Source organism: Anguilla rostrata, chromosome 17 (assembly GCF_018555375.3).
Source record: "Anguilla rostrata isolate EN2019 chromosome 17, ASM1855537v3, whole genome shotgun sequence".
NCBI classification, from domain to species: domain Eukaryota; kingdom Metazoa; phylum Chordata; class Actinopteri; order Anguilliformes; family Anguillidae; genus Anguilla; species Anguilla rostrata.
The window spans coordinates 12,883,358-13,027,536 of record NC_057949.1 but is presented as its reverse complement, the minus strand read 5'-3'; the positions used below and the strand labels follow the sequence as shown (position 1 = coordinate 13,027,536).

Genomic DNA, 144,179 nt, shown 5'->3' with positions numbered 1-144,179 from the left:
TTTTACATTTAAATTTATATAAAAAGTGTCCTGGATGAAAAAAAAAATGTCGTAGTGAAAATATTTTCAAAAATGTTGTTTATTTTATTTGAGTGTTCCTTGTAGTGTCCATTTCAGCATGACCAGAAACTCATGTCCCCTACAGGGGATAAAAATAAATAAATATAGTAGGCACAAAATAATTAAGCACACTGTGGCGGGAATGGGAATGTCAGGCAACATTTATGAGTGTTCTTATGAGTGTCCTTATCATGTAACCAAGAGAGGATCAATATTGTCCTTAACTAAGTAATGCAAGGGTTCATTTTCTTCTAGTATGTAGTCATATTAAAGAGCTGACTGTTGAACTTATGAATTTGTAAGTCAAAAATAACCACTGAATGAAACAAGGCCTCTATCACTTCTCACAATCTCTTTATAGGGGTTCCCCAAGGATGGGTTCTTGTTCCAAATGTATTATCTCTTTACGGTCAATCACCCTAGGCAGCCTAGGTGAAAAAAACATATTTCAACATGAAAATCCGCACTCTGTTTTGCAATCCATGTGCTCAATTTTGTAATCCGTACAGTCGGTTTTAAAAATCCTCACCCTCAGTTTTTCAGTCCATGCACATGGCTTGAGAGAGATCACTCGGGTTTGCAATGATAAATCCATTTGTAAATAAAGGGTTCGTTGCAGGAAGGTCAGACCCGAAGCATCATAGTCACGATTCACACATGAGGATACAGGATATTATTAAAGAGATATTCTACAGGAACTCGGGGTAGCCTATATAATGAATATTGGCTGATGTCAGGCATGACTCGAAGCAAAGAACTAGCTGTGGCCGTATTGATGGTATACCAGGGGTTAGAGTGCCATATCGCTTTTATAAAATGGTTTCTATATATACACTTTAATAATTCAAATAATTTTTAAAAATGTTTTAATAGATGCATGGTGTGTCATTCTGCTCAATTCATTTACATATGTAATAATAATTTCTTGCGTGGTCCTAACTTTTAACTGGCTACATACAGACTGCATTGGCTGTTTAGCTATTTAATTGAATGCCAGCTAGCTCCTATTACAAAATTGTGAACACAGATTGCAAAACTGAGCGTACAAATTTGGCAAACCGAATGCACAGATTGCAAAACCCGAGAGTACGGATTTCCAGGTTGAAGATTTCCACCTGGGGTCCTTAGGGGTGCTCCGTGCTCCCCAAACAGTGTTATTCCGATGATTCACAGTTTCTGCCTGTCCATGTATCACCGAGATCTAATCTGGATGTCAGACAGCTATCTTTAAACATCATGTCCCTTAGACAGACGTAGTGTCATTCACTCACTCTAAACCAACAAATAGCGGTAGCAACATCGAACAGGTCAGAGAATACATCGCTTCGGCTATCCGCTTCTGCAGGGTTCTCGACAGCCGACGTGCGAGGAACCCACCGGGTCCTATCGCAGGACACTCCCCCCTCCCCGGCCCCGCTCCAGAGGTTTTTTTTACTATGACGCTCGCTCCGCCTTGCTGCCAAGGCTGCCCCCGCCGATGCCAGTTAACCACCGACGAATTTGCAGCGCTGCCGCTGCAGTTGTTTTCAGTCGAAGAACACGCGCAAGACTTCTCTCTACATTCCTCTCAGCGGTTTCTAACTGCTCTTGTATCGAATGCAAGCCACTGGTTCTGGCCCCCTGGGCATTCAAGGGCATAGCCCTTTCCCTGTTTCAGCTGGTAAACATGTTTTACATTCAGGCCCATGCTCTCTCTCTCTCTCTCTCTCTGTTCACAGGAAATATGTTTTTTCTTCCTTTTTGTAGTTTGTGGCAGTGCATCAAGCCGCTGGTCCTTTACTAGCACTGAGAATGAGATGCCTGTAATAATCAAAGAAGCACCATCATCGCCAACATCAACTGGAAACAGAATTGTTTAACCTCCCTGAACTTGGAAACATGCCATTGCATTCACAATAGTTCTACGAATTTGGAAATGTGAAAATGCCAAAGTTCCCATATTTATCCAGTTCAGATTCTTCTTTGAATGTCGTTATATGTATTGTTCATAGTTAATTGTCATGCACAGTATGGTAGAATGCAGTCTGTGCATATGATATATTTTGCTGTGAAGGTTGCTGTTAGGCTCTTTGTATCTATAGTTAATGTTGAATGTTCATATTTTATCAATGTACTACAACTATGTGTTCATTTTAATGTTATTAGTACTTTTGTATCATGTTATTGCTGTTCCTATGATATGCACACATTATTGTCTTGCTGTGGATAATAGAAAATAGTAGCAGTAGCAGCTGTAGTTATTGTATATGTAATTGTTTTAACAATTATATCTTATGGAATACTACTTTTTGTTGTATAGGTTTTTCATTTTCACAAAAGAGGATGTAGATGTAAGAGAATTTTTGTTCATAAAAGAAGCAAAGGCTACTGCTGCTGTAATAGATATTTTTTACATCCCCCCACTGTCAGCTGGGACATCATTACTCCCTCTATTTTAATAACATGTTACTCCGGGCTTTCAGCAAGGAAATGGTTATGTTGACAACTTAATGTGCTTCCCATAATTCTCTTAAATTGTACTGCTGGATTACAGCCAAGGAAATCTACCGAAATCCATTAATGTATGAACTAGATTAAAACAGGGGCTTTAACCCTTTGGCATCAGCTGAGGTTGCGTAATAGCTAATCATTTTGAGTGCTGGAGTGCATAGGGTATTGTTGTTGTTACTGTACAATACCTTGAGGGCCCATGCACAAAAGTATAATGCTCAGTAGATAGTAAATAGTTTGTGTGTGTCTGTGTGCACATGTGTGTATACGTGTGCGTGTGTGTGTGTGTACATGCATTGATGCTCCATGTTTAATGAGATAAAATAAATTAGCATATCCTTGCGCACAATATTTTTTTTCCCCTGAGATAATCTCATTGTGTGTTATACTAGCAATAAGAAAAAGGATAAAACAGAAAAATATAACTATAAGCTATAAACATTTTCATATCATTACTACAAGATCTATTTACACCAAGTTCTGCTTCCCCTGCAGGCATAGCCAGTGCAGTACTAGTCGTTTCTGCATCGTAAATCTTTTAAAAGTAAGTGATTTGAAAAACAAATCTTATATTTTGTATTAAAGTTACACAAACGGTACAGCACATCAACAGTGTACAGAGCAACGGCACTGTTTCCATCAATCTGAAATCTGGTTCAACTGCTGCTCAGTGAAGGCAGTCTCTAAGGGATATTGTGCAATAGGGAATATGCAGCATCCATCACTGATATATACAGCTGTATTCAGGCAAACAATGTCTTGAAAGGCATGAAGGCTATGAGAAGTCAGCAATTCACGCAACCCCCTCCGCCCCCCCTTCCCCTTCAACCTTACTGGATAGGAGATGTAAACTGAAGCACATACGTCATGCTTTGAGCAGTTCTTGGGAATGAAGCATGCCGTTTTGAACAAGTAAAAAAATGATTGTGTGTGTTTGACGATGGAAGTACGAGACCTAAACAACTTGGAAATCAGATTGAGTGCTGTTTTTTTTTCCGCATGATCTGTGAATGTTGTGCATACCTTTGTAGTTGTCACGTAACTTCAAAGCGTTGTACAAAATGTTTTGATTTTTAAAGTGTTTAAAATTTTTCTAAACTGCAAGGTGTACACAAGGGGAAAACCTCTATGCACACTCTGTTCCTCTTCTCATCTCCACTAACAAGTTAACTCTGAGACAGTTTTACCCACAGTCCATGAATATGTCTGTGTAAATCTGGCTATTGAGTTGCTTGGCCTCCAAAGTATTGGATTCCCATGTACAGACTTAACAAGGCCTATTTCTGTAGCCTCTTTGCATTTGCATGTTGGATTTAAGGACTGTGGGTAGAGTGCACGACTCGTGCTTCTGCTTATAGCTCTCAGTCTGCCTGTCAAGTTGTGTTCTCAAAGTTTCAAGTTTCTAGTTTTTTTTTATTGTCACATTCACAGATTACACAGGTATAAAAGACGAGTGAAATTCTTGAGTGAAGAACTTCAACAATGCACGACGCAGCACGATAAAAATGAACTATAGTTAGTTTTAAAAATTGTCATGTTTAACTTCAGGATTAAACATGAATATGATGCGGTATTTGAAATCGACAGTTATACTGTCAACTGGTGCTGGCAAGTGGAATATAAAAAAGTGCAAGAATCAGAATGAATGTGTTACCTAAGCATGGAATGTTCAGTGCAGGTGGAATGTAAGGCTATTAAAAATAAGAATAAAAGATGAAAATAAGTATAAAAATAAAGTGTGTCTGGGCAAATGGACCTTGTGCGGTTTAGGTGTACAAAAGGTGTGTGGAATTTGTGTGTGAAGTTTGAGGCTACATGCTTGTGCAGTGGACAGCTGGTCATCCATTTAACAGCCTGATGGCCTGGTGATTGAGACTGTCTCGTTGTCCGTTTGTCTGGGACACTGTACTATCGTCTGCCAGATGGTAGCAGTCTGAACTCTATGGTTTGGGCGGTTGGAGTCTTTGATGATTTCTTTAGTCTTCCTTGGACACCGGCTGCTTTTCAGTCGGCAGAGGTTAAAGAGGTGCTGGTGCAACACCGTTTCAGGGTGTTTTCAACGTGTGTGGGTGAGAGTGTGTGCGTGTGTGTGTGTGGTTGGGTGTGTGTGCGTGCGTGCGTGCGTGTGTGTGTGTGTGTCCGAGAGAGAGAGGTGTGTGCGTGTGTGTGTGTGTGCGAGAGAGAGAGGTGTGTGTGTGTGTGTGTGTGTGTGTGTGTGTGTGTATGTGTTAGCAGAGCTTCCCATCTCAGGACCAGTGCCACAACTTGTGGATTGACCATCTGCACTGACAAGGCCAGACTCAATGTTCTAAAGTTCATTTTCAGAGATTTGGAGTTTATTTTAAACTATGAGGCAATTTTCTAAACATTTAGTTTTCTGCTTTTATTATTGCCTGTTTCTGGTGCCTGAAAAAGATCCTGACATTTATTGTGCATTGGTATAACTGAGTGTGTTTTAAATTGGTCTTGTTATATCTCCTTATTACATTATTGCAGCTAAGGCTATTAGGAGGTTTCACGCTTTTTGATTGCCTGTGCAGCAATCAGTAAGCGGCTGATGTTTTAGGCCAACGTTTGTCTGCTTTTGTTCTCTCAGAGAAACAAATTGGCTGCTCCTGTTTATCTTTTGTGGTGTTTTATAATGGCACAATGCAAACAAAGTTGTGCTCGTTTCATTCCATGATGCATGTAGACGCAATGATTTCCGTGGCTCTTTCCAAGCGAAAGAGTCAAACTACGCCTATAGTTCCAACTCATACTTTAACCCTCCTGTTCTGTTCATTTTTTAGGTACAGCAAAAATGTTCCCGGGTCAATCCCCATACAGGGGGGGTTTGCAAATACATGAAATGAACCATTTTCATTAAAAATGTTGATTACACTAATTAAGGCCAGTAGAAGAAGTTTCATACTGAAAAAATAATTTTAAGTATTTTTCCTAGATTTTCAAACTTTAAAAAGGGTCAATTTGACCCGCAACATAACAGGAGGGTTAAGTTGTCTGTTTGTCTGCATACCCAAAGGCACACTATAACAGACAGGTGGCTTGCTATCCTCCTTTTAACAGGGCGGGCCTCGTCTGTTTGTGGTTGTGTACATTTTTAAATAAAATGGATATCAAGATGTTCACAGAAAGTGAAAACGAAAACCCTGATTGAATGTTTGATTGAAACCTGGGCTGAATGTTTTGAGAAAAAAACGAACACAAAGGAAGTGCATTTTGGTTATCTAATTTTTACTTATTTATTTTGTGTGAGCGTATTTTGATGATTCGGTCCCTTTCTTTGTTCTAATTTGAATTCCGAGCTCGTGCCTTCAGAGTGGGTACGCTCCAGATGCACGCGATGCACACTGAATGAGCCTCAGGCGTTTATTTAAATGTCTATCCAAACTCACAGGGTGGCCGCCTGAGGAAAAAAATAGTGCGAACAAACCAACAGGAGCGTGGTCGCACTGGGGAACAAGAGGTGAGAAACTCAGCAGAAAACAGAACAATTGGCTCAGGAAACCATGCGTGTGCTGTACAGATGGAGCTCTGATTAGAGTCTAAACTGTAAAGGCACATTTACTTTTGTCGGAAAATAGCGGTGTCATCAACACGTATCCCCAGTGCACGAGCTTAAAGCACTGTTCCTATACCTAATCGTAATTTTTGTTGCCATTATAGAGCTCTGAATTGACACTCCAATATGACATCGTTGGAGTTGTCAACACAACTAGCAAGATGTCATGTGATTTACATTACAGATTTACATTATCCAGAGCTATTTACACCGTTTTTTTTTTTTTTTGTTGTTGTACGTGTGTATTTTTACACAGCATTTACATCGCATCAATTCATACAGCTTAATATATACTGAAGCAATGCAGGTTAAGTACCTTGCTCAAGGGTACAATGGCAGTGTCCTACCGGGGAATCGAACCTGTGACCCTTAGGTTACAAGCCCAGCTCCTTACCCATTACACCACATTGCCTAAACTTTTTTCTGCCGACTGACACTTGGGCCCCAGTTTCGGTGATTTACTCTGTTAGCGCAGCTAGAGAACCGGATATCACGCGCACGGTTAACATGAGCAGGCAGGAGAATAACAAAGAACCCAGGATGTTGTTGTACTGATTGGTTAATCAGAGGTGGTGAGAGTAGGCATGACAATGCAGCAACAACCCTGGTTTTTGATTGGCTGCCTAATTTTCAGTGAGGCTATAAGGCTGGGGGTTGCTGGGCGGGGTGGGTGTGGAACAGCAGAGATGGAAATGAGAGAGATGGGGAGTTGAGTGACTGGAGCCTTCAAGTCAGATAAATGAAATTAAATGAAGATTGTGGGATTGGGTGTGAGATAGGAGACTAGCAATATAGCAAAGTCTTTCATTTATCTGGTGAAGCTGGAGAAGCAGCAAAAGTGTTCATTTGTTCATGTAGTTTTTCTTTCTTTAAGTGTCTATAGCAATCTATAGTAGTTTAATCAGCTCTGTCACTACATCTACAGTAGGGGTCTTGTAACTGGAGGCAAACCTGACCACCAACATCACTTGGGGTTTGCCAACTGAGTATTGCCTTTTCAACAGCTTTCAGTGTTCCGGTGTCTGGACCGCTGAATTGTATTTAACCTGTCAGGTTCACTGCAGTCAAACTGCAATACGGAGGGTTAAATCAACTCAGCTGTCCAATAGCGATCCAACATACAGTACTTTATCAGTGTTCATTGTTGGTGATTCGTTTCTGTGATTTTTTTATTTATTTTATTTGGGACAGACAGCATGAAATTATACTGTGTTTGCGGCTTTACGGTGGCTGGTATAGGCACATCTTGGCGTTTGTGGTTTAAATGCACACTGAGTGAGTCCAAAGCAGCTTTTATTGCAACGTTATGCCTCCAGAGGTTATATGAGTGTATTACCCAGTTATTCTTCAGAAAATTGTTTCATTTTCTGTTCGAACCATTTGCTGTGGTGCATGCAACCTGGGACCACTGCACTCAAGGAAAGAACCACCAGAACAATATAAACTGATTTATGTTTATAATTGTGAATAAACCCTATAGGATGTCTACTCGTGTACAGATCCTCTAGAAACATCACTGGAGTTGTTCTTGAATTGTTTTTCTTGCTTTAGATTGTGAACCCCACAGATTCCCTTATACCAGCCATTAAAGCTGGCTGGTGGTAAAACTTGTAAATGTCTAAAACACCCTTTAGTCCAAAAATCTGTCTGGACTGAAGGCATACTATGCAGGTTTATTTTTAGCCTGTGTTTACAATCAAAGAAGTCTCCTCCACTGTCTTCCACCCCACCCACCCACTCACTCCTGAGTACCCGACCGAGTCACTGGCACGCAAATTCATTAGGAACTACTTGTAAATTTCTTCCATCAATTATTTGGACCGGACATTACATTGTTCGGACATGTAAAAATACTTTGAAAACCGGATATTCTGGTCAAAAACCAAACATATGGCAGTTCTAGCAGGATCGCTAGAGGTAACATTACTTACAGGTCTAACCATAAACAAGCCAACTCTGTGTTGCTTTTCATCCCCTTGGAGAACATCTCACACTATGGAGGAAAAGCAATTCCAAAGTTAACTCTAGTTTTTGAATGAGCCTTGTTGGCTTGTCTTTTTGCTTCACTGTATCTGGGCCATTGCAGCAGCTTGCGAGCCAGCAAAACACTCCAAAATCTGATCCAAAACCACAGGCTCTGTAGCCACACCCACCCCTGCCCACACAGAAAAGAGCACCATGCCCAGAAATGTCCCAACATTTTAGAATAACAATTACAGGTAAAGGTGCACATTCAACAAAAGTGAGTTTTCCAGAGCATCATACACATGCCTTAGCAGGCTTATTTTATAATATTGTCAAGGTAAAAAAAACCCTGCATAGTATGCCTTTAATGGAAAAATAAAGTGAAAATATATTAAAGGTGAACAACTTACAACAAATAAATGTAACTATCTTTAACACTGACACTACTGCATTTCCAAGATTTAATTATAATTGTATATACTGTATCTATGGTAATGTTTTCAATAAATGATGCAAAAACCTATTTAGCGTGTCTCCGCTTGAATTGCAATAATGGCTTCTTATTGGTTCCACCATGTCTCATTCAGTGATTTCTCTAGGTGCTTCCTCTGAATATCATCGGATTCTGTTTTTAAATAATCATTTCATTCACAAACTATTGACTCTGTGGAAATGACACTGCTGTGCCCCTTAGCGGAAGTTGCGTGGTGAAAACCATCTGCTCGGAAAATTGAGTTTCTGTCTGCATTTTGAGCAAGAGCTAAAAAGTCAATAACCTTACATTTTCTGTCATTTTTTTAAATTCCATCTGTTGATTTTCTAAACCCATTCAATAAATTCCAAGACGAGCAAGTGTAAATTAATGTAACAACAAATGTGAATGATCCATCTACTGTGCTCTCGCTTGATTTAAGTACTAGAATAGTCAATCTCCTTAGACATCTTTCCAACACAGACCCAGAGGGTTTTTTTAGTAGAAACAAATCCTAGTGCCTTGTCCCTAAATGACCCCATACACCTTTCAAATTAAACACAGAACCTTTCTTTATAGTTTTGGAAACAACCTTCTGAAGCCCTGAGTCCTATTTGGACACACATAGCAAATGTAATTATGGCACAATCTGAAAGACCTTTGATGTCGAGAAATTACCATTTCAATCATTCTGTGGCTTTGGCGTTGAACGTGTTCCTGTAGAAGGTAGAGCGTCTATCTGAGCTCGAAATGAATGCTATTTAACTGAAGGAGCAGACAAAACAGAATATCAACCCAAAGATCGCATTACAAAGCGAGTGCATTTAAAATGTGGGACCACTAGTTTTTCTGTAATGGTTTGGGATGAGCATCTGGCAGGGTGTCTAGCGTGGAGTGGAAGCTTCACAAATAAAACGTATCAAAGAGCTGACTCATTGTCACACATTCTCGATTCAACTCTGCGGTGCTTTCACAGGGGGCACCGCATTGTTTGCAAATACACTGGGAAGGGTTATTAATAATAAAGCGAGGCGTAAATCAGGAACAAGTAGTTTGGCAGATGTCTGGGAGTAAACAAACGCGGCGCCATTCCCAAGCCGTCTATTCCTGGGTCCCATTAAGCGGGGCCAATATCAGCCTGTTGAGAGTGATTCATCCCGCCTCCGTCTCGTAGCGACGGGAGGGAGAGCGATCGGAAGCCGTCTCCGTCCTTTCTGCAATGAGAGGGGCCGCAAAGTTAAAAGCACAGGCCCGGAGAGAAGCGGTATGTTTTGCCAGGTCTGTCTCGGAACAGCGACGAGCTGCTACAAACGCCCGTGTCGTGTATGCCTGTCGTTACGCCATCTTGAAATGTGTGTTTAGTTGAGTTTGTTTTGTTTAATCGTGACCCAACTGCGAAATCCGTGAAAACGTTTTTTTTTTTTTTTGTTTTTTTAAATAAGTTCTCATAACAGCACGTCCGTGAAATTGCAGTGAAAAGTATGTAATAATGATTGATAGGTTACCTTTGCAGTGTTGCACGGGTGCCATAATACAACTTTGTGAGTCTTAAATGAGAACTTAAGCGACCGTTTGATGAGCACATGCACTTTGAACGACCTGTGACTCACTTGCTCACCATAACTCACAGGCTAAGCCAATTAAACGGTGTGGCTAAGCATGTTTCTTCCTCAAGTTAAGCTTCTGTGATACTCACTTCAGTCGTGGTGTACACCAAGTGAGTGAGGGGCGATATAATGGGGATAGCAAGCAAGGGGATCGTTTTATAAATATGAATGAATTAATGAATTAATTAATTAATCATTGCATTCAAATGGCACTTTTCTGAATGCTCCAAGTGCTTTACAGTGATGAGTGGGAACTCACCTCACCCACCAACAATGCGTAGCATATGTGTAGCAAATATCAAACAATCATCTTACCTTTCAGATCCATTAGTGGGCTATGTGCTATGCAGAATTTCCACACACGCACACACATACATTCAGAAACTAAAAATTGCAACTCCACAATGTAAATATCATCTGACTTTCTCTACAGAGTGGTATTGCTTTTGCAACTGGCTTTATAGCAGTCATTAGCAATATTGGTAATATATATACCAGAGCTGGGTCAGTCATTTCAATCAAATCAGCACAGGAGCTCAATTGAAATTTATGAATTGAAAAATGTCCATTATAATTTATGGGACTTTTAAAATTAATTTATTGGATTTTAATTTGATTGCCCCCAACCCATGTATACCTTAATTTATGCTTTGTGTCAAAGGCAGGAATTCTGCTGTCCACTAGTTTGTTTCAATTGTTAATGCGTTTTATAAAGTCACGTCAGTTCAACATAATCGGCTATGAATGTTTATTTTATTACAATTTTGGTATTAGAGTTTATTTTTTATAAATTGTACAGTATTTTTTATTGCAATTGGGAAGTGGATTGTAAACTGAGATAAATCATGAATAAATAAACACAATTCACATGACAATAAAAACAAGTAACGTTGTGGAGTACCTGTTTGCTGGACCTAGGGCGGAGTTCTTTGTCATATTTTAAATTTTGACCGGTCCTAAAACACTTCAAGATATGGTTCGTTACGGCTTATTTTAATATGGCTATGTTTCATTTTATAGAGACAGTGTTGCACAATGGAGAAATGCTTACACTGAAGGGAAATACAACTCTTGTTCGTGCAAATGGTCTTTGTGACCTATTTCAAATGGATGTCACAGAGAACAGTAATCTGCAGCCAGCAAAGGCCTCGCACATGGTTCAGTGTTCAGATCTCAAGCAAAGTTCACGAATGGGGGATTTCCTTGAAATGATTTTCAGCTTCAGTTTTTTTTCCCCCCCCCAGTACATAGTGCTGAAGACAACCGTCTTTCGAAGCGAAAGTAGTCAGTCGAGCGGTATTGCTAAAGGACCGAGTGGTTTTAGTGAGTCCACCGGAGGTGCACATTAGCAGGCGAACATCAGGCCTAGACGCGGCTGCAATTTATGAATGTTTTACTGCGAGGAATAAATATCGCAGATTTTGCGTTCCGTTCTCTCGAAATAAAGTGGTTTAGCAAGTGAGAGGGTAAAGGGCTGGGTTACCTGGTAATACGCAGTAGCAGGTGTACACCACGGAACAGTTTTGGGACTGTCTCTCATTAATGCTGCATGCGTGTCTGTCCTGACGGATTCCGCGTCTTTGAAGAAATAAAACAAACATAAATATTAATTTCTCCGGCGTCAGACAGGATTTCTGCGAAAGCAAATGATTGATTGCAAAAGCACATAAAACAGTCAAATGAATCAATGCATTAATTGATCAAATATAATATGCTGAATGTCTCGACCAGCCAGCCTTACAGTATGTAGTATATCACGTTTCTGTAAGTACTTACAGAAAAAAGTCTCTTCGTTGCATAAAAAACTGCAAGAAATAACCCTCAAAAGACCCTTCAAACCCCCCGCTTTTTTCAACTATATTTTAAAAGGGCAGTCTTAGTTTTGAAATGCAGAAATTATTATTATTTTTATTAAATTGAATGTAAGAAAAATAATAATTTAATTTAAGAACTTGAAGAAATGTTCAGCCATGCATGTGACAATGCTGTACCCTTCAATCAAACATCAATTTGAAGATTTGCAATCCTACGTTTAAAGGATATTTTTTAAATATGTAAAGCAGATGTACTGCACTCTGTTTGTTTTAGAGAATAAGATGCATGTTCCCACATGCATAGCATCCTTGTGAAGGCACAAGCACTCAGTGCGGGACAAAGCTTGTCCCAGCTGCAGGTTTGAAATGAAAAAATTGCCATGCTATGTCATGTATGGGGAAACAGAGGAACCGTCCTGAAATGGATGATGAATAAGCAGCTGATTCATAAGTTGTTTTCCAGCTGTTCAGTGTTGAAGCTAGGAGCTGTACTTTGAACTCATATATATATATATATATATATATATATATATATAAGATTGAATTTGTGAGCTTGTTTGTATGTGTAATGGTACGTACAGTGAGGGAGCTAATCTACTCTGCCATCTGAAAATGTATTGCTGGTTCAGTAAATGGCAGAAAGCTCAGGACTCTGAAATGCGATCGAACGGAGCGAGATTACAAATGGGGGAAGGGGCTGCGAGCCTCTTTACCATGTCGGCTAATATGGAGACCACTTTACTACTCAAGCAGATGGCATGCTTGCATCACTCATGTGAAGGTAAACCCTGACAGAGAGCAATGATGATTTGTTATAGCCAAGGTCGTAGTAGGTGTCTAGCCCATGTAATACATGAGAGCGACATGCAGGAAGAGCAATGATCATCTGATATGTCATACATAGCCCTTGATGCCTTGCCAGTGGACGGACAGAGTGTAGCACAGTGGGTAAGGAACTGGGCTTGTAACCGAAAGGTCGCAGGTTCGATTCCCGGGTAAGGACACTGCCGTTGTACCCTTGAGCAAGGCACTCACACCGGAATTGCTTCAGTATATATCCAGCTGTATAAATGGATACAGTGTAAAAATGCTATGTTGTGTAAGTCGCTCTGGATAAGAGCGTCTGCTAAATGCCTGTAATGTAATGTAATGTAATGTAAATGGGGGACCGCACTAAGATGGAGGGTTTTAAAATTCAACACCGGGAACCCAACGTGCCTGCTGGTTTTTCGTTCCTACCATAATCACAACCCGTGAATAGCAATGAGGTGTTAATTGTTCTAAATTAGATGCCTAATGTCTGCTGAAGGATGATGTACCCTCTAAAGTTCACACTATGTCAGAAACGGCCGCGTACGCCACGGAGAATAAATGTTACACGTTGACATCCCGGGACTTTTAATCAGTCAGAAACTTTACGATTTATTTTCCACAATGTGTCGTACGACAAATGATCCCTTCAGAAAGAGGTTAGGTTTTGTAATTTATTCAATTAAAAGCGGACAGAAGAAATGGCCCGGGGTCCTAATCGTCGAAGGTGCAGTCACCTGGTCAGAATCCAGAATCAGGTTTTATTGCCAAGTAGGTTTACACATACGAGGAATTTGTTTTGGTCAGGTGGTGCATAACAGTGAACATAAAATAAGATAAATAAAATGAAATAAACATAGTGCAATAAAAACATAACAGACATAAAATAACATAAACATAGTGCAAACGGTAAACAGTAAACAATAAACAATAGTGCAAGGGGATAAAGTGTTATAAGTACAGGTGCTGTCTGTTTGGTGTCCGTGGGGGTCAGGATAACAGTACAGTATCAGTGGGGGTCCCGGGCCTTGTTGATGAGGCCAGCTGCAGTCGGGAAAAAACTGTTCTTGTGTCGTGAGGTTTTGGTCCTGATGGACCGCAGCCTCCTGCCGGAGGGGAGAGTTTGAAAGAGTTTGTGTCCAGGGTGGGAGGGGTCGGCCACAATCTTTCCTGCCCGCCTCAGGGCCCTGGAGGTGTGCAGGTCCTGGAGGGATGGCAGATTGCAGCCAATCACCCTCTCAGCAGCGCAAATGATACGCTGCAGTCTGCCCTTGTCCTTGGCAGTGGGCACAGCGTACCAGATGGTGATGGAGGAGGTGAGGATGGACTCAATGATGGCAGTGTAGAAGTGCACCATCATTGTCATTGGCAGGTTGAACTTCTTCAGCTGCCGCAGGAAGTACATCCTCTGCTGAGCCTTCTTGGTGAGGGAGGTGATGTTCAGCTCCCACTTGAGGTCCTGGGTGATGATGGTGCCCAGGAAGCAGAAGGACTCCACAGTGTCGACTGGGGAGTCATGCAGGGTGATGGGGGCGGGTGGGGCTGCGTTCCTTCTGAAGTCCACTACCATCTCTACTGTCTTTAGGGCGTTGAGCTCCAGGTTGTTATGGCTGCACCAGGACACCAGATGTTCAATCTCTCTCCTGTAGGCAGACTCATCCCCACCAGAGATGAGTCCAATGAGAGTGGTACAAACAAAACAAGGCAAAACAATGCGCACCAACACACCGAGGCAGCCATCCGCGGCGCCATCTTGATCTTCGATGGATGTCGCTGAAACTAAACCCCTTTGTGAAACCCCTTTGTGAAAAATGAAAGGTTCAATTGGGTCCTTATGGCTGAGTTTGAAAACAAGCACATTAAGTTATAGTGCGCTCTGCAACTTTGCGCGCACCACAGATGCATTGATATATAGTGACAGGCCGTTGCAGTTATGAAGTTTCCATTCCAGGCTGTGCCAAGACTACCATTAGGATAAATTTCCTGTGCACTCTGCGAGACTTCACAAAATCAGAAAATATATCTGTGCAGCAAGCGATATGAAATCAGGCCATGAAATTTCTGCATTGCTCTATTAGTGTACTGAGGTGTTGGAGACCAGCCATTGTCACCCAGCACATTATGTGCCTAGCTGTCACTGAAAGAGTTTCAGCTAGTGGAGACTTGTGAACGTGAAAGGGGAGAAGATGAAATATGAAACCTTCAAATATACCTGAATCAATACGTGAGCGTTTTATGTGATTAGCGAGCGTTCGGGTTTATAAGGGTCACCATTAACTGCTGATTCCTTGGCCGATTCCAAAGAGCTGGCCTGAGTCCTCGTGTATTTCACACGAGATGTTAAATCACAATGAAAAGATCAGTGTAAGGTTCAGAGTAATCTCATTCTTACGAGAAAAATCATCTTTGACCCACTGTTCTTAAGATACCTATAAGTTAATGAGAAGTCTGCAAGGCCATGCTGGGACTTCATACGTTGTCAAACAGAAGGAGAATTGAAGAAATTGAAAAAGAACAGATTTGTTATTCATACAGAATGATCAGAAATGGGTGCAAAGGGCCATTGGTTCCATTTCAAGCGTGCAAGCATCCATTGCTTTAAACCTTATATGAGAATGGCGATGTGGACGACTAAGGTGCAATCAAATAATAGCATTGATAGTCATCCAATTTCTTTTCAGCTTTAGGATGGCTAGCAGACTACTTTAAGGACACCCCCTCTGACGCAGACAGATCCACACTCACGCACAGACTCACTTTCACACCTCAGATAGCCGCAGATCCAGCTCTTTTCTCCAGGCTGTGCTGGCTGAGCGCTGGGAAGCTTCCTATGGCTGAGGTCACATGTCCGACACTATTGCGTTCGATTTTTACATCCCTCCTCCTGCCCATTTCCTCTGTCCTACTGTATGTGTGCGGGTTTCTCAAGAATGGGGACCAGGTAACCCTTTACTTGAACTACATTCCATATAAACTACATTACTACCATTGGCATGATATAATGTGTCATAACCAGTCATGACAGCATACTACAGCTCACAAGTGTCACATCACTGTCATGTATTCAGTAAAATTTTATATTACCAGTTACCACATAATGATTACAAAATGATCAGTCCATTCAGTAATGACAGTATAATATACATTTGACACATATAACAAGCTGTAATGACTGGTCATGCGAGGTTTAAATCACACTAATGATCAAGTGTTGCCAGGGTCTGACTATCTGTAAGATTCCAATCTTCTGTCCTCTTTATCATCGGAACGCTAACATGCATCCAAGTCAAAATCATTTATTGAACATTTTTTCCACAACATTGTTTTCATTTATTCAACATTCCTTCGCAATGAATATTTCTAAAGTGCATTCTGCCTTGGTGCGGTCTGTATTTTGTGACTACTTTGTCACACTAAATTGAAATCAGTGTGAAAGTGAGGCTGTTATTATTTTCCCATTCTTGTTAGAATTTGTTCTTGCATCGCAGTAGATTAGAAAGAGGATTTTCAAGCTCAGTGGTGGGTCAGCCACACTGTAAATATGTAAATGCAAATGTATGTAAATATCCTCATATTGTCATTTAGGCGTGTGAAAGTAATATGGCTTTGTTGTCGTTTCCAAAAAACAGCTTTCAAAAGCAAGCCGAAAACTGTGAAAATGAAACTGGTGTGCTGAGAGAGGACTGACTGAATGTGCTTCTTAAATATAGATACTATCACTCAAGTTATAATGCTTGTGTTCAATATGAATATTTACAAGCTTTCTCACGTTAAGAAACATTCAAAACTCTTGAGATGAAGGTAATGGCTGGTGCTCCGACACCCCCGTGCATATCCACGAAAAGAAGTGACTCATTTCTCTCCATTATGACCCCGCAGTAGCTCGATCAATGATGCGTGCCAGTCCAACTCTGCATGTACGTTATTTTCCCCGGCCTCTCATGGGAGCTGAAAACATGTTCCTGGCGAGAGCTCAGGTTGCTGTATTCTCGCACCGTCTCGATGGGACCGGCTGCAGTCGTCCATGCACTGGGAGCGTGGTGTATGGAAATGTTTGCGTGACTGAATCTCAGACACGAGATTCCAATCCATTCAGCTATAAATGATTTACCCAATACATGGAGAATGTCCCAAGCAATCCCTACAGCCAAGGATTCCCATGGTAGAAGTCAGATGAACAATTAAATGAATCACATGGTTTAAATTTATGTCCCTGTGTGTTATTAGTCATCCCCCCCCCCCCCCCCCCAAAAAAAAGAAGACACTTCTAAAAGTTCGCAGCTTGGTTTGCTTTGTGGTCTTAGGTGTGAGCCTCTTAAATGAAACAAAAGTCAAGTAAAGTCCAAGAAAGCTCATTATTTTATAAGTCCACCCCTTTTATTTCATAGTAATGATTGATCCTATGCATACTGTTCTCAAGTAGGCTGTAAAGACCATAATCTTTTTTGGATTAAATGGTTGTGATTGAGGTCATTTTAGAGAAGAAAAAAAGAAAATAATATAATTCCAAAGTCATTGGATGAACTAATTGGGCCTTCTAACAATTACTGGGTTGACTGGAGGCAAAAAATATCCTGTCTGTGAAATTTAATGATGTGTGAACGAGTGATAAATGGTAATAAGACATCACTGCTCAGCTTGAGGAGACCATGCTCTGTGTGGATTTGCTGTACCATTGTACAACATCAATTCAATAGTCAAGACAACAAAACGAAATCCATAGAAAGAGGAAACCGGACTGTCCTTCATACGTTAGTGTAACTGAAGTATGACAGGTCCAGGATCGACCCATACACAGACAGGATCATTAACCTGTATGTAAACTATTTCCAAAATGTCATTCATTAGGGTATTGCCTGTGGTCTGCAAAAGTAACCTACCTTGTCTTCATCATAATTAATTTTGATGATGATGAAGATGGTGTTGATGGTAGCTGCATTTAAGAAACATAATTTAATTATACTCTACTCTGACCAATCACATTGCAGTTAGTCAGTCAGTTTTCTTTGAAAATGATTTAGCTGTCAGCACAAATATTGAAGATTGTATGATATGTGGAAGTTAAAAATTGTTGCAGGTTGTAGTGATGGAATAGGCCTACAGATTTAACTGGCTGTTCCAAATTAGGAGAGCAGTTTAAAAGGCATGGGGGAACGTTAAATAATTTTGATGTTTAAAGTGTGAGTTTCATCTTCGAACAAGAACTTTTTCCGTTATACTTAAGCGAAAGAAACCACTTTTAAATATATGAATCGCATATTACCTTCACATCCCATATGCATTTATTAGGATCATATAAACTGAGAGCTGCTGAAGGATATATAATTATTCAGCTATTTGTATTTATGTATTTCAACAATCTTTTAAAACAAGTAAAAGTGGACATCTTTTCAGGGTAGTTAATATTATTTGTATTTAAGAATACAGAATATGTGGTCTAATAAATAGCCAATGCCTTTTCCCTGCATAGATATTAAAGGAGCCATTAATCCTGTGAATACTCCAAACTGCAGCCCTTAAGAACTAAACAGGATTCAAACTTGCAGTCTCAGGAAATAATCTTAATTTAAAAACTAATCTATCCAGCTGGGGTTGTTCAGCAAAATATTCATGCAAAAGTGACAGGCAGTCGGGCTGTGCAGTTGCATTAATTTGCTCACCCGAAGATGCACATTATTTAGATTTCGGCTAAATCTGAACATCTGTTTCCCCGGTGCCTGGTTCTTTGAAAAGTAGCATAGATAACCTGATATCTGTAGGCCCCTGCAGGCTGTGGAGTAGCAACCACAGGCACCATTTGAGGATTCCAAACTTAGAAATTCAAATAAGGTGACACCAGGTGTTTGAAGATCCTTGTAGAAATGGATTTGATGCTGGCTCGGGCCTTCGGTTCGACGGCCGCTATTGGCTGCCTCTGCTTGCGCCTGTTCCGTACGCCCTGGCCTCTAATCGACTGATGTGACTCGGTTCACAGATCAAAGATCTTTGCCGGTTTTAAAAGGGAGTGAGGCTGAAGGGAGAAATGGTAATCAGCCCGGCCCATTATCTTTGTCAGCATGCCCCAGTGTGTTTCAGTGGACTGTTGAGAATCTTTTTTTTAAAAAAACAAGGACCGGTAGCTTTTAATGTGTAAGAGGTGGAGAGAAATTGGCTGTGGAGCTCAAGCTGTTCCAGAATCTTCTCCTTCGCCTGCTGCAGAGCACCAGCCCGCGGCCTGCGTGGCTATTAGCCCACGCTTAATGGTCTTATGATGCAGCCACGGTAACCATTTTCGCACTAGGTGGACGGATGGATGGAAGGAGGACAGGTGGGAGATGAATGGATGGCTGAAGATGGAATTGATAAATCCATTTGTATTCGGTATGAGCGATGCCCAACAGATAAGTGTACGGAACGCATAATGCACCCTGGCTGCATAATAAATAAGAGGCTGGCACTGTTGATGATGATGAAATAAAAGTTCTGATAAGTTATGAAAGTTCTTTTCCAACACTTAAACACATCAGGAGGCCAAGGATAGAAGAGTTGGCACCACTTAAAACCAGGCGGGGGCCTGGATGCCCCAACCGAGCACCGCCTCGACTGAAGGACCACGGAGGAAGAGTAGGAAGGCCTGCATGCAAAATCAATAGCTGCGGCATTGCGGGAAGCATTGGCCATTTTGTGCATAGAATTACACAGGCTCCTGCTAGTTTGGAAATAAAGCTGCCCATTCACAGACTATTAAACCTTTAAAGCCTGATGGCTTCTCTTGAAGCTCTTGACAAATTGCATCCTTAATCTGTTGTTTCTCTGCTTGCAGACGTATGAGACTTACCAAAGTTTTGATCTTTAATTGAGCGACTGAAATCAAAGTCTATTAAAGTCCACCCAAGCCTCTTTTGCTTTTGTTTGTTTTTTGTTTGTTTGTTTTAAGTAGAACTGAATCTGTAGTTCACATTTTACAACGCAGTAAAGAGACATTTTGCTTGAGTAGGTAAAAAGAGAAATTCATTTGCATATTTGGGAAGTCCACTTCAGAGCTTTGCCAAGGGCTTGTAAATGACTTGGCGAGTTCGATTTAAAAGCAAAAACCCATTGAAACTGCCTCAGAACTACATTGAGACAGTTTTGGTGCAAGGCCTGACATTTTGCTTGTGTTCCAAAACTCTTTGAGAGATGCAGGCCATGGACTAGTCTCCTAACTTCTGAGATTTCAATTAGAAAGTGTAAGAACACAACCCCACCCCCATTTTAACGCCTCGAAATGAAGCTTCCAAGGAGGAAGGAAAATCATTTATATCTTTTCATAGACAAGTGAATAAAAGGGCCAATCTATTGTCGCCAGCTCTCATGACCAAGCGGATGCTTTGAGAAAAGATACTGTAATGCTAATTCTGAAAAGTTCAGACCTTTGTGCAGTGCAGTCAGTCTATGACTTCCACATTCTACAATATTGCTTCCGATTACATCAGTGTGAAAAGCAGGATACATTCCTGCATGTACCCACCCTCTGAAAATCAGTGCAAGGGCTCAATGGAAGCAAATTTAATTCTAAATTATATTCTAAGAATCTCCAGTTTTAAAACTGCAAGCATTTTTGTCTTTTTCAAAAGCCCGAAACAAAAGCCTTCTCGGTGTAAGAAGACTTCTTTTTCTTCTTCCAACTTCGAGTAGGAAAATTTAATAAGAAATCATGTTCAACCGGGTAGACACCAGACTGCCATTTGACACAACAAAACATTGCTGCACAAGGGACAAGCTTTTGCCTCAAAACAACCTTCGAACATATTCTGACATTAATGGATTTTTAGGACAGAACAATATGTCCAGTAGCAACAGGTCTAGAGGGGATCTGCTCTGATTTTCATAATAACTGCAATAACCTTCCTTTTAGTGAACCATATTTCTGAGTTTCTGGTGTTGTTTAAAGTTTTGGATGGGAACAAGCAAATAAATAACAAATGACATGAAGAGCATGAATAATATTCTTTGTTTGGACCTGCAAACTATTATGCCTGATTTATACCAGAGGGGAGGGGGGTAGGACACGGTGGTATAAAAGCTCTAATCCACTAGCATGGGGGCTGACAGGAAGCAGACATGAAGTGTGTACATCAGGAGTTCGGTGTCATTAGCCTGATGTTCTGATATTTTTCACTTGCATGAGCAGCAAAATGATTCATGGTATTCATTCTATGTTAACTTACTAATTGTGAGTCATTATTATTACTAATTATTAGTCGCTGATAATATGTGAAATGCAATTGACTTAGCTATTGCTTTGTTATTGTTTTATTTTTTTAAGTAGAAAAAAAAGTTTGAAAAGATGTGGTCGATTACATGTGGAGTGCAGTGGCTAAATCATATTCCATACATCTTAAAGCTATGGGTGAGGCTGCTGTGTGGCTAGTAAGGGACTGTTCCATTGCAATCACTCTCTGGTATCTAAATCCAGACCATGCCATTACACCCACCGTGTGTGGCAGCCCCTCAGGGCAACACCTATTCGGTGCAGGCATTGCCCGAGGCAGAGACTGTTTCCGTCAACCGGGATTACACAGCCTCATCAGGCACCGGTGATCCCAGCTGGCCGATCTGGCACCCACTGCCCACCTGTTTGGCTAACATCACATGTTTCGAAGGAGAGCACTTGCTTGTCTGAGCACGTGCTTGCCTGCGCTCTCCTGGATTTATAAAGGAAGGTTGTAGAAATGAGTGACAGCTGATAAATATGACTGGGCATTCTAAATTGGGCAGAAATAAAGGTGATATAAAATAAATAAATTATAAAATACATAAAAATATATATTTTTGCCTATATGTCAAATATTGACCCTCCTCTCAAAAGCTGTGAAATGCTCTGCCAATTAATCCTTGTCAAATGTATTGTGAGTACATAATTATGCTTAAATGATTGATCTCAGAAGCATTGGAAAATACTTATTACACTGAGCATGCTGAGATGGGTTATGCCTGTAAGACACACTGAGCATGCTCAGATGGGTTATGCCTGGAGAACACACTGAGCTTGTCAGGAGAGGTATGCACATTTTCACAACAATTTTCCCACAGCCCTCATAGTGTCACATTGTGCCCTACATTATATGACACCACTCTTTCAAAGCAGTCGACAAACTCTCACTTAGTAATGGAAGTGGTCAATTTTGTCTCGTGCGTTGTTCAACAATATCCCATAAACGCTTGATGGGGTTTGTGGCTGGCGATCAGGGAAGGTCATGACATCCAGTTGGCATCTGTATCATTCTCCTCAGACAACTGGGTGTCAATTGCTCTCTCTGTATGAAAGAAATTCTTTAACAAGGAGTGATCACTCAGTACTAATATGCTTGGCACTGACCTTACTTTCAAAGGGTATGAATACACCAGGAGCATTGCTGAAAAATACACTCCACATCATTATGAAACCACCTGAATAATTTACTGTTGGGGCTCTTGTCTTTCCATTGTTAGTGCTGGTATGTGACTTCTGAGGTTAGACATTTTTACATATTTAATGGACATGAATAGCCTTAGTTAGCTGTTAATTGACATGTTGAAGTTATCTCCCTCTCTTACCCTCTCACTTACTTACTCCCTCATTCAGTCACACACTCACGCAAACACATATGTACATTCACACACACACACACACACACACACACAACCATCACTATGACCACTATTTTTGCACATACTAAGACAGGTGTTCCGTCTGATAAGCATGCCATAGCCACCATTTGATAGAAAATGGCCTCATATTTTGTCATTTATTTCCATCCAGTACGAGTTATAATTTCCATTCATATCAACAGTTAGTGGGAAAAATATATAGAGGCCAAACTGTAATCTAGAGTGACATGGATTAGCAGCGAATTTCTCAACAAGATAACAGGCTCGGTGGCTATCATCCAATGGAAGCTGTTCACTGCTATGAAGATTTATTTTCTTGCCTGAAAATTATCCTATAGACTTTCTTTCTAATTGAATCTAGATTTCAATAAACACATTGCAACTGGATTTGGAGATGTTTAATTGACAGTCGATGTGATTGTGTGTTGTGCGTGTTCACCTATTTTTATACGGTCTCTGGTGTTCACCTTGCAATGGACTGGCCTCCTGTCCAGCGGATGTTCCTGCCCAATGCATGCTGGTACAGCCTCCAGTCCCCCCCCATGACCCTGAATTTGACAAGTGTGCATAGATTATGGATGGATTGAAGTTTCTATGGTAAAGCCAAAAGAAGCTGTAACCAGCAGACCCATGTGATGCACAGCCACACAATGAGTGAAGGTTGAGACGCTGAACACACATTTGTCCTTTACCTTCAACCAGTTACCGGGTAAAAGAATAGTTTATGTGGGTACAGGATTGTTCACTTCTCTCTTAACTACATGAATAGCATATAAATGTATAGCAGTCATAAAAAAGCACACAAAAGGCAACAGAAATGCAAGAACATTGAATAACAAGCTTAAAAATATAAAAATAACACCCACACAAGGAGCTGATTTTAACCACGTGGGACTTTTTTCTAGGTTTTATTTTTTTACATGTTTATAATTTTTTAAAAGAATTTTACAGATATTTCTAAATTAAGAGGTTATAAATTGCAGAATCATAATTGTTCAAAATAACTGTGCAATTATGTCTTCTTTTGTCTAACTTTGTCGCTGACAGTATATCATTATAATGCTTATCAGTACAGACACTTGCAATGAGAGAGAGTATGGACCTCATACTCCTAGACATTATAAGACTTTTTTTTTCTTTTTCTTTTTTTGCAGACCCCACAAAAACAGGTTTTTATTCGCATATTGCACTCCTTGCAACCAGGGTGGCTTTAGAATGATTCCAAGGGCCCTGACATGGGCCCTCAAAAAATGTTGGAACATGGATTGTTAACTTTTTATTGATCAGCTATTGAAATGGAAATTTACATTAATTGAAAATGTTAACAATGTACTAATAAAATATCTTTTAATCGGGGTGACGCGGGGGTGGTGGAGCCCAGTGTGAGATCTCTTCAGGGGGGCCCAAACTCCCCGGTGGTGCCCCTGCCCGCGGGGCTCGTGCTCGCTTGCTAGATTTCGGCTGAGAGAGCCCGGGTGCGCGACAGAGCGAGGTCGTGATTGAAGCGGCCCAGCTACAATCGAACCCTGGGCCCGAGGAAGGAGGCAGGGAAGCATTTCACAGCGAAATGGACCCGACGCGGCGATAAATCAACAGCTGTGTTGTAGCTATAAAACACTGGATTACTGGGGTGCTGGCCTTTTTCCACAATATGATAGATAGTTCGGTAGCCTAGTAATCTAGTACAGTAACCCAAGTGGAACAGCACCAAGGCTTGGGCTAAATGTGATAAGTTCTGAGAAACGACCAGTCTCCTGATGTTGCAAATTTCAGAATCTTCCCCATAAAAGCCAAAATATGCATAAAATCCTCCTTAATGTACTGATACTTCATACAAACTAAATACATAAATAAATAAAAGTATCTGAAATATGCTGGATATGTGGTTTGTTTTTACATATATTGCACGTGCAGTTTTTACATATTGAATAAATGTCGCAGTGCAACATTTTCGTGTGTGAAGTTATGCTTATTGTTGCATATGTAATTTAGTTCTGTGTTCTTCAGCATATATTTGAAATGGCATGCCCTGCATGTAAGTTTTGTCCAATTCTGTTTCTTTCCATCAACCGCAGCTGCATAAAGAAAGCAACTTTGATATGCATTAACGCTGCCTTTCCTTGGACCCTGAAAAGATGTAATTCTATTTGTACCTATTTTATAAAGACTGAATGTTTTAAAAAAGACTTAAGAGTCTACAATTTAATCATTGCCAGCGATATGAATGCTTTTCCCAGACACAACTGCAGACAGATCTTTCACTGAAATGTCCGCATTGATACGTTTGCATATTGACAAGGTCAGTCTCTGAGTGATATCCAGAGTTTGGAGAAGTAAAAGGCAAAGAAAATTTGACTGTCCCTTCTCTTTACTTTTTGGAGTTTAGCAAAACTGTAGTTTCCCCTTATGCATTGGTAGCTTCTGTCAACAGATTGCTTGCATACGTAGTGTTTGGTTTCTGAGAAAGTATTTTTAAAACTGTATTTTTGACAAAGAAAGAATATTTTTAAATAAGAACTTTTCATTAAATTAATCAATTAGTAGGGCAATACCAACAATACAGTCTGGTACAACTGTGCCTTTTATGTTAGATGAAATAACATTTTGCATTGCTTATTAGATGGTATGTTTCCTTAATTCATTTTTTCAGAGGTTTTGTACAGAGAGTCAGACGTCAAAAATGATTTTAGGTCGAATTCATCTTCTCTGCTCTGGCAGATCTTTCATTTGAAGCAACGTCTACACATGGTTTTCCAAACATCTTAAATAGTACTGTCAATCATGTCTCGAGTTTTGATAAATCCTCATTATGTCACTTTGGGTTATAATTTCAGTTAACCAACCCCCAAGTCTGTACCTCTATGGTATGTCATAACACTCACAGATGCATGTCTTCAAAACTCTCAGGGATTCTCAGAATTCTCAGGGATAACAAACTTTTACCAACACAGTAATGTGTCATAGTCACAAGGGAGTTTTGAACCAACTTTATTTAGTTGATATATAAAATCATGTATTTAGTTGATGCAAAATGAGACAGTTCGTGCAGCAGCCTTAAACCTTGGGCCATCCTTGCATGCTTAATGTCTTTGGCACACATTGAAATTTCAACATCAAGCTCTGAAAATGTGAAATAAGTCAATACTTGAAATTGCTTTTATGCAGGTTTAGTAAACATCCTCACAAAACAATATCAACTGAAAAGATTTATTAAAATGATTTTATTCATTAATGTGGTAATATATTACCTGCTATATTAGAGAAACAGAGCTAAACGTTGAGAATACGGAGCTGAGCATCTAGTTTATTTTTAGAATCTGTGTTGTCCACGACTGAACTCCCTAAGGTTTCTCATTTCTAAAGAAAAGGCGATGATGCAGTTTTGCTTTCGTTTCAGCTGCTCGGTCCTTGTCTTCTGCGAGGGATATCATCAGTTCACTGGGGCTCCGTGGCCCACCAACCGCAGAATGAGAAGAGTGGACAGCTCACAGCGCACTTCCAAGAACTGATATCGCTGCTGCTGGACCTGAAGGCTCATCTGCACCCACTGTGAGAATCCATCAGTCTGAAAGAAGACAAGGCCTGCAAGACAAAGCAATAGAATTCACATCATTTCACCCCCCTTGTCATATGTTGGTTTACAGACTGGGTTATGTAGGGTCATGTTGTCACAAGATGTCTAGTTCAGAAGACAACAAATTAAGTGCATTCCTGAGAGTGAATATCAATATCTCTGACTTTTTTTTTTCTTTTTTTTTCCAATTTTACTTTGCCAGCTTGCCGGACTACGAAAGCAAGTTAATTATGCATGGCCGCCATACAGTTTTTAAATAATTAACATAATGAACTACTTAATTATTAATGTAATTATGAATATTCCTTGGCTTAGATGTATTGTTGTTTATTTGCAATCAGTACGTGTATTTGGGATAATGCTAATTATCACATCGTCTAATTAATAAAATGCATCCAAAGACCCCAAGAGGCCATAGTAATTAAATGTGTGGTGAGTATAACAACGAAGAGGTAAATGGTCTGAGACGGTGGTTCCATGCACAAGACTGTTCGTCACCTCGAAAGAAGTGAAGCGTCATCACCACTTGATAGAACTGTTAGTGATCATATGAATTGGTCAAAAATCTAAATATCTTTTTTTTTTTAAACCACCAATGTATTGCTTTTATCATGATGTCAGCTTACATTGTCGGTATATATTCCAGTTTCGGCATTTCTCGTGAGAGAACATTGAAATTTAAGAATCCACGGGAAAAGATGTTTGTTTGTTTGTTTGTTTGTTTTAAGCTTTAAGTTCCTGTAAAATTATATTGTGTGCCATAAAACAGATACCTTAATAAATGAAGAAACAACAGTCTGCGTTAGCTTGGCAACAACATTAAATTCTCAGGCATGGAGTGTACAAGTACGAACCGGCTTATCGCCGGAGTGCATCTGGATCGGTTTTGGGTCTGCTAATCTCCGCTCAACTTTTCCACCGCGGCCCTGTCAATCACAGAACTCTGCGCCTCCACGCCGAGAGCCGAAAGCCTATGGAACTAAATTGCTGTCAGAGAGTAACAGTGCTCTCTGATCATCTTTATAGCTCCAAAGATTAAACGGAGAGCAGAAGGGGGGGGAAAAAAGAGGGGGGGGGGGGGAAGGGGGGGTGAAACACAAAGTGGGCTCCTCGCCAAACGTTCGCCGAAAAAATTCCCACCGCTGGAGCTGGAGGACCACGTCTCATCGGAGAGCCTCCCCACAGACAGCCCTCACAATTAAAAATTTAAAGCGAAATCTCTCTGGCTGAAGAACACAGCCGGTAATTGTGTCCCAAGAGCACAGGCAAACTACGCAGGCTAAAAATATACGCAAATACCAGCGCGGTCACATATCAGTCTCTTTGCATACATTTAAGTCGTTTTTTTTTTTTTTTTTTTAAGTAACGCATGTAGCATTTTACATTAGAAATTCCTGTCAGCTACTGAAAGTAAACCCTGGAACGGAAAAGCCTGTAGGTATAACTGATAAACGTCCTCTCTCCTTCGACAAATCGAATAAACATTAAAAGTATAGTATTTCCTTAGAAATGTTTGTGAAGCAATACACAGAAATCAGATAAATTCTTGGTTATTGAAAAGGTATGAAACATCCTCCCATTTTAAAATCTTTTTTTTTTCAACTTTTTTTTCTGTATTACTGTTATCTGCTGACAAGTTGTGATTGACTGGCTCAATTGCTCACTGTCCCTCGCGGGCTTTCTAGTGACACAGCTGTGACAGCCCTCCTTCTTGAGCACAGCTTTATCTGTAGCTTTTAGCCGCTGAATTCCGGAACATTCTTGACATCACATTCTTACAGAACAGTCAATATTAATCACAATAGGAATTTGCTATCTGAGCAAAGGGTTTGGAGTGTGTGGGGGGCTGGTGCACAGGAAATATTTAAAGGTTAAAATCAACCGATACGATACTATTAACTCTTAACAGATTGCATGTTGTCCCTGCTGGACTAACAGGGAGCCTGCTGTGTGATCAGAGACACTGTAAGGGGACAGGGAAGTTAGGACGATTCCAAGGGCCCCGAATGACAGGGTGTCTCCTCCCCCTATAGTGCACTGTCTCCTTTCTCTCTCCTTGTCTGATTGTGTGTCTCCCTCTGTGTTGCCTTGCCCTAATTGAAAACTGCTTCCAGGTGCTCTGCTGTAATTGAAGATTACTTACACCTGTGTGGAGGTCTATGTAGGCCTGTCTTCCCCAGAGTTCTAGCCTCTCTCTCCATTCCTTGGAAGGCTGGTGCCTGGGCACTTATGGTTATGGTTATGGTTACGGTTTTAGTGCCATACAACAGCCACTTACTCTGTGCCGTTGTCACTGCACTCAATGCCTGCACCACAACCTTATTTCTGACTACACATCTCATAGCCCTTATTTTTCCCTGATTATATCAATAATTTGGTTAACCTTTACTTACCTTGTAGACCTCCCTTATTTGTTATGGCCTGAATGAGCTGGGCAAAGCATTGGAGGCCTCAAAAATATTAGAAGGATTTTCTGGCGTGGTGGGACCCAATATGAGATATTTTCATGGTGGCACGATTGCACACAAAGTGCTACTTGTAACAGGTTTAAAAAAAAACTCACAAAAAACTGTAAAGGATTTAATTGAGAAAAAAGTGAATTGTCTAAGCTGATAAGCACTGTGCAATTAATGTTTAGCTTGGAGTAAATCAATAGGGTTGGATCATATACAAAATTTCTAAAATGCCATGGCTTCATAATGGGAGCCATGTTATATTTCATGGAGCAAGGATCATACTTAATGGAGTGGAAGTATGAGAGAGATTATGGCCATTACGACTAATTGTGAGGCAACTACTGAAGCAACCTTGGACTGACACATTTGTATTCAACAAATGTAATGGAGGGTGAAAAGGGCCATTTGGTTTTATCTATAGTATAACTACCATGTCATGTCAGTCATTGAATTTTCTCAACCAATCAAAACACTTCACTGTCCACATAAAACTATCAATAACTTTGGGAGGTTAGTGAAGTGTCACTCTTCCATCGCAAATTAATGCCCTTTTATGGAATCCATTTCAGGACTCTATCAAATCTCTGCTGTTAATCTCCAAATCTTAGTTATCATTCTTGGCCTGCACAATATCAATCGTATGTTGTCATCCAGTTCAGCTTTATCCTGAAACACAAAAAAAGGCTTACCGCCTCATTTGTCAGGCATAACAGCATCAGTTCTTAGCTCTCAGACAAAAGAATTTGATTTCGTATTCAAAAAGATGTCTGACAGTACGGTGTCATTACCCTTTCCTTGACTTTTTCACTTCCCACTCCTACTTAAACTTATGGCTTTGCAAGTAGAGCTCATCTTGTGGCATAATTAGCTTTCAATTTAGGAAAATAAATTGTCAAATAAGATGGTCATCACTCGTATTTGAAGCCCTTGAAGTCTGGAAGTTTGAAACTTTCAATGTTAGAAGAATATTTTCAAAAGCTATTTCACTGCTTTCTTCTGGAGCTGTGGTTTCACCAGCTATAGCCTTTTGAAGCGATGGTTTGTTCCAATAAGTCTGAAGCAAGGAGACGAATTCTACCGGTACCACATATGTGCTTCATAGGTACAGCTACTAGCTTCCAGAAACCCATAAGAGTAATTAAATTAGAAGATGCACACTGTCGGGTTTGATGAGCGCGTTGCTGCCTGAAGATATATTTGAGGGCCAGCAGGGGGAAGTCTTCACTATTGTAATCGATATGTTGTTATTTCAGCTAAGATGAATCGTGAATCCGTGTTCATGAATCATGACATTTTTATCAAGAGCAACTTACAGTGTAGGAGAACATAATTGCAACCACCTGATTTAATGTGAACAATAATGCCAGACTTGGCTGACTACATTTCCCAACCAGCCAGTGTTAATGCAAAATCACTCCGAATACATACAGATTGCATATATAACATTATATCAATGAAGGAGAAGGCCTTGTAGTTGTGAGGATTTGGAGGAAGGACTTCAGTTGTATTACACTCAACCCAGATTGAGTGTAATACAACGGTCTGCCTGCAAGCTGATATGTGAAGTTAGATGTGAGGGTCGAAGGTAAAGCTGAGCACCGTCAGACAGTTTAAAGACTTAAAATATCCTCTGCTGCTTGGGATAGTCCCCCGTGCTCTGGATAAATGCCATCTAATCATTCGCCAGTTTAATTGCTGAATAAATCCCTGCCTCTCCCAGTCAACACATATTTGGTAACTGTCAGGTACAGGGTGACAACACCCAGATGTATATATAAAGGTAATTCATCATTTATATATAATACAGTATATATATATATATATATATATATATATATATATATATACTCCAAGCGGCCACTTTATTAGGTACACCTGCTCATTCGCGCAAATAACTTGGTCTTCCAAACAGCGGATCATGTGGCTGCAACTCAGCATGTAAAGCATGCAGACATGGTGGAGAGGTTTAGTTGTTCTTAGACCAAATATTAGAATGAGCAAGATGCATTATCTGAGTGGCTTTGACCATGGTGAGATTGTTGGTGCAAAAGGGGGTGCTATCTGGTACTAGATAGGTGTGCCTAATGAAGTGGCCACTGAGTTTATATATATATATATATATATATATATATATATATATATATATATATATAGATGGGCTTTCCATTATTTTATTCTACTTTGAAGTGGTGTCATTTTAAAAGTTGCAAACAATTAAATATCACCAATTAAAACAATGCATCATCAATAGCACAAAATCTAAATGGGTCACTGTTTTGTTAGTTTATCACACATAGCCACACACAAATGTGCACACGCACACACATCGTGGATCACGGATGCGTGCACACCCACACACCCACAGTAGACGCACGTATGGACAGTCACACAGATATACCTTTAAAACTTTGCAGCCGTGGACGCGGCGAGATTACAGTTTCAGTTAGTTTAAAAAGCGCTTTAAAAGCTGCGTGGCTCAGATTTCTTCACACATCAAGCCGTAATGAGCGAGGCTCAGACTTTTTCCACTTCAGGAGACGGTTAAATGCGGCGGCGCTCAATACTTCACCGTCTGATCCCGATCGAGATTGCGGCCGCGTTTTTTCCACAGATGCGAGGCGCTCGATCATTTCAGCTATTCAGAAAAGGGCCTTTTCATGTCCCCAGGCTTCCTAACTGTGAAAATTCTTCGGAGGGCAAAATATAGCTTTGCATAACGTGTCTATTGATCACGCCGGCAACGAGTCATTTTCTCACGTTAAAATGTGGAATTAATTAGCAGGGTGTGCCAAATCAACATGCTGTTAATCAGTGGAATTAATTTTAAGCAAATCTATGAAACCTTTGCGCAACAGCCCGCATGTTTTATTCAGACCTCTCGCGTATTCATAAATGAAGGCCTTATCTTGCTTCTTTGCTTTGTTCTGTGCTCGTAATGCCTGCTGAAAAGTGTCAGATGTCTTGCCACAGTCTAAGCAAAGGGAAACTTCAGTAATGAGATCCAGTGCTACAAATACGTTAAAGGTCACCTAGGGTTGATTTACAAAAAAAAATAATTCAGCAATTTACAACTATCAGTAGCAGATTATGACCATTTGTAGTTATTAATCCAGAGTAATAATGATCTTCGGCAATGATGAGCACCATTACTAAAATAGGGACGTCAGACTAGTCTGCTGATTGTTCAGTGTATTTCAGCACTTAAGTAATTCATTTAGGCCACCGATTGGCTGAAGAGTCTGCGCACCTTGCTTCCAAAGCCTAAATGAGTTACTGATTGAAAGAAAACAATAACCCCCTGGAGGTAATCTGGTACAACAGCATTACAAGCATCATTTAACATGCAGGAAGTGTGATAGTCATTTGAAGTTCTGAAAAAAGGAAATTCAAAAAGTGAGGGAGAAGGGAACCCAGGGAAAGTGCTCACTCCGCCATACCACAGCCAAACGAAAAAAAGGCCGATTTCAGCATCTGCATGAATACGCTTTTAGATGCCACAGTCAGAGAATAAGAGAGAGGGGGCGGGATGCAGAGAGAGGATTGTACACCAACTGTTGTGAACTGCTTGTTTTTCATTAAATGAAACATTAGTTTGACTGTTTTGGTTCTGATTAACCGAGGGGGTGTCTAAAAACTCTCACCCTAACTCAAATTCTCTGTGCGTTCACCCGCACACTTTACCCATAGGGTTTCAGTCTCCCATGGTCTTGCTCAAACAAAAAGGCCAAAGAGGTGGTATGCAAAACCGGCCGCCATTCAAACCCAACTTGGCATCGACCGCCAGGGACGGCTTCCTGTGTGACAGCCACTTCCCCTTGTGGAACGCACTGTGGCGGTGTGTCAGAATTCAACTCCGGCAACGCAGCATCAGCATATATGGAAAGATTAATGGCTGCATCTAGAAGTATCCCCAATAGATTCCCCATCTAAGATTCAGTGTTGTGGTAAGCCATAAGGGCACATAATCACGTCACACAAAGCTAAGTTGCCCCTTGTTTCCACAGATTGCATTATTTATTTGCTTGCTTGGCGACTTACATAGTTTATACGGTCTGTATTATACATGCTGCGTTCTCCTTTTTATACCGCTGTGTTTATTGAAGCAATATACAATAGGTTAAGTACCATGACCAAGGCTGTGAAGGGAGCGTGCCGCCTGGGAGGTGAACTTATAACCTTCTGGAAGCTAGCCCAGTTCCGAAACTACGATACCGCTCATGCAGGATCAGATTTTCTATGCAGCAACTGTGTAATGAATCTCAATTCCATTTTATTTAGTATAATTGAAAACATAAATCTGGTTCAAAGTATGTTTTGCTAAACCTCAATAAGCTCTTGAACACACGTTGCCTACACTTCTAGGAGATAAAAGTAATAAGCACATTTGAATACATATATGAAACTTGGAATGGACACAACAAGGGTATCCTTCTTTATTACCTGGAAACATGGTTTCATGTAAAACTGAAAATAACATGATAAATATAAATATTCTATATATTCGTGAAGCCATTCTCTTATGGAAGGAATTAGACTGCGGGCATCAAATGGACTGCATTTATATGGTAAATTATGGTGTTTAATATACAAGAGATCAATTTAATTCGTCAGGAAGCTTTGATTTTCCAGAGGTCCAGGTAGGAAGTACTTGGTAGGAATCAGATAAGCAAAACGCAGTCAATGTATTGATTAGATTGAAATGCAGATTTTAGACTGTATTCATGAGATTAAGAGATTAAGTGTTAGTTTCAGCAACTACTCTTGTAGATTTTCTTCCTAATTCCCAACCCAAAAATTGCACAAAAGACAGAGAGAGACGGTAAACTTCGCCCTTGAAGTCACCTGTGAACAAAAGTAATTTGACCATGTTGATTTTTTAAAAATCCTATTGCATTATCTCAGCCTTTTGTGAAATCTCACTGCTAGAGCAGTGAAAACAAAACCCATTTCACAGGCTGAACACTTTTCTCATTTCTGTCAAATGAGTTTTCTTCGAGAAAAGTAAACTTTTATAAGCTGGTTTAGGGGAAAGAAAAAAAAACTTCTGCAGGCATTACAGGAGAACAGGGATTCATAATTAAAAACAGGAGGTGGAACGGTGAAATTGAATGCCATATTGAGGACCGGCTTTTAATACGCGTTCTGCTGTACCTGGTTAGCTTCCGAACGGCTTTATCCCAGATTGCGGTTATTATTTTGCATGTATAAATGTCCGGAGTATAAGTTTTAATTTGCCTCCTGAAGCGGCAAGGGGCGGATTCGGTAAACAAACCGTTCCCCCGTCTCGCCGCCATTCACGGTTTTTCTCCTAAAGGCTACTCTCGTAATTTGTTGTTTCCTGTCAAGCCTGCGAGCTCAATAAAGTGAGAAGCCTTTCAGAACGCGCTCCAGCACCATCTGTTAGCCTCGACCGCGGCGTCTTCGCAATATCCCCATCATCTGTCCGGTCTTCACGGCCCGGTCCTCGTAACCTCTACAGACAAATTACACACCTGTCCTTCCAAAACAGGAAGCGGGGGTGGGGGGGTGGGGGGGGAGGGGAGGTATGGGAGAGGGGGAGCACACAGAACTGAAGTTCTCTGATTGGAGTTCTCATAATTTTTTTTCCCCCTTCATTCTTTTTGCCAAGTACATGCACTCCAAAGAGGTTTGGGCTCTTATTCAAAAAGAGAAAAATGAAGGGAGGAAAAGCGAGAACGGTAATGGGAAGGACGTGACCATCTCCCCTGAATTTGGAAATAAATGATGCACCAAAATACCTAACATCTGTGCTTTGGGCAAACTGATTTCAGGGATCCATTACAGTGCGGCATTGTGGGTAATTTTATGCATCAACCCCGACTCTGTATCTCACTCGAGTTTATTTTTCCCCAGAGTTCTGGTCTGTTAAATGTGTTTGTCGCAACCTTGGAGAAATTGGAATTACATCTGAAATTACAAATCAATTTATTCTTTCAAATATTTGGATATTTATATCAGTGGTTTCTTTTGCTGCTGGTACTGGTGCTGCGGTTGCTATTGTTGTTTTGTGTATGACATTTTAAATGTGAATATCATGCCCCTCAGGCTAGGAATGGCCATTAACATAATTATTCCATCGCAACTGGACTTGTTTTTCAAACAATGGTGAGAGCCGGGCCTGATAGCAGTCGTGGTACTTGAAGGGCATGCTTAACACCTACTCAGCTGATCTGTTCATTCGAGATATTCAAACCCTGAGAGCCATCACTTCCATCTCCACAAATACAGACAGCCCAGTCTATTATTATTATCATTCATATTAGTATTAGTATTAGTATTAGCATTATCATTAGTATTATGATTATTATTATTATTATTGGTAGAAGTAATGAGCAGGGGATGGTAAAGACCAGGTTCAGCTTGGTCGTGTTCTTCATGGGGTGGCTCTCTCTGTCATCACGTTCATGATCACTTATCTCACCCATCCTATTAATCTTTGTTTGTTTGTTTTTGATCTATGTCCCACCAACATAATCAGCTCTTGTTCTATAGCTTTTTTGTACAATGTTGCAGGCATACTGTGTAGGATTATGATGAGTCACAACGTTGCAACATTGTTTTACAACGGAACAACTTTCCTGCCATGTTGTCATTTACACGCTTCTGTGTGTCCGCAGGGAAAAGGTTTCAAAGAGTCGTTAGCCACCCAGCACCAAATTCAATTTTGCACTAAACTAAAATGAACAAATTTCAAGAAAAAGTTCAATCTTTATGTACCTGGCTGGACTCGAGCTGATTTTAGGAAGTCTCCACCTGTTGATTAAATTCTGTGCTTAATTACCATGTCCTAACATGACCTTGTGACCTTACCTTGTCGTGCCCTCGTTCTCTGATGAAGTCAAGTACTTTACAGAGGGGGGGGGGGGGACAAAGGGGGTACCAGCATTGATCCCTGGGGAACTTCTGTTGATACACAAAAATAGTCTGGAGATGTAGGAAGCGAACCTGCGTAGGTCTAAGAGACGAACGCTTTGCTTTGTTCGACAGCGGGTAGGTTGTTTACCGTTCCTCGTTTGAAAGAGACGCGAGACGTAGCGCACGCCCGCTCAAAGGTAGCTGGGATACGAGAGGCGGGTGCGAGGGAGGCTTTAAACGAGCAGCAGGAGAAGGAAAGCAGGTGATTGAAAAAGGAGAGAGGATCGGGAAGGGTAAGCGGCGGGTCTGCGTGACGGCACGAGCGGGGGAAAACGCCGCGGTGTGGAAACGAAGCGAAGGCGTAGCGGAGCGGGAGGGGGGAAACTGATGAGAGAGACGGGGCCCGGGGCTACGAACGGGGGCTAACGCAGCCAGCGGATGCCACCAGGCTGTTTTACTCAAAGAGCTCTCCAAACCGGAATTGGCAGGTCCGCGGTTTTCCGTGACAAATTGAGCTACTTTTCAGACTAAAGTCGAGGGGAGGAAATTACTTGCTGCAGGTCGCGTTTTTTTTTGGGGGGGGGGGCTATTATTTAGCAAATGCGTGGCCGGGGAGAAGGCGGACAGCTAAGAGGAGTGACTGTATGCGATTGGTTCTGTTACCTACGCCATTGCCCAACCCATCTTCCCCTGTCTGACATCCACAACTCCTTACCCCCATGCCCCCCCGAAGTCTGCCACCGTGAATCCTTGCCCCGCTCCGCTATATAACCCCCCCCTCCCCCAGTCTACCACCCGCATAACTCACTAACCCCCACCCCCGCCTCTCTGTGACCCCAGGTCCACCACCGGCTTTGGGCTACTTCTCAGTGAGGTTTTTCATGGAAATGTTCTCTAGACCTGGCAACCCAGCTCTAAACTAATCTACTGTGTGAGTAATCAGAGGAACGAGACAGGCTATTGAAAGGGGAGGGCGTGTGAATGTGTGTGTGTGAGTGAGAGAGTGTGGGCGATGTTTAGACACAGGAACTGATGAGTGTTGACATGAGAGCGTGTGAGTTATAGACATAAGTGGAGATGTGGCAACAGTCAGACAGCTGGGCAGGTAAGACAATGGAATGAAAGGTGTTGGGAAAACGAGTGATGACGAATATGACAGAAGCCGGGGGAGGGTAGGTGGAGAAACGGGAACGGGGGGGACGTCACAGGACAGAGGAAGAGCGAGGGGGAAGAAAAGTCATCGAAGAGCTGAAGGCGAGTGACGGAATGATTGGAAACGCTGAAGGGAAGGGAAAGACGTTGAGGAAAACGAATGAGTAAAGAAAAGCATGAACGTTGAGCGGAATACAGATGAGGAAGAAAACAGATGTTGTTAGTAATGGCTGCGTGGGCCTTGTGGGAACATACACTCAGCACGCTCCCTGCACTGATCGCTTCTCTCGAGAGAAGCTAAATTAGCATACTGTTAAGCAATGCTCTCTATTAGCTCTGAAACTAAGAAAACTGAGGGATTTCTCGGGATTTGTGTATCTGAATACGAGTAAGTGAATGGAGCGTTTTCATTACAGTCAATTACCGGCTTCAAATATTGAAATAAGATTAAATGAACTCGCTCACATAAAGAAAGTTGTGCCTGTGGGCTACTGCAAGAAAACCAGGAGTGGAAGCCAGACACTGGAGGGAATCGGATGTTCAGGTATTCAGCGACCCAGTCCCCTTAAAGCACGGGTGGATTGGTATCGCTCCGTCGTCAATGTGACTGCAATCCCTAAATAGTGCGTAAGTTCTTTTTTATCTCGGTTGACCCCATTCACACAGGAATGTGTGTGACAGGACTGCAAGCATTGTTCCCAACTCCCAAACTGAAATTACTTGCAAAGCATACATAAAACAAAGGGCAGTGTGAAGCTCTTTAGTTATTGGCCAGCCATTTCTGGGGCTAAGTTCAAAACTTAGCTATAAAACTTAGAATCAAACATACCAGTGAGCACGCACCAGACTTTGGTCAAATATGTATTTGTTTTGGATTCAAAAACTTTTCTGGGCTCTGTTGATCTTGCCTGGTGCAATTGAGCTTACCAACATGACCAGAAGGCGTGGTTTTCACTTTTTGAGGGTATTTCATTGGTTCCAATACACCAGACAAGATCAGTAAAGTGTAGAAAACTATTTGAATCCAAAACAAGTACGCATTTGACTCTGGCGAGCACTCTATCCTCCTGCTGTCATAATACCGGGTCAGTGTGAACCCCGGCAAGCGGGAGTGATGTCGGTTGCCATTTTATCAATAAAAAAAAATAAAATAAAGTAAACTTTTTTTTCACCTGAGCTTTCTTGAGCAAAACACCGCACTATAGCAGCGACAATAACAGCAGCAGAGTAATCGAACCACTACCCCCGCCCATTGTCTGCTCAGCTTTTAAGAGCGTTATCATGTAGAGCATTTTAAAGCTTTTAGGAGAATTTTCTCTTTCTTTCTTTTTTTTTGTTTGAAGGAGCATTGCAAAGCAATTAACACCTGCTTTCATTTCATTTCACTTTAATGTACGGGGAGAGGCTGTCAGTGAGATCTCTATGATGATGGCAGCCCACATATCAGTTCTTTCATATTTTATATCGCTAGAGCATTTTATGCACCGAATGTTAATCTCTTTTTGCTCATGCTGAATTTTGTTGTTTTGAAGATCTGAAAATCTAGTGTACCTACCTATATCCATTTACAGTGTCAATTAATAACATATAGGAATATAAAGCCAAATGAGGGATACACTCTTTGCCTCATGAAATGAATGTAGTAAAGCAAGCAAAACAAGGAAAAACATTTTCAAAAACGGCCCTTTGATGAAGCAGAGAGAGCTGTATAACCCTACCTGAATAGACTTTGATCACAATTTAACAAAATATATTTAAGCCCATAGATGCATAACATTGCAGAAAACCTAATATAGCCAATGAATAAATAAGATGCGATCTGTATGCTCGCCAAAATCAGTCTGCATTCACAAGAGCTCTACTGAGGCGGTGCATCTTGGTAAATCGAGCCGTTGTTAGAAATAGGACTCTGCATTAGCTTCTAATATTAAACTGTTAGGCTTTGTCTGCCAGCCTGATGAATTAGTTTCAGAAAATGCAATTTCATGTGGTGAACATGTTTACATCAATAGATTACCTCTGTGCTCCTCATCTACCCACCATGGTGAAAATGAGTCGGCAAAATTGAGCTACAACTCAATGTGAACACACTTGATTACCTCGCAAGCTATTCAGCATTGAACTTAAATGTCAGGAGGACTCGCTGTTAATTAAAGAAATCCCAGTGTACCGCTGGCTAGCATCTGGGCAGTTTAAAAGATCTTTGAGGTTTAGCTATTCTCTCGGGCATACCCCCTGTGCAACCTACCGACACAGTGTCTGAACAAGTGTGAATATTCAGCTACGTGCAGTGCCTGATTTGATGTGTTTGACGTCTCTTCAGCAAAGCATTTCAACCAAATATTTATGGACCGTTCTCGTTCTCTATGGCAGAGTAAGAACAAAGAACTGAAGACTGTATTATAATGGAATTTCAATCCACACATGAGTAAATGGCAAATGTTAACACAAACATGCACATACACACACACACACACACACACACACACACAAACAAATATGCACACACACAGAACGATAGAACGGAGGAACAAAATGAAGAAAGATAAGCTCGATGTTTCCAGTTCTGCATGTAAGAAGAGTTTATTTTCAAACGACTCCTCCCAGGCAGTTTGGGGTGGGGGGTGGGGGGTGGGGGGGGGGGGGGGCAATGGCAGAGCAATGGCATTGAGTCTAAAGGAAGCCATTTCTCAGCCTTCCCATCCCAAAATGGAAAGCACTTTTCCCCCCAAACCTCTCCAAATGAGCCATTTTTTGTTCTAATTGTCAGATATGTACATACGAGCCACGCACTGTCTCAACAAAAGACAATTAACCTGACACACTTCATCCCAGTGGACCACGCATTAAAAATATCCGCTCAATGCTCATTTGACAAATAATTCTACCGCAGCCCTTGAGCAAAATGAAGAGGGAACTACAAGGGAATTAGAAGACCGAATCTAAATATTTATCAGCCCAGCGCCACTTTGGGAATCGTATTTTTAAAACGTGATTTGAATATCAAAGAAGTGGATAATCAACAAGAATTAACTGGGTCAACTGAGCTCAACAATTTTTTTCACAATTTATAGAAAGATGAAAATGACTGAAGGCAGAGCATTGTACTGAACAGGGTCTCATTCCTGATGGTGATATGTCTATTATATCGAATGCACTCTTTCATTAAGGGAGAACACAGTTACACCTGATGCGTCATCATTCGTAAAGTGGTCCAGCACCCAAAGGAAACCAAAATAAACAGATCTCATTAATACATTGATGTGAACCATCTTTTCAACAGACCAATAAATATATGCAAATCTTGGCATAATTAGGTTCGAAAATCCATTTCATGGGATAATCAGACTTTAAAAAAAAAACATTTTTAAATGGGGTTTTTAATCAGATCTTATGATATTAACTTGGTAGATACTTAAAGTGCATTTATCAGTGGAAAGGATCTGAGGCTAATTCTAAGCATATCAATTACTCGACCTTCAACCAGAGCACAGTAGGTTCAAATCCCTGACAGGAATTTGGCGCCTTTGAAGACCTTTAACAATACCGGCAACTGAAAAGGCTGAAAGCTATGAATGGTCGCAAGAATTTCACCTGTGCAGCCTCAAGGAATTTAGCATCTGACAATAAATATCACTCTGGAATGAAGTCAAACTAAATTGCTAAACATGCTTTCCCTTTTTAGCACTTTTATGTGCCTCCAAAGCAAACTCCTGCAAAGAAGCCACACAGACGGCATTTGCTTGGAAAAACAGACACTGCTCATACTTACTAGACCATTTTACCATCGTTACTAAGTATAATTGGTTAATTTGTCAAGTGCATTCATCGAAATTACTTATTTTAGTTGCGAATGACCTACAAGTTGTCCACTGCTGCCACTCATTAACTGCTAGCTATCCTCGGGACACTTCATACTATTTACAGAGATTATACAGTGTAAATACAAACCAAACATTCTAATTTGATGGCTGTTTTTTTTTTCCCGCAGATAAATGCTTTCTTGAGGCTCAAAGTACATTATCCGAGAAGATTCACAGACTGATAATAGTTATTTTTGGTCATCAACTGCAGCTGTTTCTCAGCTAGGTTTGTGGTCGTTTCTCCTCTCTTCCCCACCAGTGGTAACATCTCTAGTGAGAGGGTTTCAGGGGGCTTCTGCTTAGAGATGCTGGACCAGTGTGCAGTCTCTCCTAATTGAAATTAATTACCACTGAATCTTGAAGGACTGCTGCATACCCAAATGTAGATTTGGCTTGAGGTAGCATTAATCACACTACTGGGGTGTTAAATTGAGGCCCAGATACCAATTGCAAACATCATTCACTTATCTTATCTATGAGACTGGAGTTACAAACAGGACATTGTTGATTTAACTTGTCTCAAGAGTTGTAAGGTGATAAAACAGTATACATATTGGCTTAACTCCGGTAATTGCATTTATATGCATGTAACATCTGCCATATGAAATAAAAAAGAGATCTTTCTGAACTTTTTTGTATACAGGTAACGCAAATATGAAATGAGATATGTTGTTAAAAAATAAATGTTCTAAAATGCATACGCAAATATTTATGAATCAAAACATATTTTAATTCATCAATAATTTTTTTTGTTTCTCCCAAAACTCAGCAAATCCACACTCCATGCAATTACATTCTTAATCTAAAGGAGAGATAGGACCCTCTTATACAAACATAAATGCAGTTGGAGAGAGGATGCAGGAATGGAAGGGACTGTCTGAACCAGTCATTAGCATTTTATCATCATATGAGCATCCAGCACAACACAGAAGGAGGCAGAAATTGCTTACGTAATGAGCCAATGGTGTGTAATGAGCTAATCGTGTGGTGATAGCTTGACTGAGTACTGGCCAATCAGAATGCTTCTCACATCCCCATCAAATGAGCAGTTTCTCCATCTCACATTAAAACTTCACACTCAAGGGCACTGATAAATTACCATGGCACACGTGCAATAGAATATACGTGTCGGTACATTTTGACAACTAGAATATTCCGTGTTACTGATAAGGTTGTGATTTGGTCATGGAAGCCTCCATTAAGCATACGGAGTATGGTAGACTGATCAACACATTACAATTAAACATGAAGCTTTAATTAGATTGTTCCATCCATACAATCCTGGCTTAAGACAAACTCTCAGTGCTGTGCAGGTATGGTTAGGGAGCTGGGGCATGCCTTATTTAACAGTGGTATGGGGAATAATGTAAATGCCTGTCCAGTTTGAAAATCAAACCAGATCAGATGTGAAAAACATTTCATTACTTTTTTGTTTCGTTATAAATACAATGTACGTATAAAAAGAAATCTGTGAAAGCAACTGCCTGTAGTTGAAAAACTTTAAACTCATTCGACATTCTGACGAAAGAAAAAAAGCATATAAACGTATTTGTGCTAGGAACAAAATGGATATAGGCACCTGTATCAATTCAGTAAATGCTAATATGTAAATATGTGGGAAAGAATTTTGAATAGCATGGTTATGGAAATCAAGTAAGAGCAGTCTGATCAGTTAACTCACAAATCAAGAGCTCCATCTAGAGGCTGAGACTGAAAATGCAGGAGGGCCTCCCTCCCCGCCCTCCCATCCCAGGGAGAATGTCTGAAGAAGATAAATTGATGTTTCATGAAATGGCTTCCTGGTAGAATGCTTTGGTATAAAATTTTAAATTAAATGATGCAAAGGTAGCCCATTAAAGCTGCGAGTTTCCTTTGCGTGCAGGAAAATTTTGAGCTCCTTTAAATCAAATGTATCATATTTAGACTAGATGTGAAAATGTGAAGGGAAAATGGGCAGCAAGTCAGCCTCTGGAGAAATGTATGCTTAATAATTGTGAATGATAAAACGGTCGCACTTTATTACATTATAATTAGGACATCCATCAGACACTCTTATCCACGAGGACTAACGGTAGATTGCATTACAGGAGTACACACATCCAAATGAAAAATGGTAATAATTACTCAGAGTAAAACAATTTGTACACAATTTGACAGTGTTTAAAAGAAATTATAAATAAATAAAGCTAAATAAATAAATAATAAAGAAACACATATGGCACAACGTCAAACAGGACAACACTCTTCTCCTCCTCTTTCAGTCCTATAGCAGGCAATGTTTGAACAGAGAGTGCTCAGAGAGGGAGAATAATATATACAGCTTGGATAAGTGTCAGGAGAACTAGACGTATAACCAGAAGGTTATGAATTCAAATCCCGGATGAGCCTCTTTTGATGATTGAAAATATATATTTTTTAAATATGTGCACATCTCATTATAGCTCATACTGAGCACAGTAGTCCATTATAAATGAAGGTTTGTAACACTAATGAACACTAGTGCACTTGTATTCTGTTAAACAGATAATGTTTTGATCCCTTGGAATCTTTGCCAGGTCTAATTTATATGGCGTTCAGATACCCCAAGGCCTAGCAGCCACATCACATGACTGCTGGTACAACATGTCACATGTTGACAGTGTCAATGTATTACATGTGAGCTTATGAGTGTTGCAAACTTTAGTTTCATTCTTCCTTTTTTCAGGTTGCATATAACTTGAACTGACTCCATAAATATTTTACTGCAAAATGGGCAACATTCACATTTTATGTTCCCCATAATGTGGGCATCTGATAAATGGCAAGGAAATATTAAATGGGTGATCTGAATAATATTAGTATACACCGCATACATTATGTATCAGATTGCTTAGAATGCAGTCTCTGCAGAGCCATAATGTTGGTGTAACATAAAACCTAGCATGCAAAATCTTTCCATATATAAAATTGCGGTTTAGCTGAACTGTTTTTTTAAAGCGACGATCGTTTGAGTTATGATAAGAAAAGTTAACAGTGCAATGAGCGGGATGGGGCCCAGGAAGGTTTTCACATGACACTGGCAATAAAACAAAGTGGCACGATCCCACAGAGAGCAGACAAGAGAGTGGGTTTTACTGTCTGGAATAGAATGTCAGACATTTTGAGCACAAAAAGGTCTTCCTTCGGCCTCATCGCTCAATCTTCCCAAAGTGTCAAACTCCATGGTCCTTTGCATCCGTAGTCTTTATTACCTTTACGAGCGAGGGGTTGTCAGCACTTTCCATTGTCACTAAAACCAGGCTGTGAATACTGCATGACAGACATCAAACTGACAAGTTACCCTCACAGACTGTTAAAAAGCAAATTGCTAAATGTTTTTTGCTCGTATATTTCACTTTCACACCGTGTAGTCCACTTGCATGTGTGAGAAATGGAATGGAATATTATAATTTTGCCTGGAAAAACAGCACAGGAGAGTGCCAGCGCTCTAATTTCTAATATACTATTATTAAATGTAACAGCATGCACCCTGAAATTAGTTTCATGTCCGTTCACCATAATTCCATTTATTTTGATGTCTTCATTTTTTTGTCTGTTGCTGGTGGTAATAAAATAAAATATAAAAAAAACTTCCCATTTTAGGACTTAATGAAAAATCTTTTTATATTCTGTTACATTATGTGCTGTTAATACTGAAGCCCTTCTTGTGCAGGCATACATTTAACCTTTTTATTTTTATTTCATTTTCTTTTTTCTCCTTTCTCCTTCATGATATTGAAATTGAATCTATTTTTATCCAGACCCCACGGAATCAATCTAATGACATACGGTCGCTCCAGTATGCTACAGGCAGGCACAGAGGTTAATTTCGCCCAAAGCCAATCTGCCGAAGAGCGCGGACAACGCGACACAAACGGCGGTGAGCGGTTACTTTAATAAACTAGCGGACGGCCCTCAGACTTGAGCCATAATTGAGGGAGACCGCTAACGTCTCAGAGGATTCGCCGACGAACCGCGAGTAGAAAATGAACTCATTTAGAGACCCGATATCCAGCTGCCTCCGCTTCGTCGAAGGTCTGCAGGCCTTGCTTCTCTGTAACCTGCGGATGCACCTCTCGGGTTCTTATGCGATTTATCTCCCCGATCTCGTCTCGCCCAGCTGATTGTCTGACTGGAATGAGAATAACAGCGTAGGCTTGTTAGGATGCCGCCTAGGAGAACCGCCTTAACGCAGAGTCTGTTTCTACTCTGAATTTGCTTGGCAGAAATCCTGCTGGTAGCAATGCTGTCTTGCTTTTTAATCACAAGACTAAAATGATCACACTGTGGTTTTGTACCACCTCCTCAATTAAATATTTTTCATTTGACAGATTGCAGTGGTTCTTCAACACACTACTGTAGATATATACATCCATGTCTAATCCTGATAGCATATCTGGGTCTACATGCTGTGAGATGCAAATTATGTGTTAAGTGAAATGCAAGTATTAATTACCAAGGATGAATAAACAAGGAAACGTTTACAAACTATTGTTTTAACATTTATCTGAGGACTCTTCTTAGATCCCCAGGGATCCGTCACCTCTGGTTTTAGTACATCCATCACTGATTGTGATTTATATAGTGCATAAGAGCACAGTAAAACAATTACCTGAGGATACACAATCTTTAGCTGCCATTCACGATTGCCCCAAAAAGTCATATCAAATGAGTGCTTGAGCAATATTACATAATGAAGAGCACAAATATGCTCCAAATCCAGAAATTCATTTAAACAGTAATTTCATATTGTAAGTTGCAGCTTGATGCCATGTTATCCTGTGCTAATTAGTGCGAATGCATTTCTGTTTACAGAACTGTTACTGTTATATGGTTTACTGGAAGTGCATCAAAACCAAGTCCCAAATCACACCCACACAACCATCATAGGCAACATAGATGAAAACAGTTAAACAGCGTTTTTAGAAAGTAGTTCCGATTTCAATCTTTTGCTACAAAAATACAGCAAAAGATCAATGTTTGGCTCCTGATATTTGGTTCCTTATTCTTTGCCAACTATGTGTCATAAGGGATCAATGGCTTGCATTCAGTTTGGGAACGATTTGAAGTAAATGTGCATGATTGATGACAGTTTGAAATGGTTTCAAATGAAATCAATAAACACAATCTATTCCAAAAAATAATATTAAAATATATGATGTCACTGACATAATGGTATTTATTAGCAATATAGCAATAAATATTTGGCTTGTGGGTTCAGGCACGTGATAATTATATAAAATAGTTTTTATTTTTTTTAAACAGCTTGATTCTTTTTGAAAAACCTTGCGAGGAAATACAGTTCAGCGGACTCCTTTCGGCTCGCTTTGGGCTTGACGATTCTAACCTCACGGAAGGCATGCGCCAGTCTGCTTCGGACCTGGTGGGCCAGACCCCCGTCCCAATATTTACAGACCAGGGAACCGCCCGGTCCCAGGACCCTCTCGGCCAAATCTACCGTTGACAGACACATGGCCACCAGTCTTTCGTGGTCCAGTTCTCGGAAGCCGCTGGCGTTGGGGGCCATGTCGCTCAGAATAACATCCGCCTGGGCTTTGGGGAGAAGCTCTTGCAGCTGTGTTTGGGTGGCCGGGTCAGTGACATCACTGAAGGACAGGAAGTGGGCTCCATCTAGTGGTGGGATGCGGAGAAGGTCCACCCCAACCACAAAGCCAATAGGAACATCTGCATCTTGGGGAGAAGAAAATGTGAGAATTAGCATGCATTTACTTGATACACACCATTTTGGAGAATAATTCATATAACTTTGATTCTCCACAGTGCAGATGTCACACGCAACATAATCAGAGAAGCAATTCAGATAAGTGCCTAGCCTGTACAACAGCACTGCTACCACTCCAAGCTGGAACAGTAAACTTGTGATTACCGGACTCAAATACCCATCTCTTCACAATATTCCAAAACCACGTGACACAAATAGTGGATTCACCCTGCTATTTTTTGATCCAACCACGTAATAGAAATAATACGTAGCTGTGTGCTAATATTATTATAAATCCAAGGTTAGATAAAAGCGTATCATTATCATTGCATCATTATCAGTGCAAGAGAATTAGCTACTCACTTGTCCCAGCAGAATTCACCCTCTGAACTGCAACCTGACTCCATGCACCTGGAGCAGCTCCGCAATCGATGACACTGCACCCAGGCTTCAGAATGTTGTACTTGTCGTCGATTTCCAGAAGTTTAAAGGCACTCCTGCATCGATAGTTTTGCCCGTGAGCGGCTTTCACAAAGGGGTCGTTGAGCTGCCTTGCAATCCAGCGCTGATCTGAAGCACTTTTCCCTTTCAGGTTTTGTGGTATCGTTTTAAAAGTCCTGGCTGAGTTGTGCAGACACGATTTTCGTAACACTGACGAACAGTACATCGTTTAAATTATGCGCTCTCGTTCAGAAAACCTCACAATTCATTCAAATGAATCAAATAACCCTGCATTTTCGATCTGCCCCATGTGTTGACGAAAGTATCCTGCTCGCTGACCACGTAAAATAAATAGTTTTTCCTGTTTCCAGCCGAACCACTTTGACTGTAGTACACAGTTATCACATGGTTTGTTCTAATTGCGCGAAGCAGATGCCGCGGGAAAGAGTACACTTTTGCAACTGAACACTGTAATGTATTTGGGATGCTGATCATTATTGCATATTAATATTGTAAAGTCTCTGTAGTTTTATTTCTAACGAGCTAGTAAGTGATTTTAACAATACTTATTTTGTAAACTTGGTAAACGCTGAAAGGTGGGTACATTCATTTACTGACTGACTGTTAAACGTAGTATTAGAAAACAAACGCATGTTTTCTTGATCCTGGAAGTTGGGCTAGCATCAAGAGATTGTGCGAATGCCTTAACCTGTGGTGTAGTCATAGACTGTATAAAAATGTAGTCTTTAGCTCAATGGATACACTCAGTTGTTTTCTTGAGTCAGGCGTCAGGATAAATACGCCAGTGTTCAGCTGAGGCACGTTTCTAACAGTTAATGCGCCCTGTGCATGAAATAATCCTGAGTCGTGACCTTGCACATTCAGTCTACTGCAATAATAACTGCGCAGCTCGAAGACTGAAACGTTACTTCTGGTTGCAACCGTCTCAGGGGAAAACCTTTGCTCCTCCAGAATTAATGGAGGCCTGGGACAGGCTTTAATTAGTATGCTACGTTTGAGGAGAAGAAATTCTGGAATAAAATGTACCAATAAAGAATGATCCATATTCATGTTTTATGCAATTAGATGGTACAAAAAGTCTGCCAGCATTTTATTCATGGGTGGTAATTTCAGATGTAACTTTAGCATGTTGTGTTGAATCAGTGCTGTTGAGATAAAAACTTTCCACATAGCTCACCTACAACAGCCAATCCACTCACTCCAAATCAAGGAGCATGCACAGTCTTGATTTTAAAATATTTACAAACTGTGTACCGTTGTCAAATTTTGTCCTCAGCAAACAATGTTAACCTCCAAGCTTTTGACCCTGGTCTTGGTGGTGCAGCCTGGTCGGATACTTTTGGGTATGAAGAAAAGGGGATTTGGCGTGGGGAAGTGGAACGGTTTTGGCGGAAAGGTCCAGCCTGGGGAGACCATTGAAGAAGCAGCCAGGCGGTGAGTAGCAACGTTTAGAACAACAACAAAAAAAGGGTATTTGAAAGATGTTTTCACTTCCACCATGATTAGAGTTTATAAGTAAATATCTTCTGGGGACATTTGAAATGTGTGTGTCTCCTGAGATGATTCATGGTAGTCTTCAAGGTAATGGGGATGGTGCAAGGACCTGGTGCAAAGCACAGGTCGCTACATTTAGATACCATCAATGTGCATATAACATTCAGTTGTTGAACTTAGTTGTTGAACTTGTAATATACTTATTAATCTATCAAAATGATACTCTTTAGTTAAAAAAAACACAGTAGCAGTAAAATCCAGGGCACACATACTTTGTACTAATGCATTCTGTTAGGGTAGCTTACAAGGAAATGTTCTAGGTTGCATGCAAGCCAAATAACTAACACAAATCATTTTTACATACAAATCACATACAATTTTCACTGCAGTTCAGCTTCACCAGAGTGTATTGTGTTAGATTCTAAACTGTGTAACACGCATACTGTGGATCAAGCTCTTCTTTAATAGGAAAAACCAAGTGATCTAACTCACAGAGTACCAAATTAGGCTTGTGATTTCATTGGAAGTTATTGTGCAGTTATTGGACTAAGTAGTTCTCTCTGCCTGCCATTGTCTCTGCATAGTGAGCTGCTGGAGGAAAGCGGTCTTACGGTCGACTCGCTGGACAAGATCGGGAACATCAAGTTCGAGTTCGTGGGAGAGACGGAGCTGATGGACGTTCACGTGTTCCGGGCCGATTCGTTCAACGGTGACCCGACGGAGTCTGATGGTAATGTCTCCCAGCGTGATTTCATCTATCCATTCATTTATATGTAAGAATGTAAGCGAAACCAGAAAGATGTTACAGCACAGTATTCCCTGTCTGTATGGGTGCACTGAGCATCCCTGTCAGTTTGCCAAATGGTGGAAAAATGCCAAATCGCAAAACTTTTTTCCACCAGGAGTAGAATGTGAACTAATCTTTTTTGCTTACTGACCTGAATGGAAGTTGTATGCCGATATTGCTGAAGTCAAAACTGGCTAGCCCAGTAGCTTGTACATTAAAACCACCAGTAAAAGTCATTGGTGACTATCATTTCCTGCCAAGAGCCTCTAAATGTGTCCTTGAAGAGTAAATTATCTTTCATCTTCAAAGATTCCCTTAAATTTCACAAAATCTTACCACTTGTTCTTAAAATGTCATTGAAAAGTAATGAACAATGTAACGTGATTTGAGACCTGTTCGCAGTAAGAGACAGGTGCGTTTTTCGAGTGCCTCTCCAACAGCGCGTCCCTCGTCTCTTGCAGAAATGCGTCCGCGGTGGTTCGACTGGGAGTCCATCCCCTTCGACCAGATGTGGGCGGACGACCACCTCTGGTTTCCCCTCATGCTGCAGAAGAAGAAATTTTTGGGCTACTTCAAGTTCCAGGGGCACGACGTGATCCTTCACCACCAGCTGGATGAGGTGGATGAGATCTGAGAAGCACTGTATAACAACTTTCAGAAGAACCTGTCCCCTGCTCACACTGAAACCGACGCCTGCGTTTGTTTCCAATCCGATAACGCGGCCACACCCTGCCTCGCTTAGCGGCGTTCTGAAGTTCGACCCGTGGGAGAACTGCTAGTTCTGCAGAGCAGAGTTAGCAGCTCTACGGATACCGTTAGCAGGTGTACGGTATCCGTAGAGCTGTCCCATAATTGTAAGCCAAAACTGTTAGCCTACATTATTGGAACTCCACCCTCCAGAAATTTGAAAGGGTGTAAATTAACACCCTTGTGCTCTCTGGCCAGGCCACCTGTTTCAAGTCCGCAGTTCGGTGGTCTGCAGATGGGCTGCTATCGTGGGTAGTCCACAGGTGCCCAACTGGTCCCTATTGCGCCATAACGAGGGTTAACCTTGCCAGCTGAAGCCATCCATTCCTCTTCAGCATTGTGGCCAGTCATGCCCCTTTCATTAAAAAAAGCATTTAAACTAATGAAAGCCGATGAAAAACACAGTAAAGCAGTACTGTAAAATTTTAACCCTGTGATTTTTGGAATGTTTTGTTTTTTCAAAATTCTAAGTCAGCGTTCTAGAACTCTGTTGCTTTCTATTACCAGTGGTGATTGCTACACCAGCATTAGAATGTTCAGTTAAGAACATCCTAATTACACATTTGTGATCTTACACCTTGCAGGGGTAAATATGGACCACTTAATTTTTGATGAAAATCTGTGAACTTTTGGTTCTGTCCCTTGCGATATACAAATTTGAACTCAAACTGGGACCAGAGCTTGGCGGTGAAGTGAGCTGAGAAAAAACAGATTAGGATAATCGGTTCGCTGAAGTGGCTCATTTTGATTTATGAATTAAGCGTAAGTAACTTTAGTCAAATTTTCCTATTCAGAGAGCACTTCAGTTTAGCAGAATTTTCAACACTCATTTCTGGATCATTTTTCAGGCCTGCCCAAGTGTGAGAGAATTGGTGATTATGATTGAGAATCTCTCTTTGCCAGCTAGCCAATGTGCTGTCACGACCGCACTTTGAAACAATTATGAATATTTCAGCGACTCATCCAAATGTTTGAATTTGGCCGAAATCAAATATGCACTGAGAATACACTTTTCATTCATCAGTGGGATAAGTCTCTAAGAAAGCCTTGCAGTTTCAGCCCTGTAGCACATAGTTGCTACCTCTTATGAATGGGATTGTAATATTATTGTAACTTGGCTCAGGGATTACATTGAGCCATCTTGCAAACTTTGAGAACCACTACTAAAGACAACCAGGTACTTTTGTTGCAACATTAGACACCTTGGTTGGAAAACAGGATTGTGCTTGTTTTAAAAGGTGTTCACTGTTTTTCAGGGTGAATTGTGATTTGAAATGCCTTTCAGTACAAGCGGGGTTGGGTCAGTTAGCCAAGACCTTTCTTCTAGCCTATTGATTGAATTTACCCACAGTGACGACCTTGGTCCTTCGCTTCACTGTTGCAATTTCTTTTCTTTGTTTGAAAGAAAGCCTTTAACAGGTAATGTTCTTGTATTTGTATTTCTTGTATCAGCTTTAAAATGGCTGGCCCATCTCATATACTGTACAGAAATTGATGTCTGAAAAGAATTAAACAAATTTGAGCATTGTCCAGAATGCACAGGTGCCAATCGAGAATGGGCTAATTACGGTTATGGTTATTATGTAGACATTACATTACATTACAGGCATTTGGCAGACGCTCTTATCCAGAGCGACGTACAACAAAGTGTATAACCATAACCAGGAACAAGTATGACGAAACCCCTAGAGAGAAGTACCGGTCCAAGTACAGGGAACAACCGCATAGTTCAACCTGGACCCTGGTGGTTAAGCTGATTAACACTAACAACGAGAACGGCAACAACGCAATCTATGGAAAAATAAAAATAAATAAAAATACAAGTAGTCGTTAAGACTGGCGCATCAACTAAGTCACCTATTAAACAGCTGCCTAGTTACAACCCTAAGTTTAGTCATTTACAGGGGGGAAGGGATGGGGAGAGTGCAGCCTGAAGAGGTGGGTCTTCAGTCGTCGTTTGAAATGGGTCACAGTCTCAGCTGTTCTGACCTCCACAGGGAGGTCATTCCACCATCGTGGGGCCAGAACAGAGAGGAGACGTGTTCTGGAAGTGCAGGTGCGAAGAGGGGGAGGTGCTAGGCGTCCTGAGGTAGCAGAACGGAGGGATCTGGCTGGCATGTAGGGTTTGAATATCTTGTGAAGGTATGCTGGGGCTGATCCCTTGACTGCCTGGTATGCTAGAACCAATGTTTTGAATTTGATGCGAGCTATAACAGGCAGCCAGTGGAGGGTAGTGAGCAGGGGAGTTACGTGGGAGTGTCTGGGGAGGTTGAAGACCAGACGAGCCGCAGCATTCTGAATGAGCTGCAGGGGTCTGGTGGCAGATGCCGGTAGTCCAGCCAGAAGAGAGTTGCAGTAGTCCAGACGGGATAGAACCATTGCTTGGACCAGGAGCTGGGTTGAGTAGGTGGTGAGAAAGGGGCGGATTCTGCGGATATTGTATAGGAAAAATCTGCATGCCCGGGTTACTGCTGCAATGTTGTTGGAGAGGGACAGCCTGTTGTCCATCATCACTCCGAGATTCTTGGCGCAGGGTGATGATGTCACTACGGTGTCCCCTAAGGAAATGGAAAAGTCGAGGAGGGGAGAGGATAGAGCAGGAATAAAGATTAGCTCCGTCTTTCCCGGGTTGAGCTTCAGGTGGTGATTGTCCATCCAGCTCTGTATGTCCCTCAGGCAAGCGGAGATGCGGGCGGGGACCTGTGTGTCCGATGGGGAGAAGGAGAGAAAGAGTTGCGTGTCGTCGGCATAGGAATGATAGGACAAGCCATGGGCAGATATTACAGGGCCAAGGGATCTGGTGTACATGGAGAAGAGAAGGGGACCAAGGACTGAGCCCTGGGGAACTCCGGTGGTGAGGGGACGGGGTGGTGATACCTTACCCGCCCAGGTAACCTGGAAGGAACGGTCAGAGAGGTAGGACTCAATCCAGTCAAGGACTGTGCCGCGGATCCCTGTTGCTGCCAGGGAGGACAGGAGGGTAGAGTGGTCCACAGTGTCAAATGCAGCGGAGAGGTCTAGGAGAATCAGGACAGAGGAGAGGGAGGCTGCTCGTGCGGCATGGAGTGACTCACTGACCGAGAGGAGTGCAGTCTCAGTCGAGTGGCCAGGCCTGAAGCCAGACTGGTAGGGATCAAGCAGGTTGTTCTCAGAGAAATAAGCAGAGAGCTGGTTAGATGCAGCACGTTCGAGTGTTTTGGATAGGAAAGGGAGGAGAGATACCGGGCGGTAGTTCTGAATGACTGAAGGATCTAGTGTGGGTTTCTTCAGCATGGAATCGAAAGTGTGTTAGATTACCTTAACCCTTTGAAGAGCAGAACTCCATTGCTTTCGCTTACCGGTAGTGGTTGTTACATCAGCATCAGAATGTTCAGTTAAGAACATTCTAACCACATATTTGTTGTCTTACACCTTAAAGTGTTAAAGGGGACATGTAGCACTGAAGTCTCTGCAGACCCGTCACCCCCGTCCCACAGGTGGACTCCGCCATTTCAGAGCAGCCAGCCAGCGGCACAGTCGTAGCAGCGTCCTCGGAGGCAGTTTGTGAAAATTAATAAGTTTTGTTCTGTAATACTCGTTTGAACATCCCGAGGCAATAAAGTACAAAAGGACCCAAGGGTTCTTGGTTTTGTATTTTCCTCCCAATTCATTGTCGAGCTCATTGAAAGTCAGCAGTCTAGTAATAGGAGTAGCATGAGCTGCCAAGACAAACCAACCTAGCTTGTTCCAAGATGGCTGCACCCTAGTGCTAGTAGTTGCAAAAAAAAGCTAACTTTATTTTTCCAGCAAATACTGGTGAATTTCAGCTTTGAATGCAGGGCTATATTTTATTTTAAGGTCAAAAACAAATGAACCAGAGATGCATTGCTGAGTGCTTCACATCCTGTTTATGTCAGCATTTTATTCTCTAAAATAAAATGAGAAACACTAACTCCTTGGAGAACAGTGGTCAGTGAGAAACCATTTGAGCGCACTTGCCAAAAAAGTTTTGCATGTCTAGATGAATTATTCACAGTGGAATTGAGGAATATGTGTGCTGCTTGCACAAAGGCAGATTTGAATGTCTCTGGTCAGAAAAGCCGTCTAGACTAGGTCTTAAAAATTCAGCCGTGAGCTTATAATGGCTTTTTAATTCTTCAGCGGATTTACATTAAATGTAGATATGAGATTGTTCTGGCAGAGGCACCTCCACTGCATTTAAATAAGGTGCACATTTATAATAGTAAAATACGATAGATTGTAATAGTATAATGTAATATCAATGAAGCTCATTTGTAACATTTCATACATGGGCATAATGGTAGACATCCCTTTTTTGAGTATCAGATATACTGCTGAACACATTTACTATAATGGTAATGGTGTTATAGTCGAAAAAACATTCCACCTACAAGATTTACAATTAATGATATGGAGCAAAACTCACTAGCATTTTCTAGTCATTCATTTTCACACCAATCAGTTCTGGTCCAGCTTGCACTGAACGAAGACTAAATATGGTGTGCTCGTCTGAATCCCAAAACCAAAGTTTATACAGATGTGTTTGTAAATGCATTACATGCATTTAGTAGAGCATTTATATATCGTTTCCTATTGTAACTGGAGTCACACACGCACATACACACACACATACACACAGACAGTGCAGTCCTATTGTGTATGGGTTTTGAAAATTGTTCATCTGAAGAGCATTATTATTTTTATTTTTTTAAATACATGTGATTCAAATTCAAGGTTCAATTATAATTTATGAATATCCCTGAATGGATTTAAAACAGTCCTCATTTCTAACAACATGGTTTGTGCCCTGTGCTCTGGTCCTGGGGTCTCCATGAAACGTTTCATTCTGCCCTGTGGATATGACATGAAGGACACTTAAAGTGCAGCAAGTGAAGTGCAGCAAAAATATAATAATTTCAATTTGTCATGGAGCTGTATAAATGGGCCTATTCTAAAAATTAAAAATAAGAAATTAATTTTAAGATTGCAGGTCCATTAATAATGCCAAAACATATATTTTATATAGAAGTAATACATTTTATTCAACCATTTTTTCCAGCAATTACGTTTTATCAAATACAAAAATGACAACATGGACTTTTGATAAAACAAAAAGAAATGTCCATTTGACCAGCAGAGGGGTATGTAGAGCTCTGAAAATAACCCGTTGCATCACAAATGGTTTTTCAAATAAATGACAAAATGGAACCTCTTTATATTGAGATGCTTTATACTGACAAAACAAGCAAGCAAAATATGCATGTGTATCTGTAATCAAAAATACACATGATATAAATGCAGAATTTTGAACGATCCATCTCAATCAATCATCAAAATAAACAGAGACATTTGTTTTGCGAGTTCAGCTGCTCAATTAATTAGGGACAATAAAAACATTGTGTAGATTATGGAACAATATGTAGAGACAAATCCTACGTCGTATTTCAGTAGGGATATTAAACATCTGTCACAATTTCAGCGACATGCCTCTTGTAATTTCTCCCACTTGGTTCAAAAAGCCCCTGAGGGCAGGTTTTTCCAATGTCAGAGGGGTGTGCAGCAGTGTCTGGGTTACGACTAGCCTCAGTTTGTGAATGTGCCAAGTGAACGCTGCATAGTACAGTCCCTGCTTTCTCTCCATAACATTCATTTTCAAAATTGTTCAGACAATTTAATGTATGTTGCTACAGTTTTGGGCACAGTTTGAGCTGAAATTTTCATCTTGGTTCCAATATGATCCTTTAAAAGTCATATAATTGCCACAGCTGTCACATAGTGAATCTCTCTCTTTCCTCCTCTAGTGCACTCTCTTGTGGCTTTCCTACAACACTGCAGCAGATTCACTGCTGACGACTTGAAGAAAACCATAATTTAGAAATGACTAAATGTGCTTGTTCTGGTGTATTTTTTGGAATCTCTTTTATTTATTTATTTTATTTTATTTTATTTTATTTTTTTGAACAAAGCACAGTTAATGGTGTTTTGTTTGTGAGCTTTGTGTATGAAAATCCCATCAGTGTTTGATCCAGTAGATTCTTGCGGGTCATCTATTGCTACTTAAAATGAATAGTCTGTGAAAAGTGAACTCTGTTCACCTACTGGCTGGTAAAAGGAGGGGAGGAGACACTGTTGCTGTCCCCCAAAAGACGGCTCATCTTTGGTTGGAGATTGTTCCATAATTCACCCATCTAGTAAAAGAAAAAGGCATATTAATACACACACATTTTATTTTGCTTCCACCAGTTAGAACCAGAGAAAAGTAGCCTCAAAAACACTTTAGTGAGCACTTTTCTGTTTTAAGTGAGCAAAAATAAATGTATGTCCTTTACTTTAGCTCCTAAATATCTGGCAGAAATCATTACTTAAAGCTCCTCTGGTGTTCTAGGTTCAAATTAAGTCGGGGCTCTTATACCAGGCCTGTAGCATAACTTCCTCATATCAACCATGGTTAACAAATCAGGATTAGCGCAGAACTGATGCACTACGACTGACTAAAGGAATCGGTCACTCCCACTCCGCACCTCTCTGTGGCCCAGGATCTGGGAGCCCACCAGGGCCTCCAGGACGAGCGGGGCGAGCTGGAGGTAGGCGAACACCAGCTGGGTCTCCTGGTGCAGGCAGAACAGGGAGAAGTAGCTGCGCAGCTCCATGGCCTGGATGGCGTTCTCCTGCTGCGAGGGGGGGACAGAGAGCGGCGGGTGGGTGACGTGGGCGGCAGGAGGTGGACGGGGGCGTGGTCGCGCAGGCGGAGGGGGCGGTACCTGCACGATGCGGGACTCCAGCTGCTCCACGGTGGGCTGCTCTCTGGCCTGCGGGCCGGAGCTGATCGTCTGCCTCCTCATCACGCTGTGCCTCTGCTGCGCCCGCTGCTGATCCTGCAGGATGCCCTTCTCATGCCGCTCGCACAGGTCCTGCAAGCACACACACACACATACACATGCACATACACATACACATGCACATACACATGCACACACGCGCACACACACATGCACATGCACATGCGCACACACACATGCACATGTGCACATGCACATGCACACACACGCACACACACATGCACATGTGCACATGCACACACACACGCACATGCGCACACACACATGCACATGTGCACACACACACATGCACGCACACATGAACATGCACATGCGTAAAAAGGACACACATGCACAAGCGAAAACACGCACACATTTTAATTATTCATTTTACACTGCAGTTTACAATTTATTTACTTTATCACCATCCTGCAGGCACACACACACTTTATTCATTTAAGACTGTTGGTTACACTTCATTTAGACATAACAAAGATCACCCCCCCACCTCCTGCGCACACACATAGATAATAGACACATTTTAATTATTCATTTTATATTACAGTTTAGGCTTTATTTTGACATAAATCCCCTCCCACCACTCACACACAGACACACACAGAGGTACATATCCCCAAACACACGTACGCCCAGAAAATGCATTATTTCACATTCAATAAACTTTATGTAAATGCAAAACCAATTTTTCCAGAGGGTATTGAACTGCATCAGTTATCATTTTCAGCAACACGCCAGACTGTCCCCTGATTGAATTCTCCTCAGCTCATAGTGTTAGATTAGAGCCTTAGAGCCACCCCAGTCATGTCTGCCCTTCATGCTGGAAAATATACTTTTGACTTCATAAACTTTGAATTATTTATTTTCCTTCCAAATGGCGAGCAGCTGGCCTTCCAGAGACAATAACCTTTCATTCAACACAGGCAAACGCAGACACCACACACACACACACACACACACACACACACACACACACACACATACTCTCACTCTCCTTCTCTCACACACACACCCACACATACACACACAAAACTCACTTCCTCTGACACACACTGCTGTTCAGAATAGTTTTATATAGTTTTTTTTCCTCCTCGCAGTATAAAAATATATACACATCCATATAAAAAAGCATATGTGTGAACTTGCCTACAAATGACTAAATGATTGTCACTATATTGATTGATATACATTCAATTTATTCTCACGTCCTTCATTTTTAACATACCTATTTTAGTGTTGCTTTTCCTAAAGTGTTAGAAGGTCTATGGTTACTGAACTGAACCATCAAAAACGCTGTTATTAAAACGAATAAAAGTTAGTGAAAGTGCATCATGTTCAGGCCTTTGTCAAACTGACCTTGTACGACTGCAAAACATCCAGAAAGAGATTGAGTTTTTCCACAACTTCATCTTCTTCTCGTCTCCCCTTGGAAATAACAAATAAATGAAGATAAAGAATAAAAGCAATGAGTTGGAGCAGTTCCACCATTTTTTTCTGTAGCATTGAGGGATGCTAGGATTTAATAATCAAAATCAAAATTATTATTATTATTATCAACAGTATTATTGTTATTTATTATTATTATTATTATTATTATTATCTTCATCATCATCATCATCATCATCACTATCATCATGGGTCAATTGCAGCCTGTTTAGCTGTGGTATAAACCTCAGCTTTAAACCCCTGGACCACAGAACTGCATTACGACAGGAAAGCTATCCAAACCTGTGAAATGAGGATTAGCTGATCCAGCTGTGATGCATTTCTGTGGTTTAGCTGAGCAGGCTGCGGATGAGCCAGGGAGATTGCCACGCTCCATACCTGTTCGGCAGCTTTGTCAGCCAGCAGGGCGAACTCCCCGGACAGGCCCTTCAGGGACTGCTGGATGGTGCCCCAGCTGCAGTGGCCCCCGGCCGGAGAGGGGACAGACGACGTGCCCGAGCCCATCGTGCTGCCGAGCCACAAGCACATGTCATGTGACACTAATGCAACCATAGATATTGCAATGTAAGACTGGCTTCGATGAATACCAGGACCGACCAGCGTGTCAATCCCAGCCATTAGAATGCAGGTTCGGATGCACGGGCAGTTAGCTAAAGGCATCTTTTAAAACTCGAATGCCTGAAGCTTCTGAACATCATAAAAAAGTCTTTAAAAACACATTAAGTTATCTCCTCAAGGACATTCAAGTTATTGTTTTAAAATTTGTAGACTGAAGAATTGTTAGCTGCAGTTCTTCAGCTGTTCAAGTCACCTAGGGAAATTATGATAGACAATGCAGAACAAAATTAGTTATAAAAAGCAGATACAAATCAACTATGCTACGCTAAGCCTCCTATTTCCATTGATTGTTTTATTTTTCTCTGTTTAAAGTTCTTATCCAATTGTATGTACTGAAAATGTTTCAAACTGAAGTTTGTTCAAAGCCCCCGTGTGACCACATCACCACGTTTGGTGGGGGATGGGGGGTTAGGCAACCCAGACCCTCTCTTTAAAAGTTGGGCAGGGAGGGAGTGAAAAAAAAGGAAGAGGGGGAGATAGGTGGACCTCCGGACGTCCCGTGTAGAGCCCACCTGAGCTCCTTCCCAAACACCTGCAGGTCCGCGCTGGTTTCCCTGGAGCGTTCGCACACCCTCTCCACCCTGCCTCTCAGCTTGTGGAAGCTGGAGAAGGTGTTCCGGATCAGCTCCCTGCTCGAGGCAAACTGGCCCTGCACGTCCGTCGGAAGGAAGTCCTGCAGCACAAGAGCGAGCCTGCTCATTAACCCTTTAACTGCCAGCTCTACTGAGCATTTGAGCTTCTTCTCCCATCACTATTTAGCTCAGTTATCTTTTTGTGCAATTAGAAATGTGAACCAGTCAACAAACAATTAAACACATAAACATAAGTCCATTATGTGCACAAATAATTGAAGAAAAAAAATACTTTTGAATGCGAAAGCATGGTTGAGCTGCCAGCTATAGGGTCAAGGTGAGCCCTGAGAGGCTTTTTCATAAACACAGGTTGATGAGGGAATTCCATTACTTAGAGGGGATTTTAAAATCAATGTGGAAATGCTGCTCAAACAAGGCACAAAAGGGCAAACAAAAAGCTTAAACAAAGCTTAAAATGGATTTAATAACTGTCCACGGGGTGAGTTCTTTGACCAGGCCGGATCAGCGAGGAGTGGAGTCCAGGTCATGCTAAGACAAACTTACCTTAGCCTGTGTGGAAATTTTGTTTGTCATAAACTCATCCCCTGTCTTTTTATAGGCCTCTCGTAGTTTGCATTGAACATCCTATGGAAGAAAAAGAGGGAAACATCATGCAAGGCCCTGCCACGATCACTTGTACCTACAGAGAAAACAGTCCCTGAAAGTCTACTAATGATGCAGGGAAACTATTCAAGTCAGGTGTACAGTAACCGTCATTCAAAGGAGCAGAAGGCTCATGCATTGATGATCGAATACTGTGTGCCCATCACCTTAATGATGAGAAAAGAGAAGCGGTAGAACATTCTCTTGGGTAGCTGACATCTTTGCTTCAGGCACACTGAACAGCAGACAAGGCATCTTTTTATTCTTTCCAAACCACCCACTGTGGGGTTCCCCCTTTTCTCAGCTTCTCCCTCAAAGGCATTTCTTATTCTTTTTTTTTTTTCAGAAACAAAGGAAATCACAAGTTCCCATTAGAAATTGTAAAGCATTGTATCTGTGTGAGAACCTGCTGCTTCTCTAAGCTCAGAGGAAACAGCAATTGTACCAACAGACCGAATGAGTCATAAAGATGTTAATGGAAGAGAAGACACTCTTTTACATTTTAGACGGTTAGCTGATGCTCTTATCCAGAGCGAGTTGCAATTAGTGCAAACGACAAAATGGCCTAGATTCATAAATCAGCCACATCCCAATAGCAATTAATGAGAGTGCAATGGTTGGAAAATAACACTCCAGCAATAGGTACTCCTTTGTCACAGGTGCCATGGTTTGCAATCGGCGTCAAGCTTCAACCAATCTTTCCCTTGTTTAGGGCCAAAATCCTATATCCGGCAAGGCAGGAAGCATCTCTGCTGTCCTGACCTAGGTGAGCCGGTAGTTCTACCAATGGGGTGCCAACAGGGAGAAGAGCTAAGTCCGGGAGGAGTGATGACCAGGTAGCGGTGACTAGCTAGCCCAGCTATGGTAGTGACCTGGCAACAGTGATTCTGAGTCCAGTGGTCCGATACTGTACAGGCAGCTGCAACATTTGGGGCTGGTGAAAGATCCAGGCCATGTGGATGTGACCTCATTAATCTCATAATTCGGCTTATTATACCTGGAGCTCCAGTTTTCTCATCTTCCTGTTATCTCCATTAGCTGCTCTCTTTCTCTCTGTAATCTCTTCATATTAACCTGCTAATGGTGTAGCCGTACCATTACCTAGAACTGTGTTTCAGATTTCATTAACATCAAGCCTGAGAGGGCAGTGAGGGTCAGTTTATTGAAGTTTCACTTTATGTGGAGTAGTGGTTTCCTTTTTGTTTTGTTTCAGTTTTAATTTTCAAATGCTGCAACATTGCAGTGCCTGTGGACCTCAAGAAATGAAACTCATATCTTGTGGGTCTCTTCATTTTTTGAAAAAGAAAAAAGAGTATTGGTTTTTATGCATTCAGAGAAGGTGCAATGCTTAGGCATTTCTTACTTTGCTTGCCCACACAAAAGTGGCAAGAGCATCATTTACATATTACAAGTAGAAAGGATTTGTGATGCACATTGTGCCCAGCTAACCTCACCCAATGAAAACCTTCCATTTAGCCAAGGGGGGAAGCAAGCTAATCTCTGCAAAGGCTTTTTTATGTTTTTTTGCAAGAATCATTAAAAAAATATCCCTGGGCCATTTGTGAATGGCAAACTGTATTAAAACAAAGGTTAAATTGCAGGCAGTTAGACAAAGGCTAGTTATAACATACTTGTCCATAGATTTGAGTAAGGATTTAACTCAATTTTTTCACAATTTGTTTTGGTTTGTCGCAAAAAAAAAAACGAAAAACAGATTCAATCCCGCTGATATATTCAACACAGGATATATCTGCATGTCTTTGGACTGTGGGAAGAAACCAGAGAACACAAAAACTCCACACAGAAAGGCCCTCGGATGGAATTCAAATTAGCTACCTTCTTGCTTAGTAGCGACAGCGCTACTCACTGCACCACTGTGCTGCCTAATTTGAAACATGCTTTAAATGTAATAATGAGTAATTCGGTACTGGGACATATGTCACTGGGACCCTGCCATTGTACGCTTGAGCAAGAGCAACAATGCTTTGTTAAAAGTTGTGTGTAAGTTGCCCCAGATAAGAGCGTCTGCTAAATGCCTGTAATGTAATGTCAGGCCACATTCTAATAAGAGGTGGGTCCAAGAAACTATACGTGTGAATTAACTGGGCTGTTGGCTCAGAGAATCTGGGAATCTCTTCAAAAGAGTACATAAGAGAATAAGCGAATGAACAAGTGAAGTGAATGTGGTTGGGCAGGCCACGTACCGAGCCGTTGAAAGTGAGGAACGTCTTCACCAGCTCGTCCTCGGAGAAGAACGGGTGACGCGCCACCGTGTTGATGAACCTACGCAGGGCTCTCCGGCGGCCCTCGATGAACTCCCGCTCCGAGGTGAGCACTGGCGAGAGACAAAGACACACCTTTCAGCAATGCGGTCTAAAGACTGACAAATAACACTTTGTACTGAGAAACACAAACACAGCTAAAAATGCAGGAATAAAGGAATAATGACATCTGTGTGACTTCCCCTTAGCCTTCAAAAACAAAACATTTAATTTCACTTCTGCTTGTGCGATACATGATCAATTCAGACATTCAGAGAGGGGAATCCCCTCTGTGGATACCGCATTTAAGACACAGCTCCAGTGTAGTAGACTATATAACCAACTTTTACTCATCATGGCATAGAGTCTGAGCTTCCCCTAGTCTGTAAATCTGAGCTACACCACAGCCCGCCTCATCAAAGACAGAAGACTTAGCAGCCAGACTCTCTTCAAGCAACATTCACTTGCGCTACCATAGAGGACTGAAGTCCACAAAAGGATTCAGCCAACACAGAGAGTTTGAGGATTGGCTAGAACAGTGGTAACCAACTATATTCCTGGAGATCTACCATCCTGTAGGTTTTCATTACAGCCCTAACAAAGCACACCTCAATTCACAGCTATAGATCTGCATTGAGCTGCTAATTCGTGAGCCGAGTGCCAAGTTAGGGTTGAAATGAAAACCTACAGGATGGAACAGGGCTGGTTACTAGTGTGCTAGAAGGACTGTCCCGCTCCCGGCTGTGTACCTCCTTTCAGCTTCCTCTTCGGGGGAAGCGCTGGCACCGCTCTGTAGGGAAACCTGTGCAGCAGGACCTCGTGCAAGACGTCAAAATCGGTGTACCTCCGATAGACAGATATTTTGAAACGCTGGAAAAGGTAAAAAAGGTCAAATTATACACAGCAGGGACACAATTCTCCCACCAAAGCATTTGATGCTGTAGTTTTTAGGAAAGTACAAAACTTATTATGGCTGGTTCCTCTTTTCTCTCATGAGATTAATCATGGCTTGATTACAGATCAATCGTTACGCATTTACGTGTGATTATTGATGCCTAGCAGATTTAAGCTGACTTACAGGCAGAAAAAAACTTACTGGCTGGAAACACAAGGCCCTGGAGATATACTTACAGTGGTGGATGTATACAGGGCAGCTGAGGTGAAGGGTTTTGCTCACAGGCAGTAACAGTATATCACATTCACCGTATATTTTGGCATTCAGCAGATGCTCTTGCCCAGAGAAACTTACAGAGCACAATATGGATTTATACTGGACAGCTGCTCACACAATTCAGGTTAAACACATTGGTCAAGGGAACAATAATTTCCTGTCAGGTTAAGCATTTTCCACAAATCCAAAAGAGCAAAAAAGGATTATCTGACTAAATACTATTAATAACAGCATTCAATAAAGAATGGAAAATAAATGATCAAGTTATTACCAATTTATTATGAATTTATTGATAATTATTATAAGTTGCATTGCAACTATGAGGAGCTAAGAATAATATGTGCAGTAAGATTAGAAGGCACAGCAGCATTCATAAACAACATAATGGCCTTGATCCGTAAAGGTAATGCAGATAAGTAGCTGTCACCCACCTGACTGGTGACCTGGTACTCCACGTGCTTTAGGAAGAGGCCTTTCTTCTCAGGGATGAGCTCCACTCGCACAGTGTCCCTCTCCAGCAGCTGCGTCAGGCTCCGGGCCACTAGCAGGGGGCTCTCCCGAGCCGACTCCATCCCCAGAGCGCAGCGGGTTGTCTCGGCTCCCCCCGGCCTCGGCTTGGCGAGCTGTGCCAGAGTGCAAATTAACGCTCGCACCGCAGACAGCACCCCGAGGCAGAGTGCAAACAAACCGCACCGGGAGCCAGAGCGGTCGCGCCAGCCTCCCGCCCACTGGCAGAGTGACGCCGTATCCCAGCAGCAAGTCAAAAATCAGGTCATGTGACCGCCTCAGATGACGAATTTGTCAGCGGCTGGTCTTAACACGCTCGCTTTTTGCTGGGAAAGTCGACCCAAACAACAAGGGACTCAGAAAGAGGAAATAAAAAAGAGGATGGAGTTCCCCTTTAGGTCTAATAGCTTTGTCTATTAGTGCATGAATCGCTATCTCATCCAGAATCAGCAGTATACAAGTATGTTGAGGGCCACTGTCGTAACACTGAGGCGATAGACTAATCATAGGAATTTAGGAGCAATACCCAGGGCTGTGCAAAAATTAAGAGGTACACAGCTATGAGCTTTCTGAAGCAACAAAATTCAAATGTTTAACTCAGTTTTAGCTCAAATATATACCTTCACATGTGGATGAGAACTAAAGTACAGCTCATGTATTTATGAATAATGTGATGAAAAACAAGCACTTTAATTGCAACTCCATGGCGATAAATTAAGGGACAAATAAAAAGACGTGCATACAATGTGCTGACTGACTTCCCTTTTTGAGTAAAAGGGGATGCACAAATGCTATGCATGGAGATTTTTGGAAACCACCAAACAAATACAACATTCCATGTGTCTGAACTTTTAAACACATATTTTCTTAAACAGATAATACTAGTCCTTCCTCTTGAACTAGCTGTGTACATTGTAATAGGACTGACAGTCTCCCCGGTGGCAGTGGACTTTATATTTAAGCTTGACAATCAACCTGAAAAGCAGCAGTTCCTTGATTTATTTTTTGTGTGTGCCTTACATTATGATGATCGTACTCAAGCTGCATAAAAAGTGAACAGCAAAGACTGGCTTAAATCTATACAGCTACTCAAAATGGTGGACAAATGACATTGAATCCAGGATTAACAGGCAAAAAACACTCACTGACGAGGCTAAACACTTATTCATCTACATGTTTTACAGCTTTATTCATTTGTTCTTTTCACTTCATCTACAGTCTTTTATAATTACCTAATATGCTGTTCTCCCGTAGGTAGACACAAGGCTGTGTTCCTTTGTTAGCGCTGTAATGTTTTGTGAAGGCACAGAATGCAGAGATTTTTTTTAACCCATGTCTTCTACAATCTGCAAAGAGCAGTTAAAAAAAAAAACCTTGATTCCACCTGTCTACCTCATTCTTGTTACTGGTTCAGATTACACAGATGTAATATCCATGCAATCATTACCTACAATGGCCCTGCGTAAACAAGTCCAAGGAGTTTACTAAAGGTTGCTAACCCGTTAATGTGCAACTTTATATGGACGGGCAAGCCAGTTGTCTTCATTACACATCAAGGCCTGGAACATTGCTGCCTCACAACAGTGTCTCAGGAGTTTCTCAACCGCACTGGCCCAGCCACACGCAGTGTGGATCACTTCTGACTGACAGTTTCTAGCTCCAAGCTTTCATGGGACACAAGAATATTCTGTTTTTACTTTCTGACAATGAGATTTCTTCAAAATTTTACACCTGTTTGAGAGGGCATAACAGTGTTCTCATGAAGTTTTAGGGAATTTTGAAGAGCCTCACCTACACTGAATATTAACAGACATATACTGGCATGTTAAATAACACCCCTGGACAATAGCATACAAGACAAGACAACTCGCACCAATATCCAGCAAGGACATGTGTGGATTCTTATTGTAATGCATTCCTGTCATTATTGTATTGTAGTTCTGCATTATAGTAGTGCATTGCTGTATGTTATTTTGAAATTTTGCCTAACCTTTCTTCACATTGTGCAGCTGTGCAAAAACAGTAAAAAGGAGGGCTGAAAAGCAGACAAGCAGCAACTGAGAAGCTTAAAAAAGTTACAAATATTTTTTAAAAACTCAGACACATACTGAAACAGGGCCTTGAAAATGAATGCATTTCCCTGTAACAGTCTGGAAAAATAAAGCTATTCTATTCTTTTCTACTCTGTTCTATAGACCTTGTGTCAGGTTTAACTGAAGATAAACCGTATTGGCCTTGGGAATGATGTCACCATTGAAGAGGATAATTCATTCATTAGGCGCACATTTCTTGCTCCTAATGTCACGAGTTGTTCCCATTAAAACCCAGAGCTTTCAAATGGTCTCATGTTGCTCACAGAGCCTTTTTAGCGCACCTTCTGCTGTAACTGCTGCTATTCAGCTTAATGTCCAGCAAGAAGCCCTTCACTCAAATACAACGAGAAATGACCCGTTTGAATTCTGAAATTACAAAAATAATTTTAATGAACAAATGAACCATATGCCTGTTCCTTACCTGACACTTACGTCTGAGCTGTGGTACTAAAAGCATCATCTATTGTGACAAGTTGTGCTGGGTGCACAGAACACGACTCTTGCACTTTTGTACATATAGTGGTAATACCTGTCATTTTGGGGAAACCACCAATTCATCTTCTTACTACACTTCAGAGAGTCATAAATCTAACCACATAGCTTTGGAAAATGATCCTGAGTTCGAAACAAAAGTAAAAACAGCCCTGTTTATGGGAGTCAAACAGACTGGGATATCAAATATCACTTTGTAACATAAAAAACCCAAAGTTAGTCATGGGTTAGGTACTGCGTGTGTTTATTAAAAAAATGTTTAATTGGTTAAATGATAATAATGTGAAATCACGTAAGTGTTAGTAGTGTTCTATAGGCAGATGCCCACATGCTTTCCTAGGATTCAACCCGACATGATAACCAGCAACTCGGAACTTGCTGTTCATAACCTACTCAAATAATGTCTGTATTTGCTATGGCCTATTAGAAAATATTAGTAGGCCCAATTTGTAAATTACCATGACAAAAATAATTTGTAGAATATTAACTTAAGTTAAGTTATAAACAGCAACAAGATGCGTAACGCATTATATGCCTATATTTCACTGCTTGTTTTAATGATAGGATGATAAGAACGAATACGAATTTCATCAGAGAGAAATAAGGGGGGAATTTCAATCCAACATGTCCCTTTTTCAACAGGCTTATATTATTGTATTGGTTTATATATACATTTCGGAGTGCTATTTGAGTAGTAATATTTCATCCATACCATTTCAGATGTACATCAGTTACTGTTCTCTCATAGACAAGTAATAGCCACCTATCCCCCTATAGCCAAATTTTATCGTTTGTAACGAGTGCAGGTACTGTGAACAGGCTATGCAACTTTGCTCTGTTGTTGACAGCTAATATGTCATTCCTGTTATGAAGTTCTACCTCAGGCGGAGTGTTTAATTTGAATAAAACTTTAAGTTTTATTTGTCTATCTGACGTGTCTAGCTGTATTATACAGTACTTTCTTGTTACACTTTCATGTGGCCGTAAATCTGGAGTTTCGCATATATGGTGGCTGGTACAAATATACAATATCTGTAGATGTTCTGGCGTTAATACCGTTAATACAGCCATAATGTGCACATTAATATTAAAATCACCGCTGATAGAAGTGTCTACAAAATTGATACATGTATTATATCCATTCCTTGTTCACTTATAGCCACTAGGTGGCACAACATGTCACTGGACTTGTTGAGGTACAAGGGAAACAACATGAAATATGGCTGAAATAAGGATTTAATGAAGAAGGAACAATGTGATTTTCAGAGGAAAGAGCTTGGTAAGAGGAACAGTTCCTGTGGGCATGAGAAACAGTTCCTGTGGGTAAGATGTTTGTCACTGTAGCAGGAAGAACAGGTCAGAATATAGGAAAAGGTCAAAGTAGGTAGAGGCAAGAATGACTCAGAAGATTCCAGTAACATTCTGAAGAGAGATAACAGAGAGCAATAACTATTAGTCATAAAAACAGTAAGCACTGGAATCCGAGACAGTCTTTGAAAATTGCAACATTGATATGAGCTGAAAAGAGAGAGAAAAAAAGAAATTGATTAAAAATTGCACACCATGGGCATGTGTTCAGTAAATTAGGCTCCAGTAAAGGTCAATGCTAGAGAATGGTTAAAAGACTGATCCAAAACACTCATATTTCTGAGATAGAAGACATATGGTGAGATCACTGAACACGCAGTTTAAATTGTTACATTGAGCCATTAACTTGCCAATTACTAAAAGAAACTATCTGCTGATTGACCTCTCTATGAAAATAGTAAGGATTTCATCTCACAAAATGAATACAATGCACAGTCAGCCATATTCTCAAAGGACACCTATCCGCTGAACTGGTGCTAAGAATATTGGCCCCTTTTCTTGTCTAATCTAATAAAACATTTGGAATGTTTTATAATAAACGCTTACATATAGTGTTCAGATGTTGTTTAGAACTTGTTGTATATGCTTTCAAACAGAATTAGAGTATAATAAGTACAAGGCTAAAACATGTAACAAAAACAGTACAAACAGCATCTTATACAGGTAGCCTATTACATCAGAGAGCAGATCTATGCAGGCCTGGAGTCATCAGCTACGGAATACTGAAAATGGCTAAAGGTAAACAGGCCATGTATTCACTTGGGAAGATTCTATTATTCCCTTCCTTTCTGAAAGTCACCCCCCCCCCCCCCCCCCATGAGAGGAAGCCAACTTTCTGCTTATTTTTTTTCCTCAGAGGCCCTGATAAACTGTTGAGGCACAGTGCGCAATTGCTGTGCCACCATTAACACAAAACCAGCAAGGGTGAGTGTGTGGTCTCCCCACTGAAAGTCCTTATCTGTGAGGTTAAATTAAGCTGAACTTAATTTTAGGGAACTCATTTGCCCGACTTTCCATTCGACTAGAAATCTTTAAAACACAACCTGAAGGCTCATAATTGCTTATTTAAACCAGTGGATATGGCAATTTGAACTTAATTGATGGGTTTTCTGACAGAACTAAATACAGCAAACATGTTTTTGTTAAACAGATTGTATTAAATAATAATAATAATAATAATAATAATAATAATAATAATAATAATAATAATAATATATTGAAAGGAAAAAGCCAGGCCTGAAGTGTATCAAATGGTCCAGGAGGTCTCACTTGGTGTGCTCGTGAAATATTACTCATTTCTTTGCTGCAGCTTTCAGTCCAGTAGTGATGTATGTTTTGCTTCCTGAAAAGCAATATGTTTTTGATTGCTACCCTTGTGCCTACTGATCTTATTATTTTTCTATTTTTCAAATACTGCAATAGAACTATGATTAATCAATAAGATAACATTTGTACTCAGAATGATGTATGTTCTGTCCAAATCCTATGTGTTGTAAATTCCCTCATTCTATTTCTTACTATAGTCAAAAGAAAAGCAAACAGGCCTCCTTGAAACTGTGTCAGGAACGCCTAATTTAATTTGGAAAAATCCTTCAGGGTGGGAGCCTTGTCAAACTGTGAACAGATATCTTTTCACTAAAAACAAAAGCATAAATGCCCTGTACCAGATGGTGGTCAAAAGATATCAGGGATCTGTTTTACCTTACATCCTCCTAAAACAAGGTAATCCAGTTTTGTCATTTGATGGGGATACGAGTCTCTGGTCTTAATCTCAAGAACCATATATTCTGCAATGAAACCTACCCTACAAGGGTCTTTCAGTAAAAAATAAAATAAATATTTGACAATATTTTCACCATGACTTTTGTTTTGTCAATCATAACACTTGTATTATGTCTAAAAAAATGTAAATACTTATTTAAGAATTTTATATTTTATATTATATTTTTTTCCTAGACTGGTCTCAGGAGGATATGGAGATAATACAAGGGAAACATGGTCTCAGCCATAGCCTGTTCTGGTTCTGTTTCGGTTCTGGTTCTGAGGTCAGAACCCTTTGTGTCTCTGTTTTTCTGTGATCTTTCTGTTGGCCTCCCTTAGGCCTGCCTTTCAGTCACAGGACACATCAGGGCCCACGCAGTCCCCCAAGCACAGGTTCCGTGCCGATGGTCTGGACTGCTGTCAAAACGCCTGACACACCGCACATTTATACAGAAATGGGCCAATGCTGATGTTTGGAAACTGAAGGCATCTTTGCCCAGAGTCTGGTGTTGTGCCTGCTTGTAGGATGAATGCGCCCCAAAGGAAAGTAGGGGAAGGAAGGGTTTGCACTTGACCATGGAACCTGGTGGACAACGCAGTTAAATACTGCAAGATGAAGCCCATAGCATACTTAATGAATGAAAATGTTTCCAGTGTCCCATCCAGATGTAGCCTAAAATAATGCTAAAATATGGAGTCTTTTTTTTTTATTTTAATTTAAATAATGTCAATTCAACTGCACATAGACTGTATAGTGCATTGTATGAAGCAGGCACTGTGTTTAGTCTGACAGTTGTAAATTTCAGAAGAAAGCGTAGAAAACGCACCATGCCATTTTTCATGACAATTTTTCGACCCACTTCAACCCCTCCCACACACCACTCCTGAGTCCCCACCCACAGTTTGAGAACCACTATTAGAGGAGGATGGTAAAAAACGGAGCGACATTTAGCTGTGATGCATTTTTGTGCTAACGACCACATTATAAGGTTTGCTGAGCATATCACTCATGATTATTTTTATCCATTATATTGAATATTGCCCATTATCGTTATCTTGTCGTTCAAAAGAGGAGGTCATGAAATATTCACAAAAAGCTCACGCAAGGCAGGGAGGGTAGGAGATCGTACCCATAAAGGTGTGGTGTGCCGTGTTCAGAAATTGTCCGCGTAATCTGCCTTTGGCCACCAGAGGTCAGTACATGCAACAACTTCGCTCCGGATACCATTGCCTTTTGCGTCCTTTGAGAGGCTCAGTGGAGAAGAGACAACTATGACTTCATCAAGCTCCGGGGTTTAAGGCAATGCCAATGGTGTTCCTCTTGTTCGCTTCTGTCTTTCCATTGGACCATGGACGTTGGTGATAGTGCTGTGTTGGTGAAGTGAAAGTGGATGTAGAAGGGGACGTTCTCTGTGAAATATCCTGGGCTCGCTGGAAAATGGAACTCTGTCGTTGCTGAACAAAGGGAAATCGCGCAGCACCATCGCATGTGTGAGTCTAAGGGACCAGGATGGCTGGATAAACCGAAAAAATCAAATCGGCACGGCAAGAGCATCCACCATATGGTTTGCACATCTGCAGTGGAGCTGATGAACAATACACATAATAAAGGAAGATCACCGACCAAATATAGCGAGCGGTTGACAGGTTTACATATTTAGTTTTGCAGATTGTGAACGAGCCTGCTATTTGGTTGGCTTGGAGTGTTTGAATGGAAACGGAGTGGAGCTGACCTCGCTTCTTCGTCGAGTGGTGTGCTTGCTGTTAAAATATTTCAAGCAACCTAACTTGGTAGCTAGCTAAGTATTATGTAGCTAGCTGTCTTTGGTAAGCTACATCCTGTCAGTGTTGTGAGATGGTCTGATAGAAACCTATTAGGGGTTATCTATATTTTGTGGCAATTCAGACAAGGGAAAGGGTGTTTGCAGGTTGGGAATAGTCAGGTTGGTGTTGAAATTTCATTAACAACAAAATGTTGATGTTGGGGCATCAATGCCATACGGTATAAGGGTTCACCGTCCAGACTTTGGACACTGTGGAGGCACCGCGCGAACGGCGTAGGAAAGGAGTACGGGAACCGCCGTCTGATTGTTGTGATTACCTTCTGTATTATGTTAGCTAGCTAGCTGGCTACCCAGACATGCATCTTGGGCCGGCTAGCTAGCTAGCTTGGCATAACACTTATTTGCCACCTTGCCATTACATTAGAGACCCTATATTTAGTTAGCAATATTAGCCAGTTGAGTGATACGGTTGGAATACTTGGATTAGAGATCTTCCTGGATTTGAATTGGATTATTCTGTTGGGTTTGTCTATTGGAATTTGAAAATTACAGCTGCCACTGACTATGGCAGCAGTAGTCAACTACTCGTCTCCCTGGTGGGTGAACCTGCTTCACCGACTCCCCCACTTCAATCTGCAGTTCGAGAAAACAAGCAGCGATTTTCGCCCTGAAGATCTGGAATACCTACAGGTAAGGACAATTCAAATGAGACACCTGCACAAATAAGATCTATAAAATTATCATACCTCTATGAACACAAATTGATTTGTTTAACAATAGCTGCGATTTCCACTCTACTCTGATATCAATGAGCATCAATTGCAATTTTTAACGTTTTAATATAAATTCGTAATATTTCATCATTAGTCATCGAAAAGTCATACTTTGTCCAAGCGAAACCTGAGAGAGTGCAGTGCTTCAACAAAATAATTTCATTAATAATTATATAATATTAAGCTCGCTGTAACCAGTCTATTCCAAGCCCAAGGACAACCCTGTGAAAGACCCTCTCTTGCTGTCACGTGACTTCATATTATGTTTCTGTAACCTTAACGTCATGTTTTTGCAAAGCAGGGCTATACTGATTTGATTGATGCCAGGAGCAGAGAACAGAATTCATATTGCATTCTCGTGATAATAATGGCAGTGCGAAAATAACAATAGCACTTGTCGCATATTTTGGACAACCCATCGTCGTTAATTAGTTATAGGTTGTTACTGCCCTCTGTTGCGTGAAAAGCATGGCATGTCCTGTGGCTAGCATGCTGTTTCCTTGCTGCCTTCCAAATGTCCAGTTGAGATGCTCTGATGACGTCAAGGAAACAACATGACCAGCAAGTTCGCGACGGTGCAGTCAGTCATATGGTGCTTCTCGAGCTGAAGAGTGTTGGCCAGCAAATCACAGAGGAGCGCATCATCGGCATTGGACATACGTGATTCTACTCCTGTATTGATGTATTCATGTCGCACCAGTTCGCAGAGTAATGACTTTCCCTTTTTTGTATACTGGAAGACGATTTGACATCCCAATTGCAACATTCCACAAACTGTCTTAATACAACATTTTTTGTGACTACTGTTATTGATTGTAACATTGATAACTTGCCATTGGTTTTGCTCTTCGCCTAAACCTTTGTGTCAGCTCTTTTCTCAGTGGTTAAGAGTTAAACATAGAGCTAAATGCGAATTAAATTCTGAACACCACTGTTTATTTTGGTGGGCCTTAGTTGTAGTTCAATTATGAATGCTCCACATGCCAAATCATTTGGGAAATCGTTGATCATTTGACATTGTTTCATTCATGATGCATTGGTTCTAATATTTACAATTCTGCAAGAAGACTTGGGCTATTACACAACAGGAAATGCAGCCTAATTGTTAGGAATAAGTCACTATCTTGCATTAAATAGCTAGGTACTGCTTGATTCACTGCCCTGTAATCATAACTGCTGTCTCTTCGCAGTGTGTATTTGAAAGAGTCTAATTTATTGCTTATGAAATTCGCTCCCAGCTCTGCAAATATTCTTTCAATTATCATTGCTTAGTTTATCAGTGGAATATGCTTTGAAAAAACCTGCATTTCCTTCAGGGTGATTAATTGTGTTCTTCCCTAATAAACCACATAAATCACATGCTGTGCTGTGTGTGAATACACAGTGTAAACTTCTGTGTGTAAAAAAAGCTGTATTTTATGTTCCTCTGCCAGTGCCAATCATTGAGTGCCAAACCTACTTGCTAACATCATGATGATCTTTTGAGACTCCTACACTTTAGCGGGTGTAGTTGGACACACCTAGGCCACACACACACGTGCACAAACACACACACACACTCACACATTTTGAAAGTGTTTTTACATCATGCCAACATGTTAAACGCTCTGCAGCGAAAGTCAACATCTTGACTTTCGTAAACTGTTCTGGAAGGGGTTCCCGTGGCATCTCGGTCTTCCAGATGGACAGCTGAACCTATCGTGTGTACTTGACGAAATGTGCTCTCCCTCAAAACACAGAAATTGCCTGCAGTCCTCCGACTGCAATGAAGAAAGTATGTCATTTGGATTCTGAGATGTGCGGTGTACAGTGAAGCAGCTGAGGCTATTGGGGAAGCATCTCTATCATTTGGGCCTACTGTGTTTTTAACCCTTTCAGGTGTAAGATCACAAATATGTGATTAGAATGTTCTTGACTGAACATTCTAATGCTGATGTAACAATCACAACTGGTAACTGAAAACAATGGAGTTCTAGAATACTGACTCAAATTTTCAACAAACGTTCCAAAAAACCTACTCTTCAGAGGTTTAAAATATGTGAAAGCATTACTTTCTGTAGACAAGCTAAATAGCTGCTTATTGGGCCATTTCCTGTTAATCCTGACTTTCCAAATTGTGTAGCCTATGCTTGGGTGTTTCAAGGCACCTGTCATTTCTAGTGATGCACAACACGGTGATTATTCGCATTTTCTTAATTAAAATGGCAGGATAGCTTGGGGAACGATTTCATGCTGGTGGACAGTAATGAAATGAGCTTGTTTAATCTCTGGGCAAATATTGCCCCGCTCCTTTTGTTGCAGGGCGTCTGCTTTCTCCGGATGCTAAGTAACGAGCTGATGCACTTTGCTCGCTGTTGCTGCTGTGAGAATGTAGCCTAAATTCTGCGCTAGTGCGTGCTATTTCCGCTATTTCCAGCAAAGCAAATCTGGCCGTTTTGAGTTTCAGTCAATGCAGTCGCAGAAACGCTAACTGGGTTATTGCTGGACAGTTTATCTTGTGTGTTGCTGTGTTTATGGATTAACTGTGTATATATACTACTGTCTGTGTATATCGGCTATACTTTGTTCATGTGAACAAAGCGTGTCTTGTTTGCGTTTGTGCTGGTTCAGATGTGACGCGTGGCATACAGTATTGCACGTACGGCATCCTAGCTTGCGCAAGGCGAGCAGTTCCTGTTGTGAGATTGTAGCCCATGATTTATCACAGCCCAATGCACGTTTAACGTCTGGCTTTGTGCTCTCTGTTCATTCTCACACTCATCTGCTTATTAAAGGCTACAGATGGCCCCCAGACAGCCCGGGGGGGGGGGGTCGGTTTGGGGGAAGTGTCCTGCGTATCTCATCTGCATACATTTTTGCTTATTCAGAGTTTGATCCCCATTTGTTTATTTTGTTTTTCCTCCATAAATCTTTGGTTATACGACTGGACAGGTTTTGGCAAATGAGGGATTATTCAGGAGGAGATGGAAGTCTCTGGAAAACTTGCTGGTTTATATGTAACTGCATTTTTTTTTTTTGGGGGGGGGGGGGGTGGGGGACTTGTTTTAGCGAATGGTGACAATTCCTGTCTCGTCCTTCTATAGCAGGCTGAATGAAATTACTGACTTCCATTTACGTCATGCTTTTCGAGGCATGACTGATGGAAGTTGCCACTTGGATTGATTTGAAGAAGAAGAAAAAAAACCCAGTGACAGACCACAAGGAATGGCAGTAATGCGCTTTTAAATATAGGGTCCAAATGGAAAACCCTTTCAGCATTGTCCCAGTTGCACAATGTCAGTGCCGGTGCTTGGGGTGCGCTCGCTTGCATTACCGGCCTCCTGCTCTGTGTTGTTTTGGTGTGTTCCGGGGACATGAGTGACTTTGCCCTCCGGCAGAAGGCTTAGAGTTGACATTGGCGCAAAGCCCTGCTTGTTGGCAACGTTAGCGTTGCGAAGGTCCGGCCCGTGGAACAAGGGTTAAGGCGAACGGCAGTGAAAAATTAACTTCCTCGACTAGCGGGGCACTTTTGCCACGAGGCGAGGTAGCAGTGAAAACATCGGGGCGCTGCTGTTACAGTTTTTCTCGTAATGGAACATGTAGCCTACAGTGTTCCATTTCAAACTCCACTGGCTACATTTGCCTGAGTTTCACGTCGTGAGGACTGTGTTCACTTGGCATTTAAGAAGTACAAGCGTGGGGGGCGGCTGATGCTTAGTGAAACAGATTGTTTGTTGTAACTGTAACTTTCACTTTTGGTTTTCAAGCAGAACTATGAGACTTCCTTTGAATTAGCGGAGTTCGTCCAAAATTGCACAGTGTTCAAGCTTGTAAGAGCCTTTCTGCTTTCTTGGTTGTGTCCCTGAAACCGAAGAATCAGCTCACAGCAAAATATTTCAGCAATGACAGCAAACAAATGCAATGGTAATGATCCTTCCTTCAGGCTAAAAGAAGGAAATGATCTTTTCCTTTGAATTTCACCCAAAGTTTACATGATCTGGAAAAGCGGAGTTTTTATTAAATTTGTTTTTTGACCTGAATTGGTTTGACTTTCAGGGTGGGGGCTACATGCAAGAACATCTAGAATAACGGCTGGAAAACAACTGATAACTGCTTTGTTCTCTTACTGTACGGATATATTTTGGGGTTAATAAAACTCCAGCGATGACTGCATGAAAATCTTTGAAATGGATGTGAAACATTTCCCCTTCCACAGATGGGAAATGTCATTTCACACGAGGCGAAACTCCCCTTTGAAAGCTGAGCTCCGATCAACCCGTCTCCTGATTTTATGGACTGATGCCGTCGAAATGTCAAAATCAGAGGGCCCGGATCGAACGATTCTGATCGCTCTCCCCGTGTCGGTAATCATTGCGACGCTGTAACGGGACCGCACTGCAGATGAGAGTCAATATTCACCCTGCTGCCCCCCCTATCGATTTTTAGCCTTCCCAGTTCTGCGTTGAACTTCAATCAAATACATCACGCTGATCATAAAGACGCTTGGCTAAAACTTGTACGTTCTTTGAAATGACAGTGCCTCCCGTAGAAATGTGAACACACACGTATCAAAAGTTGCCGTTCTAAGTTTCTTTATGCTCGCAGTTTCACTTGGTAGAACCCCTGATAAACAGAGCGTGCATAGACTACCCCACAGTGGTTCTTGAAATTAATTTAGGACGAAAAGTCCTCCAAAGGCACCATTATGTATCCCCCGTCTCCTTTGATCCAAGCATCAGTGGATTATTACCGGCAACAATCACGGTGATTATCTCGCGGCAGCCGTGGCCGAACGTCTTGATCCACTGACAAGCTCTTAATTGCGAATGGCTTTCCCCCTTTTTTCCCTCCAGCCTCTTATTAAACCACGTCATAGGCATCGGCCATCTGAGCGAGGAGGGTGGAACGCAGCTGCCTCAAATTGCGTCCGATTGCGTCCGTGGCGACACGCCTGGGGTCCCAACCGGTTCGCAGGCAAATTGCAGCCATGGATTTTGTGTCCTGTGTTGACCGGCACTGGCTGCAGTTGGTGGATCCAGAATATCGGATGGAGGAAAGTAGATCGGTAGATGTATCGGTGAAGGGATGGACCCAGCGGTCGTGAAAGAAAGAAAATGGAAAGTTAGATTACACACCAGGTCAGGAACGGAAGTATGTCGCAATGTGCTCCCAAGAATCAACGTTTAGGCCATTTGTCTTTTATGCGGTCCGTAAGGAGCACTAATCAACCTGGGGGGGTTGACATTGACCCCCACCTGGTTTGCTCTGAGACACAATAATTTCTGCGCTCAGCAAAACGTTAGTTTGTCATCCATGGAGTTTGTGTTCTCGGGCTAAATATCATGTTTCTTACCCATGCTTAAAAATTTTGGTTATTTCTCACAACCGCTTATATGACTGATAAAAGTAATTTTACCCCCATTGTGTGTGCTTGTCAGCTCAAATGTCTTGGTACAATAGGGTGCTTAAGGTCTTTATTTTCTTTTGGTTTGCGGGGGTAGGGGGGAGGGGGGTATTGAGGGTTGTTGTGAAATGTTTGCTCTTAGCCCAGAGGAATGCTGTTTGTCAGGAGTATCATGGTTCTTAAGGGATGTAGACTTCACTTTTTTGGAGATTTTAATTAAGTCATTAATTAAGACCTCAATATGCCAGCCAAAGGAGGCCATAGCTGTGAATTTCCCTAATCATGGAGTCTGCATATTCAGCCAGAGCTGTTATCAGTTGTGTGAGACACAGGCATCACAAGTTCATCCATAGATGAGAGCTGGCTTCTCGCTTGCCACAGACTCTATCCTGGAATATCTTGAACCTATGTTTGAATATTTTGAAACAAATGGTAACTTAAAGCAAGCTAATATTTTCTAGTTGAGAGAGGAAAAAAAAAAGATTTAAAGTTTTAAGTCGAGACGGGTGGCGTAATCTGCTGGGCAGGCAACTTTCAGCCACACGGGCAGGGGTTCAAATCCCACCGCGGTGCCTTCTCAGCTTTCCACCTCTCTGAATAAAGCAACAAAATATGAAAGGGGGATAGTTTCCTAAAAAGAAAAAATATTTAAATTATTCTCTCAGCTTTCATTTATCCAGAGCAACTTTACAGGTTTGTAGCTTTACAGGTTTGTTCCACCGACAGCAAAGACATGAATAGGATATGGAATTCCATGCAAAAGATATTGTTGGATAGCCGTGTAGTATGATATAGCTACCTTTGCCCCGTTCTCCACTCTCAGCCCAGGGGTATGTGCAAGGTCATGGGCAAGGCTTGCTCTCGTGACCTCGCCGAGCCGTGAAACATCTTGCAGAAAGCCCTGGAGGCGAGCTCCTTTCACAACCTCCCGAGTCAGCAGCTAAAAACATAGCCCCCGCGGCGCGAAACCAAATGCCCCGGCTGCGTTCCTCCTCATCAGTATTCCTGAAGGACGGCCCGAGAGCCTTCATCCCCGCTATTTATCTTCATGTCAGACGGAAGATGTGAACGAAAGCGGATGTCTTTTTATTATTTTTTTTTCAACGGTCCGTTCACACTGAAACTCGTTTCAAACCACGTTTGAGGAGAAAGGGATATCAAAGTATTTCAAATGTGCATCGCTAATAAGAATCAGACTCCCAGAGCGCAGATGATGTAATCCCTAACTGCTTGAAGAAAGCTTTTTTATGCTATGTATAGTGGGCCAAACAGAGCGGTGACTGAGTACTGCAATTACACAAGGGAATGGACTGTCACTATTAAATTCCAGTTTATATTTATATCAAAGAAAGAAAGTTATTTCAGATGTGTTTAATGTTTACAATTTGTTTTGACTGTTACAATTTAGGCTTAAGAATTTAGAGTTTGGAAGCATTTGCAGCCTCAAAAAGTAACAGAGTGCATTGTAAAAGCACTAATTTGGCCTGACTCAGATGTTTCTAGAAGGTTTTCACACTTTTGTCACTTTTAGGTTACTGCTGTGGGAAATTTTTATTTATTTATTTATTTCCAACTGTTCAAAATCGTGTAGCGTTTATCTGTCTGCACATTTTGCTCACAGCCCTGCTGTCACGTTAAACATTTTTCTCACTTCAAAGTGCAAGACAAACGTGAGAATCACATCGAGCTGGTCTCACCCAGAATGATTCAGGCATTTTGAATAAGATTATCGTTAAGTGACCACCTTGCTGCCGTTTCGCAACCTTTCGCAACTGTGCGCTGAAGGGAGCCATCAGTCACACATTGGAAGGAGGCCAGGGTTTCAGTCTGTATAGGGTTTCAGTAGAAAATGCAAGCGTTCACTCAGGGGAGTACCGACGCACGTGCTGCAGATCCTTTCGGTTGAAGGGAACGCTGATTGTCTCTTCCTGAAAGACAAAGTCCAATCAGGGGGAAAATAGGGCATCACACGGTTCCTTTCAACACCTAGAAGACGTTAATCGCTCATTGAGCGGAGGAAACGATCGTTTTAGTAGATGCCAAGTGCTGATGTACTTTCAGTCTTTTCACTTTCGGTCTGAATGTAAAGGACTTTTATCCAGGGCAAACTGTGTTATGGCATAATTAGGAACTCGTTAAGAAAGTGGACTCAGCTGGCAAGCATGTTCTGTTATCATTTAGGCCTAGTACAGACTATTTGCTTTTTTAACTCAGTCCAGTCAAGCAGATTATTTGTGGTAGTAGTAGGAGGAGAGGGAAGAGTAATACTGGTAGTTTACATTTGATGTTCAGAGAAACGTTCCTTAAGCATATTTAATCTACACTGCATGGCCAAATGTATGTGGACACCTGACATCCAACATCTCTCCAAAATTATGGGCATTCATATGGAGTTGGTCCACCCTATGTTGCTATAAAACCTCTGCTTTTCTGGGAAGGCTTTATGCTTGATGTTGGAGCATTGCTGCAGGAATTTGCTTCTGTTCAGCCTGTTGCTTCTGGTTGGGCAGTGATTGGGCGATTAGGCCTGGCTCCCCTTTGCAACTCTGCGATGCCCGGGGGGGGTTGTTGTGTCATACGACATCACTGCAGTTCGGCTGGTCTTCTACTGCCTGACTCCTGACTGACTGCTGCCTCAGACCTTATAGCAGTCATTTTAGCCTCAGAATGCTGAGGCCTTGCACGCTCTGTAGTTCTTGGTTTCTGCTGTTATTTTCTTTCTTCCTGTTTCGGTGTTACTGTACCTCGCCTGTTCTGCTGGGGTTTTCTCGCAGCGGTGTTCACACGGCGCTCCTGTTCGCCTCAGATTCAGAGTCTTTGCGAGAGCCCTGTGGCAGATCCTGTTGTGGAAGAGCACAGCGCAGAAATTCGGTTGGTTGGAAAAAAAGGGGGAAAAAAGCCTTAAAGTTTGAAAGATGCCTGGTACAGTGTTAGTGGTAGGGGGGGGTTATTCCTGTAGCATTTGTAGTCTTTGACAGTGGCAGACATGTTTACTTGCGTTGAAGAGGTTAAAAGGGGCAGGGCCTTGGTGATGTGGGATTGGTCTGCCAAAGGAGGGGGCAGGGAGGGCATCCCGCTCTCTACACTAGTGCCAGTCTGCCAGAGCAGATTCCAGTCCGTGGCTGGAATTAATTGGTAACGTCAGCACATTAAGAGAAGGATTTGCACTAATTCTCTGTCCAAAACTCACCCCAATGCACTTTTTTGCCGAAATGTATTTCCTGCCTCTCTCGAACGACAAATAAAAAAATTATTTCCATCATTTGACAGCCAGGAGCTTCACATAAGGATGGTTTATTTAGCAGTCTTAAAATGCTCTTAAAGGTCCCACACACTTCCCTGTGCATTTATTTAGAAAGAGCTTTGTGTCTGTCCTGCTCTATAAAGGGGAACTCTCTGTAAATATAATTGGGTGGATTGAGAGATATCCTTACTCTTTGATGACCTGAGCAATATGCAGCCTGTCTCCCAAGATGGTTAAGTTCAGCAAAGATTAGTCTCTGAAACAAAAATGGGGTGAACAAAAATTCAACAAGCGCAGGCTAGCAGAGGAGACGGTCGAGTGTTAAACTCGCTCGTCTGCCCTGCAGGGGAGGGGCAAATCCGGCGTTATGGAGGTTTCGACGGTGACCCAGCTCAGTGGGTGAAGTTTGGGGTCCGTCAGTGTTGATGGGTGACCTGGAGAACCCGGTCGTGGTTTGTTTGGGCGCCGGTGGAAGGGAGGGCACGAGAGCAGACGCCGCAGCGGGGGGGTCTGGCCTTGGAGGGTCAGCGCGCCGTGGAATCTGGCCAAAGCCAACTCACAAGCTGCCTGTGGTCTGGTGCATTATGGGAGAGCAGGCTTATATGAACTGCTCAGGGCATATGCCGGCTAGTGGGTGTCAGATGGGTGTTTGGAAGCTACAGCACAGATCCGTATCAGATAAGTAGTCTGCAACCCTGGTCCTAGAGTTGCTGGGTCTGCTGGTTTTCATTTTGATTTGACCCCTTAGTCAATGAAATAAAGGGGCTCTTTTCACTGTTAAGTCTCCTCACCGGGTTTCTGGAGTCTGAATTGGTTGCCACTTTAAATGTGAGATCAAAAACCAACAGACAGTGTGGTTTACAGGACCATAGATTGCAGATCTCTGCTGATACTAAACGCCCTATTCTCAACATCAGAATCTCTGTCTCCCATTAAAACAGAAATGTTCAAATTTGTCATTGAGATGCATATAGGCCTATTCAGAAAATTAATTTAGGGGGATAACAAAGTAAAATATTGTGGTATTGGACTTTAAGGTATCGCTGTGAAAATCCTGGTTCCATCCGGAACCTTCTGTAGTTAAGAAGCAGAGAGGACGGAAGTAATGCAAGACCATCGTGCATGTCTACAGAATTGTTGCTCACAACATACTCCCAGTTTGCACAGGATCCATAGCATCATGGGGTTCTAGAATAAAAAGAAAAAAAAACTATTGTTGCTGTGATGTGGTCTTGATATGCAGACCTGTTATGGCCTAATTAAAAAGGATGTAGCCTATTCAATGAGTGTGATTTATTTGCACTTGAACACATTGACATCATGCCCTCATCGTTCCAGTATTCTGTGGAAGATGTTAGGTGGACACACACAAATGCACAAATAAAACATTATTGTGGGTCATCATCGTGGCAGATAGTCTCATCTTGATTATACAGTAGTTCCGCTAGGAACAAAGGTCAATTAGCAATGCAAACTTTCCAGCTATGGAAAGTACAGTTAAGTATATTACATGGATCGGTGGAATGGCAATTGCGTTGTTTTCGGAGACGGGTGAAGAAGCAGTGTAATTTTGAGTTACCCAGACCGCAAATTATGTGGACAGTGGAAAAAGACAGACCTTCAACCATCCCTGCAAATTGCTTTGGAATAATTAGCTTGTCTTTATAAAACAATTTGGGTAATTAGCTTGTTGCGGTGCCATTTTCTCACACTCTCCTTTGAGAAGCTGTCAAGGTGCCATTTAATAGGTTGCTGGCTAGCTGGACTTGGCTTCTGTCTAATTTGCAGACCGGCACGTACGCACTTGCAAAAGCAATAACAGAGACGGTAGAAGTCACAATAACCTAAGAATGGATTATTTCTTAAAATGAAGCCGGGTTTTGGATTAAAAAAACTGGTAGCACTAGTCCTTGGGGCTTTGAGCACTGTTCTTTTCTCAAAATGCTATTGACTGAAAGGAGAGAAATCGAATCGGTAAGCAGGCAAGAAGGGCAAGTAATCAGTAGGGTTTGTAGAGAGGAGTGAGATGGGTGAGTCTCAAGGGCATACTGTTCTACTACTCTTTCTGAATTTCATGCCAACTTCTTCTCTTAATTATTTAATGAGCCCACTCATTTAGAAATGGATATTTAGCCACATTTCTTCATAAGTTCATGAATGACAGCTGAATATCGTTCCTGTGTCCAAACAAGAAGCATATCATTGAAGTCTAATCTACACTTAAACCAGCAGAAGTAGGCTATATTAAGTTAGCCGGTGTAATTGGTGACTTGGGCACCTGCATACACATTGGGCCTGCAGGTATGGATTTTCCCACCCCAGTTTTTGCAGAGTTGTCCCAACGCTTCAGTCACATTGCTCTCGTGTGTATTTAAGTATTTAACATCCTCGTTCCCCAGGGAAAAAAATCAATCTGTTTAACTGCGGAGCAACTGAGGTTGGTACACGGACCTCGGAAAATTGATGGTCGAGGTGCAGAAGCGCCTTGATTTATGAGTTATTGTAACAGAAAGAATCACAAGGCACGCTGTCTAGGGGTTGCCTCTGGAGAGAGATCACATTCCAATGAATCTTGAAGATGAAATGAATGGGTCTCTGAGGGTCCACTGGCAGCTTTTCTGAATATAAACCTCCTCCTTCAACCGGGTTTTGGGTCCACCAGCATTGAGACTGATAAAAATGAGTTTTATCAAAATACATCCTATTTAGACCTAGATGATAAGCCGGAACCTTTTTCAGCATCCAGATTCAGCCTTATGGTGAAATGCAATGTGTCCCTCCGGGTCTGCTGAAAAGACACAATCTTCTGTAAGGTGGTCATTAATCTACTCACTGCACAAGATTTTACTAAGTGGAAGGTAAATGTGTCCTTAACTTCCATCTTGAATGCGTGGTTGCACTAAGTAATTGAGCCTTTGCCGAGTCCTGAATGCTCATGCTATGCTTTATGCTTTTCATATTATTTTCCTGGTGCCTCAAAAATAGCAGCTTGTAGGTCTGTTTGCTGAACTGTAGCTGGCACTATTCGTGATACCAACTGTAAAATGAAAGGGCTAACTTTAGAGAAGCCTTTCATTCAGTCACCTTCAGGAACTTCCTTGACGTGGATGCGATGTGGTGATACAGCTGACGGCTTTCTGTCAAGTAGTAGGCTTCTCAAGGCTTTGTCTGACCCCCTCCTCACCCAGAGAAAAATGGTTGTTGTAGCCATTTGCTGTTGTACGTTTTATATTGTTTTATTTAATTTGACTTTAGCTGCTGTTATCGCAGCAGTAATTGCTGCAGTAATCGCAGCATCTGTGAAAATACTCATTTGCTTAGTAAACGCCTTTTTATTTGGGGGTCCAAATAAAATTCTGGTCCAAATCCCTTGGCAGGAAAAGGAAAAACCAGAGAGATGATGGTTAACGCTAGCCTGTGCTGTCAGCCTGTTTGCCCAGTGCGAAACAGCACTATGGGGAACCATACTCGTTATGTAGCCTACTTGGAGTGTCTGTTTTTCTTCATAGCGCGCTGCAGTTCTTTTAATGGCAGGATTACTGTTAGCATGTGTATGTGCGTGTGTGACTGAGTATCTGTTTAAATGTTGCTTCTTAATAGTTTGTAATATGTTTTTGTAGGGGAAATAACTTGTACTTGTTGGAAGGACTTTCATGTGAAATTGAGGGTTTTCATAACGGATAGCGTCAGAGCTGAAACCTGAAATGGTCATTTGGGGCTGGCCTGTCTGAGTTATGGTTTGGATCCGTCGAAAGCGTTCGACCGCTTTCAGTACTCTGCTTTCCGCCGGGAAGATTTCCAGCGGTGCAGCCACGGCCGCGGCTCAGGGGCCGACCTCCGCGGTCGCCTTGTTTGCTTTCGCGCGCGCGCGTGCGGTCTGACTTTCCCACGGGCGGCGAATCTCCCGCTAGCCCGTCTCAGGCCGTCTGAGGTCACCGCTAATGAAACGAATAAATAAACGGAGGAAATGAAAATATGTCGGCTCTGACATGCAAGGCCTGTCCGCCCCCTCGCCCCCGCCCCCCAGTTCCGGGCCTTTTCCGCCCGGGGATCGATGACCCAGATGTGTTCAGTCATACTTGCGCATCCCCCTTTCGGCCTTGCTCGGATTTTTTTATGCAGTTGACCTCCCCATAAAGACGGGGGCCATTGACCCATTTCCCAGGAAAGATGGAGCTCTTTGAGAATCGATGATGGCAAATTGCAGTTCCGTGGAAGCGAAACCGAACGTCTCGTGGCTGTATGTCAGGGCAAGTGCGAAGAGGCGAACAATAAAAATAAATAATGCCGGCCTCACTGAGCATGACAGAGAGCCTGCTTATTCAGAACTGAGAATCTACTTTGTCTTTGAAATGGACTTGAAGAGATTGAAAGCTGACCTTAGCAGAAGGGGAAATGTCTAGTTGGACGTTGGCCAGTTTTCCACATTCCCCAGTGTGGTCTAAGTTTATAGTCGTTTGAAGGCAACAGCCATTGTGTGGCTTTTAAGATTGATGTCTGGATGAGAACAGAGTCACAGCCCTGTATGGCAATCGCATATTCAGCATCATTTGGATTGGTTTTTATTTATTTAGTGCCATTCATGATCAGGAATGCAGACCGAGCGGAATGACAGTCCAGCTGTGGTATTCTGGCTGTGCAGTCCCTCGCCAACTGTGGGAAGTTATTTTCCCAAATTAGTCTGCGCTCAAGGAACCAACGCTTATTGAGGGCTTCGGTTTATGTAAAATATTGGGGTGAGGGAGAGTTGAATCATAATTTCTATAACAGACATACAGTGAACTCCATGTTCACTGTATTCCAGCGAATGTTTGGGACAGAAACTGATGAGACGCCCTTACTAACTATGATCAGCATTCATTCTCTACTTTGTAGCCATTTCTGAAACCACATGTTAACCTCAAGAACCTGAAGTAATATTCCCCCTGAAGCAATGATATGTTAGCATGTGTAGCAGGTATAGTATTGATCCATACTGAAATGATAATGTATGTAGAGTAAGCTTCTGCCCCATGTCTCTTCTGACTATTACCCTCTGACCCCTTCCTTGGTGCCTTCCACTCTTCCTTCAGCGATGTCTCTCCCCAACCAACCTTGAACAAGATGTGGAAATGGAGTTGCATGTGAGGGCCAATAAGAATTGAAGAGTGCCACAAAATCATCTGGCCTTCTAGGACTTCTTTGGTGATTGGTTGTGTGGTGTTCAGTAGCTGGTGATATTGCTTTTGCACCTCTGTAAAATGCTATGTGGCTGACGTTTTACTTGCTGCGCAAAGACCTCGAAATGAAGTGAATGTGTGTGAATGTCCTACAAAATGACCTGGATTAGCAGTTAAAGAAAATGTAACCTTGTTGCATATAGTCTCTTGTGGGACAGCGTCTCTGTATCCCTGAGCAAGGTACTTGACCTGATTTGAAATTTCCAGCCTCATACATTCGTCATAAGATGTAAAGTCGCCCTGGATAAGTGTCAGCTAAGCAAATGATAATAATAACAGTAATGAAGAGGATAATGCTATTGATAAAGATTTTTCAAGACTGTTTCATACTTGATCTCTTTTTTTCAAGCTGACAATTTCTGTTTGTCAGCGGCTCGTGGCCTTCTCTACTGAAACACTAATAACATTAAGTCTAATCTAATCAAGCCTCATGAAAGAGACTCTTTCTTTAATTTAAATTGAAGTCCACCATAACCTGGGTTTAAAGACAATGAACTAGTTTTGACAGAGCTTGTCATTTGACTACACAAATGCTGTGCCACTACAAAGCCATGATTACGACATGTACAATGGTTACTACCAGCACAATGCTTAACATTGCAAAATCTATTATCTGTGTTCAAAAAGAGGCCGTACATCCAACAAAGGCAGCTTTTGGAACAAAGCGTACAGATTCGGTTAGTATTTCGGCCTGGAAATTTTCCAGCCCGTAAGCTGGAACGAACTTGCGCGTTTCAACATTCCCAGTGCATCGTCGGTGCATTCCCCTGCATTTTCAATCAGCCTTTTTTTCTCACATTCATTCCCTGCAGCTCAAAATATGGATTTTTGTTCTTTGACTGTCTCTAACAGACAAATAGTTAATCAAAGGGACCAAGCAGTCTTCACTGGACGTTTGAAACAGTTAAACGATTGTGTGTGTTCCCTGCGAGATATGTGAAAAATATATCTATCTCCCTCACTTGCTAGCAGGCTGTTTCCTATTTCCCGCAGGGGAGGTTATTTTTGGAAACGTTTTTTTCCTCTTTTCCTTTGGGACAAGTTTTCCCTCTCCTTGCCTGTGGCAGTCCGAGGGCAAAGCCGGTAGGTTTCTGCCTGGTTCCCTAGCCAAGCATTTCATTTAGTCAAAACAATTACGGCTGCTTCCATGTTTGTTGAAAACGAAGTTAACCACAAGCTACTGTGGTGCATCAATCGAATTAGGACATAATACGTGCTACATTTTCAGCCTAATACATCAGATAAATGGCTTACTCAGTCAGAAGGCGCATATGCAGCTCAATGGGAAAAAAAGGCACATCTCGTTTTATAGGTTTGATTTTGCTAGCCGCACAGGAAAAAACGATGAAATGCGAAAACGAGACTAAGTTTAAAAACCAAACGCTGTGACTGGGCTCACATTTTTTCGCTCTTCGGAAAGGCGAAGTTGACACGCCTCTGAGTTCTTGAAGTGGCCTTAGCTTTCAACAAGTGGTGGAAAGAGGAGGCCCATTAAGATAGTCTTCTAGTGATTGCGTTTGTGTTTACACAATCGGCTCCCAGGACTTCTCCTGCTGAAAAAAAAGCCCGCTTGGGCTAGCCTTTCGTCAACAGTATCTCTGGGGAGACAGGGAGGGAAAATTGTGTTAGCGGTGTCTGGATTTAAATCTCTTTATTGACACGCATGCACACATACAAAACCCAGATTTTCCCAGGAATTAAAGCATTTGGGGGAGGGGCTTTGTTCTGTGTGTCCTATATTTTAAATGGCCTCTGTTGTAATAAATAACAGCTTGAACGGTCCCAGCGTTCGGATTACTGTGGTGAACATTACACAAGTGCATGCTGCACCAGACGCGAAGCGAGAGGCCTCCTATGTTTGTAGATGTCATGAAAACCCAGTTTTTGGAGCTTTGAGAACAGCTTCACTCGACTGAAGCTCAACGAACCTGAATCACTTTAGAGTCCGGGTTTCACTGCGGTGGAGATGCTTGCGGCAAACGGCCGCGGTTTCTCTGTCTGCGTTTTTCCACAGACCGCCGCTAACCCTTACGACCTACATACGCGCACCGGGGTCTCCAGAGGCTAGCGTGGCCCGGCAGATATCCGCATTTCCGCGACCCGGCTCGCCGACCGGCAAAGCCTCTCTGTCCATTACCTCCCGAACGGTGCTCACAGATTATGTAATGCCGCCGCTGATGACGTCCAACCTAGCGAGACCTTTGTGGCATCGCAGTCGGGCCTGGCCCAGATGGCATGGCGCTGGTTCCCTTGGCCTCGCTCCTTCTTATCCCTGTACTGCCTGGTTTTCTCCTGACCTGGCTAATGCTCCTGCCCTTTAGTAACCGAATACAGCAGTTGCCATCCGCGGTGGGAAAGCAGTAGGAAGCTCTTTTTGACTTTGGCTTGACGCTGTTGACATGGCAGCGGTTCCCACGGTAGCCAGTAAAGGCTTGACGTGTTGACACCGCAGCGATTCCCGGTTTTTCCGCGGAAGACCGATTTTCCCGACATTCTCTTGTCTGCGCCTGTCCAACATTGATCGATTTGACACTAATGTATGTGAAAGTTTCATTCATTCATTCATTTATTTATTTATGTCATTTTTCAGATGGTTGCGGCCTGACTTTGAGCCAGCAGTCAGGGCGCCCTGCCTTGCAGGTCTGGAGGGAGCCGTTTTGCTTTGGAAACGGGCTTATTAAAAGGGCACTGCGTGGATGGATGCTGGCAGCTTTCCTGGCTATAGACCCCATTTTAGCTGCTCCGTTGCACACCGTCAAATTTTTGTTCTACTACTTCTTTGTTTTTTGTTTTGTTTTGTTTTTTGCTGGTATTTTTCTGAGCTGCTTCGTTGGAGCGCCACAGCCCCACGCCGCTTCGGTTCGGCTGTGGCTTCCTGGCATCGCCGCTTCCGTTGCCCTCCGCCCAAATAAGCGCCAGATTTGCGCGTTAGTTCGCGTCCTGAAAAAAATCTCCTCCTTTCTGATTTCCTGTTATTGCATATTTGTCACGCTGAATGGTTTCAGTTCTTTAGACAAAATGTAATATTAGACAAAGGGAAACCGAGTAAACGCAAAACACATTTTTTAACACGTTTCATTTAGACTGTGCATAGTGTGCTTGTAGATACTTTGTGGTGACTACTTCACTCTGATGGTAAGGTTCAATATGAGTAAGGTTTAGATTCAACAGGGCTGACTGCAAGACTGCTAAGCCTGCCTGTGTTCAGTCAGCTGAATCTAATGAATTAAATTTGTTTAATTGGTTGAGTAAATAAGGGAGCGATTACTTTTTCACATGGGTGATATGGGTGTTTCATAACTTCTTTCATTAAATTTTAATTATTTTTTAAATAATTATTTAAAAAATGTGTTCGTGTTTACCAGGCTTTGAAGCCAATCAGTGTGACAAATATGCAATAATAGAGGAAGTCAAGAAGGTGCATACTTTATCAGGGTATTGTAGCAGAACAGAGAGACCTGAATCAATAGCCCATCTAGCCTTGTGTTCCCTGCTTTAATTACATTATCTTTTTTTCTTCATATTATGTTTATTACCTTACTTTACTCAGATGTCAGATTGATATTTAAAATGTTATTTTGAAGCGGGACTCAGTCAAAACAGTGACGGTACATCAGAAAAGAATACAGACAGAAAAAAATATAAAATGTATAAAATGTGCATATTATCAATGGAAGTCTCTAAACGCAAGAGCAGTGGCTCCACACACCAGCGTTTTGTCCTTCTTACTTCATGAGCCCAGATCGGCTTGCTTCAGCTGGTCTGGACTGCAGGTTCAGAGGCTAACCACACAGGGCTGGGGCAGCAGCTTTGGGGAGTGCTTATTGCTTTCAAAGATGCCTTAAATAATTAGATTTTGGCTGAAGCCGAACGTGTCCTCACCCAACAGGGATCACAAGAACCTTGTCAGGCATTTATGGGCGAATATTACGAGGAGTCTTGCACTTTCTTTTGTCACCGATGTAAAGAAATCAGCGACAAAGGGTGCCCAGTCTAGGAAATGGTATAATGTAAAAAAACAAAAAAACAAAACACAAGACCAGGTCAAAACCTAGTAGGCTATATGGCTGGACCGGCCGACCAATGGTGTGACTTCATAACTTGGCTGACCAATGGTGTAACTTCATCACTCACTCAGTCAGTCACAGGCATTCGCGTTTGTAGGGCTGGCCCCACTGTTGCGGTCCAGCCAAAAACGTTAAAAAAAATGTGCTGTAAATGTTCATGCAGTCTTCATTCTGTAACCAAATTATTTCATTCTGTCTCTGAAAAAAAATGTCAGGCGTTCATTTAGCTTTCAGACAGCCTTTTCCAGTGGACCTTGGCTTAATTTAAGTGGTGTTCACCCTCTCTAAACTCTGTGGTATACCACTGAGCCAATCGCGCAGGCCTAGCCTCAAATCTGTGTCTCAAGGTCCCAGTCTGGGCTCATGGTCAGCACTTTTATCATCTGGGCCGTTGAAAAGAACGAAAAGATTTTCAACATCATTTCAATGGCATTTTATATTGCAGAAGCGCATGGCCAAGCCAGATAAAAATTGAAATTATGATGACACACACCTAAAGGTATTTTGAGATTGATTAGCAAAAGGACCGCCTTAGTGTTCTGGGATGTATCTTGTGCGATTCATTTCACATTGCTTTGATTAGATATTGTGCAGGTTCATGTGCACAAAAATAGAAGCTCGCTACTTCTCATAATTATTCAGTTGCAGGAAATCTTTAGTTGCCTTGCATCATTAAAAGAGTAAGCTAAGTAGATTACAAGACTGTGATGTTGTATATTTGTTTTCCATTCTACCAAGCTGTAATTCAGCTGCAATTCTGTACTGCAGTTTTTCCAGAGGGGATAATGGAAGAACCCACACAAACTGACTCCTCATTTATTTATTTAAATCACTAGTCTATTAATATACTATAATACATTATATGATAAATAAATATGATTATTATTGATACATGGATGTATCAGTTGCTGTACAAAAGTCACAAATCGACTGAGGATTCTCGCAGGCTTTGTTTTTTGTCCATCTACCTGCTGTCAGAAGCGCCGTTGTTTAAATTCGTCTGCGAGCAAGATTGCTACTTGAAAACCGGGCCTTGTTCGCCATTTGCTAACAGGAACTGCACTTCGGAAGTCGTTTGGCGGTTTTCGTTTATTTATTTACTGCGCTCTTCAGATAAGAATGCGGAGAGATTCCGGACTGCTGTGGAAGAAAGAAAAAAAACCTGATAATGAATGCCTCGACATGAAATTACAGATGGAAATTACAGACAAAACCGTCTGGTCTTATTCCGCTGTATCTCCTGTGTGTGTCAGCAAAAAAAAAAAAAAAAAAGTGACTTGAAACTGAGAATTTCTCATTTTCATGTCTCTTCCCATTTAAGTGAAATGAAAGCAAGTTACAGTGCCATTTCTTAACTTTGGTAGATTGTTACAAATTGAAAACTTAATGCCCAGTGACACATTTCCAGATGTGAATACCAGATTTTAGGTTAGATCAGTTCAATTTTCGGAAATGGCGCTGCTTTCTCTGCTGTGCACATAGACACGTTAAAAATGTTTAAAAAATAAATAAATAAAAACTGCATGTCTTTTTGCAATGGATTCAGTTCCTGCTTTTGGACCGTGGTAAAGACTCCCGTGGCCCTTTTGTCCTGATCAGCTGAAAGATTCCCTTGCGGTCCCACGGGAAGGTGGAGACAGACAGGTTTGGCGCACCTTGAAAGGAAGACGGCGGGAGTCTCGTCGGTTTCCGGAAGATTCCGAACGTTCGCTTAGGAACATGAGCTTACGAGGTCTGCAGGGGCTGCTGTGCCTCACAGCAAGATTGTGATCTTCGTAGTCCTATCACGCAGCCCCCATTTCATTAGTGACGGCCCCGGGATAAAGAAAAAGACGGGCCCTTTTTGGATTGGAAGGACAGGACAATTTAGAGAGCTGTGTTTCCTGTAAATACGGGTGCAGCTCCGTATCTCTCTAGGGTCAAAGGACTGATTCTTGGAATTGGCTTGATAATCATTAACTTGAATGGCTGTTTTAAATAAGAGGCTTCTCCGCTGCCAAATTGTTCTCTTTTTCATAATCAAAGTACATCCTTTACTTCAGGCTCCACAAAAGTACTGTTGGCCGGTGGCCATGTGACGCACTGGCTGGAAATTGAACCATTAGAGCAAGTTGCCATGGTAGGGCACTGCTGTTGAAGCAGGACAACCACTCTAAATTGCTTCAGATGGCTAATTAATATATCTTAAATACCCTTTTCACACATGCAGCCTTGTCCTGAATTGTTCTGGAACTTTACCATTTAAGGGTCATGTGAATGTGAGATCTGGCCGTTCGTGTTCTGGAAAAGTTGCTCTGGAAATTTTCTGGCTCAAGACTCGGTAGCATTTACTGCTTTTCTGGTGTTGTGTTAGTCTGAACAAAGCCAGAACATTAATGGGCAAAAACACGAAACTTGACTTGTTCCTTTAAGATAGGCTAGGCGTCAAGCTACATTGTTTCCTACTACTGCAACTAATGGTAAACAGACAATGTACACACAATAAATGAATGATTCCTTACCAGCTAGCTGCACAGTACACACAGTCTCCTTCACATCATACAGTTCAGCTAACACTTGGATTCCTTACTGCACAAGATGTTACGTGAACATTACAACGTGGCAGGATCTTGGTGGTTTCTTTCATTGGCAAGCTAGTTAACATTAGCCAGATTCAGAATCATACCCCGTGGGGACTTCCATCTCATCATTAGCTCTTTTTGACAGCCACTGCTTCTTCAATCATACAGCTGAATAACAGCAGTTTGGCTGATTAGCAGGATTTTCTAGCATTTGATGGATGTTTGAACATGGATGCACTTGTACAGACTGTCTAGAAGATGTCTAGAGACTGAGGCTTGACTGTGAAAGGACTGCACAATAGGGAAGACATTTTGTTGCCTAGTTGCTTGAGTGAAGATAGAAGTTGACAGACAAGAAAGCCTATATCAACCAGGCAGAGAACCTGCTTCACAAAATGAAAGTCCTGGTTGTTGTCTGTGGTTGACCATGCTTCCTGTTAGACTGTGTTCTGCAACGCATTAGTGAGCTATCTTTTCATGAGTGTAAGGAACAGTCTGTTCCTGACACTCATTGCTTGCGTACTGTATGTACTGTATCCTGAATATTTTACCCCTCAATTAAAGATATGGCTTGTCTTTCACCATGTCACTCCCTGTGTGGTTTTAATGGTGTTAGAGCTCTTTCTGCAATTTGTCTTGACTCATCACACTTTCTGAAGTCACATCTTTTTAAAAAAAATGTTCTTTTATTTATTTGGTTTAAAAAAAGTTAAAAATTTTGGTTTGCCAGATAATTGCAACCGTAAAAACTAAAGTGTAGTTATCTCAATGAAGTTGATATATGGTTAAGATACAGGCAGCAGCCTTATTACATACTACTTACTGACAGACTGACTTAAGGTTTTCAGATGAAAAACAGAGAGACCATATTGGTGAATGGGCATAGACCACTCATTCATTCGGTGTGAATAGCCTAGCAAGGGCCTACGTGCACATGATAATAAATATTAGCGGCCGCAACACGTTTGTCACCCGGCGGTCACGGCGCACAATGTCATTTCCTGTCCCGCCTTCTCTCTTCCAGTCGGTGCTGCTGCTTGGAGGCGTGGCCCTGGCCTGCCTGGCCCTGGACCTCCTCTTCCTGCTGATCTACTCCTTCTGGCTGTGCTGCCGCCGCAAGAAGACCGAGGACCAGCCCAACGCCGACTGCTGCTGCACGGCCTGGTGCGTCATCATCGCCACGCTGGTCTGCAGGTAGGCCCGGAGACCCCGCCCACCCTCACCTGATTCACTCTGCACCTCCATGCATACAGATGTAATGGAACAGAACACTACGTTTTGCCCATAAAAGGGAATTTCTGATGCACATAAGGTTTCATGACATGTCATCAAAAAATTAATGTATTGTGATGTTAACCACATTTAAAAAAAACAACGAAACATGCACGCTGGGATAGGCTCCAGCACCCCCCGCGACCCTGCTCAGGATAAGCGAGTGTAGATAATGGATGTATGGATGCGTCCCAGCACTTTTCATTACCGGCCATTACCAACATTAATAGCGTACAATAGGAAATTACATTGAACGCATCAAAGTTTCATCATTACGTTCCAGCATAAAGTTTGACGAGTAATATCAAGTATGAGCTGTCAGATCTTAGTGTTAACCAGCCGTCTGCTTTCGAGTGAAAGATAATGTTCAGCTTGTTTCCGTTCGAGGCATCCTATACCATCGTCCAACGGGCGAGACGGTGTTGTCAGTCCTGTGGGGGTGTGAGTGGGGTTGTGGGTAATTCTGCGAGCCAGGCTAAAATGTGGTATTCTAACAGCGATGGCGACGCTCTCCCCACACAGGGCCGGGGGGGGGGGGTGGGGGGGAGAGATAATTGGCACGGTCTTTCCTGCTGGAACCCCGCAGGTGCTATGTCATTAAACCAGCTCTCACGGGGTGCTGCGAGCGGGGGAGGCCGGTACCGCTGATCTTTATATCACAGGCGGGGGGAAACCACGGCGATATCAATCAAAGCCTCTACCAGGGAAGCCTGGGTGTTGAAGGGCACTTATAAGCTCAGAGACCTCGCGCGCGGCCGGCTGTCGGTCACCGCGGCGATGCGGGCGCTCCGCTAGGGCTAACCGTTTCCTCGGCTCCAAAAGAGGGAGCGCTGTCACCGGTCTCCCCTGCAAGATTTGGTGGGGGTAAGGAGAGGGGGAGGCTGGGAATTACGAATAACGGTCTGAGTCGAGGGCGGGTTGAAACCGGCGTTTATTGGCGGCAGGCCTCTCCTGGCGGACACAGGCGGAACCTCGGGCCGTTAGCGAGTGCCTCTGGGTTTTACAGACCGCAACGCGACCGGTCGTTAGAGGCGGTCAGCCGTGCTCGTGGTGCCACCTCATCTCTCAAAAACAATTTTGACAAACGACTCCGGGCGGCCAGTGTGATTGTGTTGCTGAAATACTTCACACTTTAGCTCGAAAGACTGGTTAGTAGACATTTTTCTTCCTTCCTCGTGGGAAAATAAACAGGGGCATTCTCGTCCTCTATTCCTGCCGGTTGTGCTTGATTTTTAGTTTTAGTTTGCCCCCCCCGTAAGTAGGGTTTTATTTGCTATCCCTTGGCCCACAGATTACTGCGCTCATGGTTTAGCGTACATGAAAATGTAATTCTACCGTGGGAAGGTTTGCTGCTTTTTAATTCGTGGAGGTAGGGCGTTGCGTCACCTAAAATATGCCGCAGCCCTGCTACGAATTTAGCGTTGCAAGATGGAGGTATTTTTAGCAGTAATCCCCCCTCCGTCCTTAATTAGAACCGCTGAACGGGTGCCGCATCGATCGACAGTTTTAACTCCACCTCGAGCGGTCGGCCATGAAAATAAGACCGGTACGTCGAAGCCAGAACTGCGGAGGGGCTTACAGCGTAAGGTGTGCTTCTGCAGAGTGTAATGCTGTCATTCAGATATTTATATGCGAGCCTTGCATAGAAATGAATCAAAATGGCCTTCTCTGCAGAATGTTTTGTATTCAGTACGTAGGCCTCTGTGTGCCACCTTCTCAAAGAGGAAAAATCCAGCATCAGATAAAGATATTTAAATGCATCCGTATTTACATACATACATATGTATGCACAAATACACACACACACACAGCCAGCACAGTAAGTAAACTAAAGTGACACTGTCAGCTTTAATTTAAGGGTGCTTACATCCATATCCAGTGATCCATCTAGGAATTACAGCCCTTTCTGATACATTAGACTTGTACATCCTCTAAATTCCTCTACGCCAGCTTATCGATATTAATGTCATTTGATGCAGACACTTGGCAAATCTCCTCTGAAATCCGTTCGACCCTGTGAGAAATGTCAATAAGAATATGCTGTATTTCATCTTCTAAAGAGAGTAACTCTTGCACCACTTCCGTGTAAGCCTACATTACGTTGGTTTGAACGAGGTGGCAGACATGTCCAGTCAAACCCTCAGAAACTAGGACGATTAGCCAATGGCAAGTCAGATCCACCTAGCCGCACTGCAAGAGGGTGCCTTAACAAGGACATTTTAGTTTGCTATAAATTACTGTTCGCTTGACAAGGGAAGTTTTCTTACTCTATTGGGAAATCTTGAAATGAGTCAAGCTGTCTCATCTCATTGCCAATATTTTGTCTTGTTTAGCACAGAAGCAATAGAAGTAAGAATTTAAGTCTAAATATAAGACCAAAATACTTGGTGACGTGGACCTATTTTTTTGTTTCCGCAGTGCACCTTTAGCTAAACTCTTCTCAGTATCGTGGCTGTCATGCCAAAAGTCTGGCTGCGATGTAGCCTATACAGTTTCTATTGTGCATATGGCAGTTATGGAACGAATCATGTAACAAAGGGTATCAAAGTAATCATGTGTACTCAATAATCTGACTATTGGCATAAACTGATTACTCCTACTCCCAGCAATCAGGGTATTGGTGGGCACGCAAACATAGCCACTGCTTAGGTTATAAATCTCATTCCAGTCAGCTTATCTACGTTGGAAACCCTATTTGACTGCGAAAGCAGGCTTGCCTGTTTTTGTTTCCTGGGCCTTTCTAACAATAACAATTTTCTCGCCCTGTCCTGACAGAAAAAAAAAACCTGCTATCACACTCACACGGACACTGGGAACACGTGTTTTATGTTCTGTTTTAGCACAAGGCATGAGGCTCCCAGCGCTACGGTTTATGAATTACGAACGCAGCTTGCCTTGCCTGTTTGTTAATATACTATTTTCCAGCACCGCGGTGGCCTGGTGTGCGCTGATGTAATTTTTAATTGCCTTTTCCAATCGAGAACGTACAGATTTGTGGCGACGGCGGTGGCGGTCCAACCGCAAGAGCCATCTGTCTTGGGACATTGTTCCCGTTACGGTAGTGTTATATCGTAGTAAGATGGCGGGGAAGGGCGTCCGCCTGTTGAGGGAGGATGATTTTATAGGCTACCCAATGCTAGCGATGGCGAAAGCCATTCCGGTCTTCACGGTCACAGTGGTGCGCACGCACGGTCCATTATTCACACCGCGACCGGGCGGAAACCGGCCCTCTCTGGATCCCGCCGCTCGCGTTCGTCTCGCTGGCGTCTTGCTTCGCGTTCGCCACACGCTCCGACACACAGCAGCGACCGCGGTTTACTTACGGCGGTTAGCCGTGACCTGCGCTTCTCGTTAGCCTGGAGGCGGGCGCCGTAGCCGGACGCAGGTGTACGGAATCGCAGGTGCGCCGGGGGCTAGCGATCAGCGGCGGAGTGCACCCGTGCCACGGACGCCGGGGCCTTGTAAACGGGTCGCAGCGATGGGAGCATTTACGGCGCCGGATTCGCCTCTTGCCTCGTAAAAGTCACTATGTCCCGCGCAGTCGCTCACCACACTGCTTCTCGGGTCGAACGGACGCAAACCACGTACGCGTTTCCCAGGAATGTGACGCTGGAATGAAGGTCTATAATATAAGGAGCGGCCATGCTGAGAGTGTTCTGCTTGCGCTGCCTGATGAGTGACATGCAGTGTATTACCACATACTGCTGCCATTTTAACTCGGATCCTTAAGTCCTTCAAGCAGTCTTTTGCCAAGACCTGGCCAAGACTGGTCGTGCTGAAAAGCAGCTGTTCTCAAAACTCGGTCCTGGGAATCCTTGCGTATGCTGGTCTTTATTACAGCCGATCTCTTGCTCAAGTAAGGTTGTTGAGTCAAGCCGTAGTAATGAAGACGGCACTATTGAAAGTCGCAAGTGACCTCAGACTGAGTGCGGATGCTGATGATGTGTCACAAGCATCATCCAACCAACATGAACAATGTGCAGCAAATCGGTTTTATTACTTAAGCAAGCAGCATATTTTAGTTTTCCATTTTTTTTACGTATCTGCTGAAAAATAACTCATTTTGGCTTTGAAAAATTGCTTGTTGGAGCATCTGAGTTTACAACAGAAATCGTAATTGTAAAAATATATATATAATATAATTTGTAGTTCAGTAAAATGTGAGAAACTGATTGAGGGCCTGAATACTTTTGCAAGGCACTGTATACACAGAGTCTTACGCTGGGTGTTTGTGTGGCTGCACATAGTGACGCCTCAGGGCAGGATGCCTAATCGCGCGTCAGTCCCGTTTTCCCAGAGTCCTCGACTCGCCCTCTTTCGTTGGCCTGAGTCAGCTTCGGCGCGAGGTGTGCGCTTCGCCTCGAACTGATACCTCCTCCGCTACGGAGCGCGTGACAAACGACGGGTTCGCCCCCTCCGGCGAGTCCCCCTCTGGGCGTCCGCTCGCGGGGAGCAGCGAATCACAGCGGCCATCGAGGCCCCGCTCGTCTCCGCGAGCAGCCGGTTGAACTTTTCCGGAACGACGTTAACTGCACTGATCCGAATGATGGCGGTCACGCCCTCACGGCTCGGGGGTTCCCGAGGGAGCCGTGAGAGAGCCGGCACCTGCTGTCGCCGTTTCTAGCGTTCGTTCGTTTCGGGGATTTTTTTACTTATTCGTCTTTTTTTGTGAATCCATTGGCGTCAAGAGTCAAAGAAGTCAAAGATTTAGGGAAATTTCCCTCTTGTGGTCCCTCCTTTAAAGGGGGCTAGCACCCCATTGTTCCCCAAGGGGGAGCTGGAACAGTTTGTGTGGCGCAAAGAGCAGCAGCTACAATTAGCGCAAGTGCTCAGAAGTGGGAAGGTTAGCCGTTTTGTTTGGGTTTAATGGCCTGCGCGGGGAATGCGTATTAGCATACATAAAGCCCCGGTGGCTAAGCTCTCTCAACGCTGCACGGTTGCCACTGTTAAAATACGTCAGTCGCAAGACTATGAATTTGCGTTTGACGAGGTCAAAGATCGGTGTCTTTTTTTTTTTTGTGTGTGTCTTTCTTATTCCGTTCTGCTGTTCAGTGTTGTGAAGCAGTGCTGGGGGGAAAAAAAATAACTATGTAATGCAACTAGACTGCTATAAAACACTTTGGTTTCACTTGTAAGTAGCAGTATATTTGCATAACTGCAGCTTGTTGTGTTGTTTATGGTACACTGTGAATGTCTGAGGTTGGTGTGATTTACATAGTAACTTCGGTGCGAGTACTGAATGCTTTCATGGCCAAAACTTTTATAATTCAGCAATGACAGGAAAGGAACGAAATGGCATGCATAAAATAAGAGATATTTATTATTACAGACAGCGCTTGCAGGAATATTTTTTTGTCCCCCTGTTGCGGAGATAATGTTTTCTCTCATCTTGCCGGAGGTTTTCTGAAGTATCTGTCAGACTGCCTGCCGGCTAACTCTGTTTTGATTATCCGTTCCCTCCGAACCCCCCCCACCCTCACCCCCCACCCCTTCAGCTCCGCAAGCAAGCATTTAATCTTTTCATGTCCTGTCTTCTTTTTCTTTGTGCTCCTGAAATTCTTCTTTTTCAGGGAGCGAGCAGGCGAGCGCCCCCAGAACGGCTGCTTCCGTTCGCCAGGCCGCCGTTTCTGTGGAGACGCACAAACGGACAAACAGACAGACAGACAGACAGACACAATGCTGAACTGGTCAGGCAGATAGACACAGGAAAAGCATAAAGATAAAAACGAGCTCTCATTAACTGGTGATGTCATAGGGCATTAACAGTTCTGTTTTCCCCTTGTACAATTGGTCCCCCACCCCATGGCAACACAAGAAGCTGAACAGCGATTCGTCGACGTCGACCACTGTGCAACCTTTTGCTACTGCATTGAACACGATAGCCGTTCTAGAGAAACAGCAGCGTTTGCTGGGAATGCTTGAAGGAGACATCATTTTTTCATGTACAGTTGCCAGAAATCACAGACGAAAACCCGTCCACTGTCTTTAAAGCTTTTACCGTGGAGGAAACCGCTTTAGGTTCAGCATTACGCCTTTCCGACAGTCTCAATGGGGGCGGGAGCACCCCCACAGACAAGAACACGTGCCGCCGAGAACCTCGTACGAAAGCGAAAGACAGAGTCCTCAGAGAAATGTTCCGGCAAGGCCGCAAGTTTGAAAGCTTCGATTCTGGCGTCAGATGTGAAATCCACCGTACGCTGGCAGCTTATGTTTGGTATTATTTATTTAATTTTTTTTTACATATTCATTTTTGAAGTGGCACCTGCGCCCTGGCACTCTGCGCCGTTGTTTAAAGATGAGTCAGGGGATGGCCATTTTGCTGAGCTCGGCGGAGGGGGCCACTCCAGCGCCGCGGACAAAGCGCTGGGGAGCGGGGGAACACACGGACTGCATTACAAGCAGCGGTGAAGAGAGGAGGACCGTGGGGGAGGACAGCGAGGGGGGGGAGGAGGCGGTGAAAGGGGAGGGAGGGGGAGAGTACCGAGGGGGAGGTGGGGGCAGGGGGTGTTCGCTTAAAGAGAGATGCAGATGGGGGAAACTTTTATTCTTGCAGGAAGCTGGAGACAGCGGGTCACCTGACCGTCCCCTCAGAGCAGGAAGTCCACAGGGCCTGTATGCTTTATGAGGGCTTACAGGCAGGTCACATATGCCAGCTCCCCATAGACCTCCCACAGAGGAACAAGCACTCGGGGCATACACACGCTCACACACACACATGCACGCACACGCACACACACACACAAATAAATACACACACGCATATACACACACACACAGACACACTCTCACACACACATACACACACACACTCACACACACGCACACACACACATACACACACACACTCACACACACGCACGCTTACACACCCACACACGCACACGCACACACAGACACACACACGCACACACAATCGAAGGATCACGGTGAAGGCCGAAGGGGAGCGCTGTAATCTCGTTTTGCCCCGTCTTCAGAGAGAACAGGTCAGGCTTTATAAACACGGCCCTGTACCGTCATTAATATTTCAGAGATTACACTCTGTGCTCTAAAGCGTCTGGGATAGACCGAGGCTTTTCGATTTTTAATCTTAAAGTCTCTCCTCCCGTCTCGCATCGGACCACCGACCGTACCGGCTGTTCTCCCGCTAAAACGGACGTCAGGCTACCTGCCGGTCGGGGAACATGCGGCGAGACGCAGGACAGTTAGCGGCCGTTTAATTATTCGGAAGCACAGAACGCCGCTGATCCGCCGGAGCAGTTCGACGGAAGTTTTAACGCCGACCGGACCTCATTTACATTAAACCGAGCCGCGCTTGACCTTCAGCTGCCTGCTAGCATTAATGGTTCGCGAGGCTGAGTGCGTGACATTTGCATCTGAAAACGGGCACGGCAGCCAGTCTGAACTCTGCGAGAACGGCCATTTTGACTGCATTTCCGCGACATAATTATTTGCATCTTATTCAGGGGCTCCCAAACTCTGTCCCTGCACGACTGCGTGTGCTGGTTTTCAGTCAATTTTTCGATTAGCCTAATTAGGTTTTTGGAAAACGCAGGTCTTCCATAATTATTCAGTTTAATTTATTTACACAACAAGAGTTTGGCTTTTCAATACCAGATCTTCATCGAATGGTTCAAGGACCAGGTCTCCGCACAATTGAATCATTTACGAAACGTAACCTTTCTAAATGAATGTACATTAAATGAAAGCGTTGGTTTACTGGACTAATTCAAAGTCTTGCATTGTGAATATTTATTCATGGCACGCATTGCTGTATGTCGAGGTTGGAGAGGGTGCACAATTAACATTAAAAGCATCTTATCAGGAACAATTAACAGCTTGTTGCAGTTCAGGGAATGCACTTGAAATCGAAGAAAAAAACCGGAAGACCGGGCAGAGAACGTCTGGCCTAATTGACCATAATCCCAGGAAAGAAGCCATTTGCTGAGATTACTTGGGCTGGGCTTTGTTAATATATACTTGAGACGGGAGGCCTCCTGGGAAAATTAAAATGGCCGCTGGAAGAGGTGTTGCCGGGTCGGCGTGAGGAAGTTTTTTGCATCGACCAATAAAAAAATCCAAAGATCGTTGGCAACACTGCAGCAGGAACGTTTATTTATTTATTTTTCAACATGAGACCCCCCACTGAGGACCTGACTAAAAATCCTATTGGCTGATTCCGGATCTGGCTGTCTCTTGCTAGCCAATAGTCATCAACTGATACTAAAGCACAGCCCAGTTGCTGGTCAACCTGCCCAACTTCTTTCTGTCTTTCTTGATCTTCATTTAGACTTGTGTGTATAACAGAAGATGACATTATTATTATTATTATTATTATTATTATTATCATCATCATCCCAGGTCTAGCATGTAGATCATTTTGACAGGTTTGTTCTCTGAGTTAAAAAAAAAAAAAAAAAAAAAGAAAGGCTCTGTATGTGCTCTGCCAAAAACCTTCCCCGGTTTTCTGGCAGCGAACAATGGCACTGATGGGAAGCCAGGAAAACACAAACAAGTCTGGCGAGGAGGCCAAGCCAGCGAGCCGCTCGTTTAACCTCAGGCGACGCTTCCTGTTCCGCCGGCTTGCGCGGCGTCTTTCGCAACCGCGGCCCCTGTCCCGGGAGGGGGAGGGGGGAGGTCGTGGCAGGGGGGGCAAGGTCTTGTTTTTGCAGAGGGTCAGAGTTGATCCGCTTCACCTCTTTATCCTGTGGACATGGAGGGGTGAGCGGGGTGGGAGGAGGAGGAGGGGGAGGAGTGGGGGGTGTGGGACTGACATCCTATCCAGGATGCCGGGATCCCCTGTGGCAGTGGGGGATTGTGGGAAAAGAGCAGCCGTCACTTGGGGGTGTTCCCACCAATGCTCAGTGTAAAAACCCACTCCGACAGAGTCCTTTTAGCTCCAAAGAGTTAAACGTTGACCCTATTGGACGCTCAAACTCTGGTAGAGTTGCTTTAGCACTGATGATTCTGCTGTGTCAGTCAGCTCAGTGGATGTTGGGGAATGTAGTTTAAAATATAGCGAAGTTTTGGGATTGAGAAGACGTTATCAGCTCATTCGGGGGCTCTCTGCGTATGATAAGTTGTTCTGAAAGAGAGCTTTATTTCAGCCGGATGATGAATGCTTTTAATTTCTATAAAGAAACCTGAGACTTGTCTGTATCGCCAAGGGCACGCTTAAGTTGTTAAGGAACACTGCGTGCGGTTTGTGGACCGCGTACATGTCTGTAACGCTGCGGGACACGTCTCTGTTGCAGACGGCGAGCCCTGCTAAGAAAACGCCGCCGCGGCTGATGAAGTAATAAAACTGCTGTTTTTTTTTGTTCATTTTGTATTTTGAGGATTGGTTTCTTCTGGTAAGACGCGTGGCACCACCCGGAGCTGGTGACTTTCAGACCTTGGGTCAGAGATCTGCGGAGGAGCGAGAGACGCTCAGGGTTGCCACGCCGACCGCGCGGTAGCGGCGATTGACAGGCGGCGGCGGCGGCGCGATCCCGCTGAGCCGGGCGGATTAGGGAGCGTAGGCGAGCCGGCGTCTGTCGGGTTTCTCTCTCGGTCTAGACCGGCGGCAGCAGGTCGGCTTAGCGGCTTTGGTTAATGCGTGGCAGCTTCCGCGGCCGCTCGAACGCACCGCGGGCCGCCGGCGGAGGACCCCTTCACCCTCGGGCCACCCCTTCCCCCTCGGGCCCCGGGGCCAGACCCGCAGTACAGACTGACTGCCCAATACAGACTGCCTGCCATTTTAGCATCAGCTCAGAGTGGGACATTTTATTTGTCCCAGTAAGGCCATTGCCCTGACACACATACCAAGAACACGAAACATTTTACTAGATACTGTAGCCTTTCATGCGGTTTCTTTTATGAGATATTTAGTATAATTAGTATACTGTAGTGTAATTGAATATGTCCTCTCAAATACACTTTGTTTTACTTCAGCAACCAGTGGTTATGTTATGCTGTATTTCACTTCATTCATCATTATTAGCTCAAACTTCGACCATATAATACACATTTAAAAGCCAATAAGCATTCCACAAGGTATTTCATGTTGTGAATTTGGCCTAAGTATACATATGATGTAACTGAAGATGAAGAAGCACCATTTACATCTCTCTCAAGTCTATTAAGCACTGTAATTGTAAATTAGAAAATGAAGAAAATGAATAAATGAGTGGCTTCAGCCTATGTAGAAGGCTTTACCTTGTTTGATATGCTTTGTTTTGCAGTGAGAGCCCACCTTGAATGCATCCTTCACTTCTGAATATACGAAGGTTGTCATGGCGATGAGGTCACGTTTAATATAAAATAAAAACAGACGTGGTGGCTGTGGAAACGGCCCGTTATTCCGCAGCGCACCGGCTCGTCTTCCTTTCGGTCTGGGAAGCCGTGCGGTCTAGCGCATGAGTGTGTTTCTAGGACTCCATTTCGGCTCACGTTACAGCCAGCGGCTCTGTCGTAACAACAGGATTACTGCAGTGGGGAGCACAACAAACATTCTCTGGCCCTGCCTGCGATGGCGGCACCAGTTCCCTCCGGAACCTTCTAGAGCCTGGGGTTTCAACAGGGGGTCCCTGGCCAGACTTGATATACAATGACTTTACATAGCCTAGATTTGGGAGTATAAAGGCCTTTTTTTGTTTGTTTTTAAATATAACCATTTTTAACATGCCTTTGAGCCTGGGTAGGGTCCCTGGATCATAAAAGGTTGAAAACCCTTGTTCTAGAGGGATTTTGCCTGGTTATTTTGTTCAAATTCCAGATGTTATAGCCTTAAAATGCGCTCACAGTATGGATGAGAGCAGTCTAGAAATACAGCTGGAAATAGAAGAGAAATTCAGTTTAACAATTGGAATGAAGGAATGAATGGATGGATGGATGGATAGATAGATCACCTATAGTCGCACTTTTTGGCACGAGTGATCAGGTATGGAATGGTGATGGAGATTAAGATAAGCAGTGTTTCCTGATTAAAAACTCAGTTTCCCAGCATGCCCTTTTCGGTCTCAGCTCCTCGCCCTGACCGCGCGGCAGAACCGTGAAGGGAGTCGACCGCAGCCTCGTCATTTAGCGACGACACGATTGGCGCCTGGAGGGAGACGGGTCTTATCCCTGCTCTGCCCGACGGGTGATTCAGGCCGTCTGCTGCAAGGTGCTTAACGGTGTTCTGTGAGGGGAACTATAACTCTCAGAACATGTTTCCCTGGACGTGAGGAGCGTCTGTAAACGCACACTCTCACGGCCTAATAACGGCTAATCTCATTCCTGTCGATTTTCCCCCCAGAAAATAAATCCTTATTATTAACGATAGCTGTAATTTTGTCGATAGCGTTCACAAACCGGCCCGAGGGGACCTTCAGCCCCCTGGTCCGTTTGAAAAACTCTGATAGGATTACACGGAGAGCCAGATTAATGAAATCTCTCTCGTGGCGTACGAACACAGTAAAAAATGCGCTGAAGGAAATTCAGGGCAGCGTGTAATTCATTCAGACACTGTGTGTCATAGTTTCACCGGAGTAGAAATACGGTGTTTAATGCATGCAATTTCCTATGAAATAAGTGAAATATGCTGTCTGTTCTCACGTGTGTGTTAAAATGCCGTGCGCACAGGTGTGTGAAGAGCGGTCTGCTCTTCGGCACCTCGTCACCTTTCTGTCTTAGCTCGCAGCCTCATATTCGTCATTAACGGTGTTCACTTAACGAGCTCAGTGACTGCAGTTCTATCAGTCGAGCCTAGAGCTGGTCGTGGTGCGGAAGCCAGAGAGGGGAAATTGGCTGTTCTGATCACTGGCGTGATTGGCTGTTCTGAGCCCTGGCACGATTGGCTGTTCTGAGCCCTGGCACGATTGGCTGTCCTGAGCCCTGGCATGATTGGCCGTTCTAAGAACTGGCATGATTGGCTGTTCTAAGACCTGGCATTATTGGCTGCTCTGAGCCCTGGCATGATTGGCTGCTCTGAGCCCTGGCATGATTGGCTGCTCTGAGCCCTGGCATGATTGGCTGCTCTGAGCCCTGGCATGATTGGCTGTTCTGAGCCCTGGCATGATTGGCTGTTCTGAGCCCTGGCATGATTGGCTGCTCTGAGCCCTGGCATGATTGGCTGTTCTGAGCCCTAGCACATTTGGCTGCTCTGAGCCCTGGCATGATTGGCTGTTCTGAGCCCTAGCACAATTGGCTGTTCTGAGCCCTCGCACTGGCATGGGGTTTACGGACGTTTGTACCGAGAGTCGCAGAAACGGGGAAGCTTGCGGATCGGTGAATAGCCCATTGTTGGGGCCGGCCTTGAAATAAGGAGCGCCGGCCATCAAATCGTTCTCACAGACAGGGAGGGGGGGACGTTGCACTGGAGCGACACCTGCTGGCAGAACAGTAGAATTGCAGCCAGAGGCCATGCGTCAAGGTGTCTCCGTGTCCATTTCCCAGTAGGTTAATATAATGGGGATGTCACGCTTGGTGCGCCACGTTTAGCTTGAGAAGGCCGAAGGCTGTATGGCTGACGTGCCACAGGCCGCTGGAATCGTCTTGGCGCATCCCTGGGATCACGTTCCGTCTGCGCGAAGAGGCGGGGAAAGCTCCCTTCAGGCCGTTGAAATGCGGCGTTGCTCCAGGGACTCCTGCCCACGTGCCCTGATTCTGTTATGTAAGGAGAAGGCTGGTTGTTCTCTCACTTGTTTTATTTTTAATTTTGTTCCATTTTTGAACGGAAGGGTGTTTTTCAGTCGGCCGTCTCAGAGACGAGTGTGAGAAGCGAGTGTTAGGCTACATTACAGGCATTTAGCAGACACTCTTATCCAACATTTTTACAAAGCATCCATTTATACAGCCGGATACATACTGAAGCTATGCAGGTTAAGTACCTTGCTCAAGGGTACAACGGCAGTGTCCTACCGGGAATTGAACCTGCGACCTTTAGGTTACAAGACCAGTTCCTTTCCCATTATACTACACTGCCGCCTGTGGATTCATTATTGGCTTAGTGAGATAAAGGTGCCTGTGGGAAACTGGTGTCGATGCACTTGGCCTGCTGCTCCAGCTGAGGCATTCATAGGTTTGGCTACATTCACCCCGTCTCTGTGCCCTACAGAATTTCGAACCCTCGTAATAACGGAAAGTGTAAATGTACCACGGTCCGCAAAAAGAAAAATCTGTTCTGCAACACTCGCGACACTTTTTCCCCAATGTAGCGCTGAAATGTCACAGCCGCGTCGCGCCGATGACTCGTTCACGGGCCCTCGCGTCGGGACGTAAAATGGCGGTGCGTCCCGGCGTGTGAAAATCTCCTCGCTTGCTCACTTACCCTTCTGAGGGGAGTCTGCTTTGCTGAAGCCCTGCGTTGTATGACGTTCAGTAACGGCTCAAATCTCAGTTGAGGGTTTCTCTGGTTCTGTGAGCTCGCTGGAAAGGCGAGCAGAGAAGGATTTCTTTGTGCTTTCCCTGAGCAGGGTGACGCGTAACGCAGCGAGAAGGCGTGGCGGCCGCTATGCGAAGCGCGTCGCGACACTCTGTTTTATAAGGGCTGGAGACGGCTCCTTTTAAGGAGAACCTGTGCTGTGGCTTCCCCTCTGGGATCCCCGTGTCTCCCAGGCCTCAGGAAGTGCACGTCTGAACTCGTCTCGGGCCCCATACCCATAATCCCACGGGGCGGCGGCGGTGGTCATGTCTCAGGGGCCCCGCCGGCCCTGACCCTACCTGACCCCCTGCCCCTGACGGGGTCCGTTCGACCCAAAGAGGCCGGGTGTTCACACGACCCGGGTGGCTTCCCCGCAGACTCCTCCTCGTTCACTCCTCCCCTCCCTCCCTCCCTCCCTCCCTCCCTCTCTTTGTGTTCCCCTTCAGCGCTGGCATTGCGGTGGGTTTCTATGGGAACGGGGAGATGTGCGACGGGGTGAACCGGCTCACGTACTCTCTTCGCCATGCCAACCGCACGGTGTCGGGAGTGCAGAAACTGGTAAGCTCCGCCCCCCCAGCGGCTGGGCCACAGCCTGTCCTTATCCGCCAGTCAGTAGTTTTTTCATAGACTTCATACAGAATTCCCACAACCAAACACACACGCACACATACATGGAATAGACTTTGGGTTAAATGAGTGGGTTGTTGTCCATAGATTGTGTTATGTGCACAACGGTGTATCTGTACTCTGTTACAAGGTTTTAGTAATGTTTACGTGCAGGCATTGTGTGTGTGTGAGTGTGTGTGCGCATGTGTGTGAAGTAGTGTTTAAGTATGTGCATGTATGGTTTCAGGGTCTATTTCCAGTTAATGTGCCGCCATAGTACCCTTGAGAAACAGTATTTCTATAGTGAATGTCTGAGTATTTCAATGTATAAACCCTTATTTAGCGCACTGTCTAAGCACGTGTTGTTTGTGTGTGCGTGCTTGTTTGTGTGACACTTGTGCGTGTGTGTGCTTGTGTGTACGTGTGTTGGTGTCTATGTGTGTGCTTGTGTGTGCTTGTGTGTGCTTGTGTGTACGCGTGTTGGTGTCTGCGTGTGTGTACGTGTGCGTGTGCTTGTGTGTATGTGTGTTGGTGTCTGTGTGCGTGTGCTTGTGTGTACGCGTGTTGGTGTCTGCGTGTGCTTGTGCTTGTGTGTACGTGTGTTGGTGTCTGCGTGTGCGTGTGCTTGTGTGTACGCGTGTTGGTGTCTGCGTGTGCTTGTGCTTGTGTGTACGTGTGTTGGTGTCTGCGTGTGCGTGTGCTTGTGTGTACGTGTGTTGGTGTCTGCGTGCGTGTGCTTGTGTGTACGTGTGTTGGTGTCTGCGTGCGTGTGCTTGTGTGTACGTGTGTTGGTGTCTGCGTGCGTGTGCTCGTGTGTACGTGTGTTGGTGTCTGCGTGCGTGTGCTCGTGTGTACGTGTGTTGGTGTCTGCGTGTGCGTGTGCTTGTGTGTACGTGTGTTGGTGTCTGCGTCGTGTGCTTTGTGTGTACGTGTGTTGGTGTCTGCGTGTGCTTGTGTGTACGTGTGTTGGTGTCTGCGTGCGTGTGCTCGTGTGTACGTGTGTTGGTGTCTGCGTGCGTGTGCTTGTGTGTACGTGTGTTGGTATCTGTGTGTGCGTGTGCTTGTGTGTATGGGTGTTGGTGTCTGTGTGTGCGTGTGCTTGTGTGTATGGGTGTTGGTGTCTGTGTGCGCGTGTGCTTGTGTGTATGGGTGTTGGTGTCTGCGTGTGCTTGTGTGTATGGGTGTTGGTGTCTGCGTGCGTGTGCGTGTGCTTGTGTGTACGCGTGTTGGTGTCTGCGTGTGCGTGTGCTTGTGTGTACGCGTGTTGGTGTGTGCGTGTGCTTGTGTGTACGTGTGGTGGTGTCTGCGTGTGTGTGTGCTTGTGTGTATGGGTGTTGGCGTGTGCGTGTGCTTGTGTGTACGTGTGTTGGTATCTGCGTGTGCGTGTGTGTGTGCTTGTGTGTATGGGTGCTGGCGTGCGCGTGTGCTCTAGGTGACGGACAGCAGCTCCTCGCTGAACCTGACGGTGGAGGAGAGCCTGCGGAAGCTGGAGGATCAGTACTCCAAGCACACGGACTACGTGTCCATCGTGCAGAAGCTCCAGGGCCAGCTGGAGGAGCTGGTGCGCCAGATGGGGGAGATCCCCTTCTGGGACAACCGCCGCATCTCCCTGGAGGACCTGGCCGCCAAGATCGAGCTCTATGACTGGTACAGGTGAGCCCCCCCCAGCCCCCCCCCCCTCCACCCCGTGCCGCTTGACCCATGGCCGTCGGCCAACAGGCTGGCTGCGAATGTGCCCACCGGAGATATCTAACCGTGAACGAGAACAACCGCCGCTATCTCACACTGCCGAGGCATTCTAGCGGTTTCGTCAAACGGAGGACGAGGTTTCGCGTGCCCAAGGTCGATACCAGCAGGGAGACTGTTTTTTTTTTTTTTTCCCCATCTTCAGCTGTGTTTCCACTAGTTAATTGCACAGCAAATTTACAGGCCCGCGTACAGAAATAGATTTTTTTCCCCCTCCAGTGTTAAGAGGCAAAACATCAGGCTTCCGCTTTCTAATTGGCTGAGAAAATGTAGCGGCGGTTGAGGGACCGCGCGGCTCTTTTCAGACCTCCTTCCGCTCGCGCTCGGAGGGATGTCGCCGTCCGCCGATCCGGACGCCGATGTTTGTTTTAGACGCGCTTCGCCTGTTTGTTTGCCTTCAGGAGCTCGAGCGAATCTGGTGGTAAACTGGTGAACTTGAATCCTGTTATTTTCTGCTTTCGAAGGAAAGGCTGCCTTTTTTGTGTGTGTCTCAGCGCTGTATAAATAGTCTGAGAAGACTCTCGTGCGCACATACACACTGACACGAAATGCGGTTCTTTTCCAAAAACATTTTTCTCTAGAACAAAGCCTTGTGTACTGAGAAGAGCTTGTGTTCATTCTGAGGGCCTGTCATAGGCAATTAAACTCTTGCATTTAAAGTGATATTTTTCTTATGCCAGATTTGCAACACCGTTAATGTGTCTCAACAGTACTAAATATTCTCAGATAGGATTCTCCAACCAACCAATTACTTTCAAAAATAGGTCTGTTTGTCAGTACATGACATTTTAGTAATGAATTTTTTTTTAGTTCATGTAGAAATGTACTGTTACATTACAAACAATATCCATGTGTATATATACAAAAGAAGAAAAAGGAAGTAGCTGTTTTCTATGGCCGAAAATGGATTTGTGTAGCGTATTGAAATATTTGAAATGTACTATGTAGATTTGGATTTACCTCGTATTGTGCAGTAGGAGGAGACTGCTCTAATCTCAGCTCTAATCTATCTGGGTTCTGCGTTTTAAGTTTGATTAGTTCCGTTCGCTTGTTTTGAGCCGGCGTCAACTAGCGACGCTCAATCGGGGGCGTTCGAGCTTTGCAACAAACAGAGAGAGAGAGAGGGGAGATACCCGAAGCTCGAGAGCAGGGACGTCATCGGGGGGGGGGAGTCCGATCGGTTTCCTCCCGACAGCCGCCAAAACCTCCCCCTGCCGGTCGCGGTCAGCCTCCGGGAGCGGAGCGTTTTAATCAGTATCAGTTTACCGGAGTATTAGATCAGCGGGCATTACGCTTGGGAGAAGAAGCCGTTTTAGAGAGGGGGGAAAGAGGGACATCCATGGCTGTGTTCTTCCCCGCAGGTGGCTGGGCTACTTGGGCCTGCTGCTGTTCGACGTGCTCATCTGCCTGCTGGTGCTCTTCGGCCTCATCCGCAACTCCAAAGGGACCCTGGTTGGGTAAGTGGGGGTCACCTGACCGACCAAAGAGTGGGAAGAGGAAGGTGTCATAATCAAAAAAACAGAACAGGAATGGGATTTACCAGCCAATGACTTTAAGTCACAAACTAGTCATGGCGATCGGCCATCGAACACTCGATTAGGTTGGATTTTCACCTCATGCAGTCGGTTGTTTTAAAGAGCTGCGGTTAAATACGGCCTGGGTGCGATTTTTTGGGGTGTGAACAAACGCTACAGTGGCCACCATTCTTTCTTTTGCTCGTCAACACCCTTCATAGTTCATTTGACCAAAAATATATAATTTTGGTTTGACATCTCTTTAACTACCATCTTGCCTGAAGTGGTGTTAGATTGAGTGTTCCCACGTTTCATTTGGGTGTGACAAACCAAAGCACTCTGGATGGTTTGAAAGAGGGCCTCAAGTGTTCAAAGTGGAAAAGGGTTCGTCTTCATCTTGAAACCGTTGAGAGACGCGTAGCTGTTTTTCACCGTGCTGTGCATTTTCTTTCATTTTAAACACTCACTTTTTCTACAGTTGTATGGGCAAGTGGGTTGCCGCCGGTGACGTAGGGTTCTCAGAGCCGGTTGGATCGGTTCCGGCTCTTCCACGGCGCGCCGTGGGCGGGAAGCGGACGAGGTCGCCGCGGGCGTCTGCTCCGGTCTGAAAACGGCGCTCCGCCCCCTCCTCGCGCGGGAGCGTGGGCGGCCGCGGGCGGATTTCCGGTCACGAATCGCCCGGGAAACGAACGGCGGTTTGGAAGATCCCCCGCCGACACCTCGCTTCGTGACCGCAGGAGGCGTGCGGAAACCGGAGCCAAAATGGAGTTCCTCCGTCATTCTGTTCAATATTCCAGCGTGCTGAGCAGCGTGCCAGAGTCTCTGAGAGTCTGAGGGAAATATTAGCCGAAGTGGAAGAGCGAAGCCTTATTTTTATTTTTCCCACGGCGTGCAGGCAGAACTGCCGCTGTGGGCTATGCTGGCAAATTGTGACTCACTCACTCACTCATGGACGTTTAGTCGGACGCATGCGCAGGTGGTGCCAGCAAAAAAATGTGTCTGCGGAAGTGAGTTGCGCCGCGGGTCTGGACGGTTCCGTGCTTGTCATAGAGCGTTTTCCAACGGAAATGTCAAAAAACGAGGCGTCGTTTTCGATAACAGCAACATTCATCTCCTTTAAACTCCCATTAGCCAGTGTAAGCGTACAGGTTCAGCTCATCACAGAAGCAAAAGAACCTTAGCGTGTGCTTGAATGAATAGCTTAACATTCAGCTAATGCGTGTGCTTGGTTGCTGAAGTTCTAATTCAATGCGTATGAAGAGGCTACTGACAGAAATTGTAAGGACTGGCTGTGACTCATGTGCTTGGATTGAACGTGGGCCTTTGAGACCAATCCCAGCGAGTCCAGCTCGAGTTCACTGCCGCCCGTTCCCAGTCGAGTGTCCGAACGCATTTTCTTCGCGCCCTTGTCACAACTTGCGTCGATCACACATAGCAAACCCTCTCGAGGCACTTAGGTATGAAGTTGTACGTCCTAAAGCGCTGGTTTATCACAGCTCTGTCGAGCGTATTAAGATTGCGTAGGGTGAAAATCCAGCTACTCTCCCGGAGAACGATCAGATGGTTGAGGCCCACCAAGGTCCGATTAGCAGCTGGTGGGGCGTTCATCTTATCTCAATCCTCAGCTCCTTTGGCATGTAAGCTTATGTTGAAGGCGGTCACTCGGGACAACGATTTGCATATGCGGAGGGCACATAGAGGTCAACCCCAGGGTGTTTATCAACGACGTAGTAATACGCTCGTGAATTTCTGTTCACCCCCCGCGAATCGGACACAGGTTGACATGTAGCGTTGACAGATGGAGAATGGAACCGCTCCGTGTTTTTTGACGCCATTATCCAAATTCTGATTCTAATTCACTGTGGCAGATTGGGGTTGGTAGCGGGGGTTCAGGAGGGGCAAATGAGGATTGTGAAGGTTAAGCTTTTCGGATGACAACTTAGCAAGTCGAGACCCAGAACTGACATGCATCTCTCTCTCTTTCCCTCCCTCTCTCTCTCTGTCTCCCTCCCTACTGCTTTCCCCCACAGCGTCTGTTTGTTGGGCGTGTTTGCTCTCATCGTCAGCTGGGGAACCCTGGGCCTAGAGCTGGCTGTTTCTGCGGTGAGTGTCTCCATGGAAACAACTCATTGTACTATGGCAAAGCTTTTTTTTTTTTACATCCCTCCCCCCCCCCCCACAAAGTGCAATTTAGGCCGTACAGAATGTTCTTTCATAGTCCTTTCAAATGTCCTCAGATATGACTGCAATACATTTATTTCTACACAATCAACCATCTTCAGCCTCCTCGCTATCTAACGAAGTTGCGGTTTATATTATGCTACACTGTGTACCTGGCGGATGTACTCGACGAGATCGTGGAGATGTTTGAAATGTAAATTATTATCCAGTCATCGGCTAACTCATGCATCGAACGACTCCCATCCTCCGAAGCCTTCCTCCACCTCACACTCAGAAGCCGTGTCGATCCCGATAAAGACGTCATCCGCGGGCGGGTGGGCGTCAAGCCGATAGGCAGGCGGGATGGCGGGGGAATGACGTCACAGCGACCAGTGAGGTCGCCGCCGAATCTGGGCCGAATCTTCCACGCACCCCCCCCCCCCACCCACCCACCCACCTATCAGGCGTAGCTCCTTCCGGAAAAATCCTCAAGTGTGAACACACCTTTATAAAAAGCTCCAGTGATGTGTCATCATTTGGGAAAAAATAAATAAATCGCATCGCTAGTGAGAATGTCACCTTGTACTGAAGGCAGGATGGAATTTCACTGTGAATCTTATGGAAATAATTAAGAATTAAACAAGCTCTCTCTCCCTCTCTCTCTCTCTGTTTAGTGAGACTTACAAAGCGCACACAATTCCAGGCTCAGTAAAAGCATGGTACATCCAAGTAAACCATTTCACACATTTCAGTGTAAATCAAACCCCTACTATTATTCATTGTCTGTCTTTGAATCCCAAATGTTACCTCTTTTGCCATCTCCTTTCTGGGCTGCTTTGTATAAATCCCTAAAAAGTGTTGTCACCTAGAGATACAAGGGTCGTACATAGTCAGAGGGCTATATTGAGTTTGTGGTGATTCACAGTTATAATATTACACGTCTTAATACGTTGTTAAATCAGCAACAACAAAAATCACACTGACAGGGTCGTCGTAGTCAGTACTGCCAGAGATAAGTGCTCTGTACCACCGCATGACTTGTCTACAACCATCCCGAGCACTTTTCTCAGCTCTTTGGCTGTCTCTTACTGTTTGCGTCAAGTTTAAAGCCTTGGCACTAGCCTACAGGGTAACTCATAGAACGGAATCGGTGCTTCTCCGTTCAGTCCTCAAACCCTAGACTCCTGTCTGAGATCTCCTCTTACCAGCCTCACGGTGACTGGCTATCGCCTCCTTTTGGAGTCACTCCCCCCAGTCGCATTGCTCATGTGTTCCCGGCCCCCCAGTGGTGGAAAGACAGCAGACCCACGGAGGCCAGGATAGCAAGCCTTTTGCCCTGCATTTTGGTTCCTCTCTCATCCCCACCCCCGAACACACGTAACTTTTTCTTCTAGTTAAGGTTATGGTAATTTTATGTTCTAGATTTTTATTCTTGGAGCTTGTTTTGGAAGGTAGTCTGTTTTCAGATTACCATTTGGTTCTTGCTTTTATTTGTCGTTAGCCGTGTCTGGCACTATTACGCATGCAAAGCAGGTGGGTGTACAAATTCATATTCTACTTTGTAAGTCACTCTGGATAAGAACATCTGCTAAAAGAATGAAATGTATGATAATGTATACAAAACACTGGGTTGGGATTTGAAGGTTGCAGCTGTCTCTGCTAGGTTATAAGGAGGCCAAAAGGCATTACTTGTGATTTTTTATTTTGGTGTGGTCCTTAATTCAACTAAGTACAGTATCTCACTTAAATATAACCATCTGTTCTGCTCTACAGCTTGTCAATCTACACCTACGTGGCAAACCGTGCTGATCATAGTAATGAGTAGTAATGACTAATATGGAAATTATAACACCCACGTCCCTCCCAAGTATTTGTGCCTATTACAGTGGAATGGAGGCATTACAGTGTTATTTCGGTATTATTTAAATGAATGTTTTTGTCAGACAATAAGGAAAACCCTTCGGATCATTTCATTTTACCCCACACTGGGAAGCAAAGGAAGAATCATCACACCATGTTATGGCCTCCAGAGAAAGGAGAGATTGTAAAGATGATTATCCTTCCTGCTGGTGTCATTTCATGCACTACAGTTGACTTGTTACACATGCATTGTCTGAGATGGTTTCCAAACTTCCCAAGCCAAACCTGGTCTAATTAATTGTATTTGACCTACTGATTATTAACGTATGCTCAAGTATGGAACGCAAAAGTTTTTATTTGTCCTTTATTTAAACAGGTAGTTTCACTGAGATCAAGATCTCTTTTTCAAGAGAGACCTGCTAACAATCAAACATATACACGTATATGCCAACAGGTCATCAGAAACTAGAGTTTTAGAGTCTGTAAAACCTCCTTTATCGCACATCAAAACTGTCTGGGCCAATCGAAAACATACACCGAAACTGAAGCTACATCGAGACACCCCAGGAAGTGAACTACCTCTTTAAACAACATGGCTTCTCTTTGTGTGATCTTCAGAGCTCCAGTGACTTCTGCATTGCCCCGGCCATGTACATCATCCAAGTGACCAAGGAGTACGCCGTGGTGAAGGAAGGTAAGATTGAAGCACTGTAGTTAACTGCATTTCCGTAAGTGCATTGTGCCTTGTCCATATATTTTCTTGTTTTTTGTTTCATACACTTACGCCATACTACAATTTTTAGTTCACCAGTTACTGGAACAAATAAAAATGTTAGGTAAGAACTGATTAAGCTTAACAGTATCTACTCAACCATTAAGGCTTAAGAACATTTCTAGATTGCAGTTCAATTAAATGCGGGCATTCTGTTTAAGTTTTTTTTTTTCATACTTAACTAAAACTGGGACAAGTACGTATTTTAACCACTTCGGGGTGGTTTCACGAGCTTTGTGTTAAGATACTGTTTTACACATAGTAATTGTATCTGTCCTTCTGTTTATTTATTGTCATACATTTCTCTGTATTTGAAAACATGCACGGTCTTGGTATTGATGGAAGATGTATTTGGGTGTGAAGTGTAAAACAGCACTTGATTAAGAAAAATGCACAGTTGTCCTGGTAACAGAGTCCAAGTAACAATGGCACTGAGCAGCGGCAAGGAAACCTATGTGCTCACACATCATGTAAGGATACTGAAACACCATGTTCTCTGCTCACAATTTCTGCGGTATCCCTTATTAGACAAACAAGCAGAAGTACTATCGTTACTTTCTGAAGACCATAACTTTATTTCAAATCGTCAATTGTTATCAGTGTCTAGGGTCAGTGATCTACAGTGACAGTCCAGTGCTTGTGGGAAAACCCCCAATGCGGTTGCACAGTGTCCGCATTTCCGTCAGGTTTAGTGGCACAAGGCGTTTTTATGAACAGCCCAGTGTCCGTCACGGGGCTACAAAGGTCGCCTGTCAGCATTAGTTGGCCGTCTTCCCGTGCCGGCTGACGTTAGGCGAGGGCGACGGGAGGGCGGGGGCTCCGGCGGTGCAGCGGAACGGTCACTTCCTGTCCGTGCCCTCCAGCGCGGCGGCTAGGAGGAAGTGGAAGCCGTTGACCGGCGCGTTCATTTCCTGTCTGACTCAGAGAAGCCTGCGACATCATCCCAGTTTTATAAGCTCTTTCCCCTCCATAAATATGACGGCAAGATGCAGCGATTCATTACTTTTCTTGCATTTCAGATAAACACCACGGTCCTTATCTCGGGAGGTTCATGAGTCTGTGAAGCTCGGCTCTTTCTCTGACGAAGTGTCGGGAAATTCAGGCTTCAAGGTTATTTTCCGAGCGAGCGAATGTGGCTTTCATAACTCGTAATAATCTTTGCCGTCTCTAAGGCAGCGAGGATAAGATAGGGTAAACAGACAGTGACAGAGAAACGTTGACTAAGAGAGACTGTTTGGCTTACCCGGGCAGCCATTTTCCCTGGCCTGTCCCTGTATCCCAGCCGGAGGAGAGATTTAGATTCCGCTCCTTTTCGGGGAGGACATTAAAACGGGTTGTTGTTACCGGCCTTGTTTCCTGCTCGTAACCTGGCTGTAAATTACCAGGCCGGCGACTGGCGCGCTGGTAGGAGCCGGGGGGGGACGCCGCGCCGCATGCTAAGTGACGCCTGGCCTCGCCCTAGCCGCGGAACCGCAACCCGGGAGCGGTGAAACGGAGGGGCAATGGGGGGGGCGAGGCCCGTTAAGGAAACGAAGCTAAAGGACGAGCGGGCTGGGCCAGGTCGGGCGAGGGGACGCCGGGGCAGACGGGCAGGGTAGGCGGAGTGGGCGGGGCCTCCCTGCCTCGTGACCTTCGGAAACAGAAACGCCCGCATCATGAAACAACCATTACCATCAGCCAGTCATATTTGTTTTTAGAAGTTGTATAGGTCTATAAATGGCTACGAGAGAGACTTCTGCTGATGTAGTAGCAGCAACATTAATTGTCGTGAGGATGTTGGTAACAATGGTTGAAGGCATTGAAATTCTTGTATAGGCATTTTATAGTTTAGACAGTTATTTTTGTCAATTTCAAACCATTCAGTGAGATCTGAAAACATCCTTATTTGGCTCATTTTAATGTTAAAGAGCAGAAAGCCACAGGTCAGTGTGAAGCTCCTCGTTCTTCAGCTTTTGCATTTTATCTTCCATAAATGCCTAATCCCCGCAGATGCAGTGCTTTCCATTTGTTGTGCTGAGCTAAAGTGGTTTTATCATCACTCAAAATGGACACCTCTCTACAATTGACAGTCAAATGGCCTCTTTTTTTCACATCTCCTTTTTCCTGGGCTGAAGCCTGAGGCAAGCCGACTCTGATAACACACAACGCCTTTAACCAGCGAGCAGCGTCACGTCTCATGACAAACGCATCATTCATTCGCATCCAACAGGAAGTGGGAAAAAAACAAAGAATAAAACTGCTTGTTATGTGATGACTTGAAGCGCAGTTCTGATTGGCCGTTTGCCTTTTCTATCTTCAGACTTCCAGTATTTGGCGATGGGAAAAGACAACAAAAGGCTCTGAGCTGAACTCTAAAAGGAGAAAGTGTATGAGGATTGATTCAGTTGGCTGATATGCACCTGTGGCAGGGTAGTCTTAATTAAGGGCATCCGGTCATGTCGGTTGCCCCGGGAGACGTGAGTTTTTAATAAGTTTGGCTTTTGGGTCGCTCTTTTAATGGAGCGTGTCACACCTGTGCTTGTCCAAGGAAGATTAAGAAAGCATTAGATATTGATCAGTGACATTTAAAGTGTTCAATATGATCATTCCGGTGGCATTATTTCCATATGAATAATTGCTAACCGTTGTGATTTCGTGATGTAAGGCGTTCGTTCAGTCAGAGCTCTTGTCTCGTGCCCTGTAGGCATCGTCAAGAGACTGCTTGCAAATTAGCACTTGTGCGGCTGATTGTTAAATTAGCTCCAGAGATTGCACTCTGCCGAAACGTCTAGCGCGCGAGGGCTGAAATTAAATCTTTCTCGGCAGAGAGAGCGGTCTACCAGACAGCAGCACGTTTGCTGCGCAGTCAGAATTCTAATTAATAACACATTTTTTATTATTATTTTTATTATTATTATTATTTTCTGACACATTTTCAAGCTGTGTTTTCACTGCAGCATTGTACTACGGCAAATTGCATCCCTGTCATCCATAATTAGAAAATGCCATGGATTGATAATGTTTGCAGTGTCGAACCTACAGTTCACGATCGAAGACCTAGGCCTCATAAATGCCAAAATAGGTAATGTTGTCACGTGTGACTAATGGCTGAATGATATGAACCAGTCAGAAGCCTGTTTGATTGTCAATGGAAGTTGGCGATCGAAGCACCAGCATAAGTGCCAGTTAAAGTGCCCTTATTCTGAAACGACTCCTGTTGGAAAAGTTTGTATTTTCACTCCTTTAGCCTCTATCCATTCTGCTCCTTTGTCCACTTCTGCCCGTCCATAAAGAGTGAAGGCCAGTTCATTCTTTCCACTTGCCTTGGCAACAGCATGGACGTGCACTTGCGTGGAGTGCACGAGCTGAACGTTCGTGACAGGCCACGCTGTAATATCAAGGTGTTAAGGTCTTACCTCAACGCACAGAGTGAGAACCTTTGCTTCCGTCTCGTCTTTTTTTTGTTTACCTCAGTACATGTGGAGGTCTCACAGTGTGCATGAGACACCTCAGATCACTCGCTCGCGACTTTGACGCGTCGCGTGCAGACCCGAAGCCGCATATTTCATTCCGCGCCGGTCCGTAAATCACGTCAGACGCCCCGCTTTCCGCCCTCGCTGTCCCGCTTCGCTCTCGCCCGCGTCTTTCCACCTCGTATTTCAGCGTCTTTACTGCCCCGCCACGCGTCCCGAACGACGCCGGAGCCTTGATTTATCTTCGGCCCCCTCCTTTGTGTTCGGGTCTGGTCCATTGTTCCCCGGTACAGGTGTTCCGGAGGCTCGTGAAAACCGGCTGATTAGCCTCGACGAAGACGGATCGCGGGCGGCGTCCTCCCGGGCGCTAAGACGCTAAAGCGCTGCGGTGAATGGAGAACCTTCGGCTCTGCCTTTTGTGCTCGGCCGTCCAAGGAAATAACTGAACGGCCTTTTTTACGGCCTGTTGTCAGTGGAATAATTATGCTGTTTATGAAGCACGTGGAGAAAGGCAGCCCAGAGCGAGACTTGGGGGGGAAATGGCTCATCGGTAATGAGGGCTGTGAATGCAGTAAATCAACTGATGGTGCCCGTGCTTCCCAGACAGGGGAGGGGCTTCTCTGCAATCAAACTGCAGTCTCACAGGCACTCGCCCAAAGTACATAGAAATGTGATTTCCCAGGGAAGTGCATGCTGATTGGTCAAGAATTCAGAGGACTGGAAAGAGAGCAGGTCCTGCACTGGTGTCTGTTAGAGGCGGAGCATGGATACCACGTGTAGTTTCTTTAGATGTGGGTTCATAAACTCTTACATTTAAAAACAAGAATGTTGAAACTGTGTTTTTTAAACAACATTGACACTGTGCCCCAGAGTACTGGCTGGTTTTAGTTGAGACTTTTTGTGGATATGCAGTTGGCTTACTTCGGTAGAAGGCTTTGAAGACACATTGAAGTCTGTTGTATCAGGGTGAGCTGCCGCTGATATCTAGAAAAACTCAGCAAAACTAAATTGACTGATATAAATTGCACTCTGGGTTAGTGGAAACCGAGCTGAATTTTGTTTTTCAGTGAACTGCCCCTTTAAAACAGGAAAGACGTGTTTAACAAACCGCCCTGTGAAACAGGGAGGTGAATCCAGGGAGCTTCGTATGCGTGAGCGCGTGTGAGCTTGTGCTCGTGTGTGCATGTGTGCACTGGGTATGCCTTCCTGTTGTAACTAACACACAGTCCCAACAGGAGGAATGTGTCATGCCAGTTGTCTTTATACTTTGAATTGATACATAGATGAACTGCATTGATTAGGCTAACAGTTTAGTTTTCTGTCTTTACTGGTGTTTGCCTACTCATGCTTTTCAATGATTTGATTGTCTTGTACCTGCAGAGTGCTTTATCTGCTTGTGTTCCACTTTCTCTTACTGTGCTGATGAAAGACTTAGATGGCCACGTTCCATTTTTTTTTTTTTTGCAAACCCATTTCTCACAAGCCTATAAATATACTTCACTGCTCAGGAGACGACACTATTTTATTCATGCTGTGACTACAGCTTTGACGCCGGAAAGGCGCCCTCATTTGTTTATTGTTAATACCGCCACGATCGCCCGGTTGCATCTTCATTACTAGGTGCTACCGTAGCTTACCGATGTCGCGACCCTCTCACTGTTGGTCGTCGACCTGTCATTAATCCTGGGTCACTCCCTTTTCTCTCTTAAACACGCAGTCGGCTGAACTGTTTTTGCGTGGACAGGCTAATTTGTGACATTCGATTACGCCACGACAGGAATGCGTTCCTGGGTGACGCGGGGCTCAGTCGAACTTCCCCAACCGCCGCTAAGCCCGAGATGATCAGAGTCCCATTGACCCGGTGAACCGGCTCCCCCTGAATACCGATAGCGTGGCTCCAGTGTGGCTTTGAGCCAGCGCAGATGTGAAGAGGGCCTGAGGTTAATGAATGTTTAATGCGGGCTATAAGGTCAAAGCGGCATCCACGTGAGAGGCAGCTACTTCAAACGGACGCTACTGTTCAAAAACAAACTTCAAAAGCAGACGGAGCCAGACGTAAATAAGGTGCGTCTACGTAAACATCGGCCCTCCCTCCCTCTCTCTCTCGCAGTGCCACGTGCTGGTTTTTTTTTGGGTGGCTTTAACTGGGATATTTTTGCTGCTCAAAGTCTGGAGCAGCGAGTTCAATTCGCTGGCAGTTCATTCATCACATGTTGGCAGTCGGCAGATGGCATTTGTGGATAGGCCAGATTGTCCCTCCCATCCGTAGGGTCTTAATGCTCAAATTAAAATATTTGCCTTACGATGAAATTCCAGCCATACCTTCACAACAGGTACAGTACTGAATATAAAATTGAAGTTTGTTCCTGGTCAGTGGGCAACAGAAGGCAATGGGATGTGTGGTGGTGACAGTTTGCCGCAGTGTGAACTAAAACGTGCTCCTCTCGGGTGAAGGGTCGATGGTGAGAGGGAAAGGTTCAGCCACTGCGCCACCGAGCCATCCGTTTTGCAGGTCCCCAGGCCACTTTTCAAGCCGTTTTTGTGGAGGCCGTTCGAAATGGATTTTCACACGCTGAGAAAGGGAAGCTTCTCAGCGAAAGGGTCAGAGTCGTTGGCGCGGAGCCACCGCCCCAGCAGCATAGGAAAGCCGACCGGACGGAGAGTGGCTTGAGCGTCACGCGCGCTCTGTGGGGAAAAGCCGGTCCTGAGCAGGCAGGAAAAGCGCCGTGTCAGCATCTGTGGAACAGGATAGTGGAATGGAAAATTGACGGAGGTGAAAGGTCGACCCCTCTCCCATTGGACACGCGTTTTTCAAAGCTGAGCGTAAGGTCACAGGAACGTGCTAATGCTGTAACCTGTGTTCTTATGTAGTAATATATTTAATTCTTATATTTCGTCTTTCATTTGCGTATTGCCTCCCCAGACATCCTGCAGTACTACCTGGGATGCAGCATGACCTCGACCAACCCCTTTCAGCAGGTAAGTCTGTCTCCTTGACCCACACAAAATGGCCTCCTTTTTGCCTGATGTTAAGCAGGACATTGGACCTGAGAGCCTACTGAGTGGTCCTGTATCACTTCTAAATAAGAACACAAGGGCACTCAATTATGGGGACTGGCTGTTCAACACAGCTACTCCCCTCAGTTTTTTCCTACCGTCTAGAGAGACCCTTAACACTGCAGAATGCATTTAATCAGCGTTTTTCATTTGTAGATGTGACCTACCAAAAATGGAAGCACTTCACTATCAGTGTGAGGTCAAAGTTAAGGACAAATCTTGATTGAATGCAGACTTTCTTCTCGTTTCTCGTTTTTCTTGGTGGGTTTGCCCAAGGATTGAGCATCACTGAAGATTAAATACAGTACTATTCAATTTTTTCTGTAAAAAGCTTTTTTAGAGAAAAATGGACACAAAAACACTTTACAGGACAGTAGTAAAATAGGAAAAATAAGAAATACCAGGTCCCAAAAGCTTCCAAGCTGCAAGAAAATCTCGAGAAGAATCTGGTGAGGTGTCACTAAAGTTAGGCCAAATGGCAGTAGGGCCGTTATGGTGACTGTACTGGGAAAATATCCAAGATGGCCACCGTTTTTCTGAACGGTTCAGGAAACGGGTTGTGCCTAGCTCGTGGAGGTCGCGCGTCTGGGCAGACGTCACATACGGGATGGCTAGAGAGACGGGGCTCGTTTCCACGTCGCAGACACGCTGTGTCATCCTGCCACATCGCTCGCAGTGACTCCCCCACATGGGATCCGACAGCTGAGGTTGAGCCGGCTCGTTGAGGCCCCGAGGTCACAGCCGACATTTGCGATGGGAACGGCTCGCTGAAATCGATCGTGCTGCGCGCGCTCCTCTCTGAGGGCTGTGCCAGCGCACGGAAGCTAGCGAAAAGGATCTTTGTGCTAAATACCATCTGGGAGCAGTATCATGCCTGGGAGGGAAAAACAGGCAAAAGACCGCTTTTGTTTCCGTGACCCTTTTAAGATGGGCTAAAATAAAATGAGGGCCAGCTTTCCAGAGAGATTCAAATTTAGCAACAATTTAGGTTCTTGCTCTGGGACGCGTACGGGCACAGAAGTCTAAACGTGCAGCTGGGGCTCTGAATTTCAAGTGCCTTTTCCGAAGGCCGCGTGACTACCACATTCCATCGGGTAAACTCTGTCGCCAAGGTGAGAAGTATCTAAAGTGGGAGAATTTAAAACCAGTATTCAGTAGGAACAGTGTACGTACTCAATAAATTCCTAATTCTCCCAGGGTGGCCTCAGCTATTTTGAGTGTAATTCCCTTGTCCCTGGAGACCCCCCCCCAATTATGTAAGTGACTGATGGTATCGTGGATTGACTGTGTTGCAGAAGCTGTCAGGAAGTCATAAGGCCCTGGTGGAGATGCAGGACGACGTGGCGGAACTTCTGCGCTCAGCGGTCGGAGAGTATTCAAAGACCAAGGTGTGTGTGTGTGTGTGTGTGTGCGCGTGCTCACGTACGCATACCTACCTTTAGTGTATCCATGCACGTCAGAATCATGAAGCTTTAAAAAACTGTTCTGATGGCTTATTCCAAATGCACTTGAGTGCTTAATGACCACTGAAAATTTAAACGTTACTGGCAAGCGCCGGCGCGTATGCTAGCGTGCGCTGGCGTGCGAGTCCGCATGTGCGTGCACGCGCGCTCTTGTGCATGCAGAACGGCGCAGACGTCGCCTCTTTAGCGTGTTTGAACCATTAAAGATGGCTGTGCTGGCCATCTGGCTTTTAACCTAGTGACACGAGAGAAGTCAAAAGAGGCGGAGAAACAACCCCACGCACAAGATGGCTGAGAATGTTCGATATAATACCAGCACCAGGACTGCTCGACGTAATGCCGTATGTTTTGTTCTGCGTGTTTACATGAGTGTACAAGTCAAATGCAGGACTTTAACAATGGTGGTATTAATAATAATAAACCCAAAGACTATGTGCAGATTAGCTGGGGAAGACAAAGACAAACAATACAACAGCAGGGAGATCAGGAGAAATGGACGGTAGTGTGTAGCGTAAGGGTTTGGGAACTGGGATTCGTTGAAGGCTCGTTTCTCCAGGGGGGTCCTTCCTACCCTCGAGCGAGGCACTTAAAAATATCCAGCTGTTTTAAATGGAGCATACGCCAAAGAATGTAAGCTGTGTGAGTCACTCTGCATACGATGGTCTTCAAAATAGCTATAATGTAGTGTAGCCCATACGTGCTTTGGGGAAGACTATAGCCTGTTTAATAAGTTGGGAAATGTCACATTGTGAGTTCATACCAGACCTGGGTCAAATACGTATTTGTTTTGGATTCAAATACTTTTCTGTGCTCTATTAATCTTGTCTGGCGTAACTCAGCCTTCCAATATGACCAGAAGGCGGTGTTTGCACTTTTTGAGGGTATTTCTTTGGTTCCAATACACCAGACAAGATCAGTAAAGCGTAGAAAACAAATAAGTATTTGACCCAGGTCTGGTTCATACATGAGTGCACGAGTTCACCAGCTCTGCAACAAGCCAGTCCAGCAAATGGGAGCAGAATACAGTCAGAGGCATGAAGTCACGCCCTCCAGGAGACAATAAGCCCGCTCTGCAGGTGTTATTTTTCTGTTGTTATTTATTTTATTTTTTTTGCACATGCAGCTGCTGGGGTCCTTTCATCAGCCCTTTCTATTGGCCGGGGGGGGGGGGGGCGTCTGCCACCCGCCGCCATCCGCGCCGGTCGACACAACACAAATAGGGGCGGGCGGCCTCTCTCGCGCATACAGGAGAGAGAGGGAGCGGGGGAGCGGGGGGAAACGCCGCGGAGGCCATGGAGCCGAAGCGCTGAGTCGGGCGGAACGTTTGTCACGCGCCGGCGAGGGGGGGCCGTTTGCCCGTTTAGCCCTCGGAGCTTGCCCCCCCCCCCAGCTGAAACTTTTTTAAAAGCCTTTTCAAAAAGCGTCTGTATGAACTGAAACATTCAACGCGGCGGCACCTCTGTGTGTGACTCTTTTGTTCCGGTGTGCCCCTCCCCCCCCCCGCCGTACCGCTCACCGTGCTGTAGCTCACACAAACGACGCTCGCGTTTTCGAACCGCGAGGGGCAACGTAAACGGCGAAGTAAATTTAGGCCTTCGTTCGGCCCTGAAGGCGCCGTTATTCGTCCTTAACGTTGAGCTACTTAACCTAGAAATGAAAAATCGTTTTTTTTTTTTACCGTCTGTGGATGATAATGCAGACGCCCGGAGCGCGATGCATAACACATCCTGCTTTTTATATCCTGGCGCTCTTAAAAGTTTGAGAGATTACTCCTGGTGCTGCAGTTGGGAAGACCTCATCTCCTGTTTAATACTGAAGGCGTAAGTGCTTTGGGATTCGCGCCCTCTCGTCTTTGTGATTTCCCTTGCCTCAAGCTCCCATAGTTCTTTGCAAAGTCATTGTGTGTGATGTCTCTGAGAAACACCTGGTGTTTTTTGACATTTTAAAATAAGAACACACAAAAATTATTTAAAGCTTATGAAAGAGGAATCAAGCCATATTCTGTATATATTACTACCACAGGAAATGTAACAGGTATTTGATGAATGGGTGAATTGTTCCTATAAATTGGTTCCTCAGAGTTCATAAGCACATTGTGGTTTAATTGAACAGGTGGTCGGTTCAGATCAGGAAAAATGGGCATTGAACTTTTTTGTAATAAAAAATGCAAGCGTTGGGATTGAGCGCGAACGTGTTTCTACCTCCTCACGCTCCGTCTGACGTCACGGTCACCTGAGCCGCCCGTCGCGGTGATGCGTTTTTAAACGGTCGAATGACGGACGGCTGACCCCGTTTTAAAAGCGTGTGGGCTCTTCTGTTTCAGGGAAACCTGGAGCAGATCCAGAGGGTGCTGAACACCACGGAGATCAGCCTGCACCAGCTCACCGCCCTGGTGGACTGCCGCAGCCTGCACATGGTGAGTGAGCAGTACAGTGGCGCCCACCCCCCAACCTCACCCCCCCCCACAACAAACGGGATTGAACGGTTATGTGTCTAAGTGGCTGGAGGGCAACAGAGGGAGGGAATTTCATGGTTATCCCACTGCAACCATGTATTCCGCTGTTGTAATTGGACATGATTGTTATGAGTTAATGGTGATGTTTGCTCTAATTGGTTACTGTGGTGGTTTCTTAACAGTGTCTGCCTTTTTGGTTGATATTGTTTGCTATATGTTTTTTATTTTCTCATTCAAAATCTGTGTTCCTTAAAGACATGGGTTTTATGGAACTGAAATTTATAACCATGATGCAAGATTGTGGGAATGTGTGTGTGATCTTTGTGTGTGTGTATATGTACTGGAACTGATGCTGATAGAACCTAGTGTGTATAGAGGAATTGTTGCTGATAGGGAGGTGTGCGTGTGTAGTGGAATCAGTGCTGATAAGGAGCTGTGTGTGTGTGTGTGTGTGTGCGTGTATACTGTAATAGGTGCAGATAGGTAGGTGTGTGTGCGCATGTGTGTAGTGCAATCACTGCTGATAAGGAGCTGTGTGTGTGTGTGTGTGTGTGTGTGTGTGTGTGTGCGTGTATACTGTAATAGGTGCAGATAGGTAGGTGTGTGTGCGCATGTGTGTAGTGGAATCACTGCTGATAAGGAGCTGTGTGTGTGTGTGTGTGCGTGTATAGTGTAATCGGTGCAGATAGGAAGGTGTGTGTGTGTGTGTGTGTGTGTGTGTGTGTGCGAGTATAGTGGAATCGGTGCCGATAGGAAGGTGTGTGTGTGTGTGTGTGTGTGTGCGAGTATAGTGGAATCGGTGCCGATAGGAAGGTGTGTGTGTGTGTGTGTGTGTGTGTGTGGTGTAATCAGCACAAACAGGACTCAGTGTGTGACTGCAGGATGAGGAAGTGCTAACATGGAGCTGGGTTACCTTCATGCACTAGCAGCCAGCGCTGTGTTCACTCTCACACTCCTCCGCACGTGCGGCTGTTCCTGCTCCCTCCCCCCTCCCTCCCTCCACCCTCCGCTCCGATCCTCTAAGCCCCAAACCGCCGTCTTCTCTGTCCCCGAAACCCCGCGCCATCGCGTGGTCACATCCTCTCTCCACACAGGGGTATGCGCCACAGACATCCTCTCCTGGAGCAGAAGAAGTCACTTCCGTCTGTGTGTGTTTGAGGAATCCAGAAAAAAGGATACTCCAGAATGTGTGTTTGCAGAATCTGGAAAAGGGATACCCCCAGACTGTGTGTATTTGAGGAATCTGGAAAAAAGGCTACCCCAGACTGTGACTCTGTGTGTTTGAGGAATCTGGAGAGAAGGGCTACCCCAGACTGTGTGTGTTGCTCGTTAATGGCTTGGACTGCTGTAGCTATCTGCAGGATTTTGTTCCCTCCAAGGTGATTAAATCTTGATTGGACCAATCACTGCCGTTGAATGTTATGGCCGCTTATAGCTTGAATTCAATACGCTTTTATGACAGCGAAAACTTTACAGCTGTCCGTCTCTTTCAGCCGGAGAGAATATTCGGTCTGTGACCCGCTGGCAGAGCATTTCCAGTTCCCATAATGCAATTCCCTGTGTGGTGATTCATTCAACGGCAACGGTTCTCCGTCTGCCAAAATGGAGGGGCAGGCGATAGTGCCTCTTTCTGCCAGTTGGCCTTTTCACGGCACACGTGTTTTGAGGGCCCTGTGAATTCGCCATCAATCTTTCGGAGTGGTAAGGGCCTCCTGCGGCCTGCGCGGAATGCGCGCGGCCGTCGACGGCTTCAAAATGGCTGCCGTCCATCACACACTGCCGCAACAGCCGGAGTTACAGTGTAGGTTATGAAGAGGAATTGATTTGCAGCTGGCGGAGTCCAGCAGCTGCATTTATGCCAATTGATAAATCGGAACGGAATGCGAAAGGTCTTGGAAACCCTCCCGTTTGTACGAGGGGCCGCAGATTGATTTTTGAAAAGGGGATTGGAAGCGCTCTCCTTCCCCGCCTCTCTCCTTCCTCTCGCCTTTCTGTCTTGCGCGTCCAACGTCTTTCAAGAGATCGGTGGCTGCGCTTCTGTTTCTCCTCATTCAGTTATTGGCATAATGGCTTTAGTCTCATTTCCATGGGTTTACGTTAGCACGATAGCACACGCTAAGATATGAAGCCATTTCTGTACAGGACTAGCCAATATGTGGACCATGAGCCCCTGTCCACACAGTGTAAAGCTCAATAGCTACAGTCACAGATTTCCCTTCCCCACCCCCAAGCCATTTGCCTCGTTCCACGCCCACCCGTGAGACACCGCGAAGCTCGCAGTAAGGGCAAACCCGTAACCGAGCGGTCGTGATATTCCCGTAGGTGTAGCGCTCTCGACATTATGTTGCCGCGTCCGTGGTGACTGTCGCCCTGACAGCGCTCCCGCCTTTATCTTGATGTCACCGTTACTCCCGGCGAGTCGTCGGCATCGTTCGTTCACGTAGTCGACAACGTATCTCGAATTTTTTTAAAAACGGTCACGGAACTCTCCTCCTCCCTTATTGCTGCACATTGGCTCAGTATTGCGTTTCAGAGGTGAGCAGGTGTGTGTGTGGTTTAAACACGGTCCCTTAGCAGCCTGTCCAGGCATTGTTTTCGTATCCTGTGCTGCCTAACCTAGTAGGCCACCATTAATGCCTTGTTAAAAAAAATACAGCGCACATTGGACGATCCATATATGGAAATCCGGTTGCCGGGAGATTAGATTACATCACAGTCGCATATGTAAGAGCTCGGTTTTGCTGTGTAGTGATTCTGAGAGACGCCGTTGCCTCCCCCCTCACAGGACTACGTGCAGGCGGTGACGGGGCTCTGCTACGACGGGCTGGAGGGGCTCATCTACCTGGTCCTCTTCTCCTTCGTCACCGCCCTGATGTTCAGCTCCATCGTCTGCAGCGTGCCGCACACCTGGCACAGCAAGAGGTAGGCGGGGGGGTCCTCCTGGGGTGGGGGGTCCTCCTGGGGGGGGGTCTCGCACGACGCTGCTCCTGCCCCCGTCTCGTCTGTTCGCCTGTTTTATCGTTTTTCTCACAGCTAGGCCTTGCTGTGCTATCATTTGTTATGTGAATCTGGCATCTATTCAGATTTTATGAAATGTACAAATTGAAGAGGGACCCATGTAGGTCATGTGTTTCAAACTTTGTGCCATTACGGCTCTAGGTGGCGCTATAACACCACTTCAAAATGTAAATTTGCTTATAATTATTACATCCTATACACACCAAACTTGGTATGGATGTTATTTGGATTAGGCTTACACTCCATGACAAATTTACCCCCCCAATGTGCTACGGCTCACCTTTGGTGCTTGCCATAGCACATTTCTATGCCGACATCGCTGCTTGCGGCTTTATTTATTATTTCTTCCTATTGTTATTTATTGGGACTCCTAGTTTCTGCGATTGGGTTTCCCGGCTCACCAGCAGCGAGCGGCAGCCTCATTATGTCTAGCCAGGATGCTGAGGTCACTCAGGGATATTTGTGCAGATCAGGCATTTTCCCTGGCCCGGATGCTGGCAAGCTTCATGTACAGTAAATGTGGGAGTGGACTGAGGTAACCTGCGGTCTGTGTTGGGTTTCACAGTGCAGACAGCAGCCAGCAGTCTTTCCAGGAAGAGATGTTACTGTGTATTAATGTACTGTACATTACAGTGGTTATTACTGTACAGTAAATACAGACATGTGCCCACGAGAAGGGAAGGGCCGCGTCTCGGCAATCTTCCTCGGGAAAAGGGCTAATGAGATCCTTTCTGCCGTATGTAATTTCCTGCCTATTGTCTTCCCCGTGATGCAAGAGCCTGTGAAATCTGTTGGCGCAGTCACGGAGACGGCTGTAATTTGGAGCTCTGCGTCTCGGGTTCTTCACACCCCCGGACGCTCTCCTTCCCCCGCGAAGGAGAGCGCGGCGAGGTCGTTTCCGGAAAGGAAGCAGGCCGGGGGAGTTTCGAACACCTCCAGTTTTATCGGCGCGATTATTGTAATTAGCGAAGCGCTGCAGCCGTGCTCATACAGGCACCGCCTCCTCCTGTTAAACTTTGATATTTAGGAATGTGTCATCGATGTTCAAGTGGCACGATGGACTTGTGACGGACAGATTAAAGAGCTCGAAGGTCGTTTAGCATATTGCAGTTTAAGGATCCAGTTTTTAAAGGGACAGGCAGGCACTGAGTCTCTCAGACTTCACAGTGTTTATCATCAGAGCGAGCTTTATCGTGAACTTGTATCTCAGTAACCTCACGTCATGCTAATCCCGAGAAGTTTAGCGTCAGATTTACGCAAGAACATTAAACCTACGGGGGAATTTTGAGGTCCAGGAATATAAGCGGGCCGCAACCTCCCAGTGACCACTAGGTGGAGACAGTCTCCAGAGTGCTGTTCTTTTAATTTCTGGATCGTTTCATCACCGTTTCATTTTCCCTGTGGAAATGTGCTGCAAGGCTGTTTTTTCCCCCCAAAGGTTTTTAACATTTGTAGAATCCTGGGTTTTTCATCTTGGCCAGTCGAGAAGAGACATTAACTCTAAGCAAATATAGCCAAAAATAAAATACTGCCTTAATTCACGTGTTTGAAAGTAACTCAGTTCTAATCTTATTTGAATAGCGATGCGCTGTGTGGCCCTTCCCTAAGGCAACGTTGAGTCATACAGCTAACTCTGTACAGAGTTATGAACTTTAAGAATTAATTGTACCTGTCTCAGGAATTTAGGGTGTGACCTCAAGGTCAGCCAGCACTGAATCTATTTCCTCACCTTTCTTTCGCTTGGTTAAACAAGAGGGAGAGCACTCCCCCTGCTGGCCACATCTCATAATCTCATTTTTTAGAAATGTATTTATTTTTATTTATTTGTTTGGGCTCCAAAGGAACGAGGACGACGCCGAGGAGGAGTCTCTGGCCCATAGCAACCGGCAGCCCCATGACAACCTGTACCGCGTGCACATGCCCAGTCTGTACAGCTGCGGGAGCAGCTACGGCAGCGAGACCAGCATCCCCGCTGCGGCGCACACCGTCAGCAACGCACCCGTCACCGAGTACATGTGAGTCCCCTCCCCTCCCCCTTCCCTCAGTCTAATGCTCCGCGCCGATTTACAGCCAGTTACACCGATGACACCGCGTTGATTTACACCACACCGATGATACCGCGCTGATTTACACCACGCCGATTTACACCAATGACAGTGCACCGATGACACCGCGCTGATTTACACCGCACCAATGGCACCATTCCATTGTACACCCCGCCAATGACGCCTTGCTGATTTACACCGATGACATTGTGCCGATTTACACCAATGACACTACACTGATGACACCGATGGCATGTGCCGATTTACACCAATGACACTACATTGATGACACCGATGACACAGCACCAATTTGCCCTGATGATAGCAATGTCAGTCAGCTCTGTGCCATCACTTTTTTCTTGCACTGACACGCAATAGATATATATATACTCACCTCTTTCAAATTTATTAACGGGCAAAATGAAGAGAAAAGTTTGCACTCTTTCGGATTTTTAGTGCTGGCGTGTGCTTATTTTGAACTGTGAACTCAAATATAAATCTAAATGTGCGCATATTTTTCTGTTCTTTTTGGATGCATTTCTCCTGTGCAATATGGATTTTTTCTATAAGGGTTTCTTTTATCAATAAAATATATAAACAGGGAAATAGTACAATGCCTTTTTAATGTAAAGAATGTCATTTATAAACCGTTCTGACACGTCAAGTCAGTTCTGTTTGGATATTTACTTCAAGTTCACTTGTGATTGGCAGCCCACAACCCGGGCGCATCACTGACTGACTGAAATGGAAATTGTCACATTACACACCAGAAATGCGACACCCAGACTTCTCCATCTCCAAGGCAGAGACACAGACAGACACTGACATTATATACTGAGATATTACAATGGGGAGGTATTGTCTTTTTTTGACAGTTTTCTGTCTTGAAAAACACCTTCTACCAGGAGCATGGAATGTGGAACGTTAGGGAGTTTGAGCCCCTCGAGGAAACCTTTTAAAACAAAAGTCAGTTTATGACACGGTCTCACACAAAGAAAGTGTTTGTAATTACCGCAAAGTATGTTTTACGCAGTTAATAAAAGACTTCAGTGAACATCGTAATGAGATTTTGCCTTTGGACTCCGCGTGGAAGAGAATGAATGGTTTGCACTGCAAGGGACAGCAGTAGACACATTAATCTCATTCACATGGCAACAAAAGCAAATGAAGGCTTCCTCTTTCAACTACACACACACTCACTCGCACACTTCAGAGGGACATGCACAGGCACACCCACACACACACACACACATACGGCTCACGTACAGACACACGCACACACACAGCTCATGCGTGCACACACACACAGACACACACAAGTGCACTCACACGCACGCACACACAAACACACACACACATCAGACACACACACACACACACGCACACACACACACACACACGCACACACACACGCACACAGAGCACACACACACACACACACACACGCACACACACACACACACAGAGCACACACACACACACACACACATGCACACACACATGCACACACACACAAACACACACACACACACACACACCCAGCCGATCTTCAGGGAGAGGGAAAGTCCGGCGACGTGATGAGGAGCCGGATGTGATTTAGCGGCCGGCTCCAGAGGAGATAAGGGGATATTCCGCGGTTGTAAATTCCGTAACGGGCTCCGTAAATCGCCGGTAATGGCCGCGGCGCTTTTACGGGGAGAGGCGCGGCCCCCGAGCTTTAGACCTCACCCCGGAGATAAAGCACCCGCCCTCTTTCATCAAGCCCCCCAGCGAAACCGCAGAGAGAAGCCCACCGGAGGCCGGGGGAACCCACCGGGGCCTGAACACTCCCAGCATGCCCAGGGGAGGGGAGACCCGCGGGGCGCGGGTGCGCGGGAGTGAATCCAGAGCGGTGTCCCGCCGTCCCTGCCTGCATGAGGACAGCACGCGGGACACTTCACATTTGTTTCTCCAAGGGGGGGGGAGGGCAGGAGGGGGGCATGGGGCTGGGGGGTGGGGGGGTTGGGGACAGCTGTTTGTTTCTGGCCATGCTCCCGATCCCAGCAGCTGCTGCTCACTGTGAACGTGGGTGACCTCAGACCGGGGGCGAAGGGGCCTTCCTAACCACCTGAGACAGGGGGCGGGGCCTGTGCTGGCATGGCTCATAGGAGGGGGCGGGGCTGTTGGGGGAGTGGCTTTTATTGTTGTGGGGTGGGTGGGTGGGTTGGGGGCGGGGTTTGTGGGTGATCGGGAGCCACAGAGGTGCCTCCTCAGTGCAGTATAACCGAATTGCCTCGCCCCTCTGCCCCAACGCAGGACCCAGAACGCCAACTTCCAGAACCCCCGGTGCGAGAACACGCCGCTGATTGGCCGGGAGTCGCCCCCGCCCTCTGTAAGTGCGCACAGCCTCACACCGCGTCATTTTGGCAGCCTTGGTTTAAAGACACAAGCAAAGACCTTTACCAGGTCTCTGTGCGTGCAAATACAATGCAAGGTTTATTACAGTGGTGACTTTAAGCTTTTTAATTCTGGTGGAGCATATGTTGTTTATGAGAATTTTCTCTGATCATTCCTACTGGCTGAGACACTATGCACAACACATGGTATAGATGTATAGTCTATGGTATAGATCTTTCAGCACTTCTGTAAATCAAAAAACACCCCTGCAACTTCATTTTAGTCTTCTTCATTTATTAATTAATGCATTTCTAAGTGTACTGTAGTTGGGGTGTGTATGTGTGTGTGTGTGTGTGTGTGTGTGTGTGTGCGAGCGAGCGTGCGGGTGCATGAGTGTGTGTGACCACATACATCAAGACATCCCACAATGAACTATAGCCAGACTGCTCATAATAATACATTGACATATAAAGTTCTACTTTACAGCTGACTCGCTGAAATCTTCCGTAAATGGCAGAAAGCAGTTTTTGAGATGCAGCTATGAAACAACAAATTTCCCCAGAGCAAAGCAAGCTCACCCGTGCCTGCCTTGAAAGAACCTAAACTCTCATGTGTCTATCCCCTGTTCCCTCTCTCCCACCCCACCCCACTTGGCCCGGTGATGCTCCGCCCCCCTGCCCAAAGAGCCCCGCCCCTGGCCCATAGTGCCCCGCCCCTTGCCCGTAGAGCCCCTCCTCCCCGCCCTGTGCCCAGCTGTCGGTGTGTGCCTGCATCTCCTGTCGTTCTCAGAGAGGCTGCACTTTTTTTTCTGTCTGTTGTGTCGTTGTTTTTTGTCGTTTTTTTGTTTCTGCAAACCCGCACAGTCCTATTTGGCTGCCGTGGACAGTAACGGCCACCGCAGCCGGCAGTTAAAGACCTCGGGAAGTGCCAGATCGTTATGGTAACAGCGTCTGCTGTCCCAAACAGGTACTGGAAATGCCCGCGACACCCCACCGTCCCTGGCCCTGGCTCCGCCCACAACCTCACCGTCCCCGACCCCCCCTTCTCCGAAATCACGCCCCTAGAGTTCCCCGTGCCGACCCCCAGTCCCTCACCTCTGGCTAGCCTCTCTCACCCAGCCATGTGCCCCCCCCCCCCCCTTCTAGCATTTGGGCAGCATGTGTACCCCCACCTCCCCCCTCCCTCCCTCTGTGCTTCAGTGGCAGGTGGTGCACTGGTGCTCTCCTTTTTTTTTTGGGTCCTGACAGGAAGTAGTCATAAAGCTGAGGATTCTGGACCTAAAATGAGACAATGTTATATATTTACAGCAACATCAGTAATTCATACACTGAAAAAAGATCTCTTTTATTGTTTCACAGCAAGCTTGTAGGGATGGTTGGAAGTGTTAATGTTGAAAGTTGAATGGTTTGTCTTCTTTGAACAGACGGGATATATGATTTTCGTAGACATATGATAAATATGTAAGTAAGCATTAAAAGGCACTTTTACGAATAGGGGGCATTATGTAGATCAGCACCTTTGGATTAGTGCAGATAAATTCGGTGCAATGACAGCTTCCCTCCACAAGGTGGGGGCCTCTGAACAGAAACCGGGCCAATGAGAGCTTAGCCAACTGTTCTGGCATATCTGCCTCGCAGTGACACGGCAAATCCCAGCTTTACAGAACCGGGGGAGACATTCGCTAAGTGCACCAGCGTTTCAGTAAATCACGGCTTAGAGTGCTGTAATGGTCAGCAGCTGTTCGCTGTGTGGTCCAGTAAATTCCGCACTTTCTGCGTGTGTGTGTGTGGGTGTGTGTGTGTGTGTGTGTGTGTGTGTGCGCGTGCTTTCTGTGTGTGTGTGTGTGTGTGTGGGGGGGGGTATCTTCATCCTGGGTTCTGATTATCGTCATCCTGAAAGAATGAATTACGAATTAATTATTTATTGATGAAATGGTGTAGATGGATTCCTGCTCTCCAACTATAAGTGTGTTACTAAATCAGTGGCACTTCAAAGTACTTCTGGTCTCTTAAAGAACAAACCACCCCCACCCCCCCCTCCCCATGCTCTGAAGTAATGGTGCATTCCATCTGCCAATTACTGTGGATATCCCCTCTCCTTTCTTTCTTCAACCAAGTGTGTCATTGTCTCCTTTCTACCCCGGACAGTGCATGAACGGATTTAATCCCGGTCAGGTTGATTCCAGTTACCGCTATACATTTCCCCGCTGTCAGTCAGGGATAAATCTGTGCAGCTTTCGCTGATGTTAAAAACCACAGGCTGGGGAAGATGACCGGCTCTCTCACAGACCTTTTCCCCCCAATCTTCTGTGATAATCTCTCACTTCTATAAACTTTAGACTATAAAATCCTTAACACATAAACAGGGATACTGATTCCCATAATGTTCATGGTTGTTATCAATTTGGGAAAAAAAAGGGGGAAAAGTCATTTTCTTCAATGTTATCAGTTGCATTTCCCACTGGCTTTTGTTTTACAATATTGTTGTCTAAACTCAATTTCTGCCACAATATGAGCTTTTGCAATACTGTAAAATAAATGCCTCATGCAAAACCGCAAAAGCACAGGTAATATTTATATCAATAGAAACATCTTCCTTTTTAGATAAAATACTTTAACATCCAATTATTCAACTCTCAGTGTGTTCTGTCAGTGACAAACAAAACCACTTATTTAATTTGGTATCTGCAGTTGTGTATATTTACGAAAATTGGACACGTGGAGCTGGCGTATGATCCAGCTGATTAAAATATGCTTTTCTGTTTTGTCTTCTCTGACAAAGACGCTGTATGATGTGTATAAAACACAAAAAATTGACATTCATTGAGTTGTTGATCTGATTGGATTGATGGTAAGGACTGAGGTAGTTCTTAAGTGTAGAAACTCTTCGTATTTTGAGTGAGCCAGATTCCAGTTTTGCGAGGGGATAGATCAATACTTACTGTAATCTCTGCTAGTGGGAAGACTTATCGTTTCAGTAAAATAATAATAATAATAATAATAATAATAATAATAATAAGGAACCATAGGTGGCAACAGCATGCTCCATCAGAATTAAACCGCTCATAAATGGCTGTTGGATGACTTTCGAGCCGGCTCGGTCTAAGTGCTGTTTTCTGTGTCCTTTATTATCCTTACCTTTGAGTGATGTAAGCAAGCAAAGCCTTAAAAGCTTCTACATTTTCATCTTCTAAAATGTCAAAAGTAATACGCATTATATAAAAAAAACAATAGAAATGCTTGCATTCATTACTCAGTAGTTATGAGAAAAGCACATTGTGTGGTTCGATTGAACAGACACACTTGTGTCAAAATGACCGGGTATGACCACTTCCGAGACCTTTGTTAAGACACAAAGCCAAAGATTTAATGATTGCATTGAATCGATTTGGTCCCTTTTCCACCACTGGCTGTCCAAATGACTGTTTTTCTCTGTTTTCATCTGTGACCTGTTGCATTTCCTTCATTATTCTCCAGCCCCAGCAACCAAACCTTTTTTGTGTTGTTTTGTGTTTAACCGGTTCATTGTTCCCATTTTCTTTTAAGCATTATGAAGCGCTTTAACGCTTGAAGTTCAGGATGCAGTGCAGTGGTTAGCCTGTTTTTATCATTCAAAGCACAAAACCCTGCATGATGGTACAAGTCTATTTACGCATTGTAGCTGGTTGGTTGTCGTCCACAATATTTGTATTCTGTTATGTTACCACAGGAATTCATTCAAGCAAAACACAGCAATGGGAAGTGTTGATAATATTGGTAGTTATTGTTATTTGGTCTATAAACAATCCTGTACCTTTAGTTTCTCTTTAGGTTTCACTTTAGGTCACCCATGTTAAAATAGTCTTCAGTGGAAATATTTCATTATACAGTGAAAGTGAATGTGTTCCATCTCATTAAGTAAACCATTTGGGCTAAGGAAAACATCTTCCCATTATAAAAATACAGTGTAAATATGTACTGTATGTGAGGAAAGAATTGTCAACTGTCTGTGCTAGAGAATACAAAATTTTAAAAGAAATACATATTTTTTTTAGGTAATACAAATGTGTATACCGGTACATTGGTTTACCTTACTTCTTGGAAAGAATGCTGAAATGATGGGCACCTGGTTTATTGTGAACGGCTTTCCTGTACCTCTGTTTCAGGCAGTCGAATTTAAATGCAAATGCGCTAGCCTTCGAGCCCAGGGGCGCCATAGCGCACACACATTCCCCCTCTCTATGTGTTTCTTGTCTCTGCTCTGTCTCACCGCAGTACACCTCCAGCATGAGGGCGAAGTACCTGGCAACCAACCGGCCCGACCCCAACAGCTCAGCCGCTCATTAAGGGAGGGACGGCCCCCCCGCTCGCACCCCTCCGCAGAGGCCCGACCCGGAAGTCTCCGGCTTCCGGAACTTTCCCCCCACCACCACCACCTACCACCCGCCACCTACCAACACCACCACGCACCGCCGCCCTCCCACTCGCCCCTGAAACGGAACAGTCCCACTCAACGCTTCTGCCCTCGCCAACGCCACCAGTGACTAACCAGCGAGGCGTCCGCGTAATGGATGCAGGCCCAAAAAAAGAATGTTCCGGCACCTTGTAAATAGCGCTCTATAAATGAAGACTGAGGAAACCAGCTTTCCCCCCTACGCTCTCGCTCTCGCACACGCACACGCACACGCACACGCACGCACATACAAAGTGAAAGGGGGGGTAACAGGGGCAGCGTCACCCCCCACCCTCCCCAACTCGCTTGCTGGTTTCCATGACACCTTTCTTACCGAAGACTGACCTGCACTGATCGCTAGAATCTTACGTTTTTCTTCCTGATCATTCCACAAACCGACTTTTTTTTGAAAGGCGCGATTTCATTTTTACTTTTTTTGCTTTATTTTTGTACGCGTGTTCAAAAACCAGAAAATGGAACTTTGCGTTTACTACTGAGAGGCCCTGCGGCGGCTTTGCCGGGTTTCACCCTATCAGGAAGGAAAGAAAGCCGCCGGGCGTCCCGAGCGTTTCCTCCTCGACCGCGGCGTCCCCCTTCGAAGTGCGCGGAACTCGCCGTTGCCGCGCGGACGAAATTCTGTTTCCGTCGGCGACGGCCGCTTGGAACGCTTCGCTGTTTTCCACCGACGCCCGTTTATATATATATGCAATTTGCCTCGAACCGTCGGCTTCCGGGGATGACTCTCCGGATGCGGTGACCGGAGACGCGCTGCGGTTTTCCGCCCGCTGGTGCGGTTCTCCGCGCTGACGGGACTTTGATGTTGGGCGGAATCCGTAATTCACGCTTTTTTTTTCGGTGTTCGTTTTCGCTCGACGGCGACAGATCCGTCTGATCCGTGAGAAAAAGCGGCCGGAGTCAGACGGGACTGCGCGCCGCGGGATTTACAATTACGACTACATCGCTGGAAAGATAAAAAATAAAAAATTTAAAAAAAGAGCAGCTGTTGAATCGGGGACATTTCACGGAGCGGTGAAAAGAAAGAAGCGGCAGATGAGTTTTGGATATAGCTTCTTTTTTTCTTTCTTCTTTTAAAAAAATAAAAAAATAAAACCGTACGCAAAACCAACCGCCCCTGCTTCCTGAAGGGGTGGAAGGGCATCGCGTGTGTGTACAGCGCTGTTCATCTGGGCCGAAGGGAGGGGGGGTCTCAGGAAAGCTCATCTTTCCATTACTCACATTGTGAACGGTGTACTTTTACTGTCTGCGTGGCTCGAATGCACTGGGGAAGGCTTGCATACGGACCGGTGCAGTGAAAGCAACAAAAGCAAGGTCTGAAGATTCCATAAATACCACACAAAGTACAGATTTTGGGTAACCTCTCACGTGGAATATGTAATGAAGTAGTCCTTTTCTAAAAGGTTACAGCCTTGTGTCAAGCAGGCATAAGCGCGCTCACTATATGGACGGAAGCGCAACATGCTAACTCAAGAAGTCTTTCTTTTGAGTTAAACAGGATTTCAGCTGAACTTCAGGACAGCAGCCTCGTCAGTGTGCTTGTGGCCCACGTGTAGTTCCTCCGGCATACAAATTCACTGAGCATGATGACGTCCAAATGACTGTACCGTGTCTTGTGTTGACCTCAGCAGGGTAACTGACCAATATACTGGAACCAGTGTTTTGTTTTCTTTTTTCCCCTTTCCTGGATGCAGGTGGCTGACGTCTTACTTTTGAAGGGAATTTGCACTTGGAATTTTACTTTTGGTTTTGGTTTGAATGGCGGGTGCTTGTGTACGCTCCTGTCGTGAGCTGGACCCAGGACCTTGAGTTTTGAGGATTCGGTCGGGATGCTGGTCGGCGCTCTGAGGCTAGACTCGGGCGACAGCGGCCAGCGGTGAAGGCGAATGGGACCGAGAGTAATTCTCGACTTTTTGCCCGATTTCCTTCTGACTGAAAAAAAGGAAGCAACCTTGTTTGTTTCTTGTTTTAAAAATGAATTTAGAATAAATTGACCGAATTGGTGCTTTTACAGTGTGGTGACGTGACTGACTAACTACAGTGGTTTATTTTTATGTTTTTGTTTCTTCCTGTTTTAAACTGGAAGTTTTGGGCTCGCACAAACAAGAAAAAGAGGACCACTGGTTTTTATTCATTCCACTGCTGTCAAAGACGTTCTTCTCTTTCCTGGAAAGCACAAACGTTTTATTCAAACAGCTCTGGATGGCTCCTCAGCCGAACCCGAGTTCTGGAAGAGAAAAAAAAAAACGAGAGAGAGAGAATGGCGCGATGGCCGGTGGAGAGATCCGCGCTCCTCGCGCGGACTCTTCCTCCACGCTAAAAAGACTTGTCGGACTGTAAGATAATATTGCTGTGCATTTCTCTATTTCCCAGATTTCTAGTGTTAGTATCGGTATTCCTGTGCGTAATGTGGACAGTGTGTTTGCTTGCCCGTCGCCCGTTTCCGCACGACCATCGCGAGGACTTCACCCCACCACCCCTCCCTAACCACAGCCCCACACCCCGTTATGCAGCCGTTTCCCATAACGTCTCTGTGATACAACGACAGCGGTGGGTAGGCTAGTAGTGCCGACAAAATCACGGTGGTTCCAGAAAAAAAAAAATTCTGGAACGATTAATGAGCCTCACCTAGCAACAGGCCCGCGCATTAGCCGTTTATTAATTTTGACATTTCACAATGAATAAACTGCGTAGTGCCGGCCTCGCTTTTAAAGAGCAAACAAAACAACCTGACGGACCCTTGAAACGGAATGGTGCTCTTTGAATTATTTTGCTCTAACTGCAGACCTTGATATAGAGGGTGCCTCTGTGAATGGCAGGTTACCCTCTGAAACTAGGCAACCGTTGAAATGTGAAATAAAATCAAATAACGATGAAACCAGGGTGACGAGGTCTGTGCGCTAGCGCGTTTCAATACCTCCTAATTAAGGGGCATTTAATTAGTCAACAATACGAGAGAGATTTGTAAAAATTAAAAAAAATGTGCCAATCGTCATAAACTGTTCCTTTCCATTTTCTCCCACGCCCATGAATTAAACGGTAAATGTTGTTGATGATCTTTCCTCTCTGGCCTTTTCTATACGTACATTTCCGGGAGACGTACATAACCAAAAGAGACGCCTGTGGAAATGTAGCCAGTCTTTTCTAAAAAAATAAATGAATTGCATTTTTAATTTCCGCGTGAAAGCCCATCGTCACGGTGAGACAATCTTATTGTTTTGTAGTATACTTTCTCTTTATTCAGCATTTCTGGAACTATGTATCTACAGTGTAATGCACGAAAAAAGAAGAAATCTGGTGAAAAGCAAACTGCCTTTGTAAACACGTTTAAACAGGTGAATCTCTTACAAGTTTTTGTTTTCTTTTTAAAACTTGTCTAGTCCCCATAGTATATTTTATGATTATTAGCAACACAGTTTTTGTTTCTTAATTGTTGATACACATACACTTGGTCTTGCATTGCTCTGTTTTGATAAACTATATGACTGTAGTTTTTTTAAATTTTATTTTGAAATTACTAAAATATTGTAAATGTTAAACCTGTGGTTTTATTGAGCTTGAATTCGGTGTTTTAAAATTCAAATTAAAGTTACTTAACAGAACGAGTTTTGAATTGCGTTTGTTGCAGTTTACAAGTGAATGTACCTGGTCAAATCTCTTGCACAAGACATTTGTGATGGAGTTCACATGCTCTCCCTGCCTTGCATGATTCCTCTGGGTACTCCTGTTTCCTCCCACAGTCCAAAGACATGCAGGTTAGGTTAATTGGAGTCCAAATTCTCAAATGTCACTGCTGCGTGATCCCTGTGATGGATTGGCGACCCGTCCAGGGTGTGTTCCTGCCTTTCACTCAATGTCTGCTGGGACAGACTCCAGCCCCCCATGACCTTGACCAGGAGTAAGTCAGGACAATGGATGAATCACTCTGTCAGCCTGTTAAGCATGAAAATGGCAATGTGTAAATGGATTATCCTGTGGATACCTGACGGACAACACTAGAGGGCAGTATTGCTGCATTACTTCCGTCTTGCTACTCTGTCCACAGTGAGAGAACTATGCTACGGAGTGTACATCGTGTTGGTAAGCCTCGGCCATAAGGAATTCCTAGCATGGTTTGAAATTTGTGCATCATTATACTGATTGTGTATGACAGCCTGTAGAGAAGCATTAATCAGTGGTCACAAAGAGGCCATATCTCTGCACCTGCACTTTCACACTACTAAAGTATGTCCGCAATTCCACTGAAGTTTTGGAGATGATTTAAACATTCTTGGTATGCTTTAAGTCCTTTATAGAAGTCTCAACATGTATGAAGCATACTGTCTTAAATCTTCTTAATTCAGTGTCTATATAGCAGCTGTGGCAAAAACAGATTGGGGAAAGCCATGGAAAACCTGCGTATTGCAAACTGAAACGGAAGCAGGGGCAACAAGGGCTCCTGGGGTAGAAAGGGGTCAGCGTGCAGAAAGGGGAATTCTCCAGGAGAGCTGATGATCTCGGCCAGCGGGCTGAGACAAAAAAAAGCAAACGTGAGCAGAGTTCAGCGAGAGAAGAAGCGAGGCGTCTGCTGAACTGAAGCAGAGGGGGAAAATGAAAAGAAAGAGCTGAAATGAAGTTCTGCGGGCAGGGCAGGACGGCGGTTACAGATGGAGAAGGAGACCGTATGTCCCTGCGGGGATGAGGTTAGCAGCTGCTAGTGTCTGTGCTGGCGCATAAGCAGGGGTGCTTCAGGGAGTTTCTGCGGTGTCTGTCGCCTCAAATGTAACCACTGTGAGGATGTTCTTCGGTGCCATACACAGGCATTTTGTCCTTCCTGCATATCAAAATCTGATCTGGCCAGTAAATCTTAAAGTTATATGTATGTACATGCATACGCGACGCACATTTCTGCATTTCAAATGTATTCCCATCCCATGGCCTCAAGTGTGCGTTTGGCACACAGACAAGGAGTCTGCGTGTGGATGTGTGTCTGTTAACTGAATGAAGGAAAATCCCTCCATCCCCCTTGAATTTAGAATGCTAGCTTTCACTGCAGAAGTAAAAAGACACCTGGATTCTGAACATTTGTATCAACCCAGAACAGGATCCGTATGGAAAATATACACAATCCCCCTGCTACATTTTTACATGTAAAATTCAGACTTTAAAAGTTTATCCTGCACGTTACCATTCTGACTAAAACGCGGTGGTGCCTTTTTGAAATCGCGGTTCGAGATAAATGTAAATTTACGCAGCTTATCGCACCACCAGACTAAACAAATGCGTGTATTTCACATTTGCGTTCGGGTTTCAGGGGAATTTGCGCTGTGGTCGTTCGCCCTGAGCGGGGGAAGGAGAAGGCGAGCGAGCAAGCCTGTCACATGGCGGTGAATTTCCTCCCGCGGGTAGAGCGCGAGTGGGCTACGCTCGCGTCCGACGGGTCCTCACCGGCGGCCGGCCCGGGCGCGCTTCGCTGCCCTGAGCGACGGGCGGAAGCCGGCGTTGTTTTTGCGGTCTCGCTGCAGTTTCCGTGGGCGCTGCGCGGGCTCTGCTTAACCACCGTCTTCTTTGCAAAAAGGCTAGCGCTGGCGCCACTGACAATCCCTGAGGCCTGTGTTCAAACGCCTGACGGGCTGTCACATCGGAGGCCCCGCCCCCCTCGCGTTCGTGCGCACAGAAGCATTGCGCTCGCGCTGCAATGGCACGTATGTATGGGTATGTACATATCACGGAGGGGGTCAATTTCATTTCCGTTCAGTCAGTTTTTATTGAAAGTTTTTATGAAACTAAGTCAAGCTTGTTCATAGTGGGTGTCAGACTCCGCCAAGGGTGCGCCTCGTCTCCCCTCCTGTTCTTGGTATTCATGGCCAGGATTTCAAGGTGCAGCCGAGGTCTGAAGCGTGTCTGGTTTTGGGGACATTGGGGTGGCATCTCTGCTGTTTGCCTCATCATACAGTGACCTCCGAAGCTCACCATTACGGTTTGCAGCCGCGTGTGATGCGGTTGGGGTGAGGATCAGCACCTCCAAGTCTGTGGCCGTGGTCCTCTCCCGGGAAAAAGATATCTTGTGAGGGGGGAGCAATTGGCTCAGGTGGAGGAGTTCAAGTATCTTGGGGTCTTATTGACGAGTGAGGGAAAAAGGGATCGGGAGGTTAACCTCCATACAGGTGCAGCAGCTGCAGTAATGCCATCGGATGATGGTGGTGAAAAAGGAG

General features: G+C 44.1%; 4 protein-coding genes across 6 annotated transcripts; 2 read left to right on the top strand and 2 right to left on the bottom strand.

The window, feature by feature from the left end:
* Window positions 1-45,560: 45,560 nt before the first annotated feature.
* mrm2 (mitochondrial rRNA methyltransferase 2) lies at window positions 45,561-46,871 on the bottom strand. The gene is made up of 2 exons (XM_064314760.1): window positions 46,417-46,871; window positions 45,561-46,022 (listed from the first exon to the last, which is right to left on the bottom strand). The coding sequence occupies exons 1-2, from the start codon at window positions 46,718-46,720 to the stop codon at window positions 45,589-45,591; spliced, it is 738 nt and encodes a 245-aa protein (XP_064170830.1). The 5' UTR covers window positions 46,721-46,871; the 3' UTR covers window positions 45,561-45,588.
* A 40-nt stretch (window positions 46,872-46,911) lies between these two features.
* On the top strand, window positions 46,912-51,078 carry nudt1 (nudix (nucleoside diphosphate linked moiety X)-type motif 1). 2 transcript variants are annotated; one of them, XM_064314762.1, is made up of 4 exons: window positions 46,912-47,040; window positions 47,792-47,949; window positions 48,594-48,739; window positions 49,258-51,078. In XM_064314762.1, exons 2-4 carry the CDS (start codon window positions 47,798-47,800, stop codon window positions 49,428-49,430), a joined length of 471 nt encoding a protein of 156 aa, XP_064170832.1. In that variant the 5' UTR covers window positions 46,912-47,040; window positions 47,792-47,797; the 3' UTR covers window positions 49,431-51,078. The 2 variants fall into 2 exon arrangements, with proteins under 2 accessions (XP_064170832.1, XP_064170831.1); XM_064314761.1 differs by having other exon boundaries at window positions 46,925-47,090.
* Window positions 51,079-53,527: 2,449 nt separating this feature from the next.
* On the bottom strand, window positions 53,528-63,917 carry snx8a (sorting nexin 8a). 2 transcript variants are annotated; one of them, XM_064314758.1, is made up of 11 exons: window positions 63,542-63,917; window positions 62,689-62,809; window positions 61,883-62,013; window positions 59,580-59,660; window positions 58,956-59,116; window positions 58,204-58,333; window positions 57,736-57,804; window positions 56,305-56,454; window positions 56,065-56,214; window positions 55,643-55,731; window positions 53,528-54,394 (listed from the first exon to the last, which is right to left on the bottom strand). In XM_064314758.1, exons 1-11 carry the CDS (start codon window positions 63,680-63,682, stop codon window positions 54,385-54,387), a joined length of 1,233 nt encoding a protein of 410 aa, XP_064170828.1. In that variant the 5' UTR covers window positions 63,683-63,917; the 3' UTR covers window positions 53,528-54,384. The 2 variants fall into 2 exon arrangements, with proteins under 2 accessions (XP_064170828.1, XP_064170829.1); XM_064314759.1 differs by lacking the exon at window positions 53,528-54,394 and having other exon boundaries at window positions 54,560-55,731; window positions 63,542-63,915.
* A 6,574-nt stretch (window positions 63,918-70,491) lies between these two features.
* ttyh3a (tweety family member 3a) lies at window positions 70,492-141,587 on the top strand. Its single transcript, XM_064316343.1, has 14 exons — window positions 70,492-71,805; window positions 93,387-93,556; window positions 107,462-107,573; window positions 109,054-109,274; window positions 110,729-110,824; window positions 112,912-112,984; window positions 115,520-115,595; window positions 122,049-122,104; window positions 123,478-123,570; window positions 125,969-126,061; window positions 128,886-129,022; window positions 130,960-131,133; window positions 133,459-133,534; window positions 137,793-141,587. Exons 1-14 carry the CDS (start codon window positions 71,680-71,682, stop codon window positions 137,862-137,864), a joined length of 1,575 nt encoding a protein of 524 aa, XP_064172413.1. The 5' UTR covers window positions 70,492-71,679; the 3' UTR covers window positions 137,865-141,587.
* Window positions 141,588-144,179: the final 2,592 nt, after the last annotated feature.

Coding starts and splice junctions, on each gene's coding strand:
- mrm2 (XM_064314760.1), bottom strand. CDS start 46,720: ATGTACTGTTCGTCAGTGTTACGAAAATCGTGTCTGCACAACTCAGCC. Junction 46,023..46,416: donor GGTGAATTCTGCTGGGACAA/GTGAGTAGCTAA, acceptor CTTCTCCCCAAG/ATGCAGATGTTCCTATTGGC.
- nudt1 (XM_064314762.1), top strand. CDS start 47,798: ATGTTAACCTCCAAGCTTTTGACCCTGGTCTTGGTGGTGCAGCCTGGT. Junction 47,950..48,593: donor ATTGAAGAAGCAGCCAGGCG/GTGAGTAGCAAC, acceptor GTCTCTGCATAG/TGAGCTGCTGGAGGAAAGCG. Junction 48,740..49,257: donor TGACCCGACGGAGTCTGATG/GTAATGTCTCCC, acceptor CGTCTCTTGCAG/AAATGCGTCCGCGGTGGTTC.
- snx8a (XM_064314758.1), bottom strand. CDS start 63,682: ATGGAGTCGGCTCGGGAGAGCCCCCTGCTAGTGGCCCGGAGCCTGACG. Junction 59,661..61,882: donor TCCTCACTTTCAACGGCTCG/GTACGTGGCCTG, acceptor TTTCTTCCATAG/GATGTTCAATGCAAACTACG. Junction 58,334..58,955: donor GTGTTTGGGAAGGAGCTCAG/GTGGGCTCTACA, acceptor GTGGCTCGGCAG/CACGATGGGCTCGGGCACGT.
- ttyh3a (XM_064316343.1), top strand. CDS start 71,680: ATGGCAGCAGTAGTCAACTACTCGTCTCCCTGGTGGGTGAACCTGCTT. Junction 71,806..93,386: donor AAGATCTGGAATACCTACAG/GTAAGGACAATT, acceptor TCTCTCTTCCAG/TCGGTGCTGCTGCTTGGAGG. Junction 110,825..112,911: donor TCCAAAGGGACCCTGGTTGG/GTAAGTGGGGGT, acceptor TTTCCCCCACAG/CGTCTGTTTGTTGGGCGTGT.